At 35.2% G+C, this 144,179-nt stretch overlaps 1 protein-coding gene across 1 annotated transcript; it reads left to right on the top strand.

Annotated features, from left to right (window-relative positions):
• The first annotated feature begins 31,546 nt into the window (after positions 1-31,546).
• Positions 31,547-130,094, top strand: LOC129264753 (ral GTPase-activating protein subunit alpha-1-like). The gene is made up of 44 exons (XM_064102201.1): positions 31,547-31,801; positions 35,769-35,929; positions 42,864-42,921; positions 47,315-47,358; positions 48,147-48,330; positions 50,034-50,149; positions 50,649-50,787; positions 52,213-52,342; positions 52,803-53,070; positions 53,267-53,338; positions 55,370-55,603; positions 56,763-56,921; positions 57,224-57,390; positions 58,448-58,556; positions 59,535-59,657; positions 62,368-62,683; positions 62,864-62,914; positions 64,783-64,956; positions 66,194-66,274; positions 67,535-68,104; positions 68,935-69,131; positions 69,579-69,833; positions 70,088-70,216; positions 76,937-77,071; positions 77,846-78,013; positions 78,756-78,866; positions 79,384-79,452; positions 79,762-79,887; positions 80,328-80,508; positions 82,537-82,613; positions 83,476-83,679; positions 84,304-84,442; positions 89,499-89,674; positions 89,858-90,039; positions 90,635-90,742; positions 91,406-91,477; positions 92,108-92,231; positions 93,840-93,989; positions 94,280-94,438; positions 103,530-103,657; positions 115,624-115,742; positions 117,598-117,717; positions 124,492-124,695; positions 125,632-130,094. The coding sequence occupies exons 1-44, from the start codon at positions 31,696-31,698 to the stop codon at positions 125,835-125,837; spliced, it is 6,801 nt and encodes a 2,266-aa protein (XP_063958271.1). The 5' UTR covers positions 31,547-31,695; the 3' UTR covers positions 125,838-130,094.
• Positions 130,095-144,179: the final 14,085 nt, after the last annotated feature.

Genomic DNA, 144,179 nt, shown 5'->3' with positions numbered 1-144,179 from the left:
CCTGTGTGAGCCAACTTTTTGTAAATTACAATAGCTCTATATGGTTGTATTATCCCTAAAAAGAAATTTCATAAAAAATGTATTTTTGAATGAAAATATCTTCATAGAACCTTATATAAGTAGAGTAAAATAGTAAAATAATGGGAATGCGATGTTCTAATAATTCTGACAATAACACAACATGAGAGTTATCCATATATGCTTTATCTTTGGCACATTCATGAGATTGTCAGCCTGGTTGCATAATATGATTGTGTAGTGTTCCATGTTTGTTAAACACATCCAAAAGTGCTGAATTAATCTACAACGATTTGATGATAATGTTTTATTAAAGGAAAGATAATCTACAATATGATGCAAATAAAGGAAACCAAAACTCAAGAAGAGAAGCAATCTTATTGGAAAGAGTAAAATGAGAGGAACAATTTTAAAAAAATCATCAAAATCGGTTATGAAATAAGCAAGTTATGGACGTTTAAAAAGTCTTGTTGTACTTTCTATAGGGATCCTCAAATTGGCAAACGTGCTTCAAAATGGCTGATTTTGTGGACAACTCTCCATTTGTTTTATACACAAATTTTCAGATTTTCCTCATTTTTCTTTCAAATTGCATCTTGCCTCCTTCTGAGCACAACATATGTCATGGGAAAATATAATTCACACCACAGTCAAGGTCAGGAGGAGATAATGTGAAATATTTTAAATAAAATGGAAGATCTGAAAATGTGTGTACGAAACAAAAAATGGAGAATTGTCCACAAAATCAGCCATTTTGAAGCACGTTTGCCAATTGAGGATCCCCGTAGAAAGTACAAGACTTTTTAAACGTCCATATCTTGCTTATTTCATAACCAATTTTGATGAAACTTTTTAAATTGTTCCCCTCATTTTACTCTTTCCAATAAGATTGCTTCTCTTCTTGGGTTTTGGTTTTCTTTAATAATGTACTATACAAGGACACACTTTCTTTGTTCCATCTCTCTGGCTGTAAGAAATCAATATTGGAACCCATCTATCATAAGACTTCATCAATGTTTTAGAAGCACAATTTAATGATTATAAACTTATACTGCTTCAAATTACAAAATATTTAATAATTGTAAAGAAATAAAAGAATCCATCTCAATAATCATAATAATTACCCTTTGTTCTCTTATCTTAATACTATAAATGACTTAGAAGAAGAAAGTAATATCTTGATCTCAAACATAATTATGAAGGAGACCCATACACGTACATTGCCAAGATTGATATATATACAGTTGAGGCCAAAAGTTTACATACACCCATGGAATTCAGTGAAATTTGTTCGCTTGCCAAACATCATAAAATCATTACATCTTCAGAAATATAAATACATGTACTACCATTACAAATTTGGTATCAAATGAAAGATGGGATGACGTACTCAATTTTATATAAAATTTGTCATAATAGCACAAATATTTTATAAGATACAGTAAATTTTAAGATATTTGGCAAGTGCCAACTTTTCTTTGAATTTCCTGTGTGTATGTAAACTTCTGGCCTCAACTGTATAAGAAATTCATTACTTTTTCTTCTAAATCATTTCTCTCCTGAATTACAAACTTATACTGCTTCAAAGTACGTAATAATAATCATAAAGAAATACAAGAACTCATACTCACTAGAGAAATGTGAATCACTACAAATGAAGGCTATGCCTTGTTAGATTCAGAGTAAGGGGAGAGGGGGCGGGTCTTCAAGATTATAAAGTTCATTGAATGGATTCACATTTTCTGGTGCCCCCTTCCATATCAACCAATTTTGAAATTAAATCAGTTCTCAGCCTCAACAGATTAAGTGAAAGCAGAAAACAGAGAGGATCAAGCTTATGATGTTATAATCGATATAGGTACTTAACCCTTTCCCTCTCTGAACTATAATCTTTTCCATGCACACCATTCCAGATGGTTGGTTTCTGCTTACAAATTCAACATCATCAAATTGGATCACTCTTATTGCTAAAGGAGTCATATATGTTTTTCAGAGTCAGCTCTGTCATCCATGCAGGTCATTCTTGACCATTTACTATCTTTCTATATATATCCATAACAAAATCATTATTTTATTCTTCTAAATCATTTCCCCTTCTTAATTATTTTGTGATTTTCTTTACATCTATTCATATGTGATTTCCTTCTGTAATTTTCTTTTATATTGCTTGATGTTTCAACTTCATTTTTCTTCTTTAATTGTTCATTAATTTCCTTTTTTCTTTTCTTCTACTAAGAATAAACCATCCTCAATAGGAAATTAAGCCCTGAATTAATGACTCATTACATTGAATTTGAATTTTATGTTCATGGAAAAGAGTGGGGATTCTTCAAGATCATAAAGTTGATTGAATGGATTCACATCTTATGGTATTTCATATGGTAAGACAGGTAAGTTATCTAACTATCTTCTCTTATATCTCTATTTGTCTCAAATTCTACGTTTTCTTACATTGTTCATTGTTTTCTTGGTTCGTTTCTGCTGTTTTCTTTTGTTTTACTTTACAAAATTTGCTTTCATTCTTTCATCTTTTCTGATGCTATTCTACTTTTCTGAAAATCACTACTTTCATTTCTCTTCATTTTTATCAATGTATCCCTCTCCATCTTTCTTTACTTCTTTTCTACTTTCTTATCTTCAATTTCTGTTCCTGTTTTTTCTTCTTTCATCTTCTCTTATATTTATCTTCCTCTTCCTTTTCAAAATCTTTTACAAAATCATATCCTTTGTTTTTATTATTCTATAAATTGTTCTTTTTTATATTCTTTGTTTATTCTTTATTAATGAACTAATGTCCCCGCCATAGATCTCACACCATTCACGTTGCCAGAAATACCATTTAATTTGTTTTCTTCCAATTGTGAAACCACCCAGTTACCGCAACATTTCCAAACTGGTCTAATTCATTGGACCAATACCAGCTCTTTTTCCCTTCATCCATGATCAAATACACCACAAAATTACTTCCTTCAAAATTAATTTGATTATCCCTTCCCTGACAATCTGCATTCATTTTTGTTTCTATCAAAGATAGGCTTAATGCACGCAATGACGTGCATATTACATGTTAAGTATGCACTGCTGATAAATTGCTATGCTTAAACATGGCTTTGTCTAATGAAAGAGAAAAAACTGTACTATAATCAAATAAAAAAATCATTCAACCTTTATTACTATGGTGCCAGTGACACATATATGTCACACAAGGATTAGGATGGTTGGTATTATTAAACATTTCTCTAAACAACGGTATCAAATGTTTCCCAAATTATATGACAGAAATATTTCAAAGTATAATTGCTCAGAGGCACAGAGCATTAAGTGACTGGGGTAAAATATCACAGAAAAGTTATTTTCTGTTTTATTCATATACCTCAAAGATTACTTCTAAAACGTTATACAGGCTGTGATAGATATATAAATCTTATGAAGACTAACATCATACATCAGAATGGTAATTCAGATCAAGTTTATCAGTTAAACAAGGAAAATGTTTCTCCTTTTGTAATTTTCCCTTGATTCATGTTCTTTTTATTAGTATTCACTACATGAATGCTAATTTCAATGTACATGTTTTAAAACTCAAAGCAATATCGCATTGTATCATGGTAAAGTGACAATTTTTTGCACATTCAACCCAACTTTGGTCTCTTCATTAGCACATTTTCTACATGATAACAAAATGTGTGATTTTGCCACTCTTGCCAAAGCAAAAAATGACAAACGTTAATCTTTACTTCTTACAACTTGTTTTAGACAGGTGCTCAAAACTTTAGTGGTATTATACAGGTAAGTTACAAAGTTTCAAATGTATTTCATTGCATAAAAATGTAAATATTTCAATTTCACTGCCATGTAAAATATGGTTTCGATTCTTCATAATTGACTACAACACTAGAGACCACATAAGTGCACACAAGGACCATTTCTCTGAACAATCTGAACAAATATTTCTAATAATGACTGGCAAACTGACCACTGCAAGGGCCGAGTTTGCTCCTGTAGCACATCAAGTCCGAGCAGGTTGTAGAGCCTACCCCTTCCTGTAAAATCCAATACCTGAATTAGAACTGTGATAATTAGACTTCTCAAAGTCAAAAAGAAATAAAAAGACACCATTCTTCTTAATCACCCATACATGGCTCGGATGGCTAAGAATACAGCATTTAAAGTTGAGCTATGAAGCAGACTGCCAATAGATGGCAGCCTTTCAAAATGGAACATGGACCCAATGAAGCTTGGTTCCATAATTCAAGTCTGGAGGTGTAGAACGTTCAATAATATCTTCAGATATTTCACAAATTGTTTGAATTCCAAATAAAAGCAAAATTACAATCTGAACTCTCTTTCTAAAAATAAATGCAAAACAAGCTGTTTTTTACTTTTTCCAAGAGGATTTCAAAGAATGCGATGTTGTATAAAGTCATCATAGATGTTGAGAGCTTAATAGACAACAGTTACGAATTTAGATTTAGGTAAAGGTAAGACTTATTTATAACACACTGACTTTTCACAAATTTAACCACATGAGAAACAAATCCATGTACATTCACTGGACTCTTTCACTGTTTCTACATACTTGACAGACAACACTCAAAATAAATTTTAGAGACAACATGTATCATCACAGTTGAATTTTCTGGGGGGTGTCACAAAGAGTTACGCATGAGTTATAGTCGCACTTAAATTCCAAGTTGCGTGCAGTATGAAAGGCATGACCACATTGGTCAGATCTTGGTCAGATCATGCCAAGAGGACGCGCAATACTGCATATTGATCAATAAGATTGCGCACTGCATATGATGTACGCATCGGCATTTAAGTGCGACTGAAGTCATACTCAAATCTTTGTGAAACACCCCCTGCAGTCATAACAACACCTGAAATACTGTATTTACATGGAGACAGAAATCATCAAATGGCAATATAGTACATAAAATTTGTGTTAAACCGTCTTTAATCTTAATAGGCCTTATTGGATGTATGGTACTGCATGTACATGGCAAACAATAAGTTTTTGAAATGGGATTTGTGTTCTGATCATAGTCAATGTAATAGTAAAAACATGTTGATTTGGCTAAAGGAATGCAGTATGCCATTGAAGAGTCTAGAGATAGATTGCCAAGCCAATGAAAAATGCTCTATTAGTGAGATGTAGCAAAGATGCCATCAAGACTTGTGCTAGAGGTTATAGAAATGATATATAAAGTAGTGCTGGCATTGACAAGCGTTTTGTCAATTAACAGCAATTTGTAGAAAGTCTGACATATCAACAACGATTTTGTCGTTGTCGACAAAATAATGTACTAAATTTTGAAGAAAAAAAAAGAATGTTACAATAAAAAATATTTACTGACAATACTTCAAAAATGCTTGCCTATTTACAGAGAGCGCAACTGATCTGAATAAAATGATTGATTGAATTCACTGTATCCAAGTACAATACTGCACCACGATGTGTACAAGTACAACAGATTCGGGGGTAGTCCGAATTGTTCCCAGATCTACATACACAAAGTACACACGGAGCATGGCATTTATCGAGCGTGTGTTTTGAGTTGACTCGGGGAAACTAATCAACTAATCATGTACTGTATACAGACAACGTAGCTCAAGAAGAACGCAACAGCTGAGTGATATTCAAACCGTTACTCGCCAATCGGGTTGCATAACCGGCAAAATATGTAAACGAAATTAGTTTTACGTCACAAAATGAGCCCTAGAATGATTCATAGATAGTGCCAATCGAACATGGATTAGCGTCTTTAAAAATATTCTATCCGATAAATATAAAATAGATACGGTATTAATCTCCCATCATGATTGAGTCATTGGAAATCAAAATCATTCAAATGAGATAACAAAATCAGCTGCTTTCATCTTTCGCCACCCTACACAATAAGACTGTAGTGATATTATCACTATTAAAGTCTTCTTGCATAATAAGCATCACTCGCTTTGAATATCAATTATTTCCCGACCATTGCTTTGTCTACAATTGTCACCATGGGAATTAAATTTTATCCAAAATGTCAACAAAGAAATCTGACCTCGACGACAAAATTCATTCATATGATACTATGTTCATTGACCCTAAATGACATTTGACCTTGATCATGTGACCTAAGACTTGTGCAAGATCAGATGATCAGTGATACTTGATTACCCCTATGTCCACATTTCATGAACTATAGATAACCTTTCAAAGTTACATGTATGATGGCAACTCAATAAATACACCCAAGATGGCCAAAGTTTATTGACCCAAAATGACCTTTGGCCTTGGTCATACGACCTGAAACTCATGAAGGATGTTAAGTGCAAGACAACACTTATGTCTAAGAGGCTGTTCTCACTACATTCCTGAAACTAGTTTACTGGAAACTAGTTTAACACGTAGTGAGAACGGTCGAAGTGATCTTGGAAGCGATCTTCCAAACCAGTTTGGAAAACCACCTCGCGATGTAGTTTTCAAGATCGCTTTGCCTCGTTAAACTGGTTTTAGCGTGAGTGAGGACACAACCGTTTTTCGGGAAGCGATCTTCGCACATTTTGAGCGCGCTACTTTACACGACAGGTGTAGAATGCCTATGCTGCGGTTTCGAATTTCGCGCGAAGCGTGTCACCCCACTGAGAGCGTTTCCATAGCAACAAGAGCGCTTTACGTGAAGTGATTTAGAAAACCACTTTCGTGTGATCAAGTGGGAACGCTATCAAAGCGATCTTCCAAACTAGTTTCCAGTAAACTAGTTTTAGAAAGCCTAATAAGAACGGCCTCTAAGTTTCATGAACTAGGTCCATATACTTTCGAAGATATGATGACATTTCAAAAACTTAGCCTTAGGTTAAGATTTTTATGTTGATTCCCCTTATGTCCAAGTTTCATGAACTAGGTCCATATACTTTCGAAGTTATGATGACATTTCAAAAACAACCTTTGGTTAAGATTTCAATGTTGACGACCCCGCCGTTGGAAAAGCGCGCCTATAGTTTCGCTCTGCTATGTTGGTGAAACAAAAAGGTTTGAATTTCCTTTATACCTAGGCAGAAGCATGTCATTGATTTTGTTGTCAGTGGGTAGCATATCATGAATTGTGTTGTCAGTGGAAATATGTCATTAATTGACATGATATCATCAGAAAAATTCTTGGTTTTGATTGGTTTGGAAGCCCAGTAACTACCAGTGAATGTTAACTTGTCACTGAAGACAAACTTCATGAAACAATGCCCAAAGTCATACCATAAAGAGGACAGTACTTTTAATAGATGTAGAAACCATGAGGTCATCACCAAGACTTCAGGCCCATGACGTCACCTGAAACATATCAGTGTGACTAGTAAACTGAGAAATATCAAGTACCTATGAACTCACTTGAACCACGCCCTCACACACTCCACAATATCAAAGTAAATTTAAGGACCGCCCAGGTGTCGTCAAACATGTGAATTTCCCATCAAAGAATTCACACTCAATCTTAAGATTTAATTGAGGACATGTACAGAGCTTCATAATGACCTCTAGCTCTACTGATTCTAAATTCAAATCATGCTTATCTAAAAATTATACATTATGTGGGATTGAATATGCATATTACATGCAAGAGTGATGCACACGGGTAATGTGCAAGCAGCATGTTTCTGTTGCTGCCATGCATAATAGGTAATTGCAGCATGTCGTCTACAATTCGTGAGAGTTGAGTGAATGATGAGACAAAATGGTTCCAGCTCGACTTCCCTGATGGCTGCGTATACCACATAATAATCACAAAGGTCTGTGATGGTAGCCTTACTTACCTATACATGCTGGTCTATCAGCTGGTAGCCATTTGTTCTCCTTGGTGCAGATGATCTTTGGAGGTCCATCCAAGAGGTAGCCATCACTGCAGCTGAAACGCATTACAGTTTTTGGAGGGAAGGGGACGAGTTCGCCGCTCTCTGGCGGATCCCGAACTCCGTTAGCAGGAGTGCCTGGATCATCACAGCCAAAAACACCTGAAGCAGGAAATGGAAAAATGTTAATTTGATGAGGAGCAGGGTGCCCCATTCTAAGGGCAGAGGTCTTGCAATTCAGCAACCAGTGTTCAAAACCAATACTGTGCCTGCAGCCATTTCCCTTGAAAAAGATATGAAGGGGTCAGTTGAGGGAGTCAGGTGATTACTAAAACACAATTTGTTTGCTTTACATTCAGGTCAAATAGACTACACTTAAACATTACTTTAGCTGTACCTTGCTGCAAAATTACACAATCAACATCAGTCAAAAATGTATAATTCCCTGTACATTTAGCATATATCACTACATTTCAGGAGTCCATAATTACATAATCAAGACATGTGACACTATCCCAAGTATAACTTATTTCATATTCTTGCACCTTTTTAAGCAGACTGGAGCTGCTAAAAAAATAGATTTTCACTGAACATTATTCCCATTCACATAAATCACAAAAGATAAACCAAAACATTTGTCTGCTGAATTAAACCTGTACGTAACTTAATTCATTATTACATTTGCATGCATGTGTGAAAACAATGAATTTATTTCATAAATATATTCCAATATTCACACAAGTGAAGAAGGCCTAGAAAATGCCAAAAGTGAACATTAATTGATTTAACTATAAATATTCATTCTTAACTTCAAATGATCTTACATGTTCATGTACATGTATGTATTTTATTCAATGAAAATTCATTTTCAGGTTGAGAGTACTCTTACATGATTACATTTATAAAATGTCAATTCATCTTACCTTTATTCCCAAACAGTACTAAGAAGGACGTTCCAATCATAATAAAGAAAATAATACCATTGATGACTTCCATCTTGTCCAATTTCCACCTGAAGATTACAAAAAAAGCAAAAAAATAAACCTGAAGAACTCAAATATTCTAGTTGGTAACAAGCTTTCATAATTCTTTGTATCTCAAATCATGCAAGAAGTGAGATCCAACTTTGTCTTTATTTTACTTATTACATCATCCATGTTTTGTAAAAACAGAACATGCAACAAAATCTTATTTTTTATTGTTGCAAATAGACAAGGTCCTCTACTGGTGAAAGAAAAGAAAAAGGAACTCACAATCTCTTTTAAATAGAAGTACTTACTGAGGACAAGGTTATATCATAAGTTTGTAGATTTAATCAAACAGAAGACAGTAGGCAAGCTTAATTCAACTGGAAATCACTGGAAAGGTTCAAGAAATTCAACAAAATTGTCAGTTGAATGTTTTATATAGATAACTTTAAAAACTAAAGCCTCTGATTGGCTCATGAATACTCTCATCTTTCTTACATTCCACATTTAAATGGCATTTTTGTAATGGACACCCTCAGCCATTGAGACTCGTATTTGTAGTAGTACCAGATTTGCCTCCTTTAGCCGGATTAATCTACAGTTATCTACAGTAATCTACAGTTATGGTATAATATCATTGTTCATGTACTTGGCTAAAGAGGGTGCTATGCCAGTTACTCTTTATGTAGAGTTCAGTTGAGGAAAGGTTTGTTTAGTTTGGATTGTATCAAAAGCAAAGAGAAGAGCTATCCATGGACATCATGTGTCATTACTTTGTTAAAATTATTACTCTGCTGAATTAAGGAATTACTCTAATGCATCAAGAATGGATAAACATCTTTTATTCTTATAGTAATATGCACCTGATGTCACGAAACTATGCATTTGTAATTAACTATGTGGGGGTCCCCAACATTCTTTCAAGGTCCTAACCTCCCCTTTTCATAGATCTAAAGTACACTCACTGGTTAATGCTATAGGGGGTGTTACCTAAAAGTGGTTATGGCTGTGATGACCTTGTTGTCTTTTCCTTAGTGCACGACTCCTTTTGCTTCTTGCAATAGGATCTCAATTGGATGCACTCTGGTGGAGTTATCGCCGTAGTTTTGATATTGAATGAAATTAGCAAACAAGATCTTGCAAATGCACGGGTGAGCTGCCACCCGGCAGATCTTATGGTCGCTAATTTCATTTGATATCGAAACGACGGCGATAGCAAAGTGCCGCAATGTATTTCTGAATGAGAATTCGAACTATGACATCAAGATCGAAGCTGAAATACAGCCGTTCCTGATGCCTGATGTGGCTTAAATTCAGGTAAGGATTGATTAGAGAGATATCTTTCAAGTTTTTTAAAAAAATTTGAGGTGAAATTAGTAACCTAGCATTGCCAGATCCATTAATGCAAAACTACATTAACACCAATTAGCACTCTAAACCACGTCATTGACATTAGAACATCCAAACCTACATGTATACAGTACGTCAGCGTAGAATCTTGTACTAGCACAATCAGCTAAACATGCGCATCAATTCTGTCCGTATTTACCTGCATACGTATGTCATCGAATATCGAGTCAAAGGTCATTTCATTGTGTTAGACAGTGTGGGAATTGCAAGCAAGTGATCCTTCTGGTAAGAAAATTTCGAATTTTTCCATTTCTGAATTTTAAGCCTTTATGCACATTTAGAATATAGAGGTTTAAATAGTAATAAAATGACATTTTTTCCTAAAAATTATTGTGATAAAGATGGATTTCCTAGGAAAATCCATCTTTGTTTACCTGTCTCTACACTAGCCTTGAGGACTTCATGATGATATTTTTTAATATTTTGACATATACTTCTTCATCATGGAGCCTTGAACAGCCTGCCATATATGTATAAGAGACACTTGTAAACAAAGATGGATTTCCCGAGGAAATCCATCTGTTAAGATAAAAATCACGTAAATGTTTTTTTTTAATTTATTTTAACACCTTCATACACCTAATGCGTATGAAGGTTTCCAAAATTGGTTAATGAAAAGGCGAAAAATTGAAGGTTTCTTACCAGACCGATCTCCTGTAGATCCCTCGATCCGTTTGTTAACAAAGCAAATACAATAGGTCTGACCCTTGAACCACTTTGTTATGACGTACCTTCGATTAGCGATGTTACAAAATGCCGTTTTGAAGAACAATTTATAGATAAAAATTATTATTTAACAAATACTAAATTTAATACGTGATCATAAATAATTATTATGATAATAATAATTATTCATTATTCCCATGTCAAGGCTCAATGATGAAATAAAAATGTAAAAATTAGTTTTAAACATCATCACGTAGTCCTCAAGGCTAGGCTCCCCACCATTAGTCAAACTTAAAGGAGAAATATATTGATTCAAACATATGGCCTTATTATATATCAATGGAAGTTAATGATGTGGGGATTATTATTAGGTCATTTGAAAATAACGAAAATAATACACAAGGTGGAAATCGCCAATTAGAAAAGCGCTAAAATGCCTCTCCGAAATATGATGACGTGTATGACGGTACAAGAGACGGTGAATTATCGGATGGTCTAATATCACATGGTCTACTTATCAGTTCGTCAAACTTCACATAGTCTAAACTCATTTCGTCTACAACCAGTTCGTCTAATACCCAATTCGTCTAATTCCCACTTGGTCTAATATCCAATTCGTCTAATTTCCATTTGGGCTAATAACCAGTTGGGCTAATTTCCACTTGGTCTAATATCCAATTCGTCTAATTCCCACTTGGTCTAATATCCAGTTTGTCTAATAAGCAGTTGGGCTAAAACCATTTAGTCTAATTTCCAGTTGGTCTAACACCACTTGGTCTAATTTCCACTTTGGCTAATTTCCACTTGGTCTAATTATCATTTTGTCTAATTGCCACATGGTCTAATGACCGTTTGGTCTAATTTCCACTTGGTCTAATTTCCACTTAGTCTAATTTCCACTTGGTCTAATATCCAATTGGTCTAATGACCACTTGGTATAATAGCCAAATGGTCTAATGACCACTTGGTCTAATCGCCAATTGGTCTAATGACCAGTTGGGCTAATCGTCACTTGGTCTAATTTTCATTTGGTCTAATTCACACTTGGTCTAATGTCCATTTATTATAATATAGCATCATTCATTGTTATTTATTTTATCTAGAATTAGCAAATATGGTGCGTAATGGATAAATACCATGCATCAGTTAATACATATCACCAGGATCCGGAGGTGTAGAGCCGGGGTAGGGCTGGTGGGCGCAAAAACTCAACGTGAAGGACTATCGATGACGAGATCGATAGTCGCTCATCAAATGAATTATTCTTACCAAATAATTCTTATAATTAGGCCTGTATATCGATTATAAGATGATGATGAAAATTATATCATACTCAATCATTACATCACCACGTGCACAATTACAGAACAATAAGTTGGGGACCTTATAATAGTCCAATGGCGGGGTTTCATCAGAATAAAATTATTATGAAGAAAGGAACGAAAATATAATGTAACTGATTGTGTGGATACGTATTTGGTAAACATGTTTATGTTTAAATCATCGTGATGCACCATTACGGATGATACTTGAACTTGATGGCCAAAAAAAAGTTTACACTTAGAAAAAATCCTGTAAAATCATACAATTGTCATATCCTGAAAATTTTTCCACATTTTAACATTAGTACAGATCCATTTAAGAAAATTATGATATAACTGTCGAAAAATATTTCCGCTTGAGTGAGCACCACTTACTTTTGAAAAGTTAGTGAAAAATGATTTGCTCGGAACTTTGAAATAGTTAATGCGAATAAAAGTAGACCATAATCATGAAGAACACATGGAATTTAGCTAGTAAAATTTATTTGAAGATATCTTTTACCTTTTTTAACTTGTTTCCTTGCCCAAAACACTTTGAAGAGTGCACTGCGCCCCACCCCACTCCCCCACACACCGAGGCCATCGTGACGATATTTGCTTTACACTGAGCAGTGATTTACATGAAATGGCTTAGGCTTGATTTTCATTTTGTTAATCATTGTCAAGCTTGAAAAAAGCGTGGAGAAACAAGCATTAAATGAAAAATGAAATGTAAACCCACTTTAAATGATAAAAATATAGTGAAAAAATGCTGGAGATGTCTGATATAAACTTTTGTTCAGATTCAGTTATGTCCTCAGATCTACCTGGCACAAAAAGGGTGAAGGTTGTGCTTACTAAGTGTTGAAATGTCAATTTGGGTGGCAAAATTATTACAAAATGCTTGAATGTATCCGTTTTATTTCAGTTGACTAAAAGTGCAAGGGAAATGTATGAGAAATGTTGTGCAGGGTAAGTTTGATTTCGCCCTCTCCCCTTGACACAGCGATAAAACAAGCATTTCTGCGCAAACAGATTTCTGCGAGCTTTACAAAAACGGACAGTGCTCTCTCAAGTGTAACATTCTGTCAAAACTTTTACTTTCATTGGATAGATAAGACCCAAACCCAAGATTGTATGTGAAAAAATTACCCACATGTTGTATATTTGTTAATTCCCAGGGCTTTTTCAAAGTGTAAACTTTTTTTTGATACGCACTGTATATGCAGTTTGGGGGATTCCAAAACTACAAAGCCATTAGATCATTTAATTTTGTTATGAATATTTTGTTTTGTTATTTCAGTAGTTAGTTTGGAGGCAAATAACAGACCAGTTAGATATAGTTTGATAACCCTATACAGGTCTATCTGCGACCATCTTTGTAGCAGCCACATCATTCTGACGTGTAATAACACAGTATAGTCTACGCTTGCAGACCTTTATCAGTTATCACCACAGTAGTCATTCATCTATATATCTTCTCATTCTGTTTTTTGTTCTACTTCTTTGCCTCCTCCTTAAAATGGATTTGCAAGGTTCCCACCCCATCAGAGAAATCAAGGAAATCTGGGATTTTTTAAAACGTTTCTCCAGTCAGGGATTGCCTCAAATCCGGGCAAAATCAGGGAATTTTGATCGGCCCAAAAGTCGAAAGCAAGATAGTCAGTCACGACAGTCTGACTGTATTTTGTTGTATATTAAAACAGCATTCATTGAATGACATGTTATGGTGTTTTTTTAGTGTAGCCTCTTTTACTACAAGTATAGGCCTACTGGACGTACATGCATAACTAAAAAATAATACTAATATAATTCACTGCAACAACTTAGAAAACATGAGAAACTGGGAATGGATTTAAATAATTCGTGAATTTTTTAACTTCATCAGACATAAATCAGGGATTTTTGTTTTCTTGAAAAGTTGGGAACCATAATTGGGTTAAGCCAGCGTTAACTATCTACAGTAGATCGTATACATAGAGTAAATGTGATTGTTTTTCACCAAAACCTTAAAAAATCCCCTGAAACAGACAAAAAAAAACAAAGTTTGTTTAATCCCCATATTTTTTTCGTCCCCACAGGCTTTCATAAATCCCCATATTTTCAAAATTCAGTTGGGGACGAAATATACGTCACTCTAACTGTCCTCCAATATCGAGGGGCGCGCGTGTGAAGATTCGAAGCTGGCGCTTGGAAAGTAACTTTAAAAATTTCACCAGAAAATTGAAAACAAGTCACCATGCAGACTTTACAAATTAGACCAAATGGCATGTAGACGAAATGAATGTTAGACTATCTGCAAATTAGACCAAGTGGAAATTGGCCGAAATGGAAATTAGACCAACTGCACATTAGACCAACTGAATAATGGACCAAGTGAGGATTAGACCAACTGCACATTAGACCAACTGCAATATAGACCAAGTGGGGATTAGACCAACTGGTATTAGACCAACTAGTATTAGACCATCCGACTATTAGACGAACTGGTATTAGACCAAATGCAATTAGACCAAGTGACAATAAAATACATTAGACGAAATGGCAATTAGACCAAATGAAAATTAGACCAAGTGACGATTAGCCCAACTGGGCACTAGACCAAGTAGCTATTAGACCAAGTGGTCATTAGACCAAGTGGCTATTAGACCAAGTGGTCATTAGACTAATTGGCTATTAGACCAAGTGGTCATTAGACCAAAAGAGAATTGGACTAAGTGGGTTTAGCCCAAATGTTGTTAGCCCATCTGATGATTAGACCAAGTGATAATAGACCATCCGTCAGTAAACCCAAGAGACGTGATTGGCTCTCCCACATCAAGCTCCACTTGCAAGCAAAACCTACTGCGAATGCCAGTGCCCGTGCGATTTCTCCACACTGTCACTGAGTAGTTCGATCATGAAATGGAAGAAAATAACCTTCTTTCTTAGTGACAACCTTTTTTTTTTTAATTGTCAAATTTTACACGAGACAAAATGACCTTCGATCATTATTAGTTATAAGCTTTTTTCTTAAAACCATTTTTTTTTTGGGGGGGAGGGGCTTGCCAAATTTTACGTGGGACAAAATGACCTTCATTTTTAGCCCAGCTAAAGCCGGGGTAATAATAGCAGGGCCTGCTGGGAGAACAGTTTTCGGAACTGAAGTGGCTACCCTGGGTAAATATACCTCTATTTATTATTATTATGTATTATTATTTTTTTTATTTGTCGAATTTTACGCGAGACAAAATGACCTTCGATCATTATTAGTTAAAACCATTATTCTTTTTTTTATTTTTGGGGGGAGGGGGGCTTGCAAAATTTAACGTGGGACAAAATGACCTTCATTTTTTAGTGACAACCTTTTTTTTATTTGTCAAAATTTACGCAAGACAAAATAACCTTTGATCATTATTATAGTTAAAACCTTTTTTTTCATTTTTTTTTTGGGGGGGGGCTTGCCAAATATTACGCGGACAAAATGACTTTCATTTTGAGTGACCATTTTTTTTTTTACTTGTCAAACTTTACGCGAGACAATTGACCAGTTTTTTTTTAGTGAGAACCTTTTTTGGGAGTTGTCAAATTTGACTTGAGAAAATTCACCCCCCCCCCTTCCTTGGAAAATCATGGATGCGCTCCTAGTTGGAATCATAATGAAGATTAAGATCATGAGTGCAGCTTACATCCACGGCAGAGGCGTAAACCAGCGGGGGCAGGCTGGCCCTCCCCCCCCCCAGTGGATTTCACTGGGAAAAAAAATGGGATAAGAGAAGAGGAAGGAAGAAAGACTGAAAGACAACCAGTATTAAACAAGGATGTGTACAACCCTATGACGACAAGGCTTGTCGCAAAAGTTGAGCAAGTTCTGGACAAAAAGGCTTCAATACCCCAAGAAAAGACCAGGCGAGTACTATTCATGCAATATACTCCATAAGTAGTATCTAGGGTCTAATTTAAAAATAGATTTCATCATGGAGCTCCATGGTGAGATCTAGTAATTTATTTAAGTCCAACTTTTATTCGCGTGCACTCACTTTTTTAACACAGGAAAGAATGGGCATGGTGCCTAGAGTGATTTCGGAGAGGCATTTTAACCTTTTCAATTGGTGATTTCCACCTTATGTATTATTTTCGTTATTTTCAAATGACCTAATCTTAATCCCACATCATTACCTGTCCATTGATATATAATAAGGCCGTATGTTTATAATCAATATATTTCTCCTTTAATGTGCTAAGCTTATGGTATAGTTTTTGTTCCTGATATTACTATTGATCTACATGATCTACTAATTTATATAGTTCTAGATCCAAAATGATATCTTGACAAGTTGACTTACTCCATAAATTTGGTCAAGATGCTGTGATGAAGTACGAATTTCACTCACACTAGTGCAAGGTTAGTATTAGTATACTAACCAATTTACAAAATACATGGCAACGTGATTTCCGTGACACCCTTTTTGCATTCCCAACAACTTGTCTTAGGTTATAGATGGCAAATATAGCGATCTTCAATGCTTATATATAAGCGTCAAAATTTGTAGCCATCTCCTTGTATTAGTCTATATTATACGTGTCAAACTATAGCGAACTAGTTCGCAATTTTTCGGATCTCCTCTATATATACACGGGGGGAATTGTAGCGAACTAGTTCGCTATTTTCAGGATCTCCTCTAGATCTATATAAGTATACGAGGGGGAATTGTAGCGAACTAGTTCGCTATTTTTCGGATCTCCTCTATATATATACGAGGGGGCATTGTAGCGAACTAGTTCGCTATTTTTCTGATCTCCTCTACATAATCTGTACACCACGGGAAATTGTTGCAAACTAGTTCGTCATTTCTCATCTCCTCTCTATATATTATACAACGTGTCACACTGTAGCGAACTAGTTCGCTATTTTTCTGATATCCTCTACATATACACGAGATTGCGAACGAACTAGTTCGCAATTTCTCATCTCCTCTCTATATATTATACGTGTCAAACTGTAGCGAACTAGTTCGCAATTTTTCTGATCTCCTCTACATATACACGACGGAAAATTGTTGCAAACTAGTTCGCAATTTCTCATCTCCTCTCTATACATTATACAACGTGGCAAACTGTAGCGAACTATTTCGCAATTTTTCTGATATCCTCTACATAATATATAGAGAGGAGATGAGAAATTGCGAACTAGTTTGCAACAATTTCCCGTCGTGTATATGTAGAGGAGATCCGAAAAATAGCGAACTAGTTTGCTACAATGCCCCCTCGTGTATATGTAGAGGAGATTCGAAAAATAACGAACTAGTTCGCTACAATGCCCCCTCATATATTTGTAGAGGAGATTCGAAAAATAGCAAACTAGTTCGCTATAATTCCCCCTCATATATATATAGAGGAGATCCGGAAAATAGCGAACTATTTCGCTACAATTTCCCCCTTTGTATATATATAGAACAATACAAGCAGTTCGCTACAAAAAATGACGCTTATATATATATATAAGCGCACAAGAACGCTATTTTGGCCATCTTGCGAAAATAGCCGAACAACATTGCCAACCTTATTATTTCACCACACAGGTAGTCCTAAGATAGTAAGAGAGAACAAGGTTATATCATAACCTTGTACATACGAGTGGTTGAAGTCTACAACTACAAAAGTATGGTAGTGGATCGTATTACCGAACACTTCATGAATTCAATCATATCAAACACATTATTAATTCTCTTAAAATTCACCATCCTTTCACCATAAATACACAATTACCACTCTAGGCGACACCCCAATACTTACCCGTGCTAATAAACTGGGACTCCACTCACGCGCATTTGGGCCGCCCTAGCTTAGAACTAAGCTTTGTTTTACTAAAAAATAAATCTTGTAATGATTCAATAAATGTTACTTAATAAATTAGTACTGTTAAATCGGTACTCACCGGTTCTTTTCTTGAATTTTCTGGCAATTTCCCACGCTTCTGGCTTCAATTCTGCGGCTGTTCCTGTCGCGGTAGACAGCTACATATGCAACTTTATTTATAAATAGAGCGCCCCTTACGATAGTTGTTAAGAACGCGGCCAAATTGTTAGGTTTTTTGCACTGTGTCCAAGGCGTTTTTATTTTGTTTGATTTTTTATTTTTAATAAATATTTTGTTAAATAGCAATTTTTACGTCAAATATTAAATTCATATCACAAAATATTTTTAATTGTAGAAATATATATAATATCATGCAATTATTCATTCTATATATATTTTATAATAAAATTTATAATTGTTGCGGTCTTTAAAAAAGGATAGTCGATTGATCAGGTGATGACCACACGTATCACGTGATCTGAAAATCAGCTTCATACCGCTTTGATCGCACTCGACGGTGACCGGACTGACTGCCAAAAAAAGATCGAAAAATGACTCAAATGTAAGTTTCCCTTTATTTTATTAAATTCAAATTAGGAATAGGAATATATTTAATGGGCAATCTTTTAATAAATGATAAACAAACGAGGACAAAACTCATATTTTGGGAGTAATATCATACTTGGGTGCAGGAAACAGTACGTTTAGAAGTTCTAACCTGTTTTTAACGCATTGTCGCCTATGAGGTCCATACATGTTAATGTTTGGACCTCATTGGTACTAGGAGTGACAATTACCTACAAAATATAAAAAATTAAATATGTAAAAATTTTGCCGAAATCGATTTTCTTTTTTACGATATTAGCTTCCGAATCGGACCCCTCTTCGCATGTGAAATATTTTGGTCACTTGAAAAAGGTATCTTATTACCGAACGTGTTTTCTATGGAAAAATTGAGAAAACAACAAAATCACCGATGAGCTATTTTGACCATATTTTATTATTTTTCTATTCAAGTTCCCTTTCCTTTGGCTTTGGAAGGATGTTGAAAAGTTTTGAGCGTATGAAATTATTTTCTGACGCGTACCATGTGCGCGTTCGGTAATACAAGGCCGGTCGGTAATACAATCACTCACTATACAAGTAAAACTAAAAAGCGAAGTCTATCTTCGTCTATCCAATTATTACCCACATCTATTGAAGCACGTGGGGCTAACATGAATGAAAATTGAAATGTGTATCCGGCCGGTGTCCGGATTTTTTTTTTAAGCATGGCATAAAATCAAGATAAATTACATTTTAATTTCAAATTCACACAAAGTGCACCTAGTTTTACATATGTTCATAACACAAAGAATTTCATCGATGTTATTCTTACCTAAAACAATAATAGATCTCGTTCAAGCGACTTATGTTTTGTTTTGGTTTGGGTTTTGCCAGCTGAAATTAGTTGCTAACATTGTTACAGGTCCGGAGATACTATGGTATTCTCAAAATGTTATTAATGAGAGGTATAGTTTGAAAACAAATCTTATAGCCTTCTTCTTCTTATCTTTACTCCTCAACGTCCCGTATCAGGAACCACCCGAGGAGAAAAAATGGGGGAATAACGGGGGAATAATTCAAAAGAAGGCGGAGGTTGTGGCATAAAGACAGTCTCATAATTTCCCATACTTTACACTCCTCAGATGAGAGGGTAAAAGATTTAAAAAAATGAAGAGCTATCAACTCGGAAGACCATCTAGTCATTATTCCCCACTCCCCTATAGCCCCCTGGCTGCAAAGTAGTATGTCCAGTCTTCTCCAATAATCCACTTAGATTTCCCTCCTTACGTAATTCGTTTTAGAACATTAAATAGAAATATTCCACAATTCCATTTCCTATTTCAACATAATGTATATATCTCTACTTGGCCCTCCCCCCCCCCCCCCCCCTCTCAAAAAAAGAGAGGAAGAGGGGGAAAGGAAGAAAAGAAAAAAAAAGAGAGAAAGGGGGCAAAAAGAGAAGGAAAAAGAGAAAGAGGAAGAGGTGGAAAGAAAGGGAAGTAAACAAAAAAGAAAGAGGAAGTGGGAGAAAGAAAAGAATAAAAAAGAGAGGAAGAGGGGGAAAGGAATGAGAGAAAAAAGAAATAGGACAGAGGGGGGGAGTAGAGAGAGAAGAGAGAGAGGAAGAGGACAGAAAGAAAAAAAAAGAAAAGAGATATAGGAAGAGGTGGAAAGGAAGAGTATGAAAATAGAGAGGGGAAAAGGGGAAAGAAAAGAAAAAAGAGAGAGTAAAAGGGAAAAGGAAAAGAAGAAATAAGAGAGAAAGAGGGGGAAAAGAAGAGAAGAAAAAGAAAGAGAGGAAGAGGGGAAAGGTATAGAAAAGAAAAGAGACACACATACACACCCCCCCCCCCCTCTCTCTCCCTCCCTCTCTCTCTCACTTTCTCACCATCGCAAAGTACCACCTCTCTCATCTTTTCATTCTCCTCTTCTCCCAATATACCAAAATTCCCAGCCCCTCGATCATTTCCCTGTCCCCTTTCTTTGTCCATTTTTCACTAACTCAAAGTACTCCCACTCTCTCTATCCCCGTCTCCCCCCCCCTTCTCCCTCTCTTTCATCCTCTCTCTCCCCCTCTACCACCCTAACCCTCCCACTTTCTCTCTCTACTCCTTTTTCCTTTATCAAAGTTCTCCCAATATCCTAATTTGCCTTTCGTAATCCTTTCAGTTCAATACGCCCGAAAATAAATGGCTCCGAGAGTATTATCGGTTTATCATCGATGGCTTGCTATTTTTTTAATAATTATAATCGATAAGTGATATAAATGTGTGTAAATAATAAATGATTGTCTTCCATACATTGATCGTGCTCATTATGATTTATCTCCAATCATGCCAATAGAACTTCATTTCTTTTTTAAAGTATTGTTCCCATTTATAAATAGCTTGAAAGTATACTTAATAAGTTCATATATTCATGTTTTTCAGATTTGTACTGAAATTATCATTTCCATTTTTATCGCACATGTCGGACGGGTATGGGAATACTCAATTAAACGGGTACTCAAGGCTGAAAATAATTATATCTCGATAAATAAAGTTGAATTTAACAGAGCAGATTATAATAATAATAATAGCAATAATAATAATAATAATAACGGTATATTTACCGAGGGTAGCCACTTCAGTTCCGAAAACTGTTCTCCCAGCGGGCCCTGCTATTATTATTACCTACATTGAATAAGTAACTTTTGTCAATCCATTTTTTTTTTCATTTTTGGTTAATAAAATCAGAACTGATTCTTCGAAATAATTCCACAATTTCAGAAATGTCACAACTTCTTTGTCAGATTTCAATGAAATTATGAGTGATTGTTTGCCTGATTTTACTTTATCTGTTCAAACAATATTATTTTCAGCCTGCCCCTTTAAGCCTAACAGTAGCTATCGTGTCAAGAACTGGATAATGTTCTCTTAAAGGGATGGTCCGGGCAAAAATATTTATATCTAAATTAATAGAGTAACATTCACAAAGCAAAATGCTGAAAATTTTATCAAAATCGGATAACAAAGATATTGAATTTAAGATTTGCATTATTCCAGGGAAACAGTTCTAGGCATGTCTTCATGAATATTCATTAGGTGGGCTGATGATGTCATATCCCCACTTGTTATTTTGTATTTTATATGAAATTAGGTTTATTCTAAAATTTTCCACCAGGAACTATAACAATTGGATTGACAACTGATTAAGTGCATTTATTTATTGCCACAACTTATTTAATCATAGTGGAGACACATCATTTACACATGTATGAAAAAAAATGAAAGAATCATGATTTCATGTAATAACATAATTCATGACGATGTGCATATGAATGTTTTCACAGAATATTGATAAACTTTAAAATTCAATAACTTCGTTATTTGTTATCTGATTTTGATGAAATTTTCAGCATTGTGCTTTTTGAATTTTACTCTATTTATTCAGAAATAAATATTTTCAGCCCGGACCATCTCTTTAAGTAAACATGGATTCAAGTCCCAAATAAATAGCAAAGAATGCTCTGCTTCATATTCTTCATCCATATTGTGCAATAGATTTCACTGAAATTTCTCTCATTTCCCCTTAATGAAAAAGTAATTTCTTTAAAATTCTGTTTTGAAGCGCACCGAAAATTATATGCTTGATAGTACACTCTTAAGCTATAAGTTAAACCGTTTTAAAGTGCTTTTCAATACTTTTGAAAACATACACATAGTAAAGCTTTAAGCTGATGCAGGTTTTGTCAAGGGGGGGGGGTGCGTCGGTTGCCTCTGTTTTTGCGTATTGGCAGCTCCTTAAAAAAAAATCGTAAAACATGATTTGTTATCAAGTCTGAAAATCGAAAAGAGGGTGCACTGTGTTCCAACAAAGCAATGTTATTTTTCCTAGGGGGGGGGGCAAACTGGGCAATTCTACTAAAAACCCAACAGAAAAATAATGCGATCACGAAGCGCGCGAGCCGATTTTTTTTTCCTGCTGGTTATTATTTTGCGTAGAACATGATTTTAAAATATTATCTTTTATCATATATATATATATATATATATATATATAGAGGTCGATCTATTTGGTGGTTGAGGAATGTCTGATGCCGAATATCACAATCACCGGCAGTGGAGAAAGGATGTAAACTTAAGATTCAGCGTGGAAATAAAGACTTAAACTATGTGGGGAATTGTTTTAATGCCAAAATCTGTTTAAGTAACCATACATTTTCTTTCCATAATGCGGTGGAAAGTAACATTACATTTTTGTTAAGTTTTATTGGGTTTTCATGATTTTGTGTAACAAATCACATATAAACAATACAAGTAATTTGAAAATAAGAATAAAAAATAAAAAATAAAAAGCATAAAATGCACACACAGTGGAGAAAGGATGTAAACTTAAGATTCAGCGTGGAAGTGAAGACTTAAAATATGTGGGGAATTGTTTTAATGCCAAAATCTGTTTAAATTAACTATACATTTTCTTTTAATAATGCGGTGGAAAGTAACATTACATTTTTGTTAAGTTTTATTGGGTTTTCATGATTTTGTGTAACAAATCACATACAAACAATACAAGTAATTTGAAAATAAGAAAAAAAATAATAAATAAAAAAGCAGCATACACATTAATAGTTTACATCAGAAAAAGTACAGCTTATATCAACAGATAATAAGTGATAAACATGTAGTAAAAGCAGTCACTTTGTTTCTTCTAAGTATTCCTCATCCCCTATAGTATAGTAAAGGCAAGAATGTAATAACAAAGGGATAAAAATCAGGTGATTTGCCTATTATTAGAGATTAACATAATTACATCCTCAGAAGGCATATTAAGATATTCTTCAGTTACAAAAATTAATGATAGAATATCTTACAACTTAAATCTCAATTTCCGAAAATAGCTTGTAAGTTTATGACTTTTTTTGGTAATACGATATTCAATATCCTTGTGAGAGGTCAAATATGCTTTATAACCGTCAAAAGTTGGTGGTTTGTTCTGAAATTTACAAATATAAATATAATATTTAAGCAAGGGAAACAAATATGTAAGGAATTTATCATCAATATAACCGAACATCTTTTTACATTTTCAAACATTCTGTAAATCAGGCTTTATTACTTGATAAATAATAGGGGACTTTGAACGTTACATTTAACTTAGAGTAAGCTCAATTTTGCGAGCAAGCAAAGCGAGCTTGTCGAAAATTTATTTATTTATTTAAAAATCTTTATACAGGATAAGCATGTTCAGATAATATATACACTGTTTTTCAACATGGTCCTGTTGACATAGTAAACATCTAACAATGTACAGAAAAAAATGCATTAAACAATTTAAATTCAGACATAGTAAATAGTAAAAAAAAATGAGTGACATTGGTATTAACAAACATGGATATATAAAAAAAACAAAAGATCTTTGTGCACTGGGTGATGAATACTAAATTGAAAGTTGAAAACATAAACCGGCATAAAGATGAATAAAATGGAGAGCAGAGAGAGTGTTACGCGAAGTGTGTTTTCTTATATTTCCTTTTAAAAGTATCAATTGAAGTTGCATTCTGAAGTTCTGAATCTAAACTATTCCATACATTTCCTCCTGCATATCTTAAGCTATTCTTAAAAAACTCAATGTTCGGTTTAGGTATAACAACGTTGAGCAAATTGGCATATCTTGTATTCATTGGATGTCTATCTAAAACCATATCAATAGAATTACATAAACGTACCGGAACATATCCATAGACACAGTTATACATAATACATGCAAGGAAATAATTTCGTCTTTTTTCTAAAACCTGCCACTTCAATCTCTTGATAATGTCAATACCATCATGAGTATAATCAAAATTCTTTTCTACTATTCTTGCTGCTCTTTTTTGTAATCTAAACAAAATTTTCCTATTAATGACAGAACAGTTCCCCCATACCGAACAAGAGTAATCCAGTATGGGTTGAACTGTACAATTATAAATTTTATTGAGAACACTCGTATTAGTGAAATTACTGACCTTTTTCAAAAAAAATAACTTAAAAGCTAAAGATCTACTTAGGTTCTTTACCTGCAAATTCCACGTAAGATTCTCATCAATTTCGATTTCTATAGATACCGAATATGTTTTACTTGTTTTATAATGTTATTATCCAGATGTATGTTTAATTCTTGAGAAGTACGTGTGCTTCGTTTTAACAACATAGCATACGTTTTGTCAACATTAACTTTTAATTTATTTCTCTTATACCACCTACTTATGTTTTCAATATCAGCCTGTAATTTAGACGTAATGACTTCGGTACTTTTATCAGAAATATAAATAACAACATCATCTGCGTATATATTGCATGAACATGATAATAAACATTCACTTAAGTCATTAATAAAAACAAGAAAAAGTAGGGGTCCAAGGGCACTACCCTGGGGAATTCCTACAGAAAGATTATTAAATTTAGACAGTTTTCCATGACAATAAACAGTTTGTTTTCTACCTGATAAGCAATTAGAAAACCATATCAACTCATTATTTTTAACACCATATCTTTCCAATTTTTTCAATAGGATATTATTATTAATACAGTCAAAACATCTAGATATGTCCAAAAAACAAGCACCGACCATCTCACGTTCGTTAAAAGAATCATACCAATCATCTAATATTTTATGTAAACATGTAGTTGTCGAATGATTATAGGTAAAAACGCATATTGGTCAATGTTTATGAAATTGTGTTTTTTAAGATAAAAAAGAAACTGACTTTGTACCTCTTTTTCGAGTAACTTTGCCAAATGGCATACAACAGATATTGGCCTGTAATTAGTCATATCATCCAAATCCCCTTTACCTTTATAAATTGGAGTGGTTCGAGCGATCTTCCAGTCATCTGGTATAGATCCGCGAGACAGGCCTTCATTAAAGATTACACTCAATTATGCACTTACAAAAGGAGCCGCTATACTTAATAGTTTGGTATCTAAATTTAAAATGTCAAGATTATAGAGTCACTCGGCAACTGTGAAAGGATCTTTGTTACCTTTGATTGATTGATTGATTGATAACGAATTTATTTCATTCCAAAATTTCAACAAGGTTACAAAGTAAAGCAAAATACCTTTTCACTAGTGACACACTGGAATGTAAAAGTATAAATGCTGTCAGGATGATTCCAAACAAAAGCATCGTTTTTAAATGAGTCTGAAATTGTCTTGCCAACATTCATAAAAAAATCGTTAAAATCATCACCATTCAAGGAATTGGGTATATCATTATTTTTTTGCTTCTGTCCTGTAAATTTATTAATTTCTTTCCATAATTTCTTACTATTACCTTTTAACATTTCGGTTATGTTATTAAAGTACTCTCTTTTTTATTTTTAATCAATTTTGTGACATTATTCCGTGTTTGACGATATTCATGCAAAAGATCAGGAATTTTAAGCTTATCATACTTCTTTTTCAAAAAATCTCTTTTATACATAAGTTTCACTACATCAGAGGAAATCCATGGATTATGACGATCACTAGCGTACCTACGGGGGGGGGCAGGGGGGCAATCTGCCCCCCCCTGACGAGTCACAACCCATGCCAAAACGTATCTTTGCCCCCCTGACGGGCTTGAAAAACCTTTTTTGTCCCCCCTGACGAGCTTTAAGACCTTCAATGCCCCCTGACGAGCTTGAAGACCTTTTTTTTTTTTTTTTTTTTTTTTTTTTGCTTGTCAATTTTTTTCTGGTACGAAATCCTTAATTTGTGATCGAAGACCTTTTTTTTTTTTTTTTTTTTTTTTTTTTTTTTTTGCTTGTCAAATTTTTTGGTGGACGGTTTTGCCCCCCCTGTGAAAAATCCTAGGTACGCCACTGATGACGATCTTTCAATCTACTTTCTTTGAAAGGAGCATGTTTGTTACAAAGTTCAAGGAAAGACATTTTCCATTTTGACCACATTTCATTTAATGGTAAATTATTGGTATTTGAATTATTGAACGTATCACATATCTTCAAATCTTGAATAAATAATTTGGCATCAAAATTTTGAAAGTCACGATAACGAATCATTTTATGTTTTATTTTCTTTTCATTGCGTACACCAATGCATGTATAAATTAGATAGTGATCACTTAATGCGATTTGAGCAACGTCACTGATTAAATGCTTACCAGGCATTGAACTGAGAATGTGATCTGAACATTTCGATGAGGTACTGGTAACTCTTGTTGGTTTTAAAATCATTTGTCTTAAAGAAAAAAGGTTTTCTGGCAGATTAACTGGGTTGTCACACAAATTTTCATCAGCTTTCAGCTTTGAAGAAGATGCTATACAGTATTTCCTTGAAAATATACATAAAAGGAAATTGTTTAGGATACCTAAAATGCGAGCGAGTGTAGCTAGCGCTTAAAGCCTTTCACTTTTATCTACTTTTAAGCATAGGCGGCGGAAGCGGGGGGGGGGGGGGGGGGACGGGGACGTGTCCCCCTAAAATTTGTTGTTGCCGCCAATGCTTTTAGGGATGGCTAGTTTGCAATTTACTTGTCTTTACTATTTTGAAAATTATCGGCGCCGATAAAGTCCCAGGCTGTCAGGCAGCGCCGAATTTTCTTGACCAGTGCCGACTTAGACTTAGGTGGCGCTGATTTTTTTTAAATTAGTATTAACCAGCGAATGTTTAGTACCCGAAAAGAGAGAGAGTAATGGACAATGAGAATAGATAAAGAAGATTCGCTTCTCCTTTTTAAATTTTGTTTTAGCGGCGCCAAGGCGGAGTGGAAAAAAAGAGTAATTGGGCGCGCTTTATTCCTCGCCACTGATATATTTGAATGGCATATTATAAAAATTTTCAATTTGTCAAAATTATTGGGAGCGAATCGATATGTTTGCCTCCCCATATTATAGTTTGGGCGGTTGCCTCTGCCCACCCTCCCCCCTTCGGCCTTTAGCGACGCTCATGAAGTAGTCCGAAATAGGGGTTCCCATACACCATCATGATATATATTTTTTAACCAACCTTTTTATATTGCCTGAAGTGTCGAGTTAATGAATCTTGGTGACTCCAGTAGGGTTCGCTGTGCCAGCACTTCTTTATAATTATGTAGCTGATAAAAAAAACTGTTGAAAAAACCTACTCTTTCGCCTTTAAGTGGTTTTAAAGGACGAGTCCATCCCCAACATCATGTAAAATTGAATAAAAAGAGAAAAATCAAACAAGCGTTACACAAACAATTTCATCGAAATCGGATCTAAAATAAGGAAGTTATGACATTTGAAAGTTTTGCTTAATTTCACAAAACAGTTTAATGCACATCTTGGTCGGTATGCAAATGAGGGGACTGATGACATCACTCACTATTTCTTGTATTTCACTTCATGGACATGATGGAATATGGAATATTTGAAATTTGTCCTCATTGTCATGTGAAACAAAGTTTTATTCTTTCCCGAACATGTGGATCTACCATTGTTTCACCATTTTGTGGTTCAGTCAAGTTGGTCTTTGTTGTCAAATCTGTGAAAATTGAAATATTGTATAATTCAACCTCTAAAAAAAATAGTGAGTGAGGGACATCATCGACTCTCTCATTTGCATACCACTGATTTGTGCATATAACTGTTGGTGAAAAATAAGCGAAACTTTAAAATGCTGTCACTTTCTTATTTTACATCCGATTTTTGATAGAGAAAATTCTACTTTTTCGTTTCCAAGTGGTTACAAAACAACGAAAGTGGCTTTACTGCTCCAAAATGGCGAATTTCCAAGAAATGGGCAAAATACGATAAAGGGATGGGGTAACTTCGGCAGCTCCCTGAGGGAGTATAGGCTTTGCTGTGTCAGCTAGTCTGAAGCTGATAGAAAAAGCCTACTTTCCCGTCTCCAAGTGATTTCAAGAAAGTAAAAGAGGTTTTTTACATAGCCGAAATATTTATTTATTTATTTATTTAAATATATTTAACCAGGGTAGCCCACTCAGCAATAAACTGGTCTTCCGTAAGGCCCTGGAATGCATGATAAAAGCAAGTATAAAACATTTAAATACATATGAAGTATACACAAAAATATTCTAAATAACTTAACTCATATCATAACAGAAAACAGAGTAGCAAACATACGACATCGTTAAAAACATGATACTAATTTAAAAAAATTACACACAAAGCAGTACATATAAATAAACTAAAGTAGATAGACATAAAAAGTTGATTTCAAATTTAAAAGGCAATAATAAAACTTGAATTTAAAAAGATGCACTTTAAGTTTCTGTTTAAAGATTGATAGAGATTTTGACTGTTTTAAATTAAATGGCAAGATGTTACAAAAAGTAAAATCGCTGAGTAAGATAAAAAGTGTTAAAACATTTCGGTATGAGTTTTTTGCGTGATCAAAATTATCTTTAGCTGAATATTTAGTGTTAAATCAATGAGAGTCACTTGCAAAAGTAAACACATTATACAATAGAATTTCGATGACAGACCATTGATACATACATAAAAAATGCACTTAAAATAGGTAACGCGATCGTTGAAGGGGAGCCATTTGAGTTCATGAAACCTTTATTTTGAGGGGGTATAAAAAATTACATTTTTTGATTATACGATCTGTGTGCATATTGAAACGCAACCCCCAGATTTCACAGCAATAATCAAGGTGGGATTGACTAAACATAGGTATAGAGTCCTCAGGGTATTTTGGTCAACATAAGGGCTAACCCTTTTTAGCATACCTAGGCTGGCATACACCTTTTTACATACATTATCAACTTGGTATGACCAAGATAGGTGTTGATCAATTATGACTCCAAGACATTTTATCGTTGTACATCGTTCTATAACATCTTTTAAACACATGAAGCACTTTTTGTAGTCATTATAATCATGATTAACATACGCATCTCGCTAATCAAATATTGCGAGCGCGAAGCGCAAGCTGAAAAATTAGGAAATTCAGATCTGAAGAGGGGCATCTTAAGGCTTGTTTGTAGGAATTTACGAAGATCATACGTATTTAACTATCCAAATGATGCAAGCACGAAGCGCGAGCTGAAATTTTTGTATATATAGACCCCAGGCCGAACTGGGACATTTAAGGACTATTTTTTAGGAATCCATTAAGAGTATACATATCTCTCCATAGTCATCTAATGCGAGTGCCAATGCCATTATATATCTCCTTAAACAGAGAATGCGAGCACCAAGAACGATGAACACATAGGCCCTGATAAAATTATGTTTCATAAAGTTATGAAAAAAAGATTTCTTATGTAATATAACATAATATACATAATGTGATATTATATATAATATAATAGTATAATATAATATAACATAACATAGCACAATACGATATGATATAACAAATATAATATAATATGATATAATATAATATAATATAATATAATATAATATAATATAATATAATATAATATAATATAATATAATATAATATAATATAATATAATATAATATAATATAATATAATATAATATAATATAATATAAGATAAGATAAGATGATATGATATGATATGATATGATATGATATAATATAATATAATATAATATAATATAATATAATATAATATAATATAATATATTATAATATAATATAATATAATATAATATAATATAATATAATATTATATAATATAATATAATATAATATAATATAATATAATATAATATAATATAATATAATATAATATAATATAATATAATATGACATATTATAATATACAATAATTTATTCTTTCCCCACTATGTTTCTCTTCCTTTCTCCGTCTTTTTCTCCTTTTCCGCCGTTTTTTTGCCAGCCAGTGGGGGGGGGGGGGCGTGCCCCCCGTGCCCCCCTCGTTGTTACGCCACAGATTAGTGTGACTAAGGGGGTGTTGCAAGAAAATATTTGCAATTAATTGCAAATATTCTGTTGCAATTTTACAATTGATAGATCAAGTTTACCTGCAGAAAATCAGATTACACTCCTTGTCTCAAGGAGCAGATTAACGATCAATCATGAATTTACATTCAATTGCAAGACTTATGAATCATTTAGCGACTGAAAATAGACTTGCAGTTGATCGCAAGATTCTTGCAATGCCCCATAAGACACAGAGGTTGCTTTTTGGTGTCATTTTATCGCAATATCGAGTAATACATTTGGAAGTATCTGCCCTTTATCTAAGCAAATTAAGACATTAATACTGCCATGAAGCATATCATTATTCTCGTTAACATATCCTCTTTCGTGTCGAATGCTGATATTTTGTATAAATTGTTGATCTTTAAGATAAAAACACTTTTATTAATGCACACATTTTTACCGAAGCATGAAAATTTGGGCCTAAATTCTCATTTTTTTCAAATATTATTAATGGACTATCCAGAAAAAGATTGCAATCGATTTCTACTTTCTAAACCATAATTAAAAGCGTATTTTCCTATTATCTGTGCAATACTAGATGAAAATTAATGATTTTCCGGTGATTTTCATGAAAAAAAATGCGAGATGGCCGCCAAAATTGCCAATTTTGAACCCCCTGGAACACGATTTGGCAAAGGGAACATCAAAATTCATTAACTGGACATTTCAGGCAATACCAAAAGGATGGTTAGAGAAATATATCAAGATGGGGATGGGACCCGCTATTTCCGATTCAACTAAAGGCACGGCAATTTGCAGCAAAGTCTATGCCAACTAATTGTATTAATTTTCTGTGGTCTATGCCACCGAATTCTATAAACTGTCTCCTAGGTTCAGTCTTGTGAACAGGTGACAGTGTCACATGATCATAACTTTTCTTTCATTCATTTTTGTCATTGTTTTTTAGAAGAATTATCTTGTCTTAATCATCAATTTTTTATCTAAAACAAAAATAATTAAACTTTATTTTAATTACTATATATAAATTTGCCTATAAAATGGAACAAAATTTTATTTTGACTGTCTTATAAGTGAATAAGTTTGAGAATTAAGATTGCCAATTTGAAGATGACGATAATCGTACTGATTTCTGAGCATGCGCAAACGAAAATCCCTTGACCTTAGATAGCTAGCGATCGGAGCTGTATTGTGGTCTTGAACGACGAATGAAATTGAGATGAGAATGGGATCAATTTTCTGTAGTTTTCGTCTTCTTTATTGTGCTATTACCAATTGATAAGACATGTTCAGTAAAAAATCACACGGAGACTTTAAGAAATCTGGTCAGAAGGTGCTGGATTTAAAGAAAGATGTGCTCTCTCGGCTCAGACACCTGCGAGTCGTGATTGGTAGGCGAATCGGTTCAGCTCATTTTCCTATTTCCTAACGTTAGAAATACCGGGGTAGAATGCTATGCAGCTATGGCTACTATAACTATACTAGCTATGTTCTGTATGTTGTTTGTGAACTTGTTTTTAGTTATCAATGTCGGTGATTAATGTTTTAATGTTTCTTCATAGAAGAGTTAGACTTCGACTTTTTCCTAATAAAATGCTAAGCCGGCTAAGGATCGATGATGTTATTGTTGTTAATTGCCATAACTTGCCATAAATTAATCGGCATAAATAAGTTCATAAGTCATAACAACATTGTTAATGTTATGGCAATTTCCCCCAAGTCTGCGCAGTCCCCCTTGTCTGCGACTGCGCACACGCGTATCTGCGCGATTCTAAGAATCTAACGTTAGTTTTCTACTTTTAATCTAAGTTCTAGTATAAGAAGATATGCAACAAACACAAACTTTACACACGCAATACATGAACAGATATTCATTAAAAAATCTGACTCAATGGTGGAAATTTTTTTTGGGGGGGCATTCCATGTGACGGCCTCAAAATGCAGCCTTTCTCATCAAAATCCCTGAATCGTGTGCAAAGTAAATGGGTGTGCAGACATGGGGTACCATTTTTTTTCAATCTGAAAATGAGTGCCCAAGGTTTTTTTTCCAAGAAAATCCTATATTTCTTTCAAATCTTTATGAGATATTTTGTACACTTATAATGATATAAGGAACATTATTGTCTGAAAGATTTTGTGAAATGAAGAGAAATTCATGTTAAATCTTTACTTGAATTGTTAGTGCGCAGACTTGGGGACCACCATCATATATGAATGGGCCTTTAGCTTTTTTGCCTTGCATGGAGTTGGCACAGTCTGACATAGACCAAAAGCTTCGGTCTCTGTTATGTTGGTTGTTCAGCTGAACTCCGTTGGCTTCACTCACCAAATACAGAGACCGAAGTTCTAGCGCGATCTGTACAGGGGACTCAATGGCCATATGTTTATGTACTTAAGATCGGATAAAACGGGGAAGTGAATTTGCGCGACAGCCGAGGTAAGTCACTGTTTTTGTTCCTTTTAACTTGATTTTTCTCCGTTTTTTGGCAATTGATGCCAAGAGGGAATATTAATTTGCATTTTGGTCGCGTGACTTTTCAAAATTTTTACTCATTAAAGACAAAAATTGAAGAGCCCCGACGGGGGGATTTTGCATTGCAAGTCCCCTAATGGTGGCTGCACGCTAGCGAGCCGTCTGTGTATGAGGAGAAATTTAAAAAAAAATAAAATGTTAAAAAACTCCTCGAAACAGACGGCTGCCAGCTGTCTAAGTCTGACACAGACAGCTGGCAGCCGTCTGTTTCAAGGAGTTTTTTAACATTTTTTTTAATTTTTAATTTCTCCTCGTACACAGACAGCTCGCTATCGTGCAGCCACCATTAGAGCGTTAACAATGCAAAATCCCCCCGACAGGGCTCATTGATTTTTGTCTTTATTTCATAAAAATCTTTTAAAAAAATTGTACCAAAATAAAGATTATTCCGTTTTGGCCTATCCTGGGGAAAGATTTTTAAATAAATAAATGAATAAAAATTCTTCCTAAAATATCTTAAACAATGATATTTGCAGATGACAAGGTATACATTTGAAATAAAATAGTATGAAAGATAAGCCTGTGTCAAATTGATTTTAAAATCGGCGTTTGATCAATGTCATCGAGTGCCGGTGCAGATTTTGCAAAATTGGTGCAAATATAAAAAATAAAAAAATGACTGTGTGAACTCTACTACCTTTCCATTTGGTACACACATAACTCGTATTACATAAACTTTTCTTACAATCGCTATATCAGCATAGAATACCAATTCAAGTGACCATCCAGAGAAAATTACTTACAATGTTTATTCCCATTAACTCATTTTGGATCCAACTACATCTCAGACAAGGTTAATGCTCTCCGCTAGTATAGCACTTGTTGGCCGGCAAGCATACTTGTCGTTTCTGGAGAGTGAGTGTACAGGGCTGCGTACGGGGCTGTGTAGTATGTGAGAGTTGACTGAGAATCGTATTGACTCTTCGTGATTCATGTCTTTCATTTCAAACGTACCGTATATGTTGTCATAGATCTATAAATATCATTATTTTAGATATTTTAGGAAGAATTCTGCATTGGTCCGTTTTTTTGTGATCATGGAAATTACAAACAAACTTTGCTCTGTCACCTGCTTGTGCAGCGCTTACCCCACTCAGCGCATATCGTTGCAGTGCATGTATCGACGGAGCAAAAAATTGACTTGATTTTCCCGCCTTCAAAACTTGATGCCTCAATGTTCAATCGAATTAAAGCTGTCGAACTCTGGTTTGCAAAATAATCAATGTGACTCAGGCTTATATTTAAAAGACATGAATCACACAGTGTTGATCCGAATGGTTTTTGGTCAACTCAGTCACAGACACACAAACGGTACAGTGCCTCGTACCCTCGCTCTCCTTAAACGACTGCATGCTTTCTGGCCAACAAGTGCTATACTAGCAGAGAGCACATAACTTGCCGGAGATGAAGTTTGATCCAAAATCAGCTCTTAATTGATGGGAATAAGTATCATACGTTATTATACCCTCGCCAAACAAAGTTTAAAGGGGTACATGTAGGAATCAGTGTATGGTCAGGCGGTCCGTTGCAAATATTGCGCATCGAAATACTTCCTCAGTTTTTAACCAATTCTCATGAAACTTGTCACACATACATGTATTGGTGTTGGGGTAAAGATGTGCAAGACATATTTTTCGTATGTGTCGGAATTATGTTGCCATGGTAACGGGATGTTATGGCAAAAATAAGGTAAAAATCTTATAGTTCAAACTACTTTGAAACTACTACGTTGAAAATTGGATGGAAATCTTGCAGTTTGAATTACTTCCTCAATTAACAATAATATTAATATAGGTATATTTACCCAGGGAAGCCACTTCAGTTCTGAAAACTGTTCTCCCGGCGGGCCCTGCTATTATTATTACCCCGGCTTTCCTGGGCTGCCTAAGCACTCAAAGCATTCAAAGAATTTCTTCCTACCGAGTACCCATTCACCTCACCTGGGTTGAGTGCAGAACAGTGTGGATAAATTTCTTGCTGAAGGAAATTACGCCATGGCTGGTATTAATCACCTTCAGTGATAGTTCTAGTTTTTTCTGGCTGGTCATTTGAATCGGTGTTCTGTAGTATGCTGATTATGAGGAAAGTTTGTGGAATATGAGTTATGACAATATACAAGAATTCTGAAATGATAATCCATTTTAGACACAAGACAGTGCAGAGCTAGAGCACTCGGTGTCACAACTCAAGCTCTAAATTTATATGAATGATTATTGGATGTAAGTTATTATTAAATTATTACGATGTAATAAATTTTTATGGCCATATTAAAAATATTGGAAATGTCATCAGAGTTATGTTATGTTGATGGAAGTATTAATATTGTCATTATTTCTCTTTTTATTCCATCCGTCTCTTACAAAGGAAGCACAATGCTCATGCGCGATCGAAGACAATGAATTTCATTCATGAATTCATCTCAGCATGAACAGACAAGAAACACTTGAACTGGGATTAAAGTAAACTTCAAATTAATGGCGAATATGCATCATAATTACACAATAGGTTTTATTTTGGGGATATAATTTAAGTAATTAGAATTTAATTTAGACGTATCTGTTCATTTTGATGATTGTGTGTACCAAACAAAAAGGCCGTATTTCTTTCCTTCAACACTGTCATTTGTTTGTTTCGATACACCGATTTTGAAAAATCTGCACCGGTGCTCTATGACATCGATCAAACTCCGATTTTAAAATTGGTTCGACTCAGGCTTAAACATGACCCCACTTTTGACCAGTCAGACAACTGGATTATTCAATATTCTTAAGGAGGTTTATATTATATCTTTATAATTACATGTATATCCTCTTTGTATTTTCCAGAAAATGCAGAGACATCAGAACTGAAGTCGTATTTTGAACAGTACTTTTCCCACATCTATCATGTTTTCTATGAAAATTTCATCCTACTTGAGGCAAGCACAAAACAGCGGGTCCATAAGGCACAACGAGAGGATTTGGATGCAATACTAGCAGTATTTGAGGTAGGTATATAGACATACAGTTTGTTCCATTTTTGTCTCGCCTGCATAGCAGAGCAAGACTATCGGCGCCGCTTTTCCGACGGCGGCGTCGTCGTAATCATCAAATCTTAACCGAAGGTTAAGTTTTTGAAAAGGAATCATAACTTAGAAAGTTTATGGGTCTAATTCATGAAACTTGGACATAATGGTTATCAAGTATTACTGAACTTCCTGCCAGAGTTTGATGTCACATGACCAAAGTCAAAGGTCATTTAGGGTCAATGAACTTAAATTATGTTGGGGGAATCAAAACGAAATCTTAACCAAGGTTGAGTTTTTTAAATATAATTCTTGTAACTCTGAAAGTATATGGATATAGTTCATGAAACCTGGACATAAGAGTAATCAAGCATCAGTGAACATTCTGCGTGAGTTTCAGGTCACATGGCCAAGGTCAATGAACTTTGGCTGTGTTGGGGGTGTTTGTTGAATTGCCATCATAACTTTGAAAGTTTATGGATCTAGTTCATGAAATGTGGACATAAGGGTAATCAAGTATCACTGATCGTCTTCCACGAGTCTATAGTTGTTTTCAAAGTCAGCAATGCTGCTATATTGAATATTGAATATTCTTGGTGCAATAGACATGCTTCAAAACCTGTTGTAGTAGGTCCATGGTATAATGCACAGTGCATCTATTCATTTGGTCTTATTTGTTTCTTCTTTCATTCATGTACTTATATTTTTTCTTTCATTGTTTATTTTTTCATGTATTTATTATCTAATGTATTTATTTCAATTCGTTCTTATTTTCTAATACTCTGGATGCACAGTATCCATTGATTGTGTCTGTTTTTATGAACTTCTTGAAGGACTTGCAAATTAACAAAGTCGACATGAAATTTAGTGCATGTACTGTACAAACACTATACAATATTTCAATAGTTCAGATTGTGATAAAGTAATAATTGTCTACATTTAAACATGAAATTGAGATAATTTAAGTGTATTTCATGGAATAGGAATACACATAATAAAAGTACACTTTTACCATACAGTATGTGTACAGTAACATTATAATAGTGATGTCTGAAAAATAGTGATTTCCTTATTCATTATTTCACTTTGTAAATTATTTTTTCTTTCAACTACATCTAAACTTAAGTTTTCATCGTACTGTAGAGTGACTACATGAACGTGTACATGTACTTGTGTATGTAAATTCTTTTTTAACTTCACATACTGTACTCGAGGAATTCAAAAATAATTTAACTCATTTTCAAATTTTGTGATGAAAAAAACAGTTTTTCAGTTACTGTATTTGTGTGAATTCAGTTTGTAGGCTCTTCTACAGTGTTACTACAGTACATGCATTTTCAATAAGAGAGGTAGTAATTCTGAATGGTTTGACAACATACATATAAACAAGAATTGTGAATTTACGACTATAATAAAGTTTAGGGGTCGTTAGAAAACTGTTGTAGATGTGTGCAGGTACATATGTACATGTACAGTGTATAGTATGTACTTTGATGGGAAATTCGGACTGTCGAATTGGTAAACTGAAGTATAAAGAGCGTCTGTTTTGGATATTAAAGATTGTCCAGTGTGATCTCATGGGTTGGTTCAAGACCCACTCTTGCAAAAAGACATCTTACATGGACATAAAAACCGAATAAAACTGGTGATTATTGGGCTTATTTGATATCCATTGAGTGGAAGGGGTAATATTTGGTGGATTTTATGCTAAATACAGAAATTAATAATGGTGGCCTAAATGGCTGCAGGTCTTTATAACAGCTTTACAATGTATATCTAGGTTTGTTATTGTTTATCAAATGAGGAGGGGTGGGGTGCGCTGATGCTGATAAATCGGACGAGTGCCATGTCTTAAAGCTATTGAGATTTTCCAGTTAACATTATACAAACCCACCTAGTCTTGTAGTTATACAATCAGGGACTCACTTGTCATTAATCGCCAAAGATGGGACCTGTGTTTGCAGTCTCATACATGTACATGTACATGTTTACACTAAATAAATTTGAATTGAATCCACACAACTTTAGTTTTAATCGGCAGAACAGGATCTTTTTACAAATCATGAGTATTCTATGTGAAACGGGTTGAAATGAGGAATGTTTGCATGGTTATCTCAACTGAGGATGTCCCTGGTTGATTTTGAATCGGGATAAAATGAAGTGAGGAATTGATTTAATATATCTCAACTGAGGTCTTCCCGGTTGGTTGGTAAAATGTAAGAAAATGTCCCCAGAAGTAGGTCTCAAACTCAACATGTTTAGGCTGTATTACAAGAGTATGATGTTGAAAAGGTTATCAGGTAAACTCGGAATGATCTAAATTTCAAAGTAATTCTGCGCGGAGCGGTCATAGGGAAAAGTGGACGTAAAAAGACAGATGGATACACACACTATTTAGCCAAATTACAGTGTGGATGCTCTGCAGGTCTGAATGATACCTCTGTTTCAGTATATAGGTACTTGGGGACATGTACCTGTCACAGTTACTGGTAAATGAAAAGCATAGTGGCATAGACTCTGCTCATGATGGGAGGAAGACCTGTCTCCCACCCGCAGGGATCTTAGACGTATACATTGCTTCCTTACTTCTTTTAAAGATAAAGAAAATGGCTTCCCAAGTGTAAGGTGTTTTAATTTCACTTTTCTAAGCATCATACTGTAGTGGTTTTATTTAATAGAAGAAGATGGTCATTGCAAGGGGCTCTCTTTGCCTTGCATGGTTATTCTCAAGATTATTTTAAAGAGATGTTTTTTTACTTGATTGCTAAGAAAGCTTGAATACTTACAAGCAAGCAACCAGAGGACCAACTGCTTAAGGTCCTCTCCCGAGGGACCTGTAATGAGAATAAATGCCTTACCAAAGGGCACTAGAGCACCAAGTGGGAATCGAGCCCGGGTCAATGAGATCGGAATCCCCCGCTCTACTGAATGAGTTATCGCACCTCCTCTTTTATGTCCTAGTATAGAATGTAGGATCCATGTGTGGGGTAATGACATAATGGTGCTTGACTCAAACCAGTTCATGTACTTTACATTGGTAAGACAAAGTAATCTTTTATTAACTCTCTTTAAAGAAAGCCAATAACAAAGTAAATGTTAATGTACATGTAAATGGTAAATATTGCGACATGGATTGGGGGGGGGGGAGTTTCAGTAGTTCTTCTACTTCAATCAGGTGTGAATGAGGGTTCAAGCCCGGGGGGGCCACTTACATTGACGAGTTGATACTTTGCGCCACCAAAAAAACATGTAAAAAGATGTCTTTTTTAAGATAGGGCACGTTACGTACGTAACGTAATAAGGGTGTCAAAAACACTAAAATAATGAAATAAGGGTATCTATTTCGCTAGGAAAGCTACGTGTTTAGGGTCAAATTTGCGAGGGTATAAAAAAAGACTAAAATGTTTTATAAAGGATCTAATTTTTGCCCCGTCAACACTTCATGTTTAGGGTCCGATTTGTGTGAGGTGTGGGAGGTTGGGCCGGATACCAAAGGTAAAATCGACGTCTGTGACATAACTAAAATATCGCTGTACGTGTTTAGGGGTTCATTTTAGGGAATACTTGTCAAGGGTATCGTTTTGTTTCCAATACTTGTTAAAGGACAAGTCCACCCCAGCAAAAAGTTGATTTGAATAATAAGAGAAAAATCCAACAAGTATAACACCAACAATTTCATCAAAATCAGATGTAAAATAAGAAAGTTATGACATTTTAAAGTTTCGCTTAATTTCACAAAACAGTTATATGCACATCCTGTTCGGTATGCAAATGAGGGAACTGATGACATCACTCACTCACTATTTCTTTTGTATTTTATTATATGAAATATGAATTATTCTAATTTTCTCCTCATTGTCCTGTGAGACAAAGTTTTATTCCTCCCTGAAAATGTGGTATTACCATTGTTATAACATCTTATGGCTCAGTTAAGTTGGTCCTTAATGTCAAATTGGTGAAAATTGAAATATTGTATAATTGAAACAATAAAAAATAAAAGAAATAGTGAGTGATGGACATCATGGACTCTCTCATTTGCATGTTACTGAGTTGTGCATATGTATAACTGTTTTGTGAAAAATAAGCGACCTTAAAATGTCATAACTTTCTTATTTTACATCCGATTTTGATGAAATTTTCAGCACTATGCTAGTTTGATTTTTCTCTATTTATTCAAGTCATAATTTTCCTGGGGTGGACTTGACCTTTAAGGGTAGGGTTTCACACGCCAATACTTATAAGGGGTGCATTTTCAGAATATGGAAAATACTTGTTTAGGGTGCTTTTCGATACCCTATGGTCGTGAATGATATCCACCCGTCAATGGAAGTGGCCCCCGCGGGGGTTCAAGTTGAACATAATACAATGTATTGTAGGTAGAAAGGGAGAAAGAGGGAGGGAGAGAGAGGGTGTGTGGAGAGGGGGGGGGGGGGGTAGAGAGAAAAAGAATGAGAGAAAGATAGACAAATATGTTTGGAGGAAGAAAGAGAGTGAGGGAAAGAGAGAGATAGATGTTGGGATAGATGTTGTGGTTTGGATCTGGATAGATTTATGCTCAATAAATTAGACCTTCACATATTCTGGAACATAATGTAAACAAATGTGGGCCTAATCCTCCAACAGACCTGGTAAAGCTTGATAACCTGATTATTCATGTTCACATGGACTGCAGTACAGAGAACTGTACATGTACGTTATGAATATACATGTATTACATGCTTCTGAAATAATCTCTCTACATCATGTAAGCATTCAATGGAGGACACTATGATTATTCCCTGATCACTGCAGTTATTTACAACATTGTATAAATGTATATAATCTCAACTATATGTACAGTATTATGGTGTTGATAGAATAATAAAAAAAATGTTTTTGTGGATGCTATCAATGGGTGGGGTTGTGATTGGAGTGATAACCTTGTCACAGAATTATAGAAGAAAAGGTACATGTATTTCCCTTGTGGGTTGCCACCCTCTGTCAAAGACTGTATCCACACATGCTGGTTTGGAGACATATTCTGGAGCAGACACTCATTGAGTTCATATTTACCTTCAAACTATTATGATTGTTCATAAGAAATCAGGCAAATTTTCAATCAAGAATATTCAAGAACATGTATAGACTAGACATGGTCAGTATATGGTTAATTATTAATTCACTTAAATATTTTTCAAGGAAGCTTTCAAAAATCTACAAATGCTTTACTTTTTAGTAAATGCAATGAAAAGCACCTCTAGTGCTATTATATTTAGAAATGCAATGTTTTTATTTATGATGCTGCACACTTTACCCTGGATTTACATGTGTACATGTAACATGGCTACTCTGATCAGGTGCTAGAGTATTCAAGGAATTAATTCCGACATATGTACCTACCTATTAAGGGGAAGTTTGCCCTAAAGAAAAATTTGTTGTAAAAATAGCAGAAAAAATATTGGTGAAGGTTTTAGAAAAAATCCATTAAAGATTAAAAAAGTGATTAGAATTTTAAGTTTTGGATTTGTGATGTCATATGCAAGCAGCTTCCCCATATGTTTTGTTATGTAATATACATGTAAAATGCAAATATTTCAATTTTTTCTAATGGTTCATGTTGATTTTTTTTCTGTCCTGAATGAAGAGACCTAGTAATCACTTTTGCTGTTGGTCCGTTGGTCAGCTTTATAGTCCGTTGGTCTGTTCGAACATGGACCTACAATGTATGTACTACATGTACTCTCAGGTCCATGGTTCGAAAATGTTAAAGAAGTTTTTGTTCAACTTGCTCTCATTTCTTAATTTTTGCATCAATTATGTTCACACTTGGTACATATGATCCTTGGGTATTACCATATGTGACCCTTTGAGAATGATGGGGTCAAAGGTCATTTAGGGGTCAAAAGGTCAAATGATATGAGGTCATGTTCATCCTTTTTTGAAGTTTTAGTTCAACTTGCTCTCATTTCTTTATTTCTGCATACATTTTTATCACACTTGTTTGAAGTGATCATTTGGTAATACCACATGTATGTTGTTGAGAAAAGGTCAAGTTTTTTTCCAATTTGGTCTCATTTCTTTATTCTACATTAATTATGTTCACACTTGGTACTACAGCCAGGTACATACATGTACATATATATGATCCTTGGGTAAAACCACATTTGTGTCCATGAGGATAATAGTGTCAAAAGTCATCTACATGTACAGTAGGGGTTAAAGTCAAATGATATGAGGTCCTTTCCATCCTTTTTTCAAGTTTTTGTTCACCTTGCTCTCATTTCTTTATATATCTGCATCAATTGTGTTCATTGATCGGTACAAATGATCTTTTGGTGGATACCACTCGTGTGTTTTTGAGGATGATAAGGTCAAAGGTCAACTAGGGGTCAAAAAATCATTGCATGTTGTAATTATCACGAAATCAGGCAAGACTTGTGGTTCGTGAACCACCTTGTTTTCTTCTTTTTGTTTAGGAATAGTCATGAAATGATTTATCTATTGATATACTGAAGGTACAGTAAAACCCATTTTCATTTTTTTTTTAAATGACATTTCATTGATTGTTTACCATACAATACGTAGGAAAGCTGCTTGCATATGATGTCACAAATCAAATTATTATAATTTTAGTAACTTTTTTAATTCTTTAATAGATTTTCCTTGAACCTTCAGCAATATCTTTATCATTTTTTTGTTATTTTTACAATTAAACTTTTTGTCAGGGTGAACTTCCCACTACCAAAAGTTTCACTAGCTTGTTGAATTGACAGTGTTTACAGCCTCATCCTTCCAAAAATCATTCCTCTACAGATGTGAGTGCTTCAAGGAATGGACCTGTTTATCTATGCATGTTTTGACCTTTTGATTTTTACATTGGCCTGTGAACTACTTTCTTTTTCTTTTTGTAGATAAAGTTTTGTATTTTATCTTTCAGAAAATCTTCCTGTTTTTACCAGAGTTGATTCACTCCAGATGGCAGTTCCACAGTATAGGTGAGTGAAGAAGAATATAATGTGCCTCTTTCCCTCTCCCACCCACTCCTTTCCCCCCAAAAAAATGAATAAAAAGGTTGAGGGAAGGGAAATGGAGAAGACTTCTAATTTAGTATGAAACAAATGAAGGACAGAGAGAGAGTGAGAGGGGGAGGGGAGATACATGTAGACATAGAGACACAAAGATGCATTATGAAATACAATTTCCCCCATGAATGAAAAAAAATGTTAAAAAAACAATTAGGAAATTATGCAGGCATTCTCTATGATCATATATCTATACACCTAACATGACAAATACATGTAAATGTGGAAACTCTAGAAACTAGGTACTGTAAATGTTCATGATACATGCAAGTTTCTCTTTCATACCCTGTATGTATTTGCATTTTGCAGTCATGTACTGGAGTACAAATGTACATGTATCTTTGATACATCATATATTTATCAAGCCTCTTGAAAAGTCTTAGGAATGAGAGAACTTCATTTTAACCTTGCATGAAAAAGTTTATATCATGGAAGTCCTAGTTCTCTCAGAGAGTAAAATGATTTTTGCCTTCCATTCCAAATGAGATATTTTGGAAGATGGCCGAGGGGTCATACATGTACGTACATGTATAATGTATTTATTTTGATTATTACTATTTTACAAGTGTATGTTCAGAAAGGGAACTCCTTGTAAATCTGACCGCAGCATATTCTTTGCTGGTACATAATTACTGGTTATCACCTGTGTTGAAATGCAATACATACCAGTATTCAGGAATGGAAGAAAATTAACATCTTGAGTGGGATTTGACTGGAAGTCAGTGATGACTTTTAGTCTGACTAATTCAAGAATGTGTCATGTTTTTGCTGCTATTTAGCAGCTCTAGGAATGTCGGCACATCTAAATATATCAAGAATGAATCAGAATTCTGTTGACACATCAACCCATGTGTAGTAGACAGACATGAATGATGACTCCATTTATCATACATATACGCTCTTTAACTCTTCAGAATGTAAAACTTACCAGTATGAATTCATTTGAGATGGGTTTTTTTAATCGAAAGGGCACACACCCCTCAATTTGTGAGTTTTCAAATTTGGCAAAGGGGTGGGGGTATACATTTAGGGTATGTACTCAAATTCTGTTGTGCCTGGATCGCTGAAGCTGCTATGCAAAATGGAACCTAATTTTTTAATGTCATTTTCACCTCAAGGTGTTGGCTTACTTATAGTTACTGTAGTTCTCTTAATTTACACATGTATGTGAAAAATTTCCCCTTTTTGCACTTTGCTGTACGTACATACATGTAGCAACATTTGAGGTGGATGAAAAGTTTGGTCTTTAATCCAGTGGTAAAATACTATTACATGTAGGCCTACATGCACACCTCCATTTATTTCCTACCCTGCCTACATGTATATTTTGTTTATTCTTAGAACTAATTCCTGTCCCTTCTTTACATGTTTTGTAAATCTTGTTTTCAAGATGATTTTTGTCCAGGGGAGTGTTTCATTAAAGGGCTTGTCCAGACAAAACGTCCGACAAGTCCAGTTTTATCTGACAGTTACCATACTAAAGGTGGTTCATGGCCAATCAAAATTAAGGAAAGTTGTCAGATCTGACTTGTCGGACAAATATCTTGATGAAAGGCTCCCCAGGGCTGCTAAATCTTAGAATCTTTTCTTGAAACCTAGTTGATCTTTGGTCTCGCATGATCGGGTGTTCAATATTTTGAAAAAAAAACTCATTTTTTGTTCATATTTACTAGAGCTATACATGTATTTTGTAGACGCCCACTCTCTTATCAGATCCCCTCAGGTGTCTCGTTTAATCTTAAGGGTCACCACATCTGCATTCAAAGATATGACAAGCCTTTTGGAAATCAATATATCATGCAATACAATAAACTGTTATGGTGTTCAGGCATTGTCTGATAGAATCTTTGCTATTTTGATTATGCAGACATGATCATGTGCAATGTAGATGTAATTATAGTAATGTCAGATTTGAATGGGGGGGGGGGGGGTGAAAATTAAAAGAATAAAGTACTTTCAATGAACTCAATCCATTTTTTTCATTCGCTGATGGCATCCTTCACAATGAAAGGGGGGGGGGGGGATTGGTCACAAAGGGTTATGGGACTTAAAATTAAAGATGCTTTTTATGAATTCCATCAGTCATATCAGGGAAATGTTCCAGGTGTGTGTTTCATAAAGCTGTTCGTAAGATAAGAGCGACTGTAAGAACGACCGGTGATCCTATCTTTTGGTAAATGCTATACACCATTGGCGATAGTTAAGCACGTAAGAAAGGTTCACCAGTCGTTCTTAAAGTCGCTCTTAACTTACGAACAGCTTTATGAAATGGCCCCCTGGATTCACAGTGAAGGGTAATCCAGCCTGAATAATAAAAGAAAGTTGAAATGAAAATGTTATGAAATTAAGATTCATTTATTGATCATCAACCTAAAGTATTTTACTCATCTCTGCCTATTCATAACACTGGATATCTATTTTACTTATAAGCATTATTCTTCAAACCGACATATTTTTTTTAAATAAAAAAACATCTGAAGAAAACATTTGAATATTGATAAGGAATGTCTTTGAGTTTGATAAATATATAGAAATTTGACTGTGCCCCTACATGTAAACAGCAACTTTGATTCAGATAATAATGCAATTGAAAATGGAAGAATATATATGGCCTTTTCTAAATATTGCATTTTTGTATGTTTGGTTTGAGTTGTATGAGTTCTCGGGTATGGCTTAATCTCCCGTGTAACTAGGCTACATGTAGAAGGTGTACACTATGCTTGATATACATGTATACATGTACAGGGTATTGGTTGCACACCTGCCTGTATCTTGTATTGCTAGATCTATGTTAATGAATGATGATAACCCACTGTTTCTTGAGAATACTGGCTCTATCACACGCTAGAAGGCATGCTGTGGAACCCAGGTCACTCACTGGTATGACCAGCTAGCCGGCTTCTATTTACACTTGATGGCACTTGAGATTAATGCTATGGCAATATTGTACGGATGTACATGTACATATAAAATGTATGGTTTGGTTTGTGTATGTTGTATGATTAGTTATGAAAGATACTACATGTAGGGCCCTGTCGTACAAAGAGTTACAATTGATCCAATCAACCTTTAATATGGAAATCCATCAATATCATAATTTTTTCGACAGGAAATTTGCACAACAGAGAGAAGTACACTGAATTTTTTTTAAGAAAAAAAAAGTGAATGCACATACATGTATAAATATTTTGAACAAACATGCAGTTTAGACGTTGCTGGCTTTCCATAGTTTTGGTTGAATGAATCAGTCACAACTCTTTGTAAGGCAGGCCCAGGTATCCTGTATAATTTTATGTCAGAGAGATATTGTCAGTTTTGTTTTGTTCATTCCTAGCAAGGCATGTCTACATGTGTAATATATATTGGTATCATGAAACAGGAGAAAATGATCAATTTCAATGAATTTCATGGCATCCATCTAATTAATGAATAATGTGTCTTATTGTTGAATTTCTCTTTTTCTAGATTACAGTAGGCAAGTATTGAATTTGATGGAGAATTGGGAAGGGTTTGATCTCTTGATTATTGTATAAAAAGAAACAATACAGTATTAATAAACAATTGATATGAAAAAAAACCACATGAATATACATGTACACCGTTAAAATGTTACATGTACGTATGTATGTTCTCGGTCACGCATGAACATGTAAACTGTATTTGTTTATCAAAAGAAGATATAATTATTGACACTGATTGTTGTCATTTGTACTATTAATCAGTTTTAATTTGTTGTTTTCGTCTTTTCATTTGATAAAATAGGTTAGACAAATTTGCATCTCATAATGTCTGTAATCTTGCTTGTACAAGAAATTGAAATAATTGTCTGATCATGGTACAAGACTGAAATGTTGTTGAAGTTGCCGGCTTTCCATAGTTGTGGTTGATTGGATCAATTGTATCTCTTTGTAGATTAGTTCTTTAACATTGTTTAGACTCTGGTAAAGCATTGTTTGTAACACAGTTTTCAGAACCTACATTTATGTATCTTTACTTTGTATACACCTCATGTTGGTGCTTGCAATGACAGATGTGGATCCCATTTCTCTTTTTCTTATTTGAAAATTTAAACAAAATATTGATTCAATTTGTTGTGAAGTTTTTGTGTGTTACTGTACTACATGTACAGTATGAGAATTGCATTTACATTTACACTGTACACAGCATACTGGAGTACATGTACATAAGGGTGTTGCAACATTCCTTTTGAGTGAATTCAGGCATTTAATGGTGTTAATGATTAATTCATTCTAAAAATGGCATTTATAGAACAATATTTGGTTATTTTTTTTCTCTAAATTTGCAGGACGGGTTATGCAGAAACTTCTTCATGTTGGCAATGGATTGAAGGTAATTTAATGTGGCATACATAGTTAAGTGTCACCATGTAAACATCTCAAAATGGATAAAATAGAAAAAGAGGGATGGAAGAGTGGAGTAATTTATGAAGTAAATGGAAAGAGGGAGTGGAGATGGAGGGATAGGGGGGGGGGTGAGAGAGGTGGAAGTAGAGGGTAAGGAAAGGGGTAGGTAGTGATGAAGAGAAGAATATGAGGGAGAAGAGAGGGAAGTGAACCAAGGAAATGACTGAAAAGGATGTAAGGAGAGAGGGGGGTAGAAGATTGAGGGAGGTGGGATGGAAGGATGGGAGAGATAATTGACATACATGTACATACATCTACATGTAGATAGACTCTAGATGGAAGGGAGGAGGGAGTGGAGAAAAACATATGGAGGGAGAGGAGAGGATAGAAGTGGAGCTGATGAGGATCTAGGAGGAGAGAGAAGATTAATTGAGAGAAGATGGAGAGATAGTAAGAGGAAAAGGGATAGATAGAGAGGAGGGGAAATGAGGAAGAGCTAGGACGAGGATAGAGAGGGGGTGGGATTGAGGGGAAGGAGTGAAAATATACTGGGTAGATTGAGGGAGGCGAAAGAGGGAGACAGAAGGAGGGGAGGGTAGGGTAGGGTAGAAAAGATGGAGAAGAGCGGGAGAGGAAAGTTTAAAAATGGGGAAGAGGGGGGATGGGAGTTTGAAAAGAAAGATGAAAAAGCAGCAAGGTAAAGGGTTGGGTATGGGAGAAGGAGGAAGATAAAGAAAAGGAAGCACAATTATCTTCATATTTTCTTTCCTGCAGCATCGGATGGATGGGATGAGACTGTTTCTCCTCTGGTTCCAGATCCTGCAGGAGAATGCTTCAGAGGAATGTTACCTGATGTATGCAACCTTAGTTCCGGGATTCCCGGTTCCTTCAGGGATCTATGGTAGTAGCCTTGAGCATGTCATGACACACAACTCCAAGACATCACCTAACCTTGACAGTAAGTGTGGCCTAGTCTGGGGCAGATCTATCTGGCTTTGAAACAATAATTTGGAAGGGCTCAGCATTCTGCACAAATAGTTTGGCCCATGGGATGGTCCTGTATCTAACTGGCTGGATCTGCCACTGTTTTGTATTTTTCTTTTATGGGAGAAGGCTCTTATACTACATGTATTGTACAAGACACACGGCTTTTAAAGATCCTCACAGTAAGAATGGGTAATAAGAATTACTATAGCTGCATTGACTTGGTTTCAAACCTGGTTTGCTGAGTTACAAGACTACTTCTCTACCAAATGAGAAATTGTACATCATGTAATTGCATACATTACTGGCCGATTCTGAAATTGAGATCATAGCACAGAGCCATGGGAATGAATAATGTGGAGTTAGGGAAAGGGCTGGAAATGATGTTTGCTAACCCTGACATGCATACATACATGTAAAATTTAACCCCCAAAATGGAAATATGTTGGTCATGAGATAATAAGATCAATTCCAAAATAAGTATATGCTACAAAATGTAGCTTACAAATATTGGACACTCAAGGAATTTTATGAGAAAAGGGTGAAGAGTGAAATAATGGCAGGAAGTTATTGTAAATCTTGCAATATGCAGATTAGGAAAGCAGGATGGATGTCACGATGCAAATGAAGATGTTTTTCAGCATCAACAAATTGAAAAAAAAAGTTGGGCTGATCATGAAATAAAACGACCTATGGAAATATGGTTTACAATACTCTAAATCTAATTTGATAGTATAGGGCTACTATTATTAAAAGCCTATGGGAATTGTGTGGTTCCAGTCAAAGCCTGTGGAATTGGGTAAAATAGGTTAATCTACATTCTACATAATATGGATTAAAGAAGTAGAACATCCTAATCCTATATCCTAAACCTACTGAATTATGTCAAACCATAATCCAGTATACAGACAGTGAGGATTGGAACAGTTGTTGCACTTATGGATTTTGCATTACTAATGATTTACTACTAGTGCGAAAAATATCTGATTAACCATGTTATGATACCTGCATATAGGCATATATGTATATTATATCACTTTGAATTTTATAAGCAAACATCAGTGTTGCTATGCAGTCAAAATATCAAGCAAACCATATAATCCAACAATATTGGAAAGCTTTGTTCAACGGTCAAGCCCCTATCAATTCACATAACTTGATGTAAGTAGTTCTACATATATGTTTCTCTGTTTAGAGAATGAATTATTCAATGAGGATACCGGTACATGTATAAACATATTCAGATATTCAAATTTTATTGTCAAGCTCAAATAAAATAAAATTACATTGGCATAAAAATCATATCCCGGCTGTTGGTATACAAAGAACAATATATAAAATATAATAATTACAAAAATAGTATTATAATATTCATATATATATTCATATTCATATAGTATCATAATATCAATGAGTGAAAGAAAAAAAAAGCGAAAGTGATCAATATATAAATAATTGATTATATAAGTGAATATATGGACAAATTACCAAATTAAGAAATATTTGATAGGTAAATAACAAAATGATAAAAAAATTAAATGAAAGAATTATGTGCCTTTTTCTTAGGAGGAAGAAAGAAATGCATTTCAAGAACAAGTATCTGATTATGGTTTGACATATCTGCCCTTGAAATGCACATTGAGACAATCTTTGTTTATATCCATCTCTTTTCACTAGGTCCTGTACTAGAGGTGGAGATTAACCCTATTGTCCCTGCTCAGCCTGGAGAGAAACCAACAGAAAACCTCACCAAACTACTCCTAGAAAGCTTACTCAAATACACAGTTACACAGGTACGTAAAGAGAGGACACACATTGGCCCCATCATACGTACCCCACCTCACACTAATTAGATATGCCAAGTTGATTCCCTTCCCTGACATAGGATGGTTAACGTATGCAGTGTGCTTAGTACTTATGGAAGAACCAGAACTATCAAGGTTTCAAAATGACTGATATGACATCTCATATGGCATGTATCTACATGAAAACTTTCAATTTGGCCATATGTCTTAGAAGTGAGACTAGCAATGGATGAAGGTGTACTGGTGTAGTGGTATAATTGGAGATTTTCACTAATTGAAAATTTGGTTGTATTGGTTATATGAACAGTTTGAAAATAGTCCCTTCCCTTGATTACATAAACCTAAAGATATATTGCTCAAGAAGGATGCATATTTACCATTCAAAACGGGACAAAACTTTGATGCGTTTTTCTCTGAATTGCATTTTTGTGCCAGCAAGAGCTATTCAATGGGCAATGATTATACGATGTATGTTTTTATCTTGTAGGTTCCTCGAGTGGAATGGTCTGATGCAAGCACAAAGGATGAAGCATTTATCTTCCTACTGGAAAACTTCAAGAGATTCTACTTGCCACATATATTCCCTGAATTTCTTCATAGCACCAGTCTCTATAGTCCAATACTAGGTACTTTATTATTTTACTTCTTTCAAGATGAGAGGATTACTTGACATGCTGGGGATACATTTTCATCAGAGATGATTTTACCTATTTTAGAATTACTGAAGTTGTGGGTACATTTGAATAAGATATCTACTTCTTTTAGGCTAACACAATTACTTGGGATGGTGGGGGTGGAATATTTTTATCAGGGGTGGTCATTTTACTTCAGGATGATATGATTGATGGGGTTTGGGGTACATTTGAATAAATATATACTTCTTTTAGGCTAACAGGATTACGTGAGATGACGGGGGCAGAACATCTTTGTCAGGGATGGTCATTTAACATCAGGATGATATAATTACTACTGGTGTTGCGGGTACATTTGAGTCGGATATTATTTTGCTTATTTTAGGATAATCAGGGATATGTAAATATTTGATTTAAAAAGAAAATTATATATATCATTCTGATATGTTTGTTTATGTCTGTGTCTGACCTTCAACATCCAACCTGAAAGAAGTGGCCAAAGCTTGAACAACTAACCTCTGAATTAATTCCTCCCCCCCCCCACTTCCATGTATCTTGAATTAAAGGTGCATGCCACAATGCCCAGTTGGAGAAGGGGAGATATACTTGTATTTGAATCACAAATGTCTAATTTGTCTGATTTTAGTCATTAGGGAATTTTATTATGCACGAAGGCATATTCTAGTATTTTTTATCATCTATTATCAGTTCAAAACTAATATTTACATGCCCCTGTCTTTCCATCTTTCTGTCTCAATGACCAAATTGGTTTCTGTACGATAAATTATAAAAATTCTGGACAAATGTTTTTTACACCAAAGAACTCAGAAATGCTTATTGATCACAGCAAGTGGGGCATATGTGATCTTGTTAGGGTTTGATTTGATAAAGTTTTAAGAGAGGGCCTGGTTTTATGATAATCAAAGTGCATGTGTATATGAAAAAAAAGTTTTGTATTTGCTAATTTTGTTTCATTCTTCCAGAAACATTCGAATGTGTGGAAGAGCCGTGGTGTAGTGGTTCTGACTCCCGCCTTGTAAACAGAGGGTCGTGTGTTCGAATCCCACCGCGGTCTAGCGTCCTTTGGCAAGGGGTTAATCCACACTTTGCCACTCTCGACCCAGGTGCTAAATGGGTACCCGGTAGGATGCGAAAGATATTGTATGTTTGAAGTTGCCAGCGCCATAATGAGGCTGCGATGAATGCAAGGAATGCTCCCCAGGGAGTGGAAATTGTGCACTTTTCGTGCGGGATTGAAATGAATCCAATGACCGGGGTAATAATATGCTGTAACGCGCTTTGGGCCATTCTGGGAAAAGCGCTTTATAAAAATTGGCTATTAATGTGTACTGTGAAAATTTCTATCAAACTTTTATGCTATTTTTTTTCTCTCTCTCTTACTACCTGATTGCTTTGCAGAAATTCCCCAGGCCCGAAGCACCATGAATAGTGTAGGGTCTAGTTACACCAACAACCTGGCTGCCTGTCGGGTCAGTGTGGTCAACTGGGTGGTCAGTTTCATCACCACGCACAAGGCAAGCAAGTCAAGGTATGTTTGAAAAAGAGATAAGTTTGCAATGCAGTTCATGGTTTTTATTGTCTCGCCTGCATAGCAGAAGTGGGACATAGGCACTGCTTTCACCCACTGATTGTCAAGCACTGTTTTTCACACTTGTTCATTCATTAATTTTTTTTAATGAGTGATGTGTGTCGCACCTTTTGACTATGTTCTGGGTTAGCAAGCCAAGGATTTATCTCAGTTAGATTTTTTTTCTTTCTGTATTTGAATTCCATTATGTAATGAGATATAATAGGTTGCTTGTTATTTTCAATTCAATTTGGATCTGTCTTTTGAAACTGATCCTCTTGTCATTAAAGGAGCCTTTCATGGAAAGTATGTTCACTGACTCATTTTCTCTCAGCCTATCATATGCAAGGATTTGCACTACCTTACATACCGTTCATCTTTCATGAAATTCTTCCCTGCTCATTTTCATCTCCCTTCTCAGTAGCATATTCGCCGACAAGCCAGAGCTCAACACCAAGGACTCCCTAGAGCGCAAACTTGACACCATCCTGCTGAAAGAGGGCGGTGACTCGTCCAACTCGTCGTCGACGACCATCAGTCCCAACTCCACCCTGTCTATGAGCACAAGTACCATCTCTCTAGCCCTACCCATGCAGGATGACCTGGAGACCTCTGGGCGTGAGCTGGTCCAAAGGGTTCTCTACTCCACCAGGGACAATATCAACTTTGTTCAAGAAGTCCTCAGACAGGTATTTTTCTTATTTATATCACTCTTGTAAATTGCCCGTCTGTGTTCAGTGTGAAAATCATGTATATTGCAAAAGAGGTATTGATAAAGCTAATTAGAATTTCTACCCTTTCATCATTTCTATGATCGGAGAGGCATAATTTTGACCATGCTTATCTAATTTTGTTAATTTTGTTTGAATTTGTTCTTATTCCAAGGGTTTTCTCCTTCCTATGAGTGAATCTAAAGCTGTGAAGCTATCCCTGAAGGTATACAACGAATGGATTCAGGTAAGAATTGGAAATTTAGTCGGATCCTAAAGTGCTTTTAGAACATAATTTATGAGACCTTTTTTTTTTAAATCGTTGGATTACTTTGTCCTTCTTTTAAAAGACCGCAAATTTATCCACTTTCATCTCTCATAAAATCACAGACACAATAAGCTCTTGCATTAAAACTTGCACATAACACTGAACGGGATGTTTTAATTAGTATGGCAACTTTGGGGGTAAATTGATGACTTCCATGAAAAGGCTATTTAGTAGATAATCCTCTTTTTGTTACCTTTTCACAATAGTGGGAAAGTCAGATCACTAAAGCTTCAACTTAACAATGCTAATGTGAATTCAACTATGAGAATCATTGTGATGTATTAATTTTTTTGTGGAGGATCATTCTATATACATGTATGTAAAGAGCTTTACTATGCATGTGATACATGATATACATTGGTGCTCAAAATTTAGTGAACCCCACCAGAAAATGAACATAAGTTTTCAGCTTCTGCTAATTGTGAAGTGAGGAGATAAAATAGTACATTCAATAAAGTTTGTTTCTCTGGGCTCACCGAACATTGTAGTGTTGTCTACATTCAACATTCAAGTATGAAGGAGTGCATTTTGTAGTGGTGCTCACTAACTTTTGAGCACCACTGTATGTAATGTATTCATGAAGCTTAACAAAAGAAATAGTAGCCTGCTATTAAAAAGAATTGTACTGTTGAGTGATTTCACAAACCACCTCAGATATAAATCATTCTGATTACGCAAGTCAGAAACTCTGTAAAGTATTTACTAACATATTATACATGGAGCTTGTTGAATTAAAATTGTGTTTTATCTAGCGCTGTAGGCATATTAAGGTGAACTGAATTATACCTACCGTTTGAAGTCAAATTTTGTTTTCAATTTAAAACCACTTTTTGATTTAAGCCCAAGATGAAGCAAAAATATCGAAGGAAACTTTTTGGTAAAATTGATTAAGTCTGACATAAAGTATATTACAGCAATTGATATTAAATTTCACAGATAATAAATGAAAATATGCATTATTTGTAATACAAAACTCTTTTTGATTGAAGAGAATTTGATAACTTTTGCATCATCTCAGGTGAAAAAAAAGTGGGAATAGTTTTTACTGAAAACCAATTGGATTTTAAGGTGAGATAATCTTTTTCAAAGTAATTGAAATAATGAACATTAATTTGATCTCGGAAACATCAAATATATCTGATTGGGACATTAATGCACATATGGAGTTAATTCCAAATTATTGTACAAAGTATGGTATGTTTTATATATTTATTCATGTTTTATTTATTACAAATAATAAAATAAGGTGGAAGGTAGTTCGGTTCAGTTATAAAAACAGCTTTACCATGGAGCCTTCCACCTTTATAAAGAGATATATAACATATACATGATCATTAATACAAATGAAAATTAACATAGAGTAAAACAAAAATTATAATCTATAAAATTAACATTAAACACATAAAAAACAAGCAAACAAATTAACAAAAAGAAACAAAGAAGGAAGGAATACCAGAACAGAGTTTATGTTATGATAAGTATTTAGCCAATAGATAGAGAATTGAAAAGGGAGTTTATTGAATAGGGAGCTTGCTTATAAGAGAAGGATCTTCTTTTGAATTCAGTTTTAGGAAATGGAATGTCAAGGAGAGAATTTAGTGTGTAGCGGGTGCAATATTTAATAGTGCAGCGAATACATCCAATTGTATGTGATATCTTAGTACTTATATGTTTTATATGCACATCAGTTGTGAGTCAAGTATAACCCAAGATATTTCATTTTTCATCGTACATCAAATAAATGAAAATGCTATATGCAATATAAATACCAATGTGTGGACCTGTTTTTTTTTCAATTTTTTTATTTTTAAATACACTGGAGGTTGTTACCTGACAGTTTGATTGTGAATTGGTTATTCTCTATTTTTCTTTTTGCATGTTGATTTATCCTACCTGATATCATTACCGAGATTTGATAAATGACCTATGAGATTCATTAATGTCTCTTAGAACTCGATGGTCAAGCCTGTTTTCATGGAGGAACCGGAGGAGGGAGAGGAGGCGAGCCGGGAGAACAATGTCAAGAGGTTGGAACATCCACCCTCTCTGACCAATCAAATCAGTTCTATCCTTGAAGGTTCGCAAGAAGGTGGGATGTTGCAAGAGGGTGGGGTCTGTGAGATTGACAGTCCATCCTCAGAGTCAGCTGATAAGACATTTGCAGGGTGCTTACCAGTAGTTGAGGTGAGTTCTGGTGCCTGTTTCATAAAAGACTGGAAGTTATTGTAACTTTGCCATTATGGCAACTACCATTATGGCAACTACCATGGTAACAGGGCTCAGCAGCCAATCATAATCAAGGTTACCATAGTAGTTGCCATAATGGCAAAATTTACAACAGTTGTAACTCTTTATGAAATGGGCCACTTGTGCCTGTTTCATAAAAGATTGGAAGTTGTTGTAACTTTGTAATTATGGCAACTACCATGGTAACAAGGCTCAGAAGCCAGTCACAATCATAGGCGGCGGAAGCGGGGGGGACGTGTCCCCCCCTAAATTTGAGGTGGGGGAACGATCCCCCCCTAAATTTTTTGTTGATGACCTTTTTTTTTTTTTTTTTTTTTTTTTGCTTGTCAAAATGTTTTGTCGGTCCCCCCTAAAAATTTTGGTTGATATATAACTTTTTTTTTTTTTGCTTGTCAAAAAATTTTGGTGGTCCCCCCTAAATTGTTTGGCTTCCACCGCCAATGGTCACAATCAAGGATTCCATGGTAGGTACAATAACAGCAGTTACCCATGTGTTATTGGAATCCCACAATGATGAACATCTCCTGTTTATGGTGATTTGTGCCATGTGTTTGGGCTGGTATTCAGTGGTGCATGAACTTTCTGCCTAGACAGAGCTTAGCAGGGGAGCTATTGTGTGTTAAAAATGGTTCAGCCTTCCTACAGTAGCTTTATCTGATGAGAGCTTACCTGCAACACTGATTTTATTATTATGTTTTCAGACTGTTTTCCATGCATTGTATAAGTAAGATGTAAAGGATCAACTGCAGTACAGATAAATATATGGTTTCTACTTCAATCGATATGTCTATTGTTTTCTGCTGCATTTATATAGGTTACAATTATTTTTTAATACACACAAAAAAGTAGTTATAAAATTTTTGCCATTGAATCTTAGGTGTAATAATTACTATTCTGAGCAAGATTTTTCAAGTGGTAAATCAATGAACATTCCCACTATAAAGATACATGTATGAAGGAGGATTCCCATTATGAGAAGAATGTTTGAAATGATGATAGCCCCAAATGTGCTCATAAAACAGTCAACGAGATGGAGAATCAAAGAAATTTAGATAACCCCGAAAGATAAGTAACGACCGCGTGTTCTCTGTTTCAGAATGAGACCAGAGGTCCACCTTTGGTGAAGAGCCCATCAGTGTCTTCCGATGGAACCAAGGCTAAACGTAGTAATTCTTATATTGGTGCAATCAATCAGGCCATCAGAGATGACATGAACAAGTGCAATGTAGGTGCAGGACTTCAGAGAGTAGTCCAGGTACGTACTACAATATTGTCACGTCAGTGCAGAAATTTCCCTTGCACCACATTTTTATTCTATGTTGAATAAGGGTTAAGTCTAGAGTAGCACTGTATTAAACCAGACAGGATGTGAAGACTAGAAGCAAGGGGTGAGGCTTCAAGTCTTCACAATTTATCTACTTTACAGTCATACAAATTGTAAACTGGTGGAAAGGCCTCATTACACCCAATAGTGTGCAATCAATTGACAATTTGAAAGAACAGTTCTGATTAATAAATGTCCTATTACATAGAACACTGTGTTTTTATTTTTTCCAGGTATTCATCACCAATTCCTCCAATGTGTTCCTACTGGAGCCAGGGGGAGGGTCATCGGGTGCCCCAGACCCCACCCGGCCCATCAGAGATCAAGTGGACATCTGTAGGAGGGTTCTTGGCAGCTACAGACATATAGTCATGAATGTCAAGTTGGAGAAAACCACCTGGTAAGACAACTAATTTCTATACATTTTTTTATCTACACATCATTCAGTGCAGGGTTTTATTTATTAAAAGGGGTGATTTATCCTCATGTTTGTTGCTTATGTGTGCTATTTAATCTTTTGTTGTTGAGGGAGGGAGTGAATTACTGTTTACCCTCAGATGCTTTGGGAGCTGTGTGAGACCTTCATGCATATTATTTCCATAGCAGCAGTCACCAGTGCAGGTTGACCAATCAAAACCAAAGATTTTTGCTGAAGTTGCCTGTAAATGGCAGCTTTTTGTTGCTGACAATTTCCATGAAATGGTGCTCTGAGATATAGTATTGGTTTCCCCCTCCCCCAATAAACCATGGTCACACTGCTTGAACTTTGTTGGAGCGTTCCTTGAACGGTAGGGAGAGGGGGTCGAATTTCGACAACGCTTGTCACCGCGCACAAAATGGGGGAAAAAAAATTGAAAACACGGGCATTGCCTTAGCGGTGCACCGCTGAGGCCGGCGTTGCTTTAACGGTAGCGAGCAGTGACACCTCCATACCAACGCCAAACCAAAGTTCATCACCGCAGTCGATCGCTGCTTCAGCGCCCGACACTGTTCCAGCAACCTCTTGTCCGTTTTTAAAACGCTTATAACTGCTCCAACAAAGTTTGTGCAACGTTTAATCACTGCAGCGGTGGTCCAGCCTTCAAGATTTCTGCATTGGCCAGGCTGAACCAAGTGTCCACGAACTTGCGTCTGGCGGTGCCAGACTTTGACTGAGCGTTGTTGGATCGGTGGTGAACATTGTCGGAGCGGAAAATTGCCCCCTCCTCACCGCTCGCAATATTTTGTGCAGCTTAAAACTTTTGGAGCGTTAGGATGGACCATCAGTGGTGGCCGAGCGTATATGGCGTTGCCTTAACGGTGGCCAACTTGTGTTAAACGGTGGTGAATGGTAGCAAGCGGTGATGACTTTTTTCACTGCTCCAGGACCGCTCCAGCAAAGTTCTGGCGGTGTGACCACTACTTTAACTTGATGATTATTTGACATGTTCTATATTACTATTATTGTTTTTTTTTAGGGAGCAGCTTCTGATGGTTTTACTCCGAGTAACAGAGAGTATCTTGGGAGGTACCCCCAGTAAACCCCGTCTTGCCTTAGGCCAACAGTTGGCACATATACTCTTTCAAGTAAGTGCCTTAGTATATTACTAGTAGCCTCGTAATACCCTTAACCTCACAGCCAGTCAAATATCATCTACCAAATTGAACAATTCTATTTGTGTAATCTGCTATCATTTTGTTGATATACTGTTGCATTTGACTAACATTGGCAAATGTCGTTTTTATCAATGACATCTCAAAATGATTTATTTTTAATAGTTGTATGTTCTTATTTGATTTATTGTGCATTTAAATTTTCATTTTGCTGTTGCTTGTTGAAAATATTTATTTACTTAGTAGTTCCTCTGTTTACTATTATAAAATGCTGATGCTTTATTCTTATCTAGTGAATAATTGGGGCCCGTTTTACAAAGAGTTGCGATTGGTCCGATCAATAGCAACTATGGAAAACCAGCAACGTCAACATCTAAAATACATGTTTGTTTAAATTTTTTTCTAGAAATGACGTATATTCAGACATTCACTATACTTTCGTAACAATTTAGTATGCTTCTCTTGTTTTCAAAGGACATTGTTCAAATTTCCTGAAGAAAAATTATGACATTGATGGATTTCCATATACTTACAATTGATCGGATCAATTGTAAATCTTTGTAAAACGGGGCCCAGAAATACACCATTCTTCTTGCAAACAACATGGTTTAATGTGATAATGCAACTATAGTATATTACATATGCTCAGAATTAGGTTATTATAGATCAATTCATTCATAAAGTAACTTAAGTGCTTAGATCCAGATGGGGCATTATGGGAAACCTATCAATCATAAATCATAATGGTTTCCCTAAATCGATCCTATGTCTTGCAGTTATTTTCAAATTTGCAATTTATTGCAGATCTGCTTATCGCAACAAGGAGTGAAAACTTTTCCTTGAGCTAAAACTGACCTATCAATTGTTCATTGCTGCAGAAATTTGCAATTGATTACAACTATTTTCTTGCAATACCCCTAACTATGAGTTTGTTATTCCTCCTTGGTAAAGACCTTGATAGTCACTTGGATCAAAGCCAACCTTGAGATCCAGGTGTCCACTAGCCTTTGGGAAGACTTCCTCAGAGTCCTATCATCACTCACTCACTGGGAAGAACTCATCAAGGAGTGGTCTGTAAGTACCTCTTTGTCTATTCTTCATCACAACATTATCAGGTTTCATTGTATAGCAAAATTAACTTAGTTGCCAATATATTTTTTCTTAAATTTGCTAAAATCAATAAGTAGGGGAAGGCGGGGTAAGTTGAGCATAGGGGCAAGTTGAGCCACCAACCCCAGGCCAATATTGAATGAGTCAGACATTATGGTGGTGTCATGTATTGATGACCCATTACATAACCCTTAACCCCACCACATTGTTTTCAACTTTGAAACAAAAGTATTTTTTTAGAGGGAAAAATGCAAATTTCAGCCAAAAAAGTAAAAAAGGGTGTGAAATAGATCAGTGCTTTTTACCCAAACATGTCTTTAAATATAATAAAGAAATAAGAACAATATTGTTAGTCCAGGTATGGATTCTCATTCTTGTCATAGTCTTTTACATGATGGATGCATAAGAAATGTGTGGATGTGAAAATATCGCGTGAAGTTCGGACTGGTGTAGTTTGAGCCAGCCAACATGGGACAAGTCGAGCCATGGTAATTCATATATGTTAATATTTGATAAAAAACAAACAAACCATAAAAAGCCATTGATATGCAGGCAGAAAGGAGCAAATTCACATGACATTTCTTTTACTTCTAGAGGATGTTAGTATTTATAGAAAATTAGCAAGTGAAAAGACTTTAATTAAAAAATTGACATGCTGGTTCTTCCCGCATACATTTTGTACATAGTTTTTGTGGCTCAAATTACCCAAGAAGGTGGCACAACTTACCCCACAGATGGGGCAAGTTGAGCCATTTGACATCGTTTTTGTCTCACCTGCGAAGCAGAGTGAGACTATAGGCGCCGCTTTTCCGACGACGGCGGCGACGGCTGCGTCAACACCAAATCTTTACCAAAGGATAAGTTTTTGAAATGGCAGCATAACTTAGAAAGTATATGGACCTAGTTCATGAAACTTGGCCATAAGGTTAATCAAGTATTACTGAACATCCTGCCTGAGTTTTGAGTCACATGACCAAGGTCAAAGGTCATTTAGGGTCAATGAACTTAGACCATGTTGGGGGAATCAACATCAAAATCTTAACCTAAGGTTAAGTTTTTGAAATGTCATCATAACTTAGAAAATATATGGACCTAGTTCATGAAACTTGGACATAAGTTTAATCAAGTATTGCTGAACATCCTTTAGTCACATGGCCAAATTGGGGGTAGTTTGTTGAATTATAATCATAACTTTAAAAGTTTATGGATCTGATCCATGAAACTTGGACATAAGAGTAATCAAGTATCACTGAACATCCTGTGCAAATTTCAGGTCACATGACCATGGTCAAAGGTCAATGAACTTTGGCCATTTTGGGGGTATCTGTTGAATTACCATCATAACTTTGAAAGTTTATGGATCTGATTCTTGAAACTTGGACATAAGAGTAATCAAGTATCACTGAACATCCTGTGCAAGTTTCAGGTCACATGACCAAGGTCAAAGGTCATTTAAGGTCAATAAACTTTGGCCATGTTGGGGGTATTTGTTGAATTACCATCATAACTCTGTAAGTGTATTGGTCTAGTTCATAAAACTTGGACATAAGAGTAATCAAGTATCACTGAACATCCTGTTAGAGTTTCAGGTCACATGACCAAGGTCAAAGGTCAATGGACTTTGGCCATGTTGGGTGTACCGTATTTGTTGAATAACCATCATATCTCTGAAAGTGTATGGATCTAGTTCATAAAACTTGGATATAAGAGTAATCAAGTGTCATTGAACATCTCATGTGAGTTTTAGGTCACATGACCAAAGTCAAAGGTCATTTAAGGTCATTGAACTTTGGCCATTTTGAAGGTAATTATTAGATTGCTGTCATAACTTTCAAAGTTTATAGATTTAGTTTATAAAATGTGGATATAGGGGTAATCAGATATCACTGACAAGTTTTAGGTCACATGATTAAGGTCAAATGTCAATGAACGTAGTATTTTATCATTATATGAATGGTGTTTTTTTGTGAATAATTATTTTATAGTTGTTTTCAAAGTCAGCACTGCTGCTTTATTGAATCACGCGATGCAGGTGAGACTGCCAGAGGCGCTCCACTTGTTTTCAAAGGTCACAATGAATTTCAGTGTTGGGGTAGAAAGTTATATATAGGTGAAAAATATTTCCAAACAATCAAATTTAAAGGTAAGGTTCTTATTTCTACAATATTATTAGTCTTTATCAATTCTAACATGCAAAATGCAAAACGTGTCACAACTTACCCCGCCTTCCCCTATAGAGAATTGCCAAGGGGGGATTTTATTAATTTGTACATTTCAAACAAGGTTTGTATGAATAGTTACGACTTATTTCTGATTGAATTTAATGGCTGATAATGCACAGGATGAGAATATGTGACTTTGTAAGACCAATTTTGAAATTAAAAATCTGTTTCTGAAACTTGTGGTATTATAGAATGTACCTAAGCATATTGTTTGAGTGGCAAGGGCGTTGAATTTAAATGAAATGTGCATCATTCAAGAACTGGTTATTATATGTATTTATTATTAACTGCTGTCTAGTAATGCATTACCTATTACCATGTTTCTAAAAGTATACTAAACTGAGGGCAAACATGTCATTGATACTAAAGATGACTATTAGAAACTTCTTTTGAATAATCCTTTTGGGCATATTCTGTTTTCAATTCATTTCTCCTCTATCTCTATGTTTCAGAGAACCATGGAGACCCTGACCAGAGTACTTGCCAGACGGGTCTATCACCTAGACCTGAGCAACCTACCCCTGGACAAGCTCTCAGAGCAGAAGCAGAAACGGTTGCTGGGCAAAGGGCGCCAACCGTCCCTCCAGGCTGTGGACCTCATGAAGAAGGGGATGCATGAGCGATCCTTCTCCAGGGGGTGGAGCCGGTGCGACTCCACCTCGCCTAACAGCATGGAGGAGCTGGAGCGGAAGCGGAACAAGATGAACACCATCGGAAGCCAGAGTGATCTCTCTAGGATCAGAGAGATGAGGCAGACTGAGAAAGATGGTAAGTGATAGGACACATTGTGATTATTACATTATTAGATTTTTTGTCAAAAGATGCAGATTATATATTTTGTTTTGAAATCTGGTTTTAAAACATGGTTTAAATTAAAGCTTCAAAATAATGTCCTTCAGAGAAACCATTTAAGAGTAATCTCTTTCGGCATATTTCCTGCTTTTTCAGGCGGGGCAATTGCGCATCTCATTTTGCAAGGCTTGTCCTTTGAGGAAGATGGTAAGAGATGGTAATTTTAGGGACAAATTTAATGTATTATGAGAACTAAGGAATATGGGTCTTTAACAAGGTTTTGAAATGTGGTTTTGAAACAAGATTAGAATAAGATATATCTTCTGAGCATGCATCTATTTCTTTTTGACTTAGCCTTTGGTGATCTCATTCTCTAGAGCTTGTCACTTGGTAAAAGGTCAAACTGAGCACTGACTGTGACATCAATTGAACTATCTTGTGGATTTATATGTTCATGTGTTAAAAATTGTACAAAGTACAAAAGAAAGTGTTTGGAATCGCTTTGCAATGTGTGCATATAGAAATCTTGTTTCAAAATCATGTTTTTATTTTAAGTGACACCCTTGCAAGTAAACTAACATTTGGTTCTACATAAACCAGTTCATAATAGGTTTTATAATCTCTTTAATTTCTCCCTGAGCTATTTTATAAAGAAATCACTTTATCATGGGATTATGGTTTTGTATTTGTTTTTCTAATAAAGTTTGTTATTCCTTCCCACCCTCCCTTTTGTAAATTTGTCTTATTATTATCTTATAGAAGCTCAATGGTCATAATTAAAATCAACCTTATGCTCTTGAAACTTTGTTGTATTGTTAACAGTACAGACTTTAAAGAGTGAAATCAGCAAATAAGGTTTTACTTCAGCACAAATTCAGGATTAGGACTAGTGTCCTAATTGGTGAATGGGTCAGTTTGTGAGGAAACAAATTCATTTTTCTTACATTGTCACCCAACCACCTATATCAACTGAGAGCATGGTTTTTTCAACCCCTGACTCACATAGTTTTGTGTTCAGGTGCAATAGGCCATGTACAAATATACAATTGTTGTGTTTTAGTAATGTTAATAATGATAATGATGATAATATTGATAATAATAGAATTAATGATACATAACATTTTTAAGCATACTTTCCATCTTAATAAGATGACCAAACCAAAAAATGCATTTTGTGACTGTATGATTATAAACAATATTTAAGAAATAAAATTGCGATTTGTCATTTAGCTGGGATTTTTTTTTTCCGTAAACCATTACAAATTGCAGTGTGATTTATGCTTCATTCAAAGGCCAAGAACGCCTCAATATCAAGTACTTTGAATGAATAGGGAACAATCAACAAACATTCATAACAAGGAAAATCTCATCACTATCAATATCACTGTATTATGCTGAGTAGTATGGTGCAGTGATATTCTTAACTTGAGTAATATGCTCAAGAGTGAGGATGATATCACACATACATTCAATTCCTTGTGTGTATGTTTTTATATGAAATGTTGATATTTCCAATGATGTAATTAAGGTGTGACTCCTCATGGATCCTGTAATATCGTTGTTTTTGTATCTCCTTTTAGAAACAGTGGAGATTTCTTCTATATTATATCTGTACAAAATAAAGTAGTTTAAAACTCATATTGGAAATATTTAGGGAAAGTGAATATGCGACATACTGACTAATCCATTTACATACTGACCATGCTATCACTGTTTACAGATTTCTGCAGAACTTGGGACTGCGGTAACTTTCCTTTCCATGTTACATTAATTTTTTTCATAAATTTTTCTCTAACCACGGCACCTTTAACACAAAGGTAAGCGATTAATCGCTAATTTGAAAGAATAATTTTCATTGTTTCCTTGTCCGTCTACTAAGCAAAGTGCGCATGCAACGATGATCTTGATGGGCCTTTTCATTTAGCGATTAATCGCTCACCTTGGAGTTACTGGGCCCTGTTCAATATTATTTATTAGTTCAAATCCACTTGCTGTAAAAGTTGACTAAGCAATCATTCCTAATTCTGTAAATCTCCTGAGCAACCATATTCCCCCAATCTTATCCCTTCTAACAGGTGATGTAATCTCATTACACTCCTCACACCCTAACCTAACAAGACAACGTTCCTTGACCGTGGATCCATCATTAGCCACAAGAGAGGAACAAACATTAGTAACCTCCGTCCAGATACCCAGGAGTAGTAGTGAGGGAGAATTATTTGATGGATTCAACTTCCAGAGAAATAAAGGTCAGTCAGCAATACCTGGAAACATTCACATTGTTTGTCCATCCGACAGTCTGTCCATCTTTATGAGTTTTGAATACTTCGAAAGAAGTGAAGCATGGCTTTTCTTGGTATTGGACTAGTGGTGCGATTCAATTTGGTGTTCATGTCATTTGAAGGTCACATGTTGGTGTACATTGTTTGGATATCTTTCTGTAATCTTCAAATTGTTTGTTTAGTGGAAGAATAAATCAGTTACAAATGGAATGTTAGAGATGAAGAATTGAATTATTCATAAAGACAGGGCCCCTGTAATATGTAGAGATGGTAATAAGTTATAAGCAACCACTTAACAAATTGTAATACATGTATGCCATTTGTATTCCTTTTAATCAAGGTATTCAACAAATTATGCTAAAATATATGTTATGGTTTCAGTATTTAAAAAAAAATCATACTCTTTGTGAGATTGGTTTAAAACAAACATCTTTTTGAAAAGTAGCCACAGGGTATAGTGCTGCCTTGTGTGGCATTTTTTGTTCTGAAAAAAATTATGTATTAATAATTGAAGGAAATTTTCCGTTTTATTTAGATTAAAGCTTCATTTTAACTTTATTTGATATATTTAACTCGTATACTTTCTTTTTCCCACAAGCTGCTGGTATCTTTAGGGAAACTGTCATTTGATCTTTACAATATTCCCCCCTATCTAACCACCACAATCATATTCATGTTTTGGGCACGGTTTCAAAAAGGGTTGTTATATCTGATAGTTACCATAGTAATAAGAGGCCAGTTCTTGACAACCAATACAAACAAAGTATATCACTGTAATCGTCAGGGTTAGCAATGAGGATATATTTTTTTGCAGCATAGACCTAAATGCACAAATCCTTTATGTGTTTAATCAATACACAGTATGTATGTTCACCAAAGGTTGATATAGATTTACACAAATTATGCATGAGATCTATGAGGTCAATGATGAAATCCTTCAGTGTAAATGAATTTATTGAAGGGAATTATTATTGGTTATGTTTTTATCTGGTATATTGTAGATAGAGAGAGTTTGAATGGAAAAGACTAGAGGGTGAATAATCACAACTCGTATGAAACAGTGTCCTGTGTATAGTCATTGCATAGCATTCATTTGTACCCATGGATGAATAGTCATGTTCACACAATCATTACATGGGCCATATCATGGGTATGCGTGTACCATTTCATTCTGTTTATTCACATCATACATCATCCTGCACAGAAGATGGCGAGAGGGGAGAAGGCATGGTCAAATCAACCACGTTTCCTCTGGTAAACAGACAACAATATCAAGCAGAAAATGGTATGCATCATCTTTACCCACATTACATTGTGTTTCTTTGGGTTCACATATTCGTCTTGGAATCATTATAATTTCATCTGTCATCTACTCCTTTGAATTTGCTTATTTCTGTTGTCTACGCACCACTTTTTTTTCTCTTTTCTTTACACAAGCCACATAATATTTCCATTAAACTTTTAACATTGCAATCATTTGGCATTCATTTATGTATGAGGGTCAACTAATCTAATGTATGAACTCCTCAATTCTATCCTGTTTATTTTCATTTTAATCATTTACTGTACACTTCTCTAATTCAAAGGAGATAAAGGAATTTAGTGGTATATATTACACTTTATAAACACTTATTTCGTCAGGGTTCATCTGAACCGTCGTATCAGTCATTTTTGGTCAAAAAAAAAATTGATTTTGAGATTTTTGCAGAAAATGAATGTACAAGTCCTATTCACAACTGAATTTCTAGGCAGCAATTTATTTTAGTTTCTGAGATATGAGGGGATTTTCACGGCGATGCAATACAAATTTTTGATAACATGTGCAAATCCCATTGGAAACGTGTACTGTAGCAGAACAGTATGATGTTTTGACTGACCACAATTTCAATGCGCGTGGTCAACCAAACTGTCGTATCGGCCATCTGCACTGCATTGACTTTGCACGTGAAAAGCAATACAACGTTTTGACTGACCGCGTGCATTGAAATCGCGGTCAGGGTTGTTGTATTCCCTATGGCATTTTTGTACAGGGGAAATCTAAACAGCTCAAACCGAAATTACAAGCATGGAGCTCATTTTCTATGATCCTTGGTTTTGTGTAAACATAAGGATACCATTGTCAAGCGATTGTCTTGGTCTTTCCAACCATGTATTTTTCTAGCAATGAATATGTTGTAAGGCTGGAGAACTAAGTGTGAAAATTATAGTAAACTTTGAAGTCGATTTTCTCTGAAATGGGTTTTCACCCATTTGACGGTTCGGATGACCGCCGACGATTTGTGCATTGCTCCTTTTTTGTTGTTGTCATTGCTTCTTATTTAACCTTGTGCACCATTGGATTTCATCTCATGAACCATTGGCAAAACACACATTTCAATTACCTGCCTTTTGATGAGAAGGTCATTGGTATTGTGCTTTATGTGAGCCAGATAAAATAATCGTAGATATGCTGTTTGAATATTTGAAGTGCTTAACTCCTTCTTACACTAAGACATTTAGCTCATATATGAAATCTTTATATTTTCCTGTTATATGGTCCTCATAGGTGAGAATGAAAATTTGCTGGATGGCTTGAGCCTAAGTCAAAGCAGCATACCCCTCATCAACCACCCAGATAACCTGAGCATTGATGAAGCCTCCCTAGATGTGCCTCTACCAGACTCCGATCATACCACCCCTACAGACGTCAACCGTGTCACACCTACTAGCAGTCTCATCGAGGAGATAGACCAAGAGGTTATCGCCCTGTCTCCCGGGATCCACTACCAATCGGACGGTAGTGGCTCAGGGACGCCCTTGATTGGAGTACACTCGTATCACTCAGGTGGGAGCGGTAGTGTAACGCCGGTATCTACCACACCTCATTTTGGCTACGAAGGGACGTCACCGGGTGGTCTCAGGTTCTGTAACTCGGATGATACGTCGCCTGGAGGTATCAATCATTATAACTCTGATGGGAGTTCTAGGGACACGCCACTCATTGGAGTGTTGAACGAAAATGGTGACATTACAGACCTTGCCAAAGAATCACCTTTGATGGAGGAAGAGGAGCAGAACATTAATATTGAGGATAGATTGGATCTAGCAGCAGAGAGAGTTGATGCAGATTTAATAGGTAAGTAGTTTAATTTTGCTATTCATGGTTTGCATCCGATCATACAGCCCATTACAAGTAGGCCAACCTTGAGATCTCTGTAGGAATCTAAGAGAGGGCATCCAAGAATAATTCCTGTCATACTCACTGTTGAGCTCCCATGTGAATTCCATTGATGGTGCTCTTCTGCAGTCATAGTTAAAATTCACAATGTTGCAACATCATTGTGATGTATCATGTTGCAAAAGAAACAGAACAAGTATTGTAAATTCTTTTGTGACATCACTCAGGAGTTTAATTGTGGTGCCTTTTATTCTACAGCTTTACTTGGGTAGTCTTGGGGGCTCCAGGATTTCCCCACAGATGAATTGAGGGTAAAAGTTTTACTGGTTTTTACATTGGAGTTCTTTTATGCTGCAAGAATTCTTTGCTGAATTTGAAAGCGATAGGGTATTACAGAGGTGTCCTGTATCAATAGATCATACAGATTACTTTCCAATTTAATTTGACAGAGATATCATGTAATCTATGTGGTTAAAGGCGGGCCCTTAAAAATGTAGTGCCCTGTTTCATAAAAGCATTTGATCAATAACAAATGCTACAAACTTATGACAAATTGGCTCTTAGCCAATCAAAATGCAAGATTTCAATTTCTTACTACTGTAGCTTTTGACTTGACATTGATAACATGCTTCATAAAACAGGGCCTTATTTTAAGATTGTGGCATCTCATGTAGTATGTGTGTGTCAAAAAAAACTTTCCCAGACCAAAAATGATCATGATCTCTTGTACTGAACAATTCATAAATATTTCTCTTGGCTCACTACCTTAAATATCCTCTGATATTCAGGGAAAAATGGCTCTGTTCAAAGCCCTGATGCCAGTGTGATGTCTGGTGGTACCCGTATAGGATGGCATCCGGATGTTGCGGTGGTAGTTTGGAGGAGATTACTATGTATTCTTGGTGACATCAATCAGATCAGCGATCCTAGACTTCATTGGGTAGTTCTAGAGTGTCTCTGGGCAATCTGGCAGATGCTAGCTAAGGTAAGATGACTGGTTCAATGTACTCTCTTAAACCTCATACATATTCATGATCAAATAACTTTGATGGCAAATATCATAATATTTGCGTGCTTATCCTTCTGGGGTGGACAGATATTTATGACAAAGAAATTTTATGTATCAAATATTTCTCACCTCTCCTCAAATGTGGTTAAACTGAAGAAACATTTCATGAGACAGCTGAGTTTGCTGACAAAATTTATTTCAGTTTGGTTTTGGATACCAGTGCCTGGATTTGTTATATAGGGGAACTTTTGCAAAACAATGATTCACAGAGCTGTGTGTCAAAGGTTGATCAAATTTACATGTATTAGAGTTAACCATCATATATATTAGTGCGTGCATGGGCTGGATGTTAATTTATCAAATGTTTTGCTTGACCAAGAAAATATTCAAAAGTGTGATGAAATCTCCCTTGTGTTTGTTTAGATTCGTGACAACCAAGGTATCAGTACAGACAACCAGACAACACCTCCTCCTCCTGAGAACATTCCACCCCTCCTCCTCTTCTCCCCATGGCTCTTCCGGGCAACCTATCTACCTGTAGGCTACCAGCATGGCAGGCTGTCAGCGTACAAGCAGCTGTGTGCCATGACGGTACGGCGACAGGACCATCCGCTCCCCAGGGAACATCTGGTCCACTTTTACAGGGTCCTTCACTTTGGACTTGTTGGAACTGATCAGGTGAGAACAGGAAAGATAGTCAAGGATTTGAATAATGATAATGATTCTTCAACTATGCATGGCATAATAGATATATTCATTGATTCATGGATATTAATACTTTTCTTGGAAAATCTGAGAAAGTTAGGGAATTTTGTTTGTATATGAGAGTATGAACGCTGTGCTACTTTAATTTTGGTTGAATGTATTTAGAATTGCCTTGAAGGATGTATGGTGTATAAAAAGAAATTTCTCTGTTCCTATATTTTGCACAGGATGTGATCAATACTATTGTGCAATACAGTGCTCCTGACTTCTTCCACTGTGACTTGCCAGGAGCTACTCTCCTTATACTGGACTTCATCCAAGCAGCTAACATGATAACAGCCAACATTGATCTAGATGTGAGTACTTTAACCTTATAGTGAAGGAGAAGGGAGATGAAGGGGAAGAGGGGGTGGGGGTGAAAGCAATTGCTTGAAGGATATTGATAAATATCTATTCTCATTGTTCAGATACTGAATTGCAATGGTTACAATATACAATAACATGGAAGATAAAATATAATAATAGAGTAGTTAAACAATTTCTCATTCAAAAGAGTGAAAGAGAGAGAAAGTGATGGAGTATTATTGAACTTTAAATTGATGTTGACTGGATTACTCCTCGTTTTACCTGGATTTCAAGATCAATTGAATTTCACCATGCTGGGTTGGATACATTGTGACTATCTATCAACTGGAAATCAAGAACATTCTTACAGTGGATCAATTAGGATGATTGATGTTGACTATTGTTTGATTTGATGTCATGTGATAATTGAAAACTTCCTGTTGCACCATATATTCAGTGGCTGCTCTTGATGATCTTGTCTCACAAATCTTGTAATTTTGACACAAGAAATGTTATAAAAAAAACTGTTGAAATAAAAAAGGTATTGAAACTTGTAAAAATGTAATTTAATTACAAATGTTTATTTATTAAAATGGGATTTTTTTTCCTGCAGAAAGGGCTAATTGTATAAGTTAAACTGTTACTTCCTCAAAGATAGTTGTTTTTCAGCTTTGAATGGTAAAGATAGCTATATGTGCATCAAAATCAATTTAGAAGTGGAGATTGTTTGATCGTCACCAGCAGTATCATTTAAAGAAAATGATGATAATGATGATGATGTTAATGTTGATGGTGACGACGATGATGATAACAATAACTAGAATAATACTGATTGTTATAATAATGAAACTAATGATGATTGTGATGATAATCAGAATGAGAATGACAAGTAGATGATAATGACAGTGATTGTACTGATAAAGATAAAGATAATTAGACTGATAACAAGGATAATGAATACCAAACTCCTAAAAAGTGATCGCATGTGTTGGTACATAAACAAGGCTTCCCAATGAGCTGGCATGCCATAAGCCCATTTTATGTGTGATTTTTCAAAATATATGTAAAATAAATTTCTTGTTAACAAATGTTAGATGTTTTATCCCCATGGAATGTGTGAAATTATGGGTACCATATCTCATTTTGATAAAAGACAAGATGTCCTTTGTTATACTTGTATTAGAATAATAAAAATATTTCAGATTGTGTATTTTAGATGTATTACTTATACAGAAAGAAATTTTGGCTAATGACATCAGCACTTATTCGCTTCACAGTTTCATTATAGACAGAAAACTTTTGATTGTTTGTTTTAATCTTTTCATGCAAATCTAGTCGATCTCATGATGGATTATCCCAATATTTTCACAGTTAATAAATGTTAATAAAATGAAAAGATCAAAATTACACAAGTTTTCTCCATTTTGCATTGACTCATACTGCAAGTCAGAAGAGAGACAAAATGAACATCACCCCCTTTACACGCTAAAGTATGCACACATCATTTTCTCCTTTTTTGGTGACTAAATGTATGCATAGACCTATGAAGAGATGGACGATTAGATCCAATGATAGTCACCTTCATCTGGTTTTGTGCATCTTAATAAGAACATACAGGTGTTGTGACAATAGCAATTACCATGACTACCAAGACGTATCTGATCACTTAAAGACGGATCACTCTCCCTGGTCTTAGTTTTGTTGGCTGGTACCATGTTTCAGCATGGGCCTATCAATCAACATGCTTCATATTTTGAGCAGCAAACTTGAGAAGCAGACGATTTCTGTGATATAAAATATATTATTCAATCCGGACACTTCCGAACGCACGTACATGTAAGGACCTCAATAACATTGAGAGATACACAATCTATACACGTTATGTGCCACATATATCTGGAATATAATGGAGAAACTTGGGAAAATGGAATTTTAAATGGTTAACAATCTGACAAATATGCAGACATTTCCCAAACTAAGATTACTAAAGGTAAACAAGAACTGCACATTGATTTTCCATGATTTAAGTGATTTGTTATCAACTGCGCATACAATCTGGGAAATATGAAGTTTCAATTACGAACTGCTTCAGGCCCTTCTCACGGTAACGATCATAGGACCAAAGTAGACAAGTATGACGAGAATGTTATTCAGATAATAACAGTCACCTCTTAGTGAATTCATTATCTAAGTGATGAATGTCCATCTCTTCATAGGCCCATGATGTAAGCAATCCAGAAATGTTTCATGCCTAGCTTAATGCACGAATAGAGAATCTATTGAATCTGGAAAGGTAATCACTTGGTCTAAAACGTACAGTACTTGTATTATAAATTTTCAGATTCATGGATACAGTGGTTCTGTAAATACAGTTATTATGTCAAAGATATTTTGACAGATATGTGTTGCATTTTAGATTTACCCATTCTTGACTCTGTAATAAAACAATTACATTCTCCTTATGATGAAAACAATAACAGTTAGATTTAAATTTCTCTTCGTGTTAATCAGGACGAATATTATTAGGTAATAGATTCAATGCAAATGATTTTTTTTCCATATGCCTTTACATTTTAACCTATGACCCAATCCAGCTGTTTAGGCTTGACATTTATGTGTTGTCCCATTCATACATTTCTGTGTGCTGTGCATGATTTTTTTTCAGCAGAGGTTAAATATCTTCATTCCCAACTTTTCATGGCATTAAATATATTTTGATTGTCTTATAATCAACGCTTTTCAATTACTTTGAGAGAGTATCCTTCCATAATTAGTCATTAGACCTGAAACTCCCACAGGATGTTCAGAGGTACTTGATTACTCTTATGTCCAAGTTTCATAAACTAGATCCATAAACTTACAAAGTTATCATGGCTATTCAATAAATTCCCCCAACATGGCCAAAGTTCATTGATCCTAAATGACCTTTGGCCATGGTCATGTGACCTGAAACTTGGGCAGGATGTTTGCCAATTCGTCTTCTGCCAACTGGTCCACTCACCACATGGTCTAACTTAATTTAGTCTAATGCCATTCCGTTTCGTCTAATAACCATTTGGTCCAATCATCACTTTGTCTAATCACCGGTTCGTCTATGACCATTTTGTCTCATAACCAGTTGGTCTAATATCCAATTTATTTTCATTCACTTTGCCCAATTAACACTTTGTCTAATTAGACCAAATGGTAATATATGGACTAAATGGCTATTGGACCAACTGGTTATTAGACAAATTGGTGAGTGGATGAAATGGCAAAAGGGGATATTGGACGAACTGATGGTAGACCAAATGATAGTAGGTGAGGTGGCAATTGGACGAAATGGCATTGGACCAAATGAAAATATACCATACTTGATTACACTTCTGACCTAGTTTCATGAACTAGGTCCATATACTTTTTAAGTTGTGATGACTCTTCAAAAACTTGACCTTAGGTTAAGATTTCAATATTGCCGCCGTCGCCGTCAATAAAGCGGTGCCTATACATTTGCGTATCAAAAAAAAGTTTACACTTCAAGAAAAAATCCTGTAAAATTATACATTTGTAAATATCCTGAAGAATTTTTCCACATTTTAACATTGGTACAGATCCAATTAAGCAAATGACGATATAACTCTAAAAAAATACTTCCACTTGAGTGAGCACCACTTACTTTTGAAAAGTTCATGAAAAATGATTTGCGCAGAACTTTGAAATAGTTATGCGAATAAAAGTAGACCTTAATCATGAAGAACATGTGGAATTTAGCTAATAAAATTGATTTAAAGATATCTTTTACTCTTTTTAACTTGTTTCCTTGCCCAAAACACTTCGAAGAGTGCATTGCGCCCCACCCCACTCCCCCACACACCGAGGCCATCTCAACGATATTTGCTTTAGACTGAGCTGTCATTTACATGAAATTGCTTAGGCTTGATTTTCATTTTGTTAATCATTGTCAAGCTTGGAAAAGGTGTAAATGTAAACCCACTTTAAATGATAAAAACTTAGTGAAACAATGCTGGAGATGTCTGATATAAACTTTTATTCAGATTTAGTTATATCCTCAGATCCAGCTGGCACAAAAGGGTAAAGGTTGTGCTTACTAAGTGTTGAAATTTCAATTTGGGTGGCAAAATTGTTACAAAATGCTTGAATGTATCCATTTTATTTCTATTGACTAAAAGTGCAAGGGAAATGTATGAGAAATGTTTCGCAGGGTAAGTTTGATTTCGCCCTTTCCCCTTGACACAGCGTGAAAACGAGCATTTCTGTGCAAACAGATTTCTGCGAGTTACAAAAATGGACAGTGCTCACTCAAGTGTAAAATTCTGTCAAATGTTTTTACTTTTATTGGATAGATGAGACCCAAACCCAACATAATATGTGAAAAAATTATCCACATCTTGTATATTTTTTAATTCCCAGGGCTTTTGCAAAGTGTAAACTTTTTTTTGATACGCACTGTAGTATCGCTCTGCTATGCAGGCGGGACAAAAACAATTTTATGCAGGCGGGACAAAAACAATTTGTTTTTGTTCAAATAATGGTAATTTCATTTTGTTTAATTTAGGGCAGTGATCATTATACAGTAAATTTGTTATTGTTTATCAAAATTATTAGATCCACTGCTTGGTATTCACAGCTCTACCTTGTCATTTTGTTTCTCACTTTCATGTACATGAAAGAGGTCAGAGATACTTTGCAAATCAAAGTGTATTTTTCAAAATATCAAGAAGTTTAATTTGATTTGTAGTTTGTATATTTTGGATATCAAGATGCTGAAAAAAAAATTGCAAACCATACAAAAAAAAACCTAAACGAAACAGACATAAAAAAAATTAATAGCCAGTGTTTTATGCATGTTTTATGTACCTTTAGCAGAGGAAATGTGATCTTTTTAGTTTCATTTAAAGCCAGCTCAATTTGAGACATGATTCAACATATCAATCACTTTTATGACATTGTTTTTAGACAAAATAGTTTTATTACATTTTTATTGATAATATTATTACAGTAATTATGTATAAAGTATGTTCTTTGGAAGCATGTACATGCACATATATTCAATCTTGAGTCACGCAATACAAATGCTAGGAATTACCACTATGCAGCTTACATGATGTGTGATATATAGTAAGTGTACATATGTACAGTATCAGGTGCCTTTTTCAACAAGTTAACACAAATATTGAATGTGAAATCCATGTAGTTTGTTTATGAGATGATTTTGAACTGCTTCAGAGGAATTAAAGGATCCAAGTTGATCCTTGGTCTCTGGTGAAAAGCTTATGTGGGCAAGGCTATTTAATGCATTGATGACAGTTGTGTGTAAGCTACAGTTATCCATTAGATTAAAGTGCAAGCTGGTTTAATAGGGCCTTGCCTGTCAGCCCAACTTGATCTTGCAAAAACAGCATTGAATTTGTAATCATAAGTGCCCCCATAGCTGCATCGGAATTGTGTATGTAAATGTAAAACTTCTATGATTAGCACTTAGGACTTGATAAATTGTATACTGGAGAATTGTTAGTAGCAGTACCATCTGTTTAGCTGAAGTGCCTTTATGTCTGTTAGTGTGAGAGACTCATCCTTTGTTTCTCACTTCAAAATGCTGCCCGTCGCACCATTTGGTGGCAGGCATATTTTGCACATTTACTGTTTTATTTTATTAACTGATTCTTTTCTTGGTGTATTCCACACTATGTATTGTTCTATTCACTATTGTCTACTGTAGCTATTAGTCATTGTTTCATACGTGGATTTCCCATTGTTATGGTATGAAGGTGCCTCGTTATTTTTGGAATATACATGGAGATCTGTCTTTATATGGAATTTTAAATCATAGACAGAAGGAATACATTTTGGACTGGATTCAAGGGAGTGAGTGATAGAGGTGTGTTTCTGAACACAGATTAGCTTACATGTACTTTTTTCTTATATCATATTATTTTAGTAGTATTAGAAGTAGAAGTAATTCTAGTCGTAGAAAACTTTATTGGATAACTTGGGCTATTGTGCCTGGGTCCTAGTGATTTCAAGTTGATCATTGTGTGAACATTTTTTTTAATTGATTTGATCTGAATAGGAAGTGCTTCTTGAAATGCAACTGCTATTAATGGTCTAGTCTCAAATTGTTATTTTTTTTAAACTTCCTCTTAATATTTTTGTTGATGCATCACAAAAAGGAAATATCTATACTTAGAGTCATGGATATGTGATCCCATGTTGTATCTAATACTTCCTGTTTATAGCTGTTCAGTTGTGCACTTGCCTTTTTTTTTCTTGTAATGATCTTTCTATAAGCTTAATATCTTTCTTGTATAAATTTTGCTTTCAATATAACTTGGGTAAATCTATAGTTTGGTATATTTTCTTTGTATGTTTAAACAACTATTACTTTATGTATTACTTAGAAAATTAATTTGATCCAATTCTTTGAACACTTTTCATCAATACATTTCTTTTACTACTTTAGTTGTGTGCACTTTGTTCTTTATTTACCTTTATTGCTTATCATTAACATGGGTGTTATCACTTTGTGATTGTTTACTAAAGGTTGATATGTCTTTTTTGTCAGCTATATTCCCGACCCTAGATTAGAAACTGAGAGGGAATATTTCATAGATGGACTTCCTCTCAAGTCAAGAGCATGCAGTGTACATCCTAATTCTTCTATTATATTTAATCTCTTGTGGAGATGATTTTATAATCATGTTTTGTTGTTGTACTTGCTATATGCTGTGCAGGCGCCAAGGATAGAAGCTCTGTCTCTCCTGGGTTCTCTGGTGTGTTTTCCCAACATGTTCTGTAACCTGACCGTGTTTCAACCAGCTCCTAAGGATATCAGCACCATGGTGTGTAAGGATATCAAACCAGTGAAGGTGAGTCTGATGGGGATAGTAGGAAAGGCTACTGTGATATCATTGTTTGACCGGTGAGTCTGATGGAGGGTGGTAGGAAAGGTTACTGTGTGATATCATTGTTTGACCGGTGAGTCTGATGGGGGTGGTAGTAAGAGTTACTGTGTGGTATCATTGCTTGACCAGTGAGTCTGATGGGGTAGTAGGATTGGTAACTCTGAGTTAATTGTTTGACCATGTTCTATAATCTGATAGTGTTTCAGCCTGCTCCTAAATGTATCAGCACCATGCTGTGTAAGGATATCAAATTGGTCACAGAGGTAATATTTTGAAAAATTTAGGACTTAGGTGTGTAATACATTCTTGATTTGGCAAAAGCGGGGGCATAAATTTTGACTGTGTGCAATTGAGAATCCATTAAGTTTCTATATAGTTTAAAAGAATTTCTCCAGAAGGGAATGAGATGATTTCAAACTTATCACTTTTATTCTTGTTTTTTCCAACTATTCAATATGATTTGCCTTCTAGCAAATATGAAACTGAAATCAACTGCACACTCAAGAAGGATTATAATAGTCTAGTCAGATACCCAACGTAATCTCAATGTCATTCATACTATTAATGCCTGTGTACTGTATGATAAATGTTGTTATCAATGGCAAGTTGCAAGACACTGTATTACTCTTATTACTCTACTGAAGTCCTTGTTTTGATTGGCCAAGAGGAAGTACGCTTTTGATCTATAAGAGGTTTTAAAGAACATGGCCATGATTTTTACCATTTTTTTTTCCTCAGGATCACCTGATCAGCATTTTACTAAAATGTGGAAAGAAGGAGCCAAACTGCGAAGCTCGTTGTATCGCACTCTGTGGTTTGGGTATCTTTGTCTATGAGGAGCTTGCTCACACGACCTTTCACCCTCGTATCAAGGAAGCAATCAATGTACTCCTTGCTAGTCTGAAAGTGAGTACAAACATATTGACCCCAAATCACTCAAATGTTACCTGGGAGGTGTGTCACAAAGTATCTTGGGAGTATTTTATAAAATATACTGTGTATCCCACCAAAAAAAAACATAACCAATAATTAACCGTAATTTATTATAACTTAATCACAAAAGAGTAGGCAGATGACCTATCATTTTAAAACTTACGGTTTCCTCATTCATCTGGTGTAACTTAAATGATTCCTCATTCACACGTGAGTTGTGAAAACACTTCTAAATTAAAAGGAATGTGAAACGACACAAGTCCATTTCCCTGTCTCTCTTTGGAAAATACATAAATATAATAGGGATTTGGGATGGACAAAGGGGGAAAGATGTGTTTAGTTGACATTGAATTAAATTTATTTCTGATATAGTACTTGTAATAGTACAGAGACATGAAAAAGATGCTATATGAGATTATTGGAATTACATTAATACATGATTTGTTTTCAACTCTTTATTTTAAGATGTGTAATAGCAAAATAAATTATTATAAAGCAAATGACCTGTCTAATGTCAAATGTTTTCAGTTCTGCCGTCCATTCAGTCACAACTCAGAGCCGCGACCGACCGATTAGTAGCCTGGACGGCCGCCACTCGGTGCCTGGGCGAAAGTGGCTAAAAACTTGCTGCCCGGTCGTCGAGCAGTCTAATTTTGGGGGTTGTGACCGTAGCCTTACTTGAAAATTGATTTGATTCTTTTTTCTGCTTCTGTAGTTTCAGAATAAGTTGGTTGGACAGGTTGCCTGTGATATGCTCTTGGTTATATGTGATCATGCAGAATGGTTGAAGATGCATCTACCAGAAGCTCCAAAGAAGATCATTGAGGTAAGTTTCTTCATCAGTATTTTGCCTGGAATTCTCTTCAAGAAAAATGACCTTGCAAAACAATAAAGTAATGATTTTAATGATTCTACCGTAGATGATAGATTTCTACATGTGACAGTCGTTTGAATTTAAATGTTAGATTTTTCACCTACGTGATTGCTAAAGGCTCCTAACAATAACTGCCATGTCGCACCGTGATGAGGTTTGGCACAAGGAATTTTCATAAAATAAAGAGTGCAAAAAGTAAAGTCCCATGTTGTGCTTCATGACCCATTCAGGGCCCTGTTGCATAAAACTTTGCCATTCAAAGGTAACTTGCATGGAATCCTTGATTCTGATTGGCTGTTGATCATCGTTACCATGGTAGTTACCACTGGATGGCAAAGTTACCATAATACATGTAGTAACTTTTATGCCACAGGGCCCTGATTTTACATTAAAATATTTCAATAATCAAAGTTTATTTTAACTTTTATGTATTAAAACCCTTTTTTTGTGTTCTTTTCATTTGAAACAGATTATAGCAATGACAATAGCCAGCTTATTATCCAGTACAGAGATGACTGAACAAGAAGAGGATAAGAAGGTGAATTGTGAATTAGATTTGAAGAAGAAATTTATCTATCAGATATTATTAGTTATATTTTGTACATACATTCATCAATTCATTCATCCATTCAGTGATTCATTTAAACCATGATTATAACAAGGAATGCAAATATTGTGGAAAGAGGGCTTTATGGACAATTTCTTATGAATATGTGTAATGAAATATTTTGATGTGTTGCAGTGTAATATTAAAGAAAAAATGAGCTATTGGTCATGCATGATTTTAGGAGGAGGAGATGAAAAAATAACTTGGGCATTGTTTTTCTCGATATGTTTGTTTTACTAGCTGATTGTGTCTCTGATGTTCTGCCTATCTGAGTGGTGTATATCTATCCCGCTCTCATCTCTTCTTGAAGGCACAGAGAGCAAGTCGAAGAGAGAGGCTAAACCACTCTTACACACAGTATTCAAGGTAAGATTAAGTGTCATACACAATTTGATCATTCTCTGATCTTGGACCCAGCCTATTTGTGTATGCTATATCCGTGATGTGCATCATGAACAAAAAGTTTTCCCTGTTGCTTTCTCTTGAGATGCCACCGGTTCCTCTTTTGCAGCATTTTATCCTAATGTAAAAAAGAAAATGTGGCACTTTTCATGAAAATTCCCTTTTCTCCAAAATCATATTATACACCATTTTACACATGTACATGTATATAGCTGAAAAGTATAGAATACTTACACCACCCAAAATACTTTTAATTCTTAATTCATTTTTTTAACTAAAATTTGCATAGCTAGTATTTTGTGTTCATGTGAGCACAAAGCCAACATAAAACTTCATTGATTTTCAAGACCAGATTCAGATACCATCCTGTTTGTAATTATCCTTGATGTCTCTTCTGATGGCAGGTGTTGCAGATGGCTGTTGACGGTGTACCTACAGAAGGGCCATACTCAATCAACTTCTCTGAGCTAGCATCACCAGACTATGATCCTCATATCAACCTAGACTCTCTCAAGGATGGTAATATCCTACACCATACGCTCAAAAATGCCCCCATGGAATTCTCAGATTATATCTTTGATGAGGGTAAGGACTTCCATGTTTAACAATGATTGTATAGAAGTACAATTGTCAAATAAATGAAAGGGTGGTAGTTTCGTTTACATAAAAAGTTATACACAATCAATTTCTCTATGCTAGTGTTGCCAGACTGCAATCCTCAAGTAAACTTGGCATCCCTAAAAATGGTGATATTCTGCATCGTGCCTCAAACTTTCCGTAAGAATTCTCAGATTATATCTTTGATGATGGTAAATACCTAGAAAAGAAAACCCCTTTGAATTATTAGTTTTTGTCTCACCTGCATAGCAGAGTGAGACTATAGGCGCCGCTTTTCCGACGGCGGCGGCGGCGACGGCGGCGGCGGCGTCAACACCAAATCTTAACCTGAGGTTAAGTTTTTGAAATGACAGCATAACTTAGAAAGTATATGGACCTAGTTCATGAAACTTGGCCATAAGCTTAATCAAGTATTACTGAACATCCTGCCTGAGTTTCATGTCACATGACCATGGTCAATGGTCATTTAGGGTCAATGAACTTAGACCATGTTGGGGGAATCAACATCAAAATCTTAACCTAAGGTTAAGTTTTTGAAATGTCATCATAACTTAGAAAATATATGGACCTAGTTCATGAAACTTATACATAAAGTTAATCAAGTATCACTGAACATCCTGCATGAGTTTCACGTCACATGACCAAGGTCAATGGTCATTTAGGGTCAATGAACTTTGGCCGAATTGGGGGTATCTGTAGATTTACCATCATAACTTTAAAAGTTTATGGATCTGATTCATGAAACTTGGACATAATAGTAATCAAGTATTACTGAACATCCTATGCAAGTTTCAGGTCACATGATCAAGGTCAAAGGTCATTTAGGGTCAATGAACTTTGGTCAAATTGGGGTATTTGTTGAATTACCGCCATAACTTTGAAAGTGTGTTGGTCTAGTTCATAAAACTTGGACATAAGAGTAATGAAGTATCACTGAACATCCTTTGCGCATTTTAGGTCACATGACCAAGGTCAAAGGTCAATGAACTTTGGCCATAATGGGGGTATCTGTTGAATTACCATCATAACTTGGAAAGTTGATGGATCTTTCTCTTGAAACTTGGACATAAGAGTAATCAAGTATCACTGAACATCCTGTGCGAGTTTCAGGTCACATGATCAAGGTCAAAGGTCATGTAAGGTCAATGAACTTTGGCCACGTTGAGGGTATTTGTTGAATTACCATCATATCTCTATAAGTGTATGGGTCTAGTTCATAAAACGTGGAAATAAGAGTAACCAAGTATCACTGAACATCTTGTGCGAGTTATAGTAGTTTTCAAAATCAGCACTGCTGCTATATTGAATCGCGTGATGCAGGTGAGACGGCCAGAGGCATTCCACTTGTTTTACAAATTTACTTGTAATGGAGAGGATGGAGGTGGATGAATTTAAGAGTCGACTCCAGTGTTGTCATTTTGGAGGTTTGTGCCGCTTGAAATAATTTATCCTGCACTCAATGCTTGTTTACCTCACCTAACCAGTGCTACTTTCCCTTATGACAATAAAAAAAATGCTGGGATTGCTTTACAAACCTGTTTTCATTGCCAGAACTTGTGTGACTTGTGTGACTTTGCATGGCTTGTGTATCATGCCCCTAAATTTCTACCAGTAGAAAGTGAGTGATAATGACACTTGTCCATATACCAATCCAACAACCCTTGCCCTCATAACAATAAGATACTTTTGTAAGCATAATTTTAAGTGGAATTAAAGGTTGGTAGATTGGTAGATAAAAAAAAAGACAAGTGAGCCCTATACTCGTATCCTATACCTTGCCCTGAAAATACTGATGGGCCAGATTCAGTCTTTCATCATAGTTCATTCAATTTCATCATAGTTCATTCAATTTCATCATAGTTCATTCAATTTCATCATAGTTCATTCAATTACAAGGCAAATAGAATGGAAGGTTGGGGGTATGAGTAAATGAGCTTAGAGTTCATGAGTGATTTGATGATGCGTTATATTTTTTTAAATAATTTTATTTTCCAGGTGAATCTCAATCCCAGTCTACATATCAAGTGCAATCTTCATTTTCATCAGAACTCACAAGACTAACAGCCAGAACGGTAAGTCAACCCTTCACACATTCATTATGTGTGATGTGTTACTATTACCCTTGAACAATGAGTTTTCCAGTTAATCGTCTTGAACACTCTAATCCATAATTCGAAGAACAACTCTTATTGAAAATGATGATGATGATGATGATGATGGTGATGATGATGGTGATGATGATGATGATGGTGGTGGTGGTGGTGGTGGTGATGATGATGATGATGATGATGATGATGATAGTGGTGGTGGTGGTGGTGGTGATGATGATGATGATGATAATGAACTGCTATCATACTCATATCCACTCTGAAGAGTGCTCAAGATGCTTATTGTTATTACCCTGATTGTAGTCAGCCGCTTCCAGGCACAACAATAGCTGATCATAGTACCATTAAGGTTTTGAACGGCCAAATCAGTCACATAACCACTACTGATTGATATAACATGACTCAAACTGTTGTTCTAGTTTGTTAGCACCTTTGGTTTATTTCAGTGCAAAAGTTATTGGCTTTATTCAAACCATTTGATTTTTTATGTATTTGGGCCAAAGCTATAAAATCACTGTACGACACATGTGACTCAGTCCCCAAATGCAAACTTTCCCTTATTTAGTTCTATTCCAAAAATATGTACACTCAAGATTTGTGCTAAAAATGTATGTGCAAAATTTGTGTTTTAATTTATGTGGTATCTAATACACAGCTTTTTTACAGCCCTCATTTATCTTGGAATGTTTCATGAAACAATTTGTCATTGACATTCACTGACAATATTACAAGCTACGGAAATCATTGCATCTGATTGGCTGATTGCAAGTTTGTTAGTGAAATGATTAACGTTACTTCATGAAACCTTCCCCTGTTTATATCTTAGGTCCTTACACAGTTGATCGACAAGATAAACCACTTTCCTCTTGGTGGGGGACCAGCTTGTGTTACGTCACTCGTGAATGAGGTTGATGACCTGCCAAACTTTGACACAGATGACATCACGCCACGTCTCTTTGAGGCAGAAAATGTGCAATTCTTCATATACAATGATGCTGCCTTGATCACTCTGATACAGATTCCTCCATTGGTGAGTTTGGTCTGGTCTGCAGTCGTGTTTTCTATTCAATGTTGATTTGAGGAAACAAGCCTTCAAAACATGCAGAAAGAAAATTTTTTAAAAACTCCTGAAAATCAATTGACAAAAAGATGGATTACATGTGACTTTGTTGGCTATTTGAATTGGGTTATTCCTGAAGGAAACCAATTGGCATTATTTAGTAGGAAATATGATATGAAGGTCAGTTTTAAAAGGAGCGGCTACTGGTATATTTACCCATTCTGTCACAGCCAAGTGAAAATGTGTATAGAAATCAACTATGTTGCTTATATCACTGTTTTAACATTTTGGGGGGTCTGGGGCCCGTTGCATAAAAGTTACTATTATGGTAACTTGGCCATCCGGGGTAACTACCATGGTAGCGATGATCAACGGCCAATCAGAATCAAGGATTCTATGCAAGTTACCATTGGATGGCAAAGTTACCATAATATCAACTTTTATACAACGGATCCCTGGTTTGCCCTTTGTCTTTGCTCATTGTTTTGTCTTGTGTTTGAATTGAACCAAATTTGAATTGAGAAAATAGATGGGGAAATGTAAAGAATACATTCATTCTCCACTAATTAAAAAAAAAAACCTTTATTTATGTAGGATGATGGATCTGAGTCGCAACTTTCCCTAGCCACATCAGACTTGAGAGCTATCATAAGGAATGTATCAGGGAAGTTTGCATGGGACGGGAGGATTATCTATGGACCGGCTGACTGCAAGGCTAAACCAACAAGACTAGGTAAGAGTGTAATCATTTGATCAAAGAAACGCAATTACCATTTGGGTTCACAGTCTGTCCGTTTGTTGGAATTGCCATTTGGTCAAATCAAAACTTTCTCATTTCCACTTTAGCTGATTGTCATTTAGTCTCATTAGTTGTCATTCTATGATAGGCTGGGTTATTCTGTTGTTTGTAATGTATATTTTTAACAGTTGTCATGTTGATGTATGAAAGCAGTAATGAGCAAAAGCCCACTAATTGGGAATCTCATTCCTAATATATAACACCTTGTTTGTATGAAAACATAATATTTTTTCTATTTCATTCCATTTCATTGATGTAATATTAAATCTTCTATTCTATAAATTCACAGAATTGGATATGAGAACTTGGGGCATTCTGGTCTCCTGGTTTTTTTATAATAACATTTTGTAGAGTCAAAAGGGGCCTAAGCTTTCGATCCTAGCAGAGTCGGAGGCAAAATGACAACAATTAAAGTGGAACAAACATAATATAGACCATAGACATGCAACAGCAACACTAGAAACAAGGAGACAAAAAGGGCATTAGAAAGTTGTGATGACCAATCAGGTTAGAGAAGGGGATGAAAGCAAAGGAGTAGGCAGACACAAAGGGAAGTCAGTGTAAGTAAGGCCAGTAAAAGACCCTAAGCTGTGAGGGATCAAGACAATTGGGCAGGCAACATCAAACAGGATCTGGAACAAAACAGTGATAGGGGGTGTGAGGAAGAGATGAATAACAAGAGAATTAGTGAGAGGTGGGTCAAACAGGTTACAAAGAAAGGCATAATAAACTGGTGCATAAGAGTGGGGGAAAAAGGGGAAAGAAAGGGGAACAACTGATAAAGTACAAAAGACATATAAGTATAAATGATAAAGCAAAAAAAAAAAAAAAACATACACATATATATAAATATATAGTGTAACTAGTATTGTAAATCCGCTAGGGGTGAGGGGAAAAACCATAATGCTATATAGTAGAAAAAAGACATGTACAGTATATATGAAAAGGGAGAAGCATATTGCCTAAAAGGGTAGAGTAAATATAGAAGCCGGGGTTATTCGTCTCTTCCTCACACCCCCTATCACTGTTTTGTTCCAGATCCTGTTTGATGTTGCCTGCTCAATTGTCTTGATCCCTCACAGCTTAGGGTCTTTTACTGGCCTTACCTACACTGACTTCCCTTTGTGTCTACCTACTCTTTTGCTTTCATCCCCTTCTCTAACCTGATTGGTCATCACAACTTTCTAATGCCCTTTTTGTCTCCTTGTTTCTAGTGTTGTTGTTGCATGTCTATGGTCTATATTATGTTTGTTCCACTTTATTTGTTTGTCATTTTGCCTTCGACGAAGATTCTGCTAGGATCGAAAGCTTAGGCCCCTTTTGACTCTCTAATTTACTCCATTGGCTCTCTTTTATTAGATAAGCAGTTTTCAGCAGATTTTTTCTGCCAATAATATTTTGTGTCATAAAACCAAACTTGGAAGATGGAAGAAATAAAAGTGAAGCACAAAATAGTGTGTCAACTGTTCAGAAAGTCACCTGGAAATGTACCATCAGCAATGCAGAAATTAACTATCAATTAAAAAGCTTTATATGACACCTAGATAGACCCTTGTGATTTGATTGGTTGTTTGATATCGTTCATTCAGCCCATTTTGCAATGACGTCATCAACCGTGCAATTTTGGATCAATTCATCGTGCAATTTTAGATCTATATGATTTTGTCCATTGCACTCGCGCACCGAGACTGCAGCTCATGCACCAGCAGTGCGCATGTTGTAATGATGTAACAATCAACAGATTGAACTCGCACTGCATGAGCATGTTTTGCATCGAAATATGCCAAATAATGAATGTTTTTTCATTCGTGCAATGGACAGAATATTTCATACGGTGAAAGATGAAATAATGATCCATTCAACTCGGCTACGCCTCGTTGAATGGATCATTTCATCTTTCACCTCATGAAGTATTCTGTCCATTGCACTTATAAACATTCATTATTTGTATAGGATTGTAGAATGTAATGTACAAGCAAATAATCAATTAATAATGAAATCAACAAGAAATCTACCAAAATAGCATCTTCCCCCATTCCACCTGTCAATCAAACTGAAATTTACCCTCAGACATGAAGTAAATTACATCTATAATCCTCTCTCCACATCCTGTGTAATGTACACTGAATCTGTAAACAAGGAGGAATCCAGGTCACAATTCACCCTTTGAAAATCAGTTGTGTAATGGTAATCATTTTGGCAAAGGCTTCTGTAGTGCGATTTCTTCCGATTTAATACCCCCATCTCACTAGATGGCGATTCCACTGCGATCGTCAAAAATCGACAAAGCGTGGTATAACGTAGCTTGATCGTGCCTTGATCTTTTCGATCTTCTCCGTCGTACCTTGATCTTTTCTGAAGCGGCAAGGATCGCCATCATCTTCCTGGTCGCCACAAAATTTTGAACATGTTCAAAACTTACGTAGCGAGATCCCGGAGGTGCTAAAGCGCATCACAATCGAGTCATGAGCGTATTACAAACGACATATTCGTAGCTGTAACGGAGCCCCAACACATAAAGCGTAGTATAAGCGCATTAAAAGCGGCACCGATCGCCCGTGGTTTTCAGGCCCGTTCCCAAGACAATTCTGCTACGCTGCTTCCGTTTACAAGGCGACTGCCTTGCGCTCGACACGCTTCACACAGCTTCCACCACGACGCTTCCTTCTTTGGGTGGCATGTGGCACACGTTCTCAGCCCGCTACAGGCGTTCGCGTTGCGCTTTTGCTACGCCGCTGATGACTGGGCAGCGATTGCGCAACAACCGTCCGCGCTGCTATAAAACGCCGTGCCGATGGTAGCTGATTATCATATTTGCAACTGATTACGAGGCGATACCACGGCGTTTTCAAACATACCTCCCAGAAAAAGGACCAGAAAAGGGAAAGCTGCCCAAGCTACCCCTCTTAGGCCGGCGGTCGAAGACGAAGATCAAGGGGTTATGGTGGTGGTAGAGGAGGAGGAGGTAGAGGAGGAAGAGGAGGGGGTACAGGAGGAGGATGAAAATCTTACTGCTGAGCCAGCTGGAAAGAGAAAAAAGACGCTCACATGTCGTGATGACGAAATGGGTTACCTCTGCAGAAATAAATAAATTGATTATGTTTTGAAAATAAATTGAATTGTAACCACACTAACAGTAGACAACATCAAATTTTGTTAATTGATTCGATCACTAATGTATTGATTGGGAAAGGCAATCTTTAGGGAGATTCTGGCATTGTGCCCCCCTCCCCCTCCCTTTTTATGAGTGCTCTCACATCAGTAGACTACTTCTTGTCAGCAAATTTGAAAGGAATTTACCAAATATTTTTGAGTGACAAACTTTTGTGGAAAAAAATAAACAGAATATCAAAGATTTGTATGTTCTTTTATGAAATTCTGGATGCATCCCTCATATTAACTATTAGGCTCATCGACATCTTTTGAATGAAATTTTAAAAATATTGTATAATGACTTAGGTGACAGCCAGGATCGGACCCTGTATCTTTTTGGCATCCTCCTTCTCCTGTCCTCGCATTCAACTTTTAACTGATGTTCTTTTAGAATGCCAAGATGTATAAGTCCAACCAAATTCTGGACATCCATGTTGGTCGGAGGTTGGCAATCGACTGTAAAATGTGTCATGTGCTGCGATTAGTATGCCGATTGCTTGAAATCGTTTCAAGAGCCCATCGTGAACGTAACATAATCGCTTCATTCGTAGCACCACCGTACCGAGGTCCTAATTAGCGTATGAGCCTCGTTGTACGATCGCTTTGATCGCAGAAGCAGCGCATCACATCTGCCTCGAATCGTCGCAAGAAAGTGGCATCGTCGTACTTTCAGCGTATTACCATCGCCTTCAGCGCAGGTCGGTCGCATAGAAGTTGCAGTGCAATCGTCTCGCAGGCTAAAAATAGAATTCGAGGAAGATTCTGCTACGATTTGCGGGATTTACACAGATCGCCATGGTCGCCACGATCGCCTTCCTAGTGAGATGGGGGTATAAAAGGGTACTGTATATTGTAAGCATTGCATGAACATGTGTATTTGTTGTAAGAAATTTATGAAATCACTGTATCCCTGTGTTATTATTCAGATTTTATTAATATTTCTTCACACTTTTAGCATGATTAACACAAAGTAATGATATGATATGACGATGACATGATTCAGCCAATATTTTCTTTGCATATAGACTAAGTGTGTAGTTGCATATTTAGTGAGTGAAAGTTTGGAATTACATAATAACTTATAATAGTTGTAAATAATGGACCAAAATATGAAAGAGTAGTGGCATATTGAATGATTTATTGATGATAAAGTTTTTTGTGCATATCTGAATGATAAATTGTGATGCTTTGCAAGCACAATTCATAGATATGTGCTTCTCTCCAGTGTGCCTCACAACTTTCTCAGTTTTGCTGCGTGGTCAACTAAGGATATTAAAAAAAATCAAGAACGAAAACTATCTGGTGTTAAAAGACACATCTTAGATTAACATTTATGTCATATCAAAATGAATTTGATTTTATCTCCGAATAAGAAAAATATTGAATAATCATATAGACCACACCATGAATTTCAAATGTGGGGATAAGTGAAAGCAATGTTATTATGTTGTGGATCAGATGATTACCCAACACTTTGTTCTATGTTTTCATTTGTCATGTTGTTTTATTAGAATTTTTCACAATAAAAAAATGGGGAAATGGGCTTCTAATTGATAAGAATAAAGGTTGGCCTTAATGTTTTTTCTCAAAATGTCCAAGTGGGGCCTCAAAAAATGGTTAAAAAGCACTGCCTCATATATTTCCATTATACCCTTAAGAAATTCAGCACAATTCTTTCAATAGTTTTATGTACCAGACCCCAGATGGACTGTTTTAATTTAGATGGCACCCGAGTCTCAAAAGCTTTCTGCTGATCAAATAAGAATCATTATTGATATATCTCTTGCTGCGAGGCTCTAATTGTAATCCTTATGATATCATTCTTTAACAATCCCAGTGACAAGAGAGAAGCCACCTGTTGCCCCTCCTCCTGATGATCAGGTAGACTCTGTATTCTGGATGGCACCTAAATCTCGGAAGCTCTCTGTTGATATCATCACCAACAATAAGAAATCCAGGAGTACTGTACCATCATGGCAAGAGGAAGGAGACTCTTTAGATGTACTCAATGAGGTGGGTGTTTTTTAGTGATATCTACCGGAATATAGTTTTTGCTTAGTTTATTTTTTTGTAGTATTTATTACATGTAATTATGTATTTAGTATTTCAAAGTTTATGAAGACAAATGGATAAAGTTGTTTTGATAGAAGATTAGTTGTTTTAAGAATGATCAATCTTTTGGTATTTTTGTTTCAGCTGGAGCAATACATCGGTTTCACCAGCCCCGAGTGTTTGCTTCGACCGGGGATTCCCCTCAACTTTCCCTTCCCCGCGCCAGTAGACATGTGTAGTGATATGGAGACCTATGCCAGGGGTGCCTTGCTCAAACAGTGCGACAAGGAGGCTGAATATGTGGAGCGATATGGGGAGGTAGAAAGGTATGAAAAAAACTATTGATGCTTTGATTTTCAGGGAAAATATTGTATGAAAATATCTAGACTGTCTTTTTTTTGGGTTTGGTTGGTTAGTTTATTGGTTTGTTGGTTGATAAGTTTGTTTGGGTAGTAGATTGGTTGGTAAGTTTGTGTTTTTGTAGGTTGTGAGGTATGCAGTTGGTTATTTTATTACACTTTTGTATATTTTGTTGGTAGGTATTCAATGGGTTGGTTGATTTTATATTTGGTTTGTTTGTTAGTGTATTATTTGGTGTAATTTGTTAGTAAGTATATTGTTTGATTAGTCAGTTAACTTATTCTAATTGACTGCTGCCAAGCTTATGTAAGCGTGAGTTCTTGCAATTGAGAGGCAACGTAAGTTTTCAGTTAAGAAACTTGTCACTGCATTTGTGAAGGCATAATGTTGCCTACAACTTCATCCTAGGATGTCAATGTACATATTTTACTTGTTCATCTTTAAACTTTTTTATTTTGTCTAGGCTCATCGGAATGCAACAAGCTCTCATAATAATTATTTCTGTTTGATACATGTAGATGTGAATAGTTAACCTTGATTGCTTTGTTTTACTTTTTGCAGCATGGTTGCTGAAGAATGCTGGCAAACTGCACACAAAGATCCAGAGTCTCAGTTTTACCTATGTCGGCAGCTGGTCAGCCAACTAGGCCTAATGAACTGGGATAAGAGGTATTGTTATCTAGTTTGTATGTCCAAGTTATATGGTTTCTGATACAAGCATATGATTTATGATCAAAACATGTGTCATTGAGAAGTATGGTCAAATGATAAATCGAATAGAAAAGAATGATACCAAACCCAGTTGTGTGTTGAATATACAATTAAGACAATTTATCTTCTTGATATCATTTCTGTGAGAACAAAAATAAATCCTGGTTCATATTTGACCAATTGTATGATGCATGTTTATAGTATATGATTTTATCTTTAAGGTGTATGGTTAAATTGAGAAATATATATATATCAATTGAACATTCATTTTGAAATTATTTTTTTCAATTAATGTGTACATATATTGTAGTCTATCTATGAAAGGGGTGTCGTGTTATTTGAACACTTGAAAATAAGTGAACATGAATTTCATATGGTCCATGTCCAATGCTGTATATCTTATTTCCATTGATCACTAGGATTGTTTAGGATGATTGTATATGCATGTTTATTTATTTATTTATTTTTTTTACTACATATTGTTTGGCCGGCCTATTGAGGCAGATGAGCTTTTGCCTTGTATCAGAATGGATTTGCTTGCATAAATTTACAATTCCAGAATAATTGCAATTGTTTATCTTTTTTTTCTTCATTTGTCCTTTCTCAAATTCTTTATTTAAGGGATGAAGTTGACATTGTGAAGAAGAATGAACAGTTTGCCAGAGAACTCAAGAACCTTGACTCCAGGCAATGGTATGCACGCATTACTTCTTCTTTAATATCTGTCACTATTGAACAATCTAAGGATATCTTAAAAGAATTAATCATAATGGAAGAAGGTTTTATTATTTGAACTTTAAAATTCACTTTTTTAATCTTGAATTCAACATCATCATAATTTGACTTGTCATTATTATAGCATCCTTTGTGGAGTGAGTAATACGCATACCTTTAGTGAAGTGATAATTTCAAAAGATGATTGATGCTTATTGATATTTGGTTTCATACCAGTTGGTTTAATGAACAAACCATTTAAAATCATGCCTTAAATAAGTCCCAAGATATATACTGTTACTTCACATAGACCCTGAAAATATGTATCTTAAGGTTCTGAGTAATCAACAGAGATAGTGAAATAGAAATAATAGCATTTTAAACTCTCTTGTTTGAGAAAAACCTGTCAAAGAAAAAAATGAAATGTCAAGTATTGCGATATGTGGGCTGTGTCAGAGGGGTTTGGCATAAAGAGATATATTGAATATTTATCATCGATTGCACATGCTTTGCCATCAAATCCCAATCTCGCTTAATTGTACTATTGCTTGTAACTTTTATGTAACAAGGTTTACCAATAGTTATTATTCACTTGATACATTTTTTCAGCCGGGAGACTCACAAGATAGCAGTGCTGTATGTGGCAGAAGGCCAGGAGGATAAACAATCTGTTTTGTCTAACAGTGGAGGAAGCAATGCCTATGAGAACTTCATATCTGGACTGGGATGGGAGGTAAGAAATCTATAACTTGAATATCAAAAAAAAAAAATTGATGGTTACTTGTACAGCGCTATTCGTTGCCTTTGCTTGTTATTTATAGACTTTCTTTGTAAACATCACTACCTTCTACATTTCAGACAACCCAGACAAATAATTCAATAAATTGCCATTGAAGGTTCTCTTTAACGAGTCAAAATAGAAAATTTAGAGTTCAGAATTTACAAAATGATTTTTTTTAAGGTTTCTCTCTGAGAATTCATGAAATGAAATCATACAATTCAATCAAATCAAAGATGCACATATTTTGTAAGACATTTTTTTTTCTGACTGGTGAAAGTTTCATTAAGTCTTGGACAGTAATCAAGCTTTATGCTTAATGTAATATCACACTCCAAACCCTTTATTCTCTGAATTTCTTCATGAAATATTCTTTACTGGACCAAGAAGGCACAATGGTTGTTATTCGCAATTGCACCAAGCTTTATGTATATTTCAAAGTTTAGGTTATAGGTACTGCTTTTTCATAGTGTATAGAAAACTTAAATTCGTTAGCCAGCCTATTATGGGTTTTGAGTATTTTTTGCTTCCTTTCCATGAAGTTGTAACAAAAACAAATTTTAATGCAAAATATGCACAATCTATAATGCATGCGATCAGTAGCTCAGAATGATGGATGCATTTCCCATGAGCTATCATGCAAGTGTTTATGGATGCTCAATATCCTGTACTTACTACTTAAATGCATTTACAAAACTTTATGATTATGCAGTGCCTATTATCATACAACACTCTGCTCTTACTGCCTGTGCAATTACAGGACATTATGATCTTTACATGTTGGGGAAACTGAATTAGTAATAATTTCTAAGTGCATGACATAAAATAAACTATCATTAAAGTTCGTATAAAATCGGAAAATCCTTGCCATTGCTATTTATATTGAGAAACTGATATAACCATGGCATACCATTAGCTAGGTGAATTTCGAAAGTGCCTAGATATAGACAAGTCCAGCCCTTTTTTTTTGTGTATATTTTAATGGCTAGTAGACTTGTAATATCTCTAGTTTTATGTGCTGCCAATCAAATATTTATTAATTAGATTTTCCTTGCCCTTCTATAGCACAAAATAACTCATTAGTTTCCTGTGTCATGTTTGACTAAAAACCTTTTGGCTGTCTTTGGAGGCACATCAAGGTAACATCGTGTAGTTGACCTTCACCCACATGTATGTATGCGTCCTTTGGCAAGGCCTCAATCCACAATTTGCCACTCTCCACCCAGGTGTTAAATGGGTACCCGGTAGGATGCGAAAGCCTATGGAGTATGCCTAGCAATTGAGTCTTAGAACTCTCTTTGTTGGAATGCTCCCCAGGGAGTGGAGAAGGTGCATACATTGTATGCGGGCATGCAAGGATCCGATGACCGGGGTAATAATATATCTGTAAAGCGCGTAGAGACGTCGTTCCGATGTGTTAAGCGCTATATAAATGCGGAATATTATTATTATTATGCTATTATCCAATCGGGTTCTAGGATTTCATTAGTTTATAAATGAATATCTTTAGAAAACCAAGACTGTATTTCATGATACACCCCTTGATTTTTTTTTTAAACGAAGGTTGACTTGAGCACCCACCCAGGTTTCATGGGAGGCCTGCAGAAGAATGGGAGCACAGGTGAGACTGCACCTTACTATGCTACCTCTACAACCGAGGTCATCTTTCATGTCTCTACAAGGATGCCATCAGGAACAGACCTCAACAAGAAGGTGGGTGTACTTGGTCTAGGGGGGCTGTTTCACAAAGAATTACATGGGATGAGGAGTCATGCTTACTGGCCAACAGGTTCATGTAAAATCTTTTGCACATTGGTGATTATGCAGTCTCTGTTGTCCTGAGCATTAATCAGTAATGTCAACATGAAATTACATAAAATCAAATGCTACATATTAAAATTTGTCAGAAAATGGTAACTTCCTTGGCTGTTAAGTCATGAAAATAATTCCACCACAAAATATGTAATATAGTTTATTGTTTTCTGTGTACTTTTATTGTATAGATGCGTCACCTTGGTAATGATGAAGTCCACATTGTTTGGTCGGAGCATTCCAGGGATTATAGAAGAGGTATCATAGCAACAGAGTTTGGAGATGTGATCATTGTGATCTACCCTCTGAAGAACCAGCTATTCAGGATACAAATCCAGCGAAAAGGAGATGTGAGTATCTAGATTCATGTTTTCTAATCTTAACTGTACTTATAGAGAGGACGACTTTGTTTTATCTAAAGATGGAAAAATTTTGACTCAGTGATTTGATTATTATGATGCAGATAATGTTGATGGAGGTGATGATGATGATGGTGGTGATGATGGTGATGATGATGATGAAAATGGAGATAAAGATGGGTGATGATTGGGATTGTTATTAAGATGATATTGATGATGATGACAATGACGACGGCAATGATGATGATGATGATGACGAAGACGATGGATTTGGTGGTTGTGGTGGGGAGATGTTGGCAATGATGAGGATGTTGGCAGTGGAATAATGATGTTTATCATGATGTTGATGATGTTGTTGATGTTAATGGTGATTATGGGGATGGTAATATTGATTGTTATTATTATGATAATAGTGATGTGTTTGATTAAAAATAAGTTAATAATTTAATGGAGGAAGATGTTGAGTATAAGTGAATTCATTTATGTAATTGTTGTTCAGAATGTTATGGCATTGGCTGTAATGATTTTATATTTCTTCAGTACTTTCAATGTAACATTCTATTAAAATTGAGCACTCTGTTGAAAATTGACAAAGCTTGTACAAATAGTGTAATACCTTAATAGAAAAACAGCAGAATTTATGTGCTACCTCTTTGTAATGATTACTATTGGAGTAGGCAATAATAAATTCATTTGATAAAGCAAAGGAGATGGAGTTCGTCAAAAGTGACTTTTTAATGAAACTATAAGGAAGCAGATTATTAAAGCCTATGGGTCTTGTATGATTTTTCAGGTCAAGTGATGCCAGCCTAAATGATATTCCTGTGACATTGCATAAAGCTTGAGTCTGCTCAATCAAGGATTTAACTTGCAGGAATACAGAAAAATTCAAACAAGCATATCACTGATAATTTCATTAAGACTGGATGTTAAATAAGAAAATTATATCAATTGAAAATTTCACATATTTTCCATAGGCAATTATTGCATTTTTTTGGTATATCACCTTTGTTCAAATAGAAAATAAAAAAAAGAACAATGAAAGAGAGTCCAGGGGGGTGTTTCATCAATATTTTTGTCCGACAACTGTCAGCGCTGACTAAAATTGTCAGCGCTGACAATTTAGTCAGCGCTGACAAAAATTCGTTTCATCAAACTCTCGGAGCTTCTCTGACTATTGTCAGAGAATTTTTATTTTACAAATCGTCTTGAACGAGGTTCGCTGACTAATTAGGCCGCGCCCACTCTCAAAGTCGTGAAAAAGATGTAAAATTGGTTGATGTTTTCGCCGCGACGATTCGAAATGAAACGACGAAATGAGAAGAAGCGAAGGTCCTCGTAGAGGTGAATGAGGATTTTACCGTAAGTAAAACCCTTCAAAATATCGTTCATATTGTATGTAAGGTGATTGAATTATTCGTTGTGCGTGATTATCAAATGAATTACAAGAAAAGAGGATCTTCTGGCAGGACCCCTGTCGATACGATCGGTGAACTTGACAGTACAAAATCCAGTCCAGTCCCATACCCGTGTTTCTGTGTCTGTAGAACTATCTCAGGTCCAAACTAACGACACGGCTCACGGCTGTCACGTTTTTATGATCCGCACATGGCTGCAATTTTATAAATTTTGCAAAGAGAATTCTTTATATTGTTCTACCTTTATGTCATTCTATGTTGCAAATCATATTTTTTCATTTCCTTTGGTTTTGTAATAATTTTGTTGCTCGGTGTGGTCGGAGATATCCTTGATCACCAGGCAAACCAGCGTGTGCAATTGTAAATGTACACATATCCAATGGGGCCATCCTAATTCTGTGTTACATATATTGGAATTGAACAGGAGCTAAATCACATGGTAATAGTGTGAGTGGTAAATTTGTAAAGTGGATGTTCTCAACTATTAATGTAGGCTTAGCCCACTCACACGTATTGCGAGGTTAGTATTAGTATACTAACCTCGCACCACGAACCGCGTTTGGCAGTGGATTTCTAACTAGTGGGTCGCGCGTGCTGGGATCTCACTTTTTGGGTCCACAGACCACAATACACGACTTCTATGGCTTGAATTTTCTGTGCGCGGCGGCATGTAATGAACCCTTGGGTGGGCTTAGCCTTAGCAAGTCACAAGTCGAATAAAGTGAAGGCTCTCGACAGCTGGCGAGGATTCGGGGGGGGGGGGGTGATGCGATTGTGGCAGAGGTGCGTTCACACCCAATAAAAATTAAAATCTAGATATAAAAAAATTATTAGATCTAAGTTTTAAATAGTGCACCCGGCCCGTGGCCGTACTAGATAGCTTATAGGCCTAGATCTATCTTAAATTATCTTTGACTTTGCGCACCCAAGTGAAATGAGCCATTGCATAGCTCCCTTTAAAAAAAAAAATTGATCGTCCAATTTGGGGGAGACGAAATAATGCTCTTCATTTGTGTGCGATTATGAAGTTTGTTTTGCTTTTATTTTTCTAAGTCAATTTTTTAGACAAATTACTATTTAGCATGAATCTGCAATAGCATCGGTGTTATTGGGGTATATAAATTAAATTATTGTTGATAATGTCTCTTAATGTATTTTTTGAAAAATACTGTCGTACCACATAAAGTTAGAGTCTAGTCATACCTAACCTTAAATAGCATGTAAAGGTTAAAGGTCTCTTCATTAGAAAAAAATATAGGAGAATATGGAATGGATCTCATCAATCCCAAGTATTTTTCTGCCTTGAATCTCATATTAAAGTTCCATTGAACAAAGGTCACAGTCCAGAAATAGTTGACAGTTTGATGGGGATGCAATTTGCTGCAGTTATGAATTAGGAGCCTATTCATATTTTTTATTAATTTGATCGTGGCTTTTAACCGGCAAGGTATCCAAGCGCAATTGAGTTAGAAAAAAACTTTTCTTTTTATTTTTGAATAAAAAAAAAAATTATTGAAAAAGCTGTTTTACTATTTTGTATGGTTAATGTGTTAATTACCGTCTTGTTTATAATCAAGTGAAAATTATATGAATTAACAAGGATAAATTGTTGACCGATTGTTGGTAAATTCTATAAATTTTAGGATAATAAAAGAAGAAAAATGATTGGTATATTCGATCATTCCCCTTTATGAAATGTCAACAATATTCATTGAAAGTGCAGTATTTTTTAATGATCACTGTAAATCTACATATTTTCTTTGCTACATGTATAACAATGTGATATTATTAATATTTTAATTTCAGACTATGGACATTTGAACAGTATGCAGAAGAAGACGGATCTGGAACTAGAAAGCAAGGCTCTGACTGGTCTACTACAGCAAGGAATGTGCCAGCGGCCAATCTGATGAACATGTGACAGAAGATTTGGCAATGGGTGAAGAAATACTGAGATTGAAATTCAACCACAGGTAACATGTAGACTAGTAAAATGCGATAATGATTAAAAAATAATGAAGGATATTGTTTTGGTTGCAGAATGTAAAATCATAAAAACCCACATCAATGACAATGAAATCGGACTGTGACCAGATTTTCTATTTAAAGTCAGTTTGAAATGCAAACATTACATAAGCATGAAAGACATAATAGATTCAATATATTTTGCATGTTAGCTGCAGGGTCAGCAGAACGGTTTTGAAAGTGAGGGGGCTGAGCCGAAAGTGGGGGGGGGGGGGCTGACCAATGCAAAAAATCATAAGCAGATGGTCAATTTTACATTTTTGTACATGGTTTTGGAAAACAGTGCGGGGGCTGAAAAATATGAAATGACCATCTGGTTACGATTTTTTGCATGGTCAGCCCGCTCACTGTAAAAACCGTTCCGCTGACCCTGCAGCTAACATGCACCCCCCCCCCCCCCCCGGTTTCCGGAGCCCCTGCTCTCACCCCTCAATCCATTTAGCACTACTTGCTCATGTGTACGTACATACAAGCTACATTGTGAGGAATAATTTCACTTTTTAAGTTTCTCAGCCAGAGCATATGTCATTTACTATTGTTTGTATTTTTTATTAACATAATAAAAACTTGAACCCTTTATTTACCCCCTTCTATATGAAACCTGGTAATCAAAAGATGTTTTATTTCCTGTTTTTAGACATGTACATATACATGTGAGAAGAAATACCAGATTATGGCAAATATTTTAATTAGTTATTTCAATACTATTTTTCCTTCAGGTGGAGGCTTCAACCAAACTTTTCAGACAGACATGAGATACAAAGTTACACAAGTATAAATGGTTGAAGGTTTAGGAGAGCCAGACAAGAAGGCAGGAAATGTGATGTCACTTGTAAGTTAAAACACACTTAATTATGACTGCCTCACTTTGGCGAAGAAAGTAAAGTCACATTAAAAAAAATATTAAATTACTGGTACTGCTCTCTTCTTTATTTGTTCTACTCAAATATTTGAAAACAATGACATCTATAAGTGCTTAGATGCTTAATTGATTAATGGTGATATTTATTGGACAGTTGTAAAACAACCAATATCAATCAATGCTAGATTGTGTGACTTGCTTTCTATTGCCAAAGTAGTAAATGAATGTTCCATTGTTCTGCATTCCTATTAGACCCCCCCCCCCCCGCCCCATCACCATCTGCTTTGTATGGGAGTAACACTGGAAGATTACCCCCCCCCCCATCCCCCCCCAAAAAAAAAAATTATATCTCTTGTAGGCCTGTATAAATGTAATGCCTACAAAAGCAGTCATGAAACCTCATTAATTCAAATGATCTTGGTAGGGGGGGGGGTGCCTCAGGATCTTGCCTGTTGATTGTGCACTCGCTTCAGAAATCATGCTGCTGTTCCTGATGTTTTTTTTATTTATTTAATATGATAACGTGACTCTTGCATGAAATCAGCATTTGGCTCAAGAAATAAAGACCAAATGTGATAATTTTGGATTTTGACTCCCTTTCTTTGGTAAACCAATGAGAAAAACCCAAGTCATTAAAATCAATTGTGTATAAAAAAAGAGGAAATTTTAATCATTTTCTTATGCATTTCTTTGTTATTAACTTTTTTGTTTTCATTGTTTAATAAGGCTTTGGTGACAATATTTTAACCATTTAGAACTTAAAGTTCTTATTTCAAACATTATAAATAAAAAAATGTAAGTTTTAACAATGATAATTAAATTAAGAATAAATGACTGATATCAATAATGATGGAAATTGATATCTTTATTAATAAAATATCACATGCTCTATAAATTAAATCCATTTTAGTTACTTCAATGAACATGGACAGCAGCAGGAGCAACAACAGCATCAGCAGCTGAAACTACAACTGCAGTAAGAGATGCAACAACCACACCGACAACATCAACAGCAGCAGGAGCTCCAACAACCATGCAGGGAACATCGGGCGCAACATAAATAACTTCATCAAGAGATGCAACAACCACAGTGGTAAACATCAACAGCAGTAGCAACAACGACAGTAGAAACAAAGCCAACAGCAAGGATTCTAACAAGCAATCATACAAGCAACAACACAAGCGACAACATCAATAGATGCATCAGGAGATGCAACAGCCACACTCGTAAACAGCCCCAGTAGCAGCGATGACAACAGCAACCACACAGGCAACACCTTGAGCAACATCAGTAGCAAAAATAACTAATTGCACCAGGAGATGCAACAACCACACCCACAACACCAAGAGCAGCAAAAACAAACAGCAATTCCAGCAATCACGATGACAACAGCAGCAGCAACACCAACAACACTAATGAACATTGAAAAAACTTGTACAAAAGTCAATGAGGTCGCATTTTTCAGACATTATCAGACATTATTGATTAAAAAATGCACAATGATTTATTTGGGTTAAAGAAAATTATGTTTGAAAAAATGTGTACATTTGAAGATGTTTCCTATGTATTGATTGATATAATATAGTTTTAAAGATGAAAATATTATTCTTGAAATGTCTACTTTTTATTTGTCATTGACTAAAAATAAATACATTTTCTTTGAATTTTCTCAATGAAATGAAAAATAAGCAATTTATTGAAATGTTATATTCAAAATCAACTGAAATTTATCGATTTTAGCTGCAAAGGCCCTCAAAAGGCTGATTAGTCGGTGAAAATTGGATTAGTCGGTGAAAATAAGTTTTGTCGGTAGGTGAAGGCCACCGACAAAATTAGTCGGTGGTTTCCAATAATTTGTCGGAGAAAATCACCGACAAATTTTCATGAAATGGAATTTAGTCGGTGATGGCAAAATTGTCGGTGAAAATGAAATTAGTCGGTGAAAATCACATTTAGTCGGAGAAAACCACCGACTAATTGTTTGATGAAACGCCCCCCAGGTTACTTGTTTTTTAGGACATGGGTGATAATGCAAAATTGATTTCACACACTCATACATGGAATTAATGATGAGTTTTATCATATGAAATAGTAGGTTTTTCATTCTCTATAGAATTCTTTATGAAAAAGCTCTTTATTGAATCGTAATAAGTTACAATGATGCTGAATCCACATGTTCAAGGTGGAATCAAAGTACGTTGTACATTATAGAAAAAATAAACACTGAATTATTTCAGATTTAATAAATATAAAGAAATGGTTGTTGTGTGATGTCACCAGTTCCTCTTTTATGTTCATACGAATGAATGTTGTGCGAAATTGAGTAGAACTCCAAAATGCTATAACAAAATTCATGCAACATCAGATTTTGATGAATTTTTTGAAAATCTATTTGTTAAAATAAACTGATAATGTTAATTGTCAAACTATCTTTGAATTAAAAGATAGGTGTGCAAGGTACATGGTATCTGTCATTTCACTTATAATTCTTCATGAATTTTTCAGTCTATTTCTGAACTACAATAAATTTTACCATCATATTTGACATCTGCTTTAGCGAGTTGACCCCTGGCCAACGATGTGCAAAATTAAATTGAGCCAATATGTATTATAGGATGAATATGTCTTTGTTTATTAAATACATTTCAAAACTGGAATTTATGACTTTTTCATGTCATGTTCATATCAAGCAACAGAAAATCATGCCGATTTGACTACATCATATTAAACAGTTTTCTTAAATTTGACACTTGTATTTTGGAAACTGCTGTTTTAGTAACAGCTTATTATTTTCTTTTACAATAAATGATCTTCAAGTATTGCAAGGCAATCCTCTTTATTTTTCAATCACTGCTTATGAAATGTGGCACGCCCACACTTCATTTGGGATGGTGGTATTAATCTACAGTGATATTCTTTTTTTCAATTCCAATTTTCTCTGTGTGATGAAAGAAATCATCTTGCATGCAGTTCAATTTGTTTATTCATTTGGTAATTTGTTCAATTATTTTTTATTCTTTGCTTCAGTCATCATTCATTTGTTAAATAAATAATTAATCCATTCATACGTAATTTATTGATGTTTTGTTGTTAATTCATCATTCATATTTTATTGTTTGATTCATTATGTTTTTCTCTCAGTTTCATTTGAAATTTATCCATTTGTATTTTGTTTATTCTTTTTATTCATTATTAATTTGTTCTTTCATTATTTGATTGATTTATTGATTTATTCATATGACCAAAGTAAAAACAAAGTATCATTGAACATGAAATTTAGGTTTTTATCATCAGTGAGTTGATAAAACCTCTCAAAATTTTGAAGAAAAACTCTGTGTTTTGGAATGATGACATTTGTGAAAACCTCATATTTTGTAAGCAGTCTTCTAATTTCTGTATCTAGCAAACTTTAGGCAAAAGAAGGTTGCCACCGGTGTTATAACTCTGATATGGAGCTTTTCTGAAGCTTTGCTAATATTTATAACATTGATAAAGGTCTTAATGGCCCAGGCTTCCGATGCTGATGTATATTAAATGAGACTATATGATTTTCAACATAGTACACATCATCGGTCATTGACTCTTTGGAAGGTCTTACTGCATGTTCAGCACTAATAATAGGAACCTATTAAAGCTTGAAAACACGCAACACAATGACACAACTTATACTGTGAGTCTGTGAGAATATGTCTTTAAACACGCACCAGAGTTCCTTTGCTCGGGAAAATCCTTGTTAAATTATTCATTTGTTGCAGGAACGCCAGAGAAAAGCGGCAATTAAGAGATTTCAAGTCATCCATCGAAGGGGTTGTTCACCCTTTGCAGGAATAGAATGCATGTAGGCAAAGATTGCTCATAAAAATGGATGCACATCCATCATCTTGCCTTGTCTGAATTGCAAGAGAATTCTCTTGCTTCTCTTGTTCTCCGAGATTGGGGCGAACAAAAGAAATATTTTGGCATCAACTGTATTCTTGGTTCCAAAGTGATTATTCTTCCCACGCAAGAAAGCCATTTCTACCACTTTATTAGTGATATATCATCATTAAGATATATCATAATGTTTATGATTGTCAAAGTCTTCCATGCTTAGCAGCATTTGCATCTTGTACTTGTCATGTTGAAAATGAAGTATGGTCTTATGCTTTTATTGTACAGTTTACATGTAACAGACTCATCTACAATAGCAGTGTAGATATTTAGATATGCTTGGCCCTGCAGCACATAGAATTATCAGTTGCAAATATGAAAAATATTTCTGATATGTAAACAGCCACTATGTTTTTTAATTATAAAACAATGATGTTGATTGCAGACATTTTGTGATGCATTTCAAGCCTTCTGGACCATTTTGCACATAAATGCATATTCATAAAAATGGAATTGATCATTCATAACAATATGATATGACAGTACATGAAATGTATCTATTTAAACATAATCAACTTAACTATGCTGTAAATGAAAGCCAGTGGCCCTTTTTAAAGTCAAGTTTAATACAAGTCATGGTCAAAGTATGCACTAAATGTGTGGAAAGCCAAAATTATCAAAACTGTGCTTACACTTTCTGTTTCATTTTTCTCATTTTGTGCTGCATTCGTCTACCCTTAGTGAAACCCCAACTTTAGACCATAGTTTGTTCAGAATAAGGGACAATGTGTTTGGTTTAAAAACAAATATTACAGTAAACTCAAGTGCTTAATCTTGTTTATTCTTGTTTATTCCAAAGCATTCCTTACACTTGTTTATTTATTTTTGTTATGTCCTTGTCATCAGGTGCCATTCTTTGGTCCTCTGTTTGATGGGGCAGTGGTGGACTATCGTGTTTTACCTGGCCTTGTGAGGGCGACAGCCATCAATGCAAACCGCATTAAGAGGTCTCAGCTGGAGTTCTACCAACAGTTGTATCCTTTTGTCTTATCTGTATTAATCTAAAGTGAATGAGTGGAATTAGGAAGCCCATTTTCAGACAAGACGGGAATCTTGTCGATCCCTTTTCAGATATAAAGAAGAATTAGGAAGAGCTCTGAAGTCCATTAAGACATAGTTAATTGGGGAATGTAAAGGGTCTACATAAGTGAAGCCTCTTTCAGGTATGAACAATTGATGGCCATCTTTTTTATATTTTTTTTAGCGGCATACATGAAGAATGAGAGAAAGTTGTGTGTTCCTTTCAGATATGGAGAAAGAGGGAACATTATTAAATCTCTTTGACAATCATATGAAAAATGAGGGGAAAGTTGTTGTGTGTGAGATATTGTATTTTGAAGTGCATTAAACCAAACTTGATTTTTAAAGTTTCCTCTTTATTACAGAAAGGGCCTGAAGCATTTGAAACATTCATTTGAAAAATGACTACTTCTATGCTTGCAATAGTTTACAGAAGTTTCTTGTCTTAAAACCTTGATATTGCCTGTCAGGTTCAGATTAGTGTGTTTGTACATCTCAGATTATCTAGAGGGGAAAGCAGGAAGAATTGTCTTCTTCTAAATGAACTTGGAGATTAAGTTTGTATTAAAGCACTGAAACAATATTTACATCATGATTTCACACAAGACCTTCACATGCATTATGATTTTAAGTATTGTAGAGTTCTGGTTGTATAATTTCATAATTGATTTTCAAGGTACAACATGAACCTGAATTGGATCTCGGTGTCATCTGTTTACTTTTAAGGTATTTGGGCACTCAATATAAATGATGTAACATCAATATCCACCCCTACAATTTAATGAAGTAGATTGATGTTTTGTAAGAATATCTGCTCCATTCTGAAGTACTGTAGAAAGGTCAGACAAGACTGCCAGCATCCTTTGAAGGTATGAAATCTAAAGGTGATGACCTCTAAAACGCTTTTGATAATTTTGCCAATAAATTGTTACATAAAAAATACACATTTTCCACATCATATTTACCATCTTTGAAAGCATTACAGAATCAATTACACTCTCAATAAACAAAAGTCAATATACAACTCGATCCACTTATGCACATGCCTAGCGTTAGGTTTCATGTTAGCTTTTATAATGTCTTTAATTTCCTTTTTACTCCTTAATGGTGTAATATACAGTGCGTATCAAAAAAAAGTTTACACTTTTTTCCACATTTTAAGATTGGTACAGGTCCATTTAATTAAATGACGATATAACTGTCAAAAAATATTTCCGCTTGAGTGAGCACCACTTACCGTACTTTGGAAAAGTTAGTGAAAAATGATTTGCACAGAACTTTGAAATAGTTATGCGAATAAAAGTAGACCTTAATCATGAAGAACACATGGAATTTAGCTAGTAAAATTAATTTGAAGATATCTTTTACCTTTTTAACTTGTTTCCTTGCCCAAAACACTTCGAAGAGTGCATTGCGCCCAACCCCACTCCCCCCAAAAATAGGCCATCTTGACGATATTTGTTTTACACTGAGCTGTGATTTACTTGAAATGGCTTAGGCTTGATTTTCGTTTTGTTAATCATTTTCAAGCTTGGGAAAAGTGTGGAGAAACAAGTATTAAATGAAAAATGAAATGTGAACCCACTTTAAATAATAAGAACTTGGTGAAAAAATGCTGGAGATGTCTGATATAAACTTTTGTTCAGATTCAGTTATGTCCTCAGATCTAGCTGGCACAAAAAGGGTAAAGGTTGTGCTTACTAAGTTTTGAAATTTCAATTTGGGTGGCAAAATTGTCACAAAATCCTTGAATGTACTCGTTTTCTTTCAATTGATGAAAAGTGCAAGGGAAATGTATGAGAAATGTTTCGCAGGGTAAGTTTGATTTCGCCCTTTCCCCTTGACACAGCGTTAAAACAAGCATTTCTGCGCAAACAGATTTCTGCGGGCTTCACGAATATGGACAGTACTCACTCAAGTGTAACATTCTGTTAAAACTTTTACTTTCATTGGATAGATGAGACCCAAACCCAAGAATATATGTGAAAAAATTACCCACATATTGTATATTATTTAATTCCCAGGGTTTTTTCGAAGTGTAAACTTTTTTTGATACGCACTGTAATATATATATATATATATATCTTAAAGATACAGTATAATTTCTTGTGGGTATGTTATTCATTTAAAATAAAAGGTACAACAACCCTTCCTTAATGAGTAATCATTGGGGAAGGGAAGGAAGAAGGAAGGAAGGTGGGATGAGTAGATGGTATGGGAGGAATTCTACATTAAGTTCATCTATCTTGATAAAAACAAATATATTGCTCCTTGACTTGAATGTGACTGGTTTTGCTCTAATCATGTGTATGAGAAAACCTGCCTGTTTGTTATTCTTAAAAAATAATTTATAGAGCACATGAACAAATCTAAACGTGTTAAGAATGCACAATTTAAGATAAGAACAAGAACTATAATGATACATTGAAAAGGCACCATTTGTCCTGTTCATGTTGAGTATTGACTCTGGTCAACAGAAACTAGCTATTGCCGTCGAAAATGAGTTAAACGCTGCAGGAAAAAGTTAACTTCTTCCATACGTGTTTACTGTTATTGCAAATAGTTGTAGCTACATGTTTAAGTTAATTAGCATAAAATTGTTCAAAAAGGGTCCCATATTGCCTAAATTACCTGAAAACACCCATGTAAGACATCTTTTACAGTGAAAACACCCATGTAAGACATCTTTTACAGTCTATTAATATAATATGGTATTCAGAAAAGTTATTCATAGTTCATGGTCTCAGTGTGTACAATGTTCCAATGATGTATCCTTGGGAGCTTTCTGCAGTTTGTGCAGGTGGATGACCTGCATCACAGAAATCTCATCGGTTGTTCAACTGAGTTGTGAAAGACCCGCATTAAAGACTCCATTTTATTCTACATTTTTTGCCATTTTTTGAACTGTTTTACTCAAATGTCTGTAATTAATGAATTAACATTGATATATGTATATTTGTTTTCATTCTATCTGACAAAATGTAGTTAAAGCATCACCTCACCCACTACTACTACTACTACTACTACTACTACTACTACTACTACTACTACTACTACTACTACTACTACTACTACTACTACTACTACTACTACTACTACTACTACTACTACCACCTCTACTACTACTACTACTACTACTACTACTACCTCTACTACTACTACTACTACTACTACTACTACCACCACCACCACCACCACCACCACCACCACCACTACTACTACTACTACCACTTCTACTACTACTACTACCACTTCTACTACTACTACTACTACTTCTACTACTACTACTACTACTACTACTACTACTACTACTACTACTACTACTACTACTACCACTACTACTACTACCACTTCTAATACCACTACCACTTCTACTACTACTACTAGTAGTAGTAGTTCAAATACACAATACATTTTTTGTATAGAAAGAGAATGTTTGTTGAATTATATAAAATGCCAGTCTCCATTTGACACAATGTAATCCCTATTTGTCTCAAAGCCCAGCAATTTCTCTAACATGTTAAGAGTTAAAATCTCTTTCACATTAAAGCTCTTGTCATGTAAACATGTGGGTATGGGTAAAATGAGACCTGAATGAATTAGGTTATAAACGGATGACTATGTCCTTTTACTTGAGACATAATTCATAAAGACACAGTTTTGACATTATTTAAACTAACACTATAACTAACATTTGCATATTTGAAGTCCTTTAAAGTCATTGAAATTATGTGGCTATTATGAAATTGTGAGGGCAGTCAACATATTTTGATGTCACTCACTACATGTCATCTCTTCACATACATATCAGTTTACATTATGTTAAAATGGGGTGTCTGCTTTACACAATTTGCTGTAAAAGTGCAAAAATAACTTAAAATTTTGACGCGCACGTCGTGACCTTTACATGACCTTTGATGACATGGACAGTTGACCCTTGACCTGAAGTTAATGTGATGTAAATATTGTTGATTTTTGATAATTGATAATGAAGATATGATTGATAATGTGAATTTACAAAATGGCGTCTAGATGACGTCATGATGACCTTTTGACCTTGAACTGGTTTCATACAGATGACATGATAAGTCCCCATAACTGATGATATTTTAAAGAAAATTGATGTTGTAGATTTTGAGAATTTATGGTAACAAGAAAAGGCCGGAAAAATAAAAATAAACTAGAATTTTAATTCGTCTTGAGGACGAATTTTATCTGTCTGTGAATCTCATGATCACGATCTAATTATTGTATTATGATCACCATGGTAATGCAGATCAATATGACCATCATGATAATAACCGTAGTTTTATTAATGAAAGGACATGTTGAATACTGTTGAAAGACATTGAAAGATAAGGTTGTATAAAGAGATCTTGTCTTTCTAAAGAATGTCAATTCCAATTTAGCAAGTGACGACACGAAATAGTGAGCATTGTGTTGACGAAATGCAAGAATCTAGAATCCAGTTTTGAAAATTTTAAATCAGTATCCATAGACCAGTTTTTAGTTACCTCATGAGCAATTTTGACCAAATGACCTTTAATTTCTTACATTATGATAGGTAGATTTCATTGCAAGGTATGCAAGCATGCCGTACATAGCAAGATGGAGAAATTGCATAGACCGGGTGAACAGAATAGCAAAGCAATGAACACTGATGGAAGTATTTGTTGCATTTCTTCTTGGAATGCGTTAGCATTTTCTTATAACAATACTTGGCCAACTGTGAAATGCCAGTTGCTAGTGCACGCATTGTTTTTTATGGATGTAATATAACACACAATTCAAAAGAATAATCAAGACATCAAGGTTGGTGCTAATATCTCATTAAATATTAAACCACCATGTCAATAGTACGAATGAACTTATCATGCGCAGAATGGAACTTGAAACTGGCTTATAGGGGACACTCTCAAATTGAGACCAAAAAAAAAAGAAGATCCTGATGGGTTTCGAACCTGGGACCCTCGCATTACAAGGCAGATGCACTAACCATCAGACCATCGTGATTGTCATACACTTGCAAAGCAACGATAAAACATAACCTGAAATTGAATTTTCCAAGTGCAAGTTTAACATAATGATATACTTCTATACATTGTTATTTTTTATGATGATCTCTTTCCAAAAATGGTAAGGATATAGAATAAATAGTAAGAGTATAAAACAAGCTACAATATGTCGAAAACTGGGCAAAAAACGACCAACAATATTACGGAGTTATAGTCATATTTGCAAAATTATTAAAACGTCATAACACAAAAATTTAAAATTTTAGTTCTGACTCCATTTTGATGACGTCATGGTAAATTTAAGGTCAAATGTTACATGAAATCATATCTCCCATCCATATTATGTTCGAATATGAAAAAAAATTGGGGGTCAACGGACTTCCTGAAGAGCTATAATGAATTTTGTATAGGCATGTTTTTGCACATATATTGTCTATGGTTAGTGCTGTAAACTTTGATGGAGGCTAATTCCGTTATCCTATTTTGTATAGTGCCGTTACGCGCGAGAACGTGCGCGTAACTGTGCGCGCGCGCAAATTTTTGAAATGTTAAAATGACCTGATTCATTCTCTACTTTGGTCAAAAAGTGATTTTGAGCATTTTAAAATTTTGACGCGCGCGTACATGAGCGTCGTGACATGTACATGACTGTTGATGACATGGACAGTTGACCGAGGATCTGAAGTTAATTCGATGATAATGTTAATTTTTTATGATTGATAATGTGATTTTACAAAATGGTGCGTAGATGACGTCACGATGACCATTTGACGTTGAACCTGTTTCGTACACATTGTATGATTACTGTGCATAATTGATGTTTTGATGAAAATTGATAGAAGAGATTTGATGATTTTGGTGGAACAAGAAAAGGGTGGAAAAAGAAAAATAAATAATAAAAATAAATAAAAAAGAAAATTCGTAGAAACATAAGAGGTGATCTGTCAACAGACAGATCACCTAATAATAAATAAATAAATAAATAAAAAGAAAATTCGTACGAAATTAATAATTGATCTGTCGATTGATAGATCACCTAATAAGAAATAAGAAAGAAAATTTGTACGAAATTAATAGTTGATCTGTCGATTGACAGATCACCTAATTAATATAGTAGCTTTATCTAGACGTTTTCTATTCTGAGGCACACACAAAAAAATTGAAGGAGTAAGAGTATTTGATCACTTTCAGTGATTTTTCTAGTTCATTGATTGATTGATTACCAAAGCTGATTACTCAAAAGTAGATAAAGTAGTTTAGGGCTAAGTGGCAGTATTGAAATAAATTATTGTACATACTGATATTTTGAATTAATGAATGAAAGAAACTATTGTGTACATTTTCTAGTTACTGTATGTTTTCATGATATTTGTGTTGATTTCATCTGCCACATGAAGTTTGGCTATGTTGGATTAACTGTGAAGTATATAGCAATAATTAAAGTACCACAAAAAATAAGTTTATACAATATACCAAATTATTATTAGATGTAATGACTTATCTCGAGTGAAATGAGACTAAGTGTGGGGTTAGGGCAAATGGTATTGGACTGATCAAATTACTTCAGTATTTACCCCATATTCCTACATGCTCCCTTTGCACTTGTACTCATGTGTCCTTTTGCCTCCAACACACTTCAAATTCTGACACTAAAAGCCTCCCAAATCATGTGTAATCAAATGGGATCAAGCCTGATATTAAGGCCGACATACTCCAAATGTAGGGTTAATGGGTTAATGGAACAAAATTTAACACATACTGACAAAAATTTCCTCTCCTCTCTACCAAAACTGTATCAGGAAGAAGTGACATTTTTGTATTTGTGACTTCCAGAGGGTCCATTTTGGGTGTTTCAATTGGAGTGATGGATGAACTAGTTTCCGGTTTAGTCTGTTAGATTCTATTGAATGGTCCAGTTAATGACACTAAACGGAGGATATTTAGTCAGGAAATGGGTCAAGAAATTGTCAAAATGGTGTTCATTGGAAATAACGTGGTCCAGGTATCAGATGCAGAATAGGGAAAGACCATTTATTTTTATCTCTAGTTTGGAGTATTTTGATGCATTTTAGTGTGTATTGTTGTGAAATTTTATTCTTTTCTATGATCTATGCTCTGTGCAATGGTATTTTGGATCTACTTGCATGAGAGATTTCATTTGTTATTTCTTCTTTACCATAATTGACCATGAACTGAAAGTTTTGGTTTTGGTATTTTGTGTTAAGGTGTGCTGAACATGTTCAGTTTTCTATTCTTTCTGACTTTTTTTTCTCCATCTTCTTTTAAATAATCTGCCTTTCAAATCCTGATTCTTTCAGATGAAAATGTTGTAGGTGATTGCAAAGTGACATCTATTTGTCCAAACATTGTAAGGACATATTTCCTCGAATGCCTCAATTGTCAAATATTTATAAAGTGGCAAATTGCTTTAATTGATAAAACTATCATGTGATAATGGCACCAGGTATCCATTGCAGTTAAAAAGGTAGTGAAAATATGCATAGTTTTGCTGAAGGCTTTGTAATGGAGTGTGAATGATAAAAGCAATCAGGCAGTGGGACTATTCACATCAATCAGAGGAGATCGAGTTGCATGCCAGTATCTTTCTCTGGGTGTGTTCCCATTGACAAAATGGGTAGTATATTGGCAGCTCATGTACAAGAATGCAAGTCGAAAAGTTGCTTTAGGATTATCTGCACTTTGTGTTTTGATTAGGGAGGGGCTCACTGGCAAAAAAAGTGTTATTACTGTAAGATATTTGGTGGAAGTGGTCACATTTTGGTCTGTGGTTTGTTTCAATTTCTATTTGTTTGTTTATTCATTTATTTGTTTAGTTATTCATGTATTTATTTATTCATTTACTTATTTATTTATTCATTCATTCATTTATTTATTTATTTACTTAACCATTCATTCATTCATTCACTAATTCATTTCTATATTTCATATTTATTTATTGATTTATTCATCTGTTCATTCATTCATTTGTATATTTATTTCATGTTCATTGTTTATTTATTTATCTGTTGATTTATTCATTCATTCATTCATTCGTTTGTTCATTCATTAGTTCATTCATTCATTTGTATATTTATTTTACATTCATTATTTATTATCTGTTCATTAATTAAATGATTCATTTACTATTTGATGATTTATTCATTCTTTCATTAATTCTTTATATTTTTTATTTTCTATATTTTGAGAATTCTTCAAAGTATAAATTGATATGTCCATCTCTATTATGAAGTTCATTTTGGTGATATTTTGGGTGACAATATGTTTAACAAATCTTCGACCCAGAATTCACTAATGAGAAGCAGTGTAAAGTGGCCCCTATGGTGACTGGGCTCTAAGAGCAATCCAATATTTGAGTAACCAGCAGAATTGAAAATATGGAACAATCAGGGCAGATTCGATATCTGGGCATGAGGTAACTTGAGACTCTGTTTAAACAATAATTGTGATGCATTTCAAAGGGTATTTTAACCTAGCGTGCCATCTGGTATATCATGCATACCATCATATGAATTGTTGCTCGTAAAAATTGCAGAAATCTGAACTGATTTTCAATTACTCCCATAAAAAAAAGAACTCTCTATGTAGTTCTGGGTTCAGCTTTCAGTCATGAACACATAATTTAATAATGTGCTACATGCATGTTTGAAAATGGATATCATATAACATTCCCTTTTCACTATTCACGGTCCAATGTATGGAATGGGTTGCTATTTCTTTTGCCCTTTTCATCCAGGTTTGATTGTGCTATAATTACAGCCTGTACTTTACTTTCTCTATACCAGTTGCTTTCCATATATCAAGCCTGGTTCAGATATGACGTGACAAATTCAGCAACATTTTTTAATGTGTAGATAATGACGTGAGATTAATCACCAAAATTGATTTCCATAAATGTGCTTTCATTAATACACACATCAACTGTCCAAAAATGTCCAAATAAAAACGGGAAAAAATGTGACATGTATGATGTCACTAGTTCGTTTTTGTTTGGACAATTTTTTTTTTGCACCAATATTTTAGAATATGATTGGTCCGGAGCTTTTTGTCAGCAGGTAACAAAATAATGTTTATAAACTTTTGAATGTCATCATCATCATCCTCATTTATTTCCACATTCATACAAGTAAAATACATGTACATTTAAAATACGTTACATAATATAGAATGCCTTTAATTAAAAAAAAAGAGAACAGGTAATGCATACCAAAGTATGGAGTTGAAAATGATAAAGGGAAACTAAAATATGGCCATATATGGCCCTGTAAAATAAGTTCCCTGATTTATGGTTTACCTGTAAGTAATTACAAACAATAAATATGTTACTGAAAGACATTTTTACATAAAAAAGATGAACAAAAAAAGCATAAACAATGCATGCAGCCAAACAATTTTCACAGGATTTTGTTATGTCATAGCCATCTTAAAACCTTGATAACTTGGCTCAAAAGCAGGTAGCCCCACAAGAATTTAGGACATGCTGGCATGTGAGCGATGTCCGACAGGTGGTTCTTATTGACCGCAGGGATAATTATTCCACATCGAAAATTGATAATGTTTTCATGATAACAATATATCTTGGCTTCTACTTTCCCCTGTAGGGCCTAATGGAATATTTTCCGAGACCTAATAGTTATCGTGTTTCAGTTTATTGAGAGTCCTGTTTTGTACAGGTGTTTTTGGAGAGATTAGTTGATGTGTTGGTTGGAACAAGAAAGCTGTTATTTTATCATCTCACATTGATATTATGCCTCTCTGCCTCCAAAAAGTGCACCCATTTTACTGTTTGCTTCATATTTGTTCAGAGGCATAATTTGAAAATGACAGATTATACAATTTTGAATTCAGGCAAATGCCCATACTTTACTAGAAATAAAAAGCCTTTAAATCATTTAATAAAACTCAGTCTAAACACTATGATGGTTTGTTGAAAAAAAAACCTAATCATTTGCGATAGGCTTGTTTATTTTTAATAGGATTCCTTATAGTTTACGAAATAAATGTATTAATTGATGGCAAAAGTTAACAAATTACAAATTTTATATTGATTGAATGTAAATCATTGTTATCTATATGTTTTCATTTCAGTTGATAATAATTGTGATGAACTCAAAGCAATCTTATTATATCCTCAGACTTCTTGCCATAACTATTTCCACAGCCTTTACTTAAATACATTGAAAAAAAAGCAACATGTTCTGCAGCCACTTCAATATTATCGCTCATTTCATTATGAATATGAATATGGACTAAATAATATTGAAAGTTGATTTTCTTCATGCATTCTTCTATATGTTCCTGTCAACGTTTCTTTGAAGCAAGTGTAAGTCTATTGCTCATGGAACACTTGATAGTTTGTTTTGCAAAACACGTCTTGGGATCACGTGTCATGACAAAATAAATTGTCCCTGTTTGGTAATTGTTCATTTATCTCTTTCTCTTCACAATTTATCCACACTGTTTTATAAAATGAGTGCCTGAAAAGTGTGGGTGAAAACATACCAGCAGTCCTTTAAAATCCTTTGTTAGTAGTGACAGAAAGGTGATTGAATAGAAGTCAAGATGGCCGAATCTTCATCTTATAAGATGGTGCTTCTGTGGATGACATTAGTAGCTTCCAGGCAAACTCTTCATTTGAGTGCCTCAAAGTGCTATAAGGTGCTTTCACACTTCCCAGGAGAATAAAAGATATTTCCAAGAATTTACTTTTAAAATACCTGATATATTATTCTGCTTATTCTGCCTGAGACCTAGGTATCATTGCATAAAAGTAATGGTAACTTTGCCACCCAATGGTAACTACCATGGCAACTGAGCTCATAAGCCAATCAAAATCAAGGATTCCTTGGAATTGGATGACAAAGTTACCACTATAGTAACTTTTATGCAACAGGGCCCAATAGGACATAATTTTTTGGAGTGTATTGCAATGATGCTTTCACAATCTCTATAGAAATATTATGTACACAGGAATATATATTCTTCATTTCCCATTGTTTGATTGGAGAGAAGTTACTAAAATTGTCTTTTGGTCACACTGCAACTGTCCCTGTGAATGTCTCTCACTTTAAGAACCACCTTTTAATTAAACGGTATATTTCACAGCAATTTTACAAGTGTGATGATATCATGTTTGCAAATACTTTGCAATGTTTTAAATCAAGATTGCAATAGCTGACATGACCAGATTTTTATTTCTGATTTGGGAGATGTGAATGTATGTATCAGGCAGAGTTATATATTTCTTCACGGACTATCCATGCAAATACTAGCCTCTGGCTGGGTCACTTTTGCAGAACTCAAGGATAAGTTGGAGGAAAAGCAAGCTTGGAATTAAGAGGACTTCGTTTAGATGATTGTTTGTCCACTTACAAAGGTAGATTATGTTGAAAGTACTAAACAAACCTTTGATTACGATCATATTATTTTCTGGTTGAAAGTGACTACTTTCAAAAATCATATTTTCGAATTAATGAGCTTGACCACTTGGGGTTGTATTATATTATATCGATGTATTATATTTTTGTTGAAAATTTTTTATACTTTTATAGGCCTGCATTTTTTTTGCAGCTAGGATTTTTATAGTATTTGATACCAAATGCTGACTATATTTAGCATGTTACATGTACATGTATTTTATTAATTAATGAGTTTGACCACTTATGATTAAAGGCATGTTAAATATGTATTTCTTATTTTTTTATCACCGCCGCATTATTGGCAGTAGATATTTGCATTGCATTGTGGATATGTGCCTGTGACCCCCCCTTAAAAAAAAATCAACCTTAGTTGACTTATATCTAAATGCAAAATTTAACTTTAGGAGGGGGCCATCAAATCCTTAATTTTTAAAAAATATTAGCATTCCTTAACATGTTGCCTATTAGCTACGAGGAGAGAGCTAAGTACTTGGATACCATCGTTAAGAACCACAAAGACTGTTCAACTTTTGAGGACTACTCTGCCCATGTCTTTGAGCCCGCCCTCGCTAGACAGAAAATACAGAGTAAGTATTCTTATCTTGTCATTGGGCAATTTTTTTTTTAATCGAGTAATCAACTTCTATCTTTCTTAACAGATTGAAAATTTAAGTATTTTGAAGTTTTATCGTATTGATGATTAAAAACAATTTTTTCCTAATTAATCTGTTGAAGGACCCTGTTTCTACAATCTCTTGAAAGCAGTAGTTCAAGGTATGACAATCTCATATTGATTGTGTAAATAGATTTTGTAAATACATGTGAATGTGATGACACCACATCTTCTGGAAGTATTTTTTATCACAATTATTCTGTCAGATTAATGATTCCATGTATTGTCCTGATAATTTGTGAAATATGATGCTAAAAATCAACAGTTTACCAATTTTAATAGAGTTGAAATGGGTTATTAGCATAATGGGTAATTTTCATAACACTCATTGTACAAAAAATGCTAAAATTGAGCTCAAGTGATGACAAAATTTGTGATCTGTAATGAGTTTTCTGAATGGAGTACTGATAAAACATACATAATGAATATCAATAATGATTTAGCGCTTAAGCTCTTGTAAGATTAATATACTTTGTTCACTCTTATCTTTCTTGTCATCTCCAAATATAAAAAACTCCTCTACTTTGTCAATCTAAGGGGATGTCCCCCCAAAAAAATAATTGCAAATAAATAATAATTGCCAAATTTGAAAGAGAATGATCAAATTCAAGTCCTATTAAAATCAAGTTCTACTCCATGTTTGCAAGGAACAGACACAAATTCAATTGCAGATTTGTTTTAATTACAAGACTAATCATTGATTTTCGGATCCAATATTGCTTTGCACTTGATTGAATTTTTTTTGTTGGCAATGCTCCTATGATTTTTGTTTTGTTTTGTTATTTCCACTGTGCCATTTTATTTATAACTGCACAATCATGTCCATTATTTTTCAGTGTGAAGTCATTGGCTGTGTATTCCCCAATTTTTCCATCATTTATGTAAAACAGTATTTCAAAGTAATTAAATATACAGATGCTATTTTATTCAAGAATAATATTTGGTTGCATTTCATTATAAATTATCTTTTAACAATGGTCATGCCCATAATTTAATAACTGTCATGATAAGGTTCTCTTTGAAACATTGGACGTTGTTCCCTTTTTTCAGTTTTGTATTATGTATTTTGAGGTACATACATGTATTACATGCAATAAAAAAAAAAAAGAATGATCATTTGAATGATAATGATTATTGAAAAACTCAAGCCGTTTATTTGGGGGTGTCTTTGTTCTTTGTTTTACTCCTTTGATCCAGAGCAGAATTTCCACATTGGCCTGTTGTGTATTATCATATAAATTGAAATAAAGTGCAGACCAGCTTAGCATATTATAAGTAGACTATTCTACACAATAACAAGCCATGTTAGGGAACGCACTATTTATTCCTTTACATTTTAGAGGATATTTTAATGCTGTTTTTAATAAGTGTATATGTAATGTCCATTTTTTTCACATACTTTTTAAAAATTAGCTTCGTGTCATGTTGAAGATAGTGCCTTCATCTCAAACTTGATATGAATTTCAGCCTGATGTGATGTTGACCATTTCTATTTGCAAAATTCATATGATGTCATTGTTGAAAACAGAAAGAGTTTGTGGAAAAATTGTGAGAAATGTTGTGTGGACTCCCTGTTATAGGTGTAAAGGGGGTGTTTCATGGAAATAATAAAATGAATGTTCCTGATTTTATTGAATGATGAACAGACAGATGCATGTATGTATACAGATGAACTCTAATTATTACCCTGTTTATTAGAGAAAGATGCATTTAGTTTTAAAGAACTGACCTTTATGAATAACTTGCCCTTCCTTGCACGCATCAATCAGACACCAGGTATTTCACTAGCCCTGAGGCATCCGGCAGCGGCCCAACCAGCAGCCTGACCAATGTGGATTCGAAGGGCTCCCTCTTACCATCAAAGCTTCAATTTACGTCAAAGTCCACGGGTAACAAACTTACCATGGCACTCTCTTCTTGGTTTGATGTTCACTGTATTGGTTCTATGTTGATGATTGCTAATATTTCACCTGTTCTTACTCTAATCTTATCTATTTGGTCTTTTGGGCCTCCTGGAGTACACTTTAATACATTCACTGTGTGTGTCTTTAAATTTATTTTATACTTTGGGAAAACTGTGCACAAATAACAAATAAAATGATAGGTAGTGAAATTAATTCACCAGTCTTATATCTTCTGATATATTATGTAGTCTAAGCAATATATCTATAAAAATTAATCATTTAAGCAAAATAATAAATTATCAAAATTTGGAAGAAGTAAGGAGAGAGCAAGCGTAGTATAAGCTGGGAATTTTCAGAATAATATTATTGGAACGAATATTTTCTCCTAAACTTTGGCTCTATTGTGTAAAGAAATTTAGGTCAAATTAAACTTTGTGGGACAAAAAGGGTTAATGAACATGATTGGTTGAGGTCAAGATAAAGGGAAATAGTATCTTGAATTAATATTTAGTAAATCATATTTTAAACTAGAAGGTCTTCATACGATTAAAAGAAGGACTCGGATAGTCTTTTGCATTCTATTCAGAGGGGGTTCTGGTGGTTTGAATGTTTTCTTTTGACTTAATTTTTTTTTTCATTGCATGCTTTTTTTTCCAAAACCAGCTATTCATTCTTTGGTATATCCAGTTTTGTTTGGTTTGATATGATTTTATGCTTTTGGCTATTACTTTCTTGCATTAGACATAATTTATATTCTTATAACATTGTTGTTTCTCCTGTTAATTGCTTCTTGTCTGTGACGTATAAACAGTTCATACATTTTGTTTTATTTGATGTTGCTTAAGGCTTATCGTATCGGTGTAAATTGTGTACACATTTGAGTCACAATGTTGTTTCTAGTTGATGTAATGCCCCCTGTGTCCCCTACCCCTCCCTAAAAAAAGTGACTTTGTGAATTTGGCCAACAGGGGCAAGGGGTAGATGTTTGACCCCATCTTGGGGGGGGGGGGGTTGTATTAATATAAGCTAAATACCCTACTAGGGATTTCAACCTCGCTTATGATTGAATCTTTTTTAAATTCAGTCCTTCAAGTTTTCTTGTCAACGTTTTAAAGGAGTTGTCGTTTTCATTTTTCTTTTATTCTTTTGAAAGCCTCTTATAAATGACATACTCCAATATGTCTTTACATTTATGGTACTTTCCGGCATCAAAACAAACTAATCAGGATTATGATAATATCTAAAATCACAGTATTTAGTTATTTAATCAATTGAAATATGGAATATATTTCACTTGAATGGTATTGTAGTGATTGAGAATCATCTTAAACAAAAAACTTGTCCTTGAAAATGAGCAAGAGAGAAATATACGTACTCGATTGAGCTAATTTCTTTAAACATTTTTTTTCCATCCTAAAAAGAATGTGTGTATTACTCTCCTTCAAGACACAAATCAGTGGTAACATTCCTCATGTATGGTATGTTTAAAAACCTTTTTTTTGTCAGCCATTCTAAGATGCATGAAAATTCCATCCAACCAATTGCAGAGAAGATAATTCCAACCAATCCAAACCTATTTCCATATATTTTTTCACCCATTCTTCCTCCTCCGTAATCACCTTTATCTTCATTGCATGATTATTTTTTCTTCAGACATTGATTGACTTTTTACTTCTTGTTAACAGTATTCCAAATCATAAAGGCCCAAATTCTCAAAAGAAGATTGAACCCCTTCTAAGGTTTAAATTTAGACCAGGGGGTTAAACTTCTTTTTTGAATTCTGGCAAAAGAGTTTTATATTATGTATTTCTTGTCTATGGATGCTTTAAAACTGACAGTGGTAACAGATTGCATGTTGTCAATAATTTCATGAAGTGGCCCAAGAGTTAAAAAATGATGAATAATTGTATTCAAATATATATGAAACAAATATGCAATCAATCGCAAGAAATATTGATTTTGGATTGTGAAATTGACTTGCAATTATTAGACTTGTAATCAGTCACGGTTTCCTTGCTTCCTTTTTTGGTCTTTAATACTCATTTTACTTGTTTCTCTCATTCTTGATCACCTTGGTGTACTTTAAGGCTTCCATACTTCCAGTATTCTCCTAGTATCGATGCAAACCATGATTTTGCTTAATTAACATTAAAATTTCTATCAATTTATATATGATATGATACATATCTGGATGTAATATGAATGGATATGATATGATGGATATATGATGTGATGAATATTATGCAATGAATATGATAGTTATGAATATCCTTCAAAATTTTCACCATTCTCATAAATTATTGAATGTATGACTATTGTCTCTTCTGTTTTCATGTGGAGTTATGATATCACCCAAAAGTTCTCTCATTGTGATCAGGACAACTTATCTGATGTGTAGAACAGGCACCTATGAGAAGGCAAAGGGGCACTCGGTAAAACAAAACAGGCCCTTCTCTCAGGTGAAATGGGGCACAGAACATGTCTGTGAGGGGCATTTTTCTTGCGTAAAAAGTGCATTTTTTTCAGGATCGCAGCCCCTGACATTGGTCATAAGAATGGCTTATTCCAAAACCTGATAATTTGAAACCCATTTCCCTCTAAAACTGAAGATTGACATGCAATGAGTGAGACTGCCAAAGTTTTCCCTTCATTAATTATATACTTATCTCCCATTTTGATAACATTCAAGAAATTCACAATATGATCTTGCCAGAGAGCACTTATTCTTGTAATTGATGTATCCCTTTTATCTTTTAATGATCTAGGATTTATTCTGCTCTTGGTTATTGGCGACGCATTGGCGAAGTTTATTTGGCTAGTACTTCAAGTAGAATATGAACATATTCAGGTTCATTTTTAGCGCAGTCATACCAGTAGCTTCCACAAACTTGTGCAAATAGGAAAATAATGTTAATTTGTTATATATGATCGTCTGCCTAGATATTAATAATTTGCTGTGATATTGGGTTCAATAGAATTTGATGTCGTAATGAGATATATCATTAAAGTTCTTGAAAAAAAAGAACATCCCCCTCATTTTTCCCTCATATTTTCATTAGACACTACTGATTATAAACCATGTAGGTACTATATTGATATTGGTAGAGTGGCAACCAGTATTAGACTTTTTAAGTATAAGTGTGACCTTTGTAGATCCTAACATTCATTTTGGTGTTGTATTTTGAACATCTCACTTTAATGCTCATCTAGATATAACTATGGATTTTTCTTTGGCACAATTCCATAATCTTGCTCGATTAAGGAGATGAGCATGATTTTAAGGAATATTTGAAGTCTTCAGACATGAAGACCTAGTTTCGGAGAGAATCTAGAACTCTAAATCTGTTCAGTTTACTAGTAGATGGTGTAATGCAATGCAAATTAGATCAATGTATTCTACTAAAAGGGGGTATTAAGGGTTGGGAAGCCTCGTGGAAAAAAATAATAGGAAAGTAACTGAGGGCTGGTCATACACATGCACTTTTAAGTAAAAGCTTCTAACTTTTAAATTATGTAGGCAATTTCCTTTTTTTACCCATCCAATCTTCATGACTCCATAAAAATTGATTAATCATAGATCTATAGGCCTATCTATTATACATCTATATCAACTCAGCCACTGTAATAAATTAAGGTGTGTTCTTCATAAATGATGAGAAATTAATGATTCAATACATTTTCCTAATTCCAACATCTCATCTCTCACTATTTTTCATTCGATGATAGGACAATTTGATGAATGAATCATAACTGTTCAATAATTTCAGTATAGAAATTCACCAAAGCTGAGTGGGAAATGTGAAATATTTTTTTTCTCTTCTATATATATCTCATGTTATTTTCTGTCTCTCTTTGTCTCTTTTGCATGCTCTTGATCTTTCTCTGACTTTCTTCTCTTTCTTCCTCTCTCTCTCTTTCTCTTTGCCCCTTCTTTACTCCCTGTCCTCACTTATCTCACATTTCTTCCTTGGCTTTTACCTATCTTTGAATCTATATCCCATTTCTCACCCTTTTTCTCTTCTACCCTAATTATTCCATCTTTCTTCGTGAATCATAAACTTGTATCTATAAGATGTGAGGATAGGCACTAATTAAGATCAGTCAGGATGTTTGTAATGCCCTCATCATCACCAAGATAATATCAGTGCACGTCTCCAATGATCAAACAAGCCATAGTGATAACTCCACTCCAGTGGAAATATTTTTCATAGCAAAATTAAGATGAGATAATGGCAGCGTATTGATTTGTTTGGCTGCGTTGTGAGGCCATTACTGAACACAGCAGCTTTGAGGAGATTAATTGCCTCATTTTGGTGAAAAATTGTTGGCAGGTAAATGGGTAATTTACTAACGTATACCTGAATGGTTCATTCTATTTTTTGTCAAAAGCAAATATTAAGTGATTGCATTATAGGGATTTGATGTGTTTTTTTAAAGAAAGTTTTCACTGTCAATTTGTGATTATGCATATGTCCATAGTAAAGTGAAGAACATTCCCCTGTGTTTATCAAAGTTTCTCCCAATTGATATGTAAAAATGCAATGGCTCTTTTTCATGTATACATTTTTTTGGGGGGGTGGAGGGTTGATGAATTGGTATTGTGCATGATTGTGAGAAAAGGTCTGTTTAGATCAAAAAGCACTAATCAACATTAAAATCACCATTATTTCATGTATTATTGCAAGAAGTAATTATGTGTAGTCATTCCATTGCAGGCTGTCAGTAGTCTATTAAAAATTTGTGTTGATGAATGTTTATAGGAATATTGCATGATCAATATTCTATATATATAAGTCTAGGCACCCAGTGAATGGTGATTCTATTTTCTGAACACTTTGCTTGAAGCCTTGATAATATACATGTACATGTTTGGTGCCACAAATCATTGCTCAGTAACATTTTCAATGTGTTCAGTCTTTCTGAGAAAATTATTCCCCTTTATGCTGAATATACGCTTCAGAAATGAAAATTATCAAATTTTAATAGGGGACAAACCAATTAGATCATCATGATTTCATTTTTAAGTCAATGATTTCATAATGACATCATGATATTTATGTTGAATGTTGGGTCCAGACCTTTATGCATCTGTGCAATTCAAGAAAGGTAGGGCTAACTTTTTAAAACAGATTTGATGGTCCAAAGTTTTCTTCACTTGATGACAAAAAAAAATTATCATGCGTCTCCAATATTTTTAATTGGCTTGATATCCTGTACAAAAAAAAACGTTACTGAGCTAACTTTGTGGCATATTTAAGAATGAAATGATAGTTACATAATTGTATTTTTATGTATGGAATATGTACAGTACCTAACATTGTATGGTTGAATAAGAAAATTGATTTCTTGTTCAGAGGCTGAATATGTTTTCAATCAATTAAACAGACCCCAATTTGATAATTTAACACCCTTAATTGCAATAAAGGTTTTAACTCATAACTCATCTTGAGCAAGAATTCCTGATTTCATCACACTAATGAATAAAACCATTAACTCCCATTATACATTTGACAAATGATATTTTCATAATGTTGTTAATTATCTGATTAACCATATTCGTTTCTATCATATTACTAAAATGATTACCTCTCATTTGTTTAACAGGACTTTGAGTAGATCTTTTTACCTTTTGAATTATTTCATGTTGACAGGGTTTTTTTCTATCATTTTTCTTAAATGCTTTTATTCAACATTTAAATGAATATCAGTATCCATGATTATAATGTATTCTTTGGATGTATGTACATAGAAGATTGTGTTACTTATGCATTTTTATATGGTCATTTTCGAGAGATGTACTATCATTTTGCATAAAAATGATAAATAAAAAGGATAAATAATGAAATCAATATCCCCCCAAAATTCCCCTTGATGCTTCATTATTTTCACCCAAACAAGACAGAAACTTGTCAGAAAATTTGAAGGGTTATTCATGTAAAGTTACAAAAGGAGTTTATGGTCTCTAAATGTGTTATGACTCATTTTTTTCTTTGCTTTTTTTTCTTTCACCTTTTCCTCCTTGTCACTTCTCTGTTATTCTTACCTACCATTCCTTTATATTTTACCAACCATCCTCCACCACCCAACTACCACTGATAAATCTCCTCGTCTTCCCACCCCCCATCCACAATTTCCCTACATCTACTCTCTAACATTTCCTCCACTCCCCCTTCCACCCATCACCAATAACCTATCTGCTGTCACCTTCCCTCTATCCTCCACTATCCTTTCTACACAACTCATATACCACCATCCATTCACCACCCATCCTCCAACCTTCCTACATCACTCATCCTCCACCCGACATGTCCTCCACCAATCATCCTCCAACCTTCCTACTCCACCCAACTTCCACCACTCATCTACTACCATTTATCCTCAAAACCCTTTTTTACACCACCATTAATCCTCCACCACCCTTCCGTCACCACCCTTCCTGCACCACCCATTCTGCATCACCCATTCTGCATCACCCATTCCGTCACCACCCTTCCTGCACCACCCATTCTGCATCACCCATTCTTCACCCTTCCTGCACCACCCATTCTGCATCACCCATTCCGTCACCACCCTTCCTGCACCACCCATTCTGCATCACCCATTCTTCACCACCCTTCCTGCACCACCCATTCTGCATCACCCATTCCGTCACCACCCTTCCGTCACCACCCTTCCTGCACCACCCTTCCTGCATCACCCATTCTTCACCACCTTTCTTACACCAACCATTCTCTAAAACCCACAATGCTCCATCTGCAGAGAAGCCCCAGGTGTCCCCTTCCAGCAGCGTGACTCGCCCTAATCGCTTCTCCCAGCCTGAGAGACTACTTGCCAGCATGATCCAGCCAGGTCAGCCTCCCTTGTCTCTCTCCTCCTCTCTCTCCTCTTCGGTCAAGCTAACCGGTAGCCAAGGGAGCGGTGAGAAGCACTCACCAAGACTTGGTGGACGTAAGGAACCCAGAGGTAAGCTGTGCTGTGCTTGTTACACAATGTCCAAGGCCGTCCTGTTTAGGATTAGCCCATTCCGAGGCCCCATTTTTTTTGTTATTTTGTCCACTCCATACCTACATACCACTATTCTAGTCATCACATCTTTGTATTTAATGTGGACAACCTGATATCTGTTTTGGAGCCATATTAATTTTGCTAAAAATATATGACATACATTTAATTGATTTTTATTTTATCTATAGTTTTATTTTATCTAATTGTCATGCAATATGGAAATATGTGTTAAGTGGGATGGCATTGTGATAATATGATTCAAAGAGAATTAGGCATATGGAGAGGTTTTTACTGGCTTCATGTATAATCAATTTGATAGACTTCTGATGAAGAATCACAACTCATGTTCAATTTTCATGTGCCATAACTAGAAATTAGAAATAGAATAAATCTGCTTGTCAGTTCATACAATGGGATGGAATATGGACAGGAGCCCAATTCATTAAAATGCTAATATACATTCGAAAATACCAGCACATTTTCAGGCATTGGTAGCTTGTATCATCATATCCTTGTATTTCCTAAAAATTATTTTGATCAAGTAGTTCTTAAATTCATTTATCCTAGCTATGAAATACAAGGACACAATGCCAGCTACTGTTACCAGGAAATGTGCTGGTATTTTGCTAAGTATGAATTCTTCTTTCAAAATAAAATCTGTGTAGTATCAACAGTAAAGATATTCTCAATCTCCTGTTTTGCTTTGAAAAGTTTTCACGCAGTCTACCCTTCACTTTCCTAAATTCAAACAATCCTTGGGAATAGTTATTCATGTACTCTTTTTTTTTTTACTTGTGTCTTTTTGACTATTTGAAGTACAGATATGTATTCCTTATATATTGTGAGAGTTTCCTTGAATTAAATTGTGTCCTCCTCAAATTTCTTGAATAACAGGTGATGAGAAGACACCTTCCAGCGAGGTCCCAGGGATCAGTACTCAGACGGATCTTACAGCATCCACCAGCACCGCTTCCACCTCTTCCAACTCTAGCAGCATTAATCCTAGCAGACCTCGCAGTCGCACCAAGAGACAGTCATCATCAGGATCAGCTACGTCAGAGAACACTCCTCCAGAGAGTCCTGTGAATAACAAGAAATGAGGAACTACAGCATCTACTTGCACCATGACCACTGCTTCAAACTCAGGCAGCATCAATCCTAGTAGACATTGCAGTCGTACCAAGAGACAGTGTTCATCCTCACCATGGTCGACTACTTCAGAGAACACGTCTCTAGAGACTCCTGTGAACGACTATTAATAAGGATCTTGAGCATCCACCAGCACTACGGGAGCTGCTTTAAACTCCTGCAGCATCAGTCCTAGCTGACTTTGTAGTAGTACCAAGAGATGATCATCACCAGGGATGGCTTCAAGAGCGAATGTTGAGAGAGTCCTGTGAAGAAATGAGAATCTTACAGCATCCTCATCGCTATGTCCACTACTTCCAATTCTGGCAGCATCAATCCTATCAGACTTTGTAGTCACACCAAGAGACAATTCTCATCAGGTTAGGCAAAATTAGAGAACATAACCTCAGAGAATTCTCAAGAGAGTCCTGTGAACAACTAGAAATTAGGATCTTACAGCATCCACCATTATCATGACCACTGCTTCCACGTCTGGCAGCATCATTCCTTGCTGACTTTGCAGTCATTCCAAGTGACTATCATCCACAGTGTCAGCACCTCGGTTCACATAAATTCATAGAGTCAATTAAAGCTTTAGAAATGAACCCAGAGAAACAAGGTAGCATTGTCTATCCTTGCCTTCTTCCAACACTTGCACCGATCTCCTAGCATGGTATATAACAATACGAAGAGGTTGTCTTCACCTAGATTAGCCAACTCAGGAAACTACTCTGACAAAAGGAATAGTCAGAAACACAGAGATGGCTCTGATGGGATCAACCACCGCTTTCCACCATCTGCCCTCACAGCTATCAGAAATATCAAATGGCATTCATACCTAATAGGAATCTTCTTCAAGATGAGCCACCCGTAAGACCACTTCAATTTAGAATTCAAGAGAACAAGAAATGGGACACCAAGACAGACTCAACAGCACCCATCACCCACCCACTTCCTTTACTGCCATTAGTTTCGGAGAAAACATTTTGCTCAATGAAGAACACAGAAAGACTGACAATCCTCTGTAAGTCATTATGAACTATTTCTTGAATGATGGATATGCCAACTACAGCTTCTCTTCCAGACTATCATGAGGAAATATGAAAAGAGGGGCTAGCTTTAAAGTGACTGTCTAGGCTAAATTTCGAGCTGTATTTCAGGGGGCCGTTTCATAAAGCTGTTCGTAGGTTTAGAGCGACTTTAGGAACGACTGGTGATCCTTTCACCATTAGATATTCATTGGTGATTATTTAGCGCGAAATAAAGGTTCACCAGTCGTTCTTAAAGTCGCTTTTAAATTACAAACTGCTTTATGAAACACCCACCTGGGCTATGTATGCAAAGAGCCCTGGAAGAGGTGCAATTGCTTTAGATCAGTCTCAACTCTGAAAATCCACCAGAGCGACAATTCAGCATCTGGAGTGTACTTATGTTTGTTATTTATTATGAAAGTACATTGTATACTTTTGCATTGTGTTGCTGGCTATCAGTAGTTGACATTGATGATTAAAATCAATTGTAACTCTTTATAAGATGGGTCCCTGGAGAACCCTCATTGTATTGCCTTCCAAGATATGATTGTTTACCTGGTCAGTTTTGTAGGAAGGTTTGTAACAAATAGCAAAGTGACAGTGACCAATTAAGAACATTTCATTCACCATACCCACTTTCAACAAATCACAATCATTATTTGACATTTGAAATTGATCACAAGTTGTAGTATTAAAGAGACCCTGATCTCTCGTGGCAAAAGTTTTATAGGCAATTTTAGGAACAATCGTCACTGCTGCACGTTTACCTCACATACCATCTTGAAAATCTCTTGAAGGGACTTCACTGCCAAACAAATAACTTCACTGAGATTCAATATAATATTCAAGCTTGTGTTGAGCTATGATTTTGAGGGCAAGTTATGTTATCACTGATAGTTTCTGTATCATTCACTGAGATGTACATTGCATTTCCCTTCTTCCATGTTGCAAATATCTTGCTTTAGATTTCATATGAAGTGATGCAACGCTACCCTACAAAATACTTCAAGTAAAATAGTGCCATGATTTGTCGACACTGGGTATAATGCAATCATATTTTGATCGCATGGGAAATTTTGTCAAAATAGCTGATCCATGAAGACAACACACAGTAGTCTACATCCATCCATCTCTTTACAAATCATATGTGATGTTTGAATTTGTGCAGTCAAGCTTGCCAAGCTGCAAATTCAACGAACACGTCTAATTGCCAGAGAACAGTTGTGAAATGATTGGCTACTTGGGATGCACTACCTCGCACATGCGTAGAATTGCTGAGTTCCCCCTTAGCAAATGATTCCATATTATGGATGAGAAATCTAAAACTCTCTAATGTTACTGTGTAAGTACATTTGAAATTGATGATGAAAAAATACACACATTAATTGTTAATTAAAAAATAACATTTGTATTTTAAGTGTTATAATGAAAAGGAGATTGTCTATTGCTCTGTGTCAGAACAGATTTTTTGTATACTAAGACTAAAATGGATCGTAGGATTCAGACCAAGTTATTAGTGTGCTCGTGAAGACATTTAATATTACATTGCACCTTAAGGTGTCATGTGATAAATATATAAAGTTTAGAACAAACCAGGGCCTAAATATTAGATTTTATTTGCTTCTACTCTTGTTCTGTATATCTTCTAATCTTGCCTTCACTTAGTATTTTCATCATTAAAAAACACATGAAAAATACACTCTCTTTCAAACCATATGAGAATTTTTTTTTTAACCTGATCTGGTTCCTGAACACAAGCGATTAATCGATTAGGGATAAATCGTATGCTTGATTTCTACAATTGATTGTACATTATAGCCAATGGAATCAATCGTAGAAAAATGTTCTACGATCATTGCTAAGCTTTGTGTTATGGGCCACTGGGGTTCATGTGGGGATTAATAAAAGGGAGAAGTAGCGTTATGAAAATAATGATATTGTCTATTTTATATTGAAAACAGTTATTGTGTAATTGAAATGTAAATGGTAAATATTAGAGCTGGCTCAGTCATGCAGGAATACTAATAAATGAATAGTAAATATATTGTACATATAATTATCTATCCTACATGTATCCAAATGGGAATACATGAATTCATTATGCATTTGTAATATACATATTTACACTGTGGACTTGTTATTTATTCCTACGTGCCTATAATGCATGTGCAAGTCCGTGTTGAAAAGTGCAATATTATGAGTTCAGATTGGTTGTTATGGACATTATTTGTTTTCTCTGATGTATTATGTGTGCTAACTTATTTTTGATATTTGTAATGAATAGTACATGTAACTGGTCACTTCTTATCATAGTATCAGAATATCCTTTAATACTGAAAAAAAGGGAGAATATGTTGTGCCATGGGGCTTTTTCCTCTTACAAATACTGACATTCTGACACCTATTATTTTCCCAACAGCAATATTGATTTTGTACACGTAATGCCTCATTTAAAAATATTGCTAAGAATCATAAACTTACCATTTCCACATAAGACATTAAAACAAACATTGCATTCCCCGAAGCCCAACCCTTTTTATGGAAAATGTGAGAAAATGTATTGGCCAATAAAATTATGCAATTTTTGTAGCCGACAGGTTAAAAGTAGTCGCTTTGAAAACAAGCTTTAGTTAAGTAGAGTAAAATCTGTAAAGGGGATTAGAGGGCAATTAACCATGAAAAATCAGTTTGAATGTAGTAAAATCATCTTTGTGTTAAAAGATTTAATTGATATCAAGAGTTGCCATGGACTACGTAGGTCATGAACTTTGGATGTATGTTCATGACTCATCTCTTGTGTTAGTTCATTTTGCAAAGAAGAGGAAGTACCCTGCCAGAAAGTAGTTTTATTAAAATCCTGTATAATCTAAGTAGTTTAATTGAAATCAAATCTAAGAAATATTTTATAATTACAAAAACTATGTCATAGATGAAGCGGTTGACTTTTGTTCATTAATGGTTATTGTGCTGATGATATTGTGACATTGAATACAGAAACCTTTGTAAATTCATCTTCCCTTTTTTCCCCCTTTTGTCTGATAACATCAAAACCTTTTAAATAGCTATGTTCCAGTATATTATCTCTCGAGACCAATACAATATGAAATGAGATAATATTATAGATTATGTGTTGCTAAGTTTCAACCATCGTTTATTTTACATTTTGCAGAATTCAATAGATTCTATGGTTTTTAATATATACCCTTGCAATCACTTATCATTAATCATCTGTTGTAGCCTGCTGTATTCATGTTGGTGTCATTTATATGACCTTGTAATTCATTTTATGGAATCTGATAGAATTACTAATAGCAGTGGTGATTGAATTTTCTAATGTCATTTAATACATGACTGAAGTCGAATCTTTCTACAAATCACCTCAAGCTGCAATTATATATATATATATATATAAACAATTATTGCAAATGGCAATGATTCCATTATCAGCTGTCATTATCCCCATCCTATAAGACCAAAGATAACAATTTTCTTCCTCCCTCTTTTTTCCTGTATAGAATTTGTTATTTATACATGTATTATACATCACCTTAATGAACTTTGATGGACCAAGCTTTCAAATTGATTTTGTAATACAAGTAGATGGTTCTAACATAGAAATATCAATTCCAGGATATAATGTTTCATATATCAATGTCAGTATCATCCTTTATGACACAACTGTATCCGATTTAGGCCATTCCCTCCCCCTTTATTTTTATTTTCTTTGTTCTTCCTGAAAATGGCGTGTGGGCCATGTACCCCTCCCCCTCTTAATATGTACCCCTGGCACCACTCCCCTCCTAATATGTACCCCTTGTACCCCCTCCCCATCCTAATATGCCACTGATGAAAAACCCCTTGTTGGAAACCCCAAAAATAAATTTTAATTGATCAATACAAATTGAGCTTTAAAGTTGTCTAACTTCTTTCATTATTTTGGATCATTATTAGTGCTATTTATTTTATAAAAGTCAAATGAAATGTAACAGTTGACCCAATATGAGATTAAATTTAGGTGAAAGAGTAACTCTGTATCTTGAATATGCAATTAATGAGCTGATGTTTGTGCTGCCATGTCCCTTAATATGTTCTTTTCTAAAATCTTGATTACCTATATATATTTTTCTTTATAAATTCTATGAAATATCTTTTTTAACAAAAGTTCCAGCAATAATGATTAACATATACATTAACTTGGAGTTTGCATTGTTTTTCTTTTCTTGCAGCACAAAACTACAATAATTATAATTTCATCTAATAAAATAGTCTTAAGAAGTGGGGCAATGGTAACATCAGCTGAACTAGTTGCATATTCAATGATTATATTGATCCAATTGTTTCACCACAAAGCGTAGATGCCATAATTTCATTTTTTTTTAAAATATAATTACGTTTAAACTTTATTTTGTGTTTACTTGAGCTACTCTATCCTATTGTTATCACTTTGATGATGGAGTACCCCATTAAATCATTTTTTTTTTGATCTCGTTAAAATATTATTTACTTGGTCACTTCATACAACCTTTATTATTTGGGAAGTAAGAGCCAACAAATTGAGCAGCATCCTGACAATATGAAATTGAAATTACTGCCGAGTGTTCTGTGATTATGTTCTCATAAAACTTACGATTGTATATGATTCTTTCTATTATTTTCTTTTCATTAATTTGTTCTCGTCTCCTCAAAAATACCAGACTTGAGAATACAGCATACCCCCATAGAAATAGAATGCATTAAATAAAAACAAATCTTGAATAAAGGTTATTCTGATTTGAGAACGTGGTTGTCGCCAAACCTAAGACTGTGCTTAAATGGCACTCGCTGTGAACACTAATTAATTTCAAGAGGCATTAGCGTGATAGAGAGTTAGTCTTTTTCTTTTGTCAATATGTTTCTCAAATACAATTTTTTTTAACCTTTGTGTGAGGGACCACTTCCTGTCTACTTATATCTCTGGTTGTCATTTCATTTGGTATGGTTAATATGATAATGGGGATAACCCTGCATGGGAAATGGGGACTCATAAAATGGAAAGAGAATTACCCATGTTACGTTGTTGTTGTTTTTTTGCTTGTAGTGTATTAGTGCCGTTTTCGCCGACTTTAAGACGTTTACTGTTACTGTCTTCACTTAAGAAAATGTATTTAATGTTTTCTCCCCATCTGTGTTTCAACCATTTTCTATAAGATGTTAAAGAGAGAAAAGTGTAAAAGAAACCAAGTATAAACTCAAAGCGAACATTTACATTGTTCATAAAGCGTTTTCTTGAAAACGTATTTCTTCAAATAAGGATGGTTTAGAACTGTACCTCATTGGATAGCATTCTGCCAATTTACGGAGAAAAAATGCTATTGAGTAGCACAATCTTTCACTGCATTTCCCCAGAGGATAAAATGCCCCTAAAGTGCGCCAGGTTTGACTGATGATCTTCCCGCACTCTTAGTGGATTTTCTCATAAATATCTGAGGCAGAAAGTAAAGGATTGTTGCTAAAGTGGTGCAGAGAGGGAGAGAGAGAAAAATGTTTAAGCGGACAGAATTAGGAATCGGCACCTCTGTCGGGCAAGCAGATGTTAATCTTTCCATTCCACCGGAAACTCTTTCTTTGCCATTCCTTACAAATTGACCCCTTTCTCTCCTCCATCGTTTCCTCTCGACCACGTCCATTTTTGTCAACTTTAGGTAGGTCCGTCCACTTTCCTTCCATTTTCTTCAGAATAATGGTGTGCAACCTCGGCTGTGATTGAAAGATCTACTTGCTTGCAGCAATCCACACTCTCGACCCTGGTATATAAAGGGGCGCTGAATATCAGGCAATTAATACATGATTCTAAAATCAATTACAGACACCAATATTCCCGCCGCATGTTATCATACACTTAGATTACCACTTCTCATCTCTCATAAATCCCAACCCGATGTTAATTCATAATCTCTTAACTGCCTTTACAGATCTTGATTGGTACCCTATATTTTGCTCTAAATATTTACAATACACTGTAAAAACGCTGTTTCTATTGGCAATGTGTAGACTATTGAGATTTTAAGGGAAAAACAAAGTTATATCCCGGGTTTTCAAACAAACGTTGTTAACGTCACCGATGACAAGATAGAAATTCACGCTAGAATGATTCCTTCCCCCACAACATAATTATGGCCGGCTTCATTAAACTATTAGTATTTAAAAGTTTTGAAAACATTTGTTGTTTAAGTTGTTAAAGAGACGGGCTTAAACAGCTTTGCTAAAAAATTTTAAATAGTTGCTGACGATACCAAATTCTCATCAACAAGCTGTACGGTTCCGACCATTTATTCCACTCTGTGTGAACAGCCCGCGTGTTTGTGCTTCAAATGGAGGAATTTATGAGACATAGGTAATAATTAATTTGTGAAATTATTGGCGGAATGGTGTCAAGCTGTATAGAAGTTGTGCAGGAAAGGGGGAGAGCAGGTGGGTGTTATGGGATGCAGAAAGTAGTTTTTGTTGGTGTGAGTTTTACCGACCTCTAATAGATATCCCAGGCACTTCGTATGAATGAAATCGGCATCTATTATTTAACGATGAGTTCATGAAAGAGACCAAAATGAAAAGGGCGTTTCTTCCATATTTAGTGGAAAAAACCCGCAGTTTTGATAGTGCATTCCCCCCTAAGCAGTGGTCAACTATAGCTAATCTTTAATACGGTAAAACGTAAATTAAAACTCAGAATTATCCAAAATGAGTGCAGTTAAATAACATTATATACAAGAGTTGCGATATACCCTTTTGTCCAAATTGATTTGTACGAATTTATAGGAGAAAGAGAGTTTTATATACTTTATAATATTTTGGGGTTGTGGCTTGTTCATTTTTTGTGATTAAGACTAGCCGGGATCGTAACATGCATGGCACTCTTAAAAATGTTGGGCAACATACTGTCCACACAACAATTGGTTAAAAATTTATCCAACTCTGAGTAGATTTCAACCCATACTGAGTAGTTTCCACCCAAAGCACATATTATTGGTTTAAAACTACCCAGAATTTGATAAAGTTTTAACCAATTGTTGTGTGGACAGTATGTTGCCCAACAATTTTAAGAGTATGTAGAGTTTGTACACCGCTACAGTGAACATTTTAAACTGACACTTCGTACCAGTGTATAGGCCTAATGTTTTTCAATAACAAAATTGCATTTTCTATTAGCATATTCCTGTACGTGTTCTTTCGCTGATCGATAATAATTTGAATTCGGTATATACAGAAATCAAAACAACAAATTACAAAAATATTAGAATTTTGAGATAATGATGCAAGAAAGTTGCTTGAAACGGACATCTAGAAATACGTCTTTTGAACAGTGGTGCCTTTTTAAAGACAAGATTATTATTATTTAGGGATTTTCCCAATAAATTCCCGGTGTCGGAGAAGACATTTATATCTATGTACAATGTGGACAACTCTAGATATGTTTCCTAATTGTTATCAATAATTATAGTGGCATCCCTGCTTTGATATTTTACTTGGATTCTGATTAGAATCGTTATCGTGTAACGAATTTATTAACGGGAACATAGAGGGTGTACATAGAGGACCACACCAGTTATTTTACTCCGATGTTACATTGACAGTGTTAAGACCTATAGGTGTTATTACAACACATTTGGTTGTTACATTTACACTCTTTGGTGTTATGTTCAATCTCTAGTGTGTAATTTTAACATCTCTGGGTGTAGTCCTCTATAGACACCTACTGGTGTCAGTTTTCACACCACAGTTTTTACATTGTTTGTATAAAATGAAATATACCTATAAACGGGTACATAATTTTACAGGCCTATATTGCCTATTTTTGTGTATCGTTACTTATAAAAAAAATTTATCCTAGACTTAACGATATTTCGAATATTCTATTTACATTGTAATATAATTAATTCACTATCACCTTAAAATCGTTGACTAGTCGTATATTATTTACAGAAAATACATCATGGTTCGATATTCTTATTGTACAGTACATATATTTTTTGATAGTGCTCAAACTTTGCCTTTTTGTTTTGAACATTATAAAACAATTATGTTAGTATGTTTGTTAAAGGGTAAATGTTATGTTATGATGTGTACGTGAGCTCATGTTAATACGCCACCACTGACCTTTGTGTTTATTTATTGCAAACTTGACGTAACAGGTAAAGCGCAGTGCTTCTTCGAGTAAGAAATTAAGTTGCAGCCATAAAATCGATAATATTAATGACACATTGGTATTTATGCTGTAAAAATGAGTCAACGTGTCATAACGTGGCTAATCGTGTCACCACTTTGGTAGTTAAGTATTAGTGATTTCCATGATTATACTGTAAAACGCCTACATAGTCTTTCACTCATTCACCAATCTTGTAGCATACATGTATACAGGTTTGATGGCCAGAAAGACTCAAAATTAATATTCAGTGTCACGTATTAAAGCTATATAGTTTGTGAATTTCGGTATCAAACTTCGTTCAGTTTAATGTTAATGTTTTCATGTTTGATGTTTGCAAGTTTTAGCTAGAAAAGAAAATACATCACCATGTGAAAATACTGAGTACCGTATGCCATGACAATAAAATAGACTAACAATGTTGAATTTCCGTTCTGTGGTGATTGAATTTGATGCCTGTAGTATAGCTGAAATTAAATCTGACTGTACTGAACTGTAATGATCGAAGTGCAGTTGTTAAAAGGGTGTAACAAACTTGCTAACGATTATGGTAACTTTTCCAGTTAACTTCCATGAAACTTTGATTATGATTGTCTGCTGAGCCCTGTTACAATGGCAGTAACCGTGAGCTAATTTCAAAGTTACCATAATCGTGATTTAATGTGCTTAATGAAACGGTCCCTTATTTAATTACAAACGTATCTACTTCCTTCTTGAGGTGAATCCATCTTGACACAATAAAACGGAATAATTCATGTATTTTTCTTTCATATTGTTGGTGAAAGAAAATGAACGTGGTAAAAACGACTGTTGGTTTGAAACGAGAAAGTCGTTAAATGTTGAAATGCATGAAATTGATACGGGCGAACACGAAGCCGGTCAGAGCGAAGTGTCATTCATATTTTGGCTACTTTCCTATTAAGTTTTCATATGTTATTGCTAATATTAATGTTATGATTAGTTTTATTTTTCTGTTAAGATACGTGTTTTGGCCGAAGTGTGTTTAGTGTTTTCACAATATTTTGGACTGGCGAACTGCGACCGATCTTTAACGTCACCATCTGAAAGGCACATTAGAAGGAGCGGAACCTCGTTCCCATCGTCCTGCATTACGCCACGGTTTGCCCTTCGTAACTGATCTCGATTTTTTTTTTTACCGTTCATGCTTTTTCTACGACCTGGGTCCCGTAATACAATCGTACGCTTGATTTTCACGATTGATTGTACGTTGTAGTCAATGGAATCAATCGTAGAAAACTGTTCTACGATGTTTACTAAGCTTTTTGTTACGGGTCCCTGAATGATTGCCACGACTGATTATGATCTCATAAGATCTGATAAGATCACTACGATTACTCCACGATTAAGACCACCGTTTCAATCGTGGCGTGAATCATGACATTGCATGGGAATCAAGTATTACATCAATTCTTTAAAGCATTCTATTATTTGAAAATGTGTGAAGAAGATGATTGTAATGTATCCCCAGGGCCCTGTCTTACAAAGAGTTACGATTGATCCGATCAATCTCAAGTATATGGAAATCCATCAATGTCATAATTTTTTCTTTTGGAAATTTGCCTTTTGAAAACAAAGAGAAGCGTACTGATTTTTCAAGAAAACAGTTAATGTATTAATATACGTCATTTCTATATAGAAAGTAATTTGAACAAACATGTATGTAGATGTTGACGTTGTTGACTTTCCATAGTTGCGATTGATCGGACCAATCGCAACTCTTTGTAATACGGGCCCAGGTTAACATGAAAATCTTAAAACACACACCGTTTGCTGATCGCGTAATCTGATTTTTTTATGTGATACGATCTGATACGATCTAATATGATCACTAGGATTACTCCACGATCAAGACCACCGTTTCAATCGTGGCGCGAATCGTGTCATTGGGAACCAAGTATATAAAATATACTTTTTTTAATGTGTGAAGAAAATGATGGTAATGTATCTCCAAGTCAACATGAAATCTTAAAACACACACTGTTTGCTGATCGTGTAATCTGAGTTTTATGTGCTTTGCGTTTTACAGAGCCCCCTCGCTTAATTCAGTCCTTGTGACGTGTTATTTTCAAAAGAATCATTTTCACACTTTCAATTTTCTTATAATTGTAAAGTAGAACTCTGGATATAAAAGGTTCCCGTGCCTTCTCCTAGCATCCTCTATTATCTTATTTTCCGTTAGGCTATATAGCTGTCAAACTAAAACCGATTAGATGTCATGAAGGATTATCCCAAGGTATCCATGTGCACTTACCTGGACTACAGGATAAACTTTATTGAGAAAGAGACGTCACGTTGTATACACTGGATAATGGAATTTGTGATCATGTACAAATACCCCATGCTTTGTTTAAAGATGGAAAGGATACGAGGAGGAAGACATCATTGGCGCAGCTAAATCAATACTAAATGTTGCATTCGATTCCAGCTTGAACTGGATAAAAGTCACAAAGGAAATCGTGTTGTCTCCCGAGTCGCTGGAAGAATGTAAAGCTAGGCCGAGAACAATATTGAAATACGGGACAAAAAATGACTTTACTTCATGGACGGAAGTATCTTTACCTTCTAATCATCCTTGCCTATGTCATTAAAACTTCGATCAAAATTGCTTCGATTTGCTGCTACGTGACAAATGGGTCGTAGTGCCAATTTTGGGCAATCGAGCTTGTGTGTATTCCCTCAGTTGGGGGAAAGGGGGAAAGGTGGCTCGACAGGCTCAATATGTAAACACAATCATCCATCACAAGGATGTTACCCGCTAAACATTTTACATTGAAACATCCCCAGTAATGGCCGTAACACGACAAGTTCTTATCAATTGAACAAACCTAACAAAACCAGAAAGTGACGTCGCTAATTCGGGAGTTGTCTCAACGGGCACGAGCGGAGCGCCAGCCCGATGGACGCCCGACGCTGTATATTAATTGAGTACCCGCTTTCGCGCCGGTTTTTCTCCTTTTAAAATTCTCCTCTTCCCCTGTCTTGCCTATCCATCGCCAGTCACCCAGGAAGAGAGAAAAGACTACATTTTGAGCGACTAAATAGAATAAAACGGACATCCCATCACGCTTGGAGAGTGTGTTGCTTGATAGCATCGCGATGACGAGACCTGAACTAATATTTTCATCATCTGATGTCGGGACGGAAGTTTGGAAATATTAAGCTGTCAAGCGATGCACCCACGCGCGCGATTCATATTGGTGGGAAACCGATACGGCAAACATTGCTCTTTGCAAAGGTATACAACCATGCCCGGGGACAGGAGACACGGGGATGGAAAAATCGACATTTCACTGCTGAAATATGATCTGAATAATTTCGCAGTGACTGAAAAATGGATGAAAATATGTCTAATGTCACGGTATGATATTGTTCCTATTGCCCACGGCTGCTTCCACAAATGGAGTCTCTCTTTAAGATGGATCCTTCGGTATTGTCCAACTTCTGTCATTTCCATAAACTGCATGTAAGAGTATCTCACCTGTGCTATATGATACGGGAAATGTATATCAATTGATAGTTTTTCTAACCTCTGTGTCAGACAGAAGTAATATTTATACAGGTATCTGAGAAGAATACAATCTGAGATTGTTCCAACGAGTCACTCTTTTCTCTTCTGTGAAACACTTCAAATTTTTTATTCTGATAATAGACGCTGTATACGTTATAATTAATTTTAAAATTAGACATCGGTTCAATACGTTACGATTTCTTTTACGTGTGCTCAATGCAATCATGAATTGAATATTTTTCTCAAGTAGAAAGAAATGTAATTGCCCTTTTATGACCAAAATAAAGGTTAAGACAATTTTAATATTTGTCCTTATACTACAGTGCGTATCAAAAAAAAAGTTTACACTTTAAGAAAAAATCCTGTAAAATTATACATTTGTAAAAAGATTTTTCCACATTTTAACATTGGTACAGATCCATTTGAGCAAATGACGATATAACTGTCGAAAAATATTTCTGCTTGAGTGAGCAGCACTTACTTTTGAAAAAGTTAGTGAAAAATTATTTGCGCAGAGCTTTGAAATAGTTATGCGAATAAAAATAGACATTAATCATGAAGAACACGTGAAACTTAGCTATTAAAATTGATTTGAAGATATCTTTTACCTTTTTAAAAAACTTGTTTCCTTGCCCAAAACACTTCGAAGAGTGCATTGCGCCCCACCCCACTCACCCACACACCGAGGCCATCGTGACGATATTTGCTTTTCACCGAGCTGTGATTTACATGAAATGGCTTAGGCTTGATTTTTATTATGTTAATCATTGTCAAGCCTGGGAAAGTGTGGAGAAACAAGTATTAAATGAAAAATGAAATGTAAACCCACTTTAAATGATAAAAAGTGAAAAAATGCTGGAGATGTCTGATATAAACTGTTGTTCAGATTCAGTGTCCTCAGATCCAGCTGGCACAAAAAGGGTAAAGGTTGTGCTTACCAAGTGTTGAAATTTCAATTTGGGTGGCAAAAGTTTTACAAACTGCTTGAATGTATCCGTTTTATTTCAATTGACTAAAAGTGCAAGGGAAATGTATGAGAAATGTTTCGCAGGGTAAGTTTGATTTCGCCCTTTCCCCTTGACACAGCGTGAAAACGAGCATTTCTGCGCAAACAGGTTTCTGCGAGCTTTACAAAAATGGACAGTGCTCACTCCAGTGTAACATTCCGTCAAAACTTTTACTTTCATTGGATAGATGAGACCCAAACCCAATATTGCATGTGAAAAAATTACCCACATGTTGTATATTTTTTAATTCCCAGGGCCTTTTAAAAGTGTAAACTTTTTTTTGATACGCACTGTAGAATAAGACTGCTAGCAAAGTAGATCTGCATGATGATTTGTATCGGAGTCTTTATAGACTACTTTTAACTAGGCCTATTTGTTTATTGTTTTTGTTTGTTTCTGTTAAGTCAATGCGATTCTCCAACCTTAAAATAACTTAAAAACGCTTTTCTGTTTCTGTTTCTGTTTATGGTAACTCCCGTAAGAACTCGGCAGGACAGCATTTTGCTGGTAAACGCCAAGCTGATATTTAACCAATTACCGAAAATTTTACGTCTAGGTTAATCAGTCATAATGGCTGACCTTATAGACGACAGATATTACTCTTGGGCCTTTTTATCAAAGTGGAGACAATGGCAGAGTGGGGATTCGAACTCACAACCAATGCTCTAACTACTGGACCACACGACCCGATATCGCGCCCATCACCAATAATAATGTTTCACGAGATATGGGAGTGTTCAATATTCTTTATCCAACTTCAAATTAATAGGCAAGTTCTGTGCCTAACAGAGCTGTCCTACATACCATATAGTCCAGGGGCGTATCTAGATTTTTTTCTGGGGGGGGGGTTAACCCATGGCCCTGGGAACGACGTCTTTTTTTTTTAACAGAGGGTGCTGATGTTAATTTGACAGGCCAAAAAAAGGGGCTTTTTCACTCCAAATTGAAGGTAATTTGTGTCCCCAGAATTTTTACAAGCAAAAAAAAATGGGTTTCACTACTTAATACCATTAAAGGCAGTTCATGCTAAAGGAATATTTTGTGTGGGTCTGGACATGATGGCAATTTTTAATGCACGTTATTATTTCTTAATTGGCAGCCCAAGGGGGGTGTTAAACCCCTTAAATCCCCCATAGATCCGCCACTGATAGTTCCTTCATAAATGGGTTGTTACACTGTAAAAAATGTGGTGTTAAAACTGACACCAGTTTGTGTTAATAGAGGACCACACCCCGAGGTGTTAAAATTACACCCTAGAGATTGAACATAACACCAAAGAGTGTAAATGTAACAACCAAAGGTGTTGTAATAACACCTACAGGTGTTAAACTAACACCATCAATTTAACACCGGAGTAAAATAACTGGTGTGGTCCTCTATGTACACCGGTTAACACCACAGTTTTTGCTGTGTATACTTTAGGAGCAACATGGGGAACACATACCCACATCCACCCACACTCCACTCCAAATCTATTTCATGTGAGATTTAATTTAATTACACACTCTCTCTCACCCGCGCACACGCATTCATCACGTCTCTATATACATCTCGATACCACGTGCACACCACCCCTCACTTTAACAAGTTTGATCCTTTATATGCATTGAACTTCATAATCACATGTCTTCTTATCGCTGATAAAATTATTTTTCTGCCAAGTTTACCGCATCGCTGGTTTGTATGTGGGATTTGAAATGTTTGAATTGTGGATTTATTTTCTTTGATGAACGTGGCGTTATTGCTTAAGAGGGATTGTCAGCTTTACTTTTATTTGTTTTTCTGTTTAAGGAAATTTATTTCATTTCATTTTATTTATTCAATACTTTCATTAAAAAACAGATAAAGAAAACATATAAACAAGACATATGTACAAATGAAAGTAATAGGAGAGGCAGAAAGGCAGAGCCTTATATTAAAAGCCAATCTCCATACAGATCAGAAGGTTTAAAAATTGAATTGTTGATTAAAAGTAAAATTAAATGAAAATAGTACATTGAAATCATACATCAACATCAACACACATACACCATTCGTAATCAAACACCCGCAAACACACACGCATACATTTCTTATTTAAAATATCAAATTGTTACATTTTAGAGGTACTTATGTAATAGTAAAGATTTCATTTTTCTTTTAAAAGTATTCAGCGTTGGACTCTGTCTTATTGTAATTGGTAATTCATTCCAAATTATTATGGATACATAAATACATAAATATTCACTGGCGTAAATCCGTGTTGATGGGTGGGGGGGATGACTGAAATATTTTGGCATTTTTTTGCAATCATGTTTTTAGATATGCAAGGAATTTTCATTGATATGTCCACAGTGGCGTACCGTGGGTCACGGCATTGGGGAGGGGGGCACCAGCGAAATGTTTGAATCACTGAGTGATCGAGCGCGCTCAGTTGCCAGTTATACTGACCTACTAGGAACATTTTCTGGACAATGTCATTAAACGGATATGCATCTCACTGATCAAATAATGCGAGCGCGAAGCGCGAGCCGAATTTTTTTTATATTCACACCTAAAAAGATACATTATAATCAAATTTGTGTAATCATGACAGGTACCTGTCTCGCTAAACAATACGAGCGCGAAGCGCGAGCTGAAGTTTTCGTATATTTTGACCCCAAACAGCGAGATTTTGAGGAATAAGAGTATGCATATCTCACCATAGTCATCTAATGCGAGTGCCAAGCGCTTGCTGGTTTATAAGAATTACATCTGAACACATGAAACACTTTTTGTAGTCATTGCAATCATGATTTTCATACGCATCTCACTAATCAAATATTGCGAGCGCGAAGCGCGAGCTGAAAACTTAGATAATTCAGACCTGAAGTGGGGCATTCTAAGGTTTCTTTGTAAGAATTAACTAGGACCATACGTATTTCAATATCCAAATTATGCGAGCGCGAAGTGCGAGCTGAAAATTTTTGATATTCAAATCAGAAAAAGGGACATTTTAAGGACTGATTTTAGGAATTCATGAAGAGCAGACATATCTCACCAATCCACTAATGCGAACGTAATCACGGACAGGAAATGTTTCATATATACGAAGACCTTAACATGGGGCAATCACTTTTTGAGTCATGAAAAAGAAGCATATGTCACTACATAAAACAATGATAACTCAAGTGCTAGGAAATATATTTGGTTTATATTGACTTGAAAACGGGATGTTTCAGTACAACAGGATTATATATCTCGTTAACAGACAATGCAAGCACCAGGAACAATGAATACGTAGGCCCTGGGCAAATTATGTTTCATGAAGTTATGATAAAAATGATTCTTATGTAATGTAACATAACATAATTACAATATAACATTTGAATGATATTTTCTTCTTTCCCCACTATACGCTTTTCTTCCTTTCTCCCTCTTTTCTCCTTTTCCCCGTTTTTTTTTGGTCAGCCGATGGCCCCCCCCCCCGTAGTCACGCCACTGTATGTCCATATGGCAAATACCCCTCCAATATTATTATCTTTTTTACCCCATGATGGTTTAATGGTTTAATTAGAGATTACATTAAAAAAGAATTGACATTCCAACTTAATCCCTTCCCAAAGACCCCAACATTGATGAATTGGAAGAAACGGGAGTTTCTCTTCAATGTTATAATTAGGACACAAGTATTTCGTTTGGAAATGGTGAACTGGCTCTTTATTTGCATTTTATGATTCAATTATATTGTTTTATTTGTTAAGCGGTATTTCAGGAAGAATCTTCACCAATAAAACAATTATCTCTTGTGATTTTTTTTTCATTTCTTTCGTAAAAAGTGGGGGGATGTTTGTACAGGCCATCCCCCCTCCTCGAAAAGTGGGGGGATATATCCCCCCCATCCCCCCGGGATTTACGCCAGTGTAAATATTGCACATTGGTATACATACATATCAGGCATTTTCAGAGTCTTTAGATAAAAGAAAATAGGGTTGGTATGGGCAAGGTATTGGCGGTGATAAACAAGTCTTATAATTTTATTTTGTAGCACTAAAAGTCTATTAGTATTTTGCATACTAGAGCTAATCGTAATTATCAAACATGATACACTCCTACATTAACTTAGATGATATTGGATGATACTATTTCGTATCTTCTTGAACAACATTGATTCTCATATGTTATTTCTCACAATTATATTAGTCATCTAAGATGTGTTTTAATCCCTTATTATATATATATATATAAAATTAACAGGACTAAGGCCGAGGTTGTCAACTTTTAGGCATGTAGTGGAAAATGTGGTATTTCCTTAAATAAAAAAAATGATAAATTTGCTAACTACCCCCCCCCCAAAAAAAATACTATAGAAAATTTTGCATGATAAAAGCAGTAAACTAATACAAAAGCATATATACTTCATTTTGACTGTTATCATCGTTATTCGCATTCCACCATAATTTACAAGAATTCTCCCCAGTGATTAAGCGGCTATTTTTCCTGCTATCTTGTTTTGTTAAATCATAGCTCCACTGATGTGATTGTCCCAAGGGACAATGTATGTGCCGCCAGCAGAGCATTGTACCGAATGGTTAAGAAAGTTAGTCTAA

Source organism: Lytechinus pictus, chromosome 7 (genome assembly GCF_037042905.1).
Source record: "Lytechinus pictus isolate F3 Inbred chromosome 7, Lp3.0, whole genome shotgun sequence".
Lineage (NCBI taxonomy): Eukaryota > Metazoa > Echinodermata > Echinoidea > Temnopleuroida > Toxopneustidae > Lytechinus > Lytechinus pictus.
This window is presented reverse-complemented; position numbering and strand designations above follow the sequence as displayed.

Bases quoted from the DNA above. Each gene is read 5' to 3' on its own strand.
- LOC129264753 (XM_064102201.1), top strand. From the start codon at position 31,696: ATGTTCAGTAAAAAATCACACGGAGACTTTAAGAAATCTGGTCAGAAG. The intron at 53,339-55,369 runs GTAAGAATTGGA...AATGTCTCTTAG, and splicing joins TATACAACGAATGGATTCAG to AACTCGATGGTCAAGCCTGT. The intron at 77,072-77,845 runs GTGAGTCTGATG...TTTTTTCCTCAG, and splicing joins AGGATATCAAACCAGTGAAG to GATCACCTGATCAGCATTTT.